Raw genomic sequence first — 144,179 nt, 5'->3', positions numbered from 1 at the left:
AATTCTGTCATTTGTGACATCATGAATGAAACTGGAGGACATTATGCTAATGACATAAGCCAAACTACTGCACAGTGTGGTGAATATGGTTACTAATTGGCTACTATACATTTCAATATCACAAAGAGAATAAATCTCAGATGTTCTCATCACACAAATATCAAACATCAAAGGTGATAGATACACTAATTACCTTGATTTAATCATTCCACATCATATTAAAAAGTCATAACATCACTTTGCACCCCATAAATACATATACTTGTCAGCATATAATATTACAAGTAAACCAAATAAAAAAAATTCACGTAGCATTGAAATGACAGAGCACAGTCTTTTTTAGGCAAATTGTCTACTGAAACCCATGCTGTGGATGTATGTGGATCGTTGGTGACACATATTACTTCATATCAGGGCCTTTCACCCAATGCTGCTGTGCTCTCATGAAATGTGCATGCTCCAGCTGGACAGTGTACAGTGAGTTATGGGGCAGAGAAGGGGACTGCACCCAGCAAGAGCATGGAAGCCAGGCAAGCATCAAGTACAACTATACCAAAAAGGAGGGCACTTCGATGTTTTCTGACACTGTAATCTGCTCCTCTGACCATTTCAATTAGCTACTGGAAGCCACAGCTAACCACTTTCAAGTGACATTATTAGACTATTTCTGTCTTTTCCCACTGTCTTCTTTTTTGGTGCCTTGCTACGTTTCATCCCAAATCCGGCTAGTGAATCAATCACAAAAGTAATAGGCTGTTCTAGAAATGGAGACTTATTCTGCACTTTCTTTAGTTTTTTAACACAAACACACATATACACCCCCAACTTTGGGCCCCAAGAGGTTTACATGTTTTTACAAATCTTCTCCCTGACTGAAATTGTTTAAAGAAGCTAAAACCTGGACCCCTTATTCAAGTATTTTGGTATTACAATTATTATTTGTTTTAATTTCAATGAAAATATTTCTAAAAATTAACTTACAGACTGAAGGTTTTTAAAAAAATTTTTAATTTTGAAGATGTAGGGTATAATTCGGGGTTAAGTACACAAATGTTCATTATGCAGATACCTTTGTTGATGAGGTGTGCTTCCCTTCCCCTGACAGTTTCCAACTACTACCAATCCCTTTCTTATATTATTATGATAATTGTTCAAAGTCCACTTATGAATGAGAACATGTGATACTCCTTTGTTTCTGTGACAGATCACTCAGTGTTATAGACTTTAAGCCCATCCAAGTTGCTGTGAAGTTCATAAGTTTATGGCTATGTAACATTCCATTGTGTCTATGTACCCACATTTTTTAAATCCAGTCCTCTTTTGATGGGTTGCATAGTTGGGTTCATGTTTTTTGCTATTGTAAATAATGCTGCATTAAACGTGTGTGCAGGTATCTTTTTTATAGAATGATTTGAATTCCTCCAGCTATTCCCAGTAGGGGGATTGCAGGGTTATATGGAAGGTCAATTTTTTAGATCTTTTAGGAATCACCAACTGTTTTCCACAGAGTTGTACTAGTTTACACTCCCAGCAACAGTGTAGAAGTGTTTCCTTTTCCCCGCATCCTTTCCAGTATCTGTTGTTTTTTGAGTTATTGATGATGGCTATCCTGACTGGAGTTAGGTGGTATCTCAGTGTGGTTTTGATTTGCATTTCTTTGATGACTAGTGAGGGCGAGCATTTTTTCATGCATCTGTTGGCTACCTGTATGTCTTCTTTCGAGAAGTGTCTGTTCATATCTTTTGCCCACTTTGTAATGGGGCTGTTTGGGTTTTTTTTCAGCACATTTGAGTTTCTTATAGATCTTAGATGTTAGGCCTTTGTCAGATATACAGTTAGCAAATATTTTTTCCCAGACTAGGCTGTCTCCCCACTCTCTTGATGATTTCTTTGACTTTGCAGAAGCTTGTCAGTTTGGTGAGGTCCCATTTGTCTATCTTATTTCTTATGGCATAGGTACTTGGGGTTTTGATCAGGAATTTGTTGTCAGGCAGATTGAAGTTTCATAAACCATAGTTAGTGGTTTGCAACAGCCTGTGTATTTGTCAGGTGCATATATATGTGTATATATATATATATATATATATACACACACACATATATGTGTAAAATATATAATACTTAAATATATTTATATTTAAATCTATATTTATATGTATAAACCTATGTCTATATGTATAAATAAATATAAATTTATATTTTTATATATAAATAAATATAAATATATATATTTAGTCAGGTCTCATTCTGTCACCCAGGCTGGAGTATAGTGGAACAATTATGGCTTATTGCAGGCTTGACCTCCTGGGCTCAGGCTATCTTTTTGCCTCAACCTCCTGAGTAGCTGGGACTACAGGCATGCACCACCACACTCAGCTGATTTTTAAATTTTTTTGTAGAGATGAGGTCTTGGTATGTTGCCCAGGCTGGTCTTGAATTCCTGGGCTCAGGCAATTCTCCTGCCTTGGCCTCCCAAAGTACTGGGATTACAAGTATGAGCCACTGCACCTGGTCTAGTTTTTTCTCGGACAATGACATTAATATTCTCAAGTTACAGAAAATAATAGCTAAACTTTATGATGTGCCAGGCCCTGCTGCAAACACTTTGCTTGTAGTAATTTATTTGGCCTTCACAGAAATCCATAGAAGTAGGTACAATTACTTTAACAATGAAAAATGAAGTCACACACCCTTCTTGCATTCAGTATTGACTCTGCCATCTAGTTAGCCAACTACACACCCTGTGTTAATGACTGTGAATAGCAATTTTGAAACAAAGATTAATATATTGGAGTGCCTAGCTAGCATGTCCTGCATTACTCAGGTTTAAACAATTCTCACCAAGGAGCAATTGAAAGAACTATATTTAGAGCTAAAAGAGGAGAACGGCAATGTCTGAGCCCAGGCTTCTGGATTATTTACCTCCTTTTTTTTGTAAACAATGACTTACAGATTTTGCATCATTGATAGAGAAACCTGGTTTCCAAACAAGTCCAGGATGAGTTGCATAAGATTCCTGTGGGCCTAAAGTCACCCCACAAATAGGCTGCATACTCATGTTTCATGTTTAGCAGGATTTCTACTTAGCATCACTCAGATACCATCAGGCAACAGATCTGCATCTTGTAGGAAGACTGGAGTTTGGCTGGAGTAAAATGCATAGGAATTGGATGCTTCTACATTTCTATGTTCTCTGAGAGTGCAGGAATGCTTACCACAGAAAGGATCAAAGGAGATGAACTCCTAAGTAATTTATTATCTTTGGAAATGATTCTGAATACAATGCTCCTAAGTCTTGTCTGGAAGGTACACTAAGCTAAGAAGAAAAGTGTTTCGATTCTACAAGGATTTTGAAAACTTGGAGACCAGCAGACCACACTGCTACTTCAGAAAAAGAAAAAAAAAAACAGAATAAAATAAAACAGAAAAATAAATACAATAAAGAATAAAAGAAATAAAATAGAACATATAGTCAAGACACATTTTCCTCCAAACTCACAGTAGTGCAATAGTTTGAGAGTAACCAACATAGCTGAGCAAACATCAGTGGAGTGGTAATTCAACCACCAAACAGCTATTTTGGATTTCTTGAGCCTAGATCACTTTCGGCACTTCTGTCACTAGCAAAGGACATATTTCTAATCCCCATTGGTTCAGGTTATCTTCCTGCTTAGTTAACAGCAGGACGTGAAGAGAGTATAAAAAAATCTACGATCAGCTGATATAGCTGCTGCAAAATGTCACCTCAAGAACTATGTTCTGGCATCACTCCAGTCCTCTCCCTCACCACTAGACACCACACCACAGCAACAACAAAACCATAACATACTGTATTTAGTTGGAGACAGGAAAAAACCTTATTCCAAATAGAAGTAAGAACTGTCTTTTAGGTGGCTTCCTTCCCTGCCCCCAATTTTTTCTCTCAAATTATTCTTTCATATTAAAGCAACTGTTTCCTGAATTTCTCTTTTAAAATCTAATTCTCCTGGAAAGGGTGAGCATCTAGTCATACTAATTTCCTTCTCTATACTTTTCAACTGATCTTGACTGTTTGTCAAAATCTATACTTCATGAGGAAAGAAGCTATTGGAAAAGAAAGCTTCCTGAACATTTAAAAAGGAACTAACTTCCACCCTGTGCATTATAATCTTTCTCAGAGAATATAAGTAATTGTTCACACTGAAAATAACCTCCAGTTTTGCAACTCAGCTGATTTTAAAATTGACACGAGAAGGCAGAAAAATAATTCAGAATAACACAAAACAAATTACCAAACACGGTCTAATGTAGAGGAGCAATAGAAAAACACCAGTCAGGGCCTACGAGAGTGGTTAGCGAGTCATTATGAAATTTGAAGTTGGGACAATTTCCTAGGCTTTCTGCTACTGAAAACAAGTCTATGATGTAAATTGAGAAACATATAGTCAAGACACATTTTCCTCCAAACCCACAGTATTGCAATAGTTTGAGTGTAACCAGCATAGCTTAGCAAGCAGCAGTGGAGAGTTAATTCAACCAGCAAACAACAGTGAGAAGTTTGCCCAAATATCTCTGTTCAGCTTTTCTCACATGTTTCTTGGTTCACCAGGTACTATCTATTTTCAGCCTCATCATTAGTACAGATTCACACTTCTAGTTGTTTTCCAGGAAACATTCTCTAGATACAAAAGGATGCTTCAATAGGAAATACAAAGACTTATAGAACAATATAACAACAACCATAACATTATATCTTGCAAATTTAATACACATAAGCTGAAGATTTATATTTAAAAGTAATCAAACTAGGTGGGTTTAGTAGAAAATACCTCTTGAAGAAAAATTGTTTTATAACACATTTTAAAGGAATTTATAGACAACAATTCTCAGTGAGAAGAGTGAAAGGTATCAGCAAAGGTAAAGATATTGTGTTGTTTCTAGTGGAAAGACCATGTTGTAGGGAAATGAAAGAGGGCCTAAAACCAAACTTGAGAATGTAGCAAACCCCGTAGAAAGAAACGTCATGTAGAATCTGCAGTCCAATTACAGTTTTGCAGGCTGGCTAATTTTATATAATATAAACAATATAGCTCCTCTTAAATAGAAAAAAACTACAGAAAATATTTATGTAAACTTTAGGTATTTCTTAACATTTATTTTCCCTCTATTCACGAAGGTATAACTATTCATGGTAGAATATTAGAAAAATGAAGTACAAAGAAGAAATTTTAAGTATTCTATCATGCCACTATTTAGACTGTTAACTATTAAGTCTTTCAATCATTCTACTGTGTGTATGTATATTTGTGCATGCGTGTGGTGTATCCATGATAAACTTTTTTGTATAAAAGATTGGACATCTCACTGCACATATTTTTTTCACTTCTAATGTTTTAAGACTAGCATTCTGCTTTATGTGACATTATACATAGGACTTTTTATCATTCTGGTTTCATTGATGCTTCATTCGATCAATCCTCATTGTGTTTGACAAGTAGGAGCAATTGCAAATAAAACCCCGGTTATATTGTCTGAAATAAATAATCTTTAGCTGAATAAATCTCTTAGCTCAATATTAGCATATGTTGGTTTCTTAGACTAAAATATTCAAAGATGACTAAGTAAGTAAAGATGTGATACACTCTGATTCTGTTAGGTAATAAGGGACTAACCTCTTATACTTATTTCGAATGTAGTGTGTCTTGTCTTCAGATGAGTGAAGAGACACTTTTCACTACCATTGTCAATGTCATTATCAAATCCAGTTTATGAAAGAAGTGTGTCACGTCCAAGGCATAAAGTGCTCAGTGAGTCCATTGGTTCAAAGGGTTGCGTTGTACTACTCTTCCATCACCCTCTAAATAGTGTGACTTGAACCAAAATCAAGCATGCCCCCTTCCAAAATCAGCTTTCCCACTCAGGCACAAAAGCAGTAGTTTATCTTTACTACATCTCCATGGGGTGCATTCAATTCAAAAGACAGATTTAAAAGCACTATTATGTTGCATGTAGCTATTCAAGATGACAATTCTTTTTCTTCCTGAAAAACAAGTCATATCCATTGTGCATTTGAGTCTCTCATTGAAAATTTCTATTAGTTTGTTTGCTTCAGTATTCTCCATAGTAACAGACACAGGGAAGCATCTCTTCCCTTTGTAATGAATAATTCACAAATAGACAAGCACAACATTGGAGGATGTTTCCCTATCAACTAATAAAAGCTTTCCTCTGGAGATGCACATGTGCCCAGCAGCCTTCGTAAAGCGACATGAGCAGACAAATATTATACGCCTTGCTCTCTCTATTTCTGAAAATTCAATGTGGCAGAAAAATAGTGCACTTCAACTCAGAATGAAAATAACTTCAGGTGAAATGGTCTCTATGCTGACAGCTCACAGAACTGTTTACCTACTTTCACCATGTAAAGCAGGTGATGTTTCCAAAGCCTGGTGGCTAGAAATGGTCAATGAAAAGCTGGCAATCTTGGCTTATGGCTTGGTTGTTATAAATGTGAAAACATGTATAATCATATTACTTAGGCTTGGCCACCCACAAAAATATTACAAGATAAAATGCTTTTAGAATCTACGTAAGTGTTTGCAGATTACTGTATTAGTCACTGCAAATGGAAATTTTCAGAGACTGGCCATAGAAGGGACATTTGTTCCTTCTATGCAGATAGTGACAAGCAAATCAACTTCCCAGGTATTACAGTGAGAACTGGTTCAACTGGACCTTTACTAGTCAAATCAAAGCTGTCGCTTAAAAACTCTACGTTATAGAGGTTACAGAATTCAAGATAAAACTTCTAAAATGATCCCTGGGGTGAGCTATGCTGAGGAAGCATACTGAAAAATATAAAAATAAAATCAAGAGGTCAGTTTTCTTCTTCATATTTTTTTTCTTGTATCTCATCAAACCACCATGACATCAAGCAGGTGACAAAATATTACATACAGGAACGAAATAAACACAAAGTCAGCAGAAAAGACTTAATTCAATGCACAGAAGTAAAGCAAGAATTCCCCCAAGTTTTTTAAAGTTATAGCTAGTTGAACATTTTTCAGAGCAATATGTTGAGTCAAACTAAGTTGACTCAGTAAAATCAGTATTTTAACAGAATAAAATTTACAATAAAAATAATCTGACATTTACTAAAATTACTTAAATTATACATCACTATATAATGATAAGGTCCAAGCTTAAGCAACACACATATCCTAAATATTATTTTAGTATAGCTACATGAAGTGCTTCTGGAGTTCTCTGGAAGAAGTAGAAACTAAAACCCCGGAGGATTCATGCCTCCATGACAAAAAGGAATGTAGGGAACCAGGTCTGTCCGCTTCTGGGAAATGGTACTCCATGAGCTAAATGTTCAAGAACTGAGCACAGATTATCTCACATCCCGTAATCACCTTCCTTCCCTCGGGGCTGCCTTTTTGCACACCTCTAGGTCGAGAGTTGACCCATTCATATTATATTATATACCATGTGATTGGATGTTACTGGAATCATGCAACATGACAGAGCTGTCTCCGGGCCGGAGAAAAATGTCACAAGGAGTTGGCTACTGTGTGAACTCTCCTCCTCATCCATACTTCTATCTTCCATTCAAGCATTTATTCAACAACTATTTGTATCAGTCCAGAGACTCTTTCAGTTTGATGTGTCCATAAAACTCAACTTAACCTGCTTAATAAAAAAAGGAGAGAGAGAGAGAGAGAGAGAGAGAGAATGTATTGTTTCATATAATAATCTGGGAGTATACAGGCTTCAAGCAAATAGCTGGTGTCATCAGAACTCAGTGTGTCTCTCTCTGCCCCTTGGCTCCACTTCCTCTGTGTTGACTCTATTCTCTGACAGCACTTTGGTTGTCTCTTGGGCAGCACATCAGTCTCATAATCTGATAGTACTTTGCAAATTGTTTAGGGCTTCTAAACAATTTGTCTACTAAAAAAGACAAAATTCTTCCAGTTAGTAATCATCATTTTCTCCTGCCCTTATTATGAATTCCAAACTCATATAGTTATCTTGTGAGAACATCAACCTGTAATTCAATAGGTGAATAAGTACCTTAAGGAATAAAAGTGGCCACACCCTTAAATAAAACTGAGGTCATTCAGTCTGAGTCAGAATACTTGCAGGTGAAGTGTGGGCACCTGAATTTTTTTTTTCCACTTTTATTTTAGATTCAGGGGCTACACGTGAATGTTTGTTACACAGACATATTGTATAGCCACGGGGATTGAGTCTCAGATGGCCCATCCTCCAGATAGTGAGCATTGTACCAAAGAGGTAATTTCTGAACCCTAACTCCCTTCCCTACTTTCCCTTTACTGGTGTCCCCAGTGTCTACTATTTCTACTTTTGTGACCATTTAGCTGCTGCATATGAGTGAGAAAACGTAGTGTTTGGTTTTCTGTTTCTGAGTCTGTTCACTTAGGATGATGATCTCCATTAGCTCCATCCACGCTGCTAATTTCATTATTTTTTATGGCTACATAGTATTCTTTAGTGTATGTAAACCACATTTTCTTTATCCAGTCAAGTTTTGGTGGGCACTTAGGTTGGTTCCATGATTTTGCTATTGGGGCACCTGGATTTTTAATAACTTAGGCATAAGACCACTGGCCTGCATATTTAACAAACAGCACTGATAATTAGTGTTTCTACATTTTTGAAAAGTTTAAAGCAATTCAATAGTTGTTATGATATTAAAGTGCATCTAAATTGTACTACTGTACAACTTTTTATTGGGGAGGGAGTTTTACAAATGGATGCTACAGGTTTTCCAAAGTACCTAGGACCCACAGAAATCTGTAAACTTTCCTTAAATTTTATTCCTGATGCCTATTCCCACCTTCAGATAACTTCTATACACATAAATTTTAGGAAAAAATCAGGGTAAAGCTTGAGGCCTCTGAATTATCACATGTGGGAGGATAATATATTTAAAATAATAACATGCATTCCTCCCCCCTAAGTGTTTTCTCCCTTTCCTTCTCTAAGAGAAAGCGTAAGAAGAGGGAAGAGAGCAGAAAGGAAAAAGCAGAAAAATCTGAATCTTTCTGGCTTTGGTCTTCAAATGCCTAGGAACATAAAGAGAAAAATCTCTGGGGTAGAGGCAAAATATTTGGAAGAAGCAAGAAAAAAAAGATTGTGCATCTATCATCTCCATATCTTACCTCCTCCCACCCCCCATACACACCAAGACTGGGAATAGGTAGGTCTCCTATTTGGTGATAATAACAGAAACTTTGAAAGGCTCCATATAGAGGACCCTAAGGGGCAATGACTCCCAGAAAGAAGATTTAACTGTGGTGAGCTGAAACAGATGAGAATACAGAAGGCTGCCTTCCACCTACGCCTTGACACAGAAATGGCAGAAATATTCCCAAGTGCCACCCACTTCCACCAAGATTGGCCCAGAAATAAGAGAAAGAGATGAGCCGGGCTTGGTGGCTCAGCCTGTAATCCCGCGCTTTGGGAGGCCGAGGTGAGTGGATTACCTGAGACGGCGGGTTCCATACCCGCCCGGGCAACTTGGCGAGACCTTATCTCTACAATAAATCAAAAAATTAGTCAGGCGTGGTAGCGCGCGCCTGCAGTCCCAGCTACTTGGAAGGCTGAGGCGGAAGGATTGCCGGAGCCCAGCAGGTCGAGGCTGTGGTGGCCGGGAGCAGCCACTGCACTGCAGTCTGGGCGACAAAGTGAGACTCCAACTCGGGGGGAAAAAGGGGGAAAAAAAAAGAGAAAGAGATGAAGGAGCTAAGTGAGACATGTGGACACAAAGAGGAGAATTCTGAATCACCTTGTCTCAGCAAGACCAAGATTAAACCTCTTGGTCATTTGACATGTGTCAATCTTTCTTCTGAGGAAAAAAATTTATCTGACAAAGATGGACTGTCATTTGGAGAGTGCAGGACTATGAAACTTGAGCCATTCCATTTCCTACAGATAATTTGCATACATTACAAAGGGAGGGGGAAAAAAGCAAGGCATTATTGGCAAAGCCTTTGCATCTATTTGTAAGAATTTGTATATGCTTGTGTATTTTTATCTATTGCTACATAACAAATTATCCCCAAACTCACTGGCTTAAAAACGTAATAATTATTTATTATCTCACACAGTTTCTGTGAATCAAGAATTTGGGAGTGGCTGAGCTATGGCATTTTGGTTCAGGCTATTTCATGAGTCAGGATGGCAGCTGAGACTACAGATATGGGAAGGCTTAACTGCATCTGGAAGATCTGTTTCCAAAATGATGCATTTACATGATCGGCAAGTTCACCTTGGGTGTTGGCAGGAGACCTCAGTTTCTCTTCATAAAGCTGCTTGAGGAGCCTTATAACATGGTGGCAGAAGGAGAGATTCAAGAGAAGGCAAAGCAGAAACTATATTGTCTTTCATGACCAAGCTTCAGAAGTTGTATGCTGTCATTTCCCCAAGATCCTACAGGCTACACTGGTCAAACCTACTGTTTGCAGGAGGGAATCATACAAGAACAAGAATACCGAGAGAGGCTCATTAAGCATCATCTCAGAGGTGGGCCACCACAGCTTGCTATTTTGTAATATTTTCACCACCAAATAAAGGATGCTTGCTTCAAATGAGAAATAAAACATTCTAATTAAATCTCATCCCTGTCAATCAATTCAGATGTAAAAGAGGAAAGCAGTTCATTTCACTCTCAAGGGAAAGCAATGAGTAATTTATGTTCTTTGAGCTTGACTCAATGAACTTTTTTTGTTGGTTTCCCAAAGGCATCAGGTGGGTAAAGGAAGTGTCATCTTCACTGCTTAGACTAAAGAAATAAAAATAATACCTCATCAGTAATGCATTAAAAAGCCAATGTGGATGTGATTTTTATTTGATTTTATTTTATGTAGAAAATAAAAGAGGCATTGCTATAAAAATTCTTCGGATTGTTCTTTGAAATCCCAAACCTTTCACTCACTGCCTTAATAAGACAGCCAACCAACTTAGGACCTAGTAAGGAGAATAGAGTTTTTCCTGATCTTTGTCCAAGAAGACCCAGCAGTAACCAGTGTATTCCAATGACTAAGGGAGAATTTTTTCACTCCCATTCCAGTGCCCTGATATTCTATAAGCCCCTCAAATTTTTATACAGCCCTGAAAAGATGAATGGAAACTCAAGAAATAGAGTGGGGATTTTAACTAAAATTAAGATGCAGAAAAATAACGTAGGTTATGTTTCACACATGAGTTTTTGAACCCCTGTCCAAAATTGTCACTGTCCAAATATTCAGATAAAAATTAAAGCAATGCTTGAAGTAGAAAACAAGACAAAAATATCACTACTTTCATCTACATAAAACAACTAGGTGACTCAATCCATTGCATCACTCCACTGAGTCAATTCAATTTTTTTTAAAAAACCTTCAAAAAAGCTTTTAAGCAAAATTACATATAGTCTTGCCTTTATTAAGAACAACAACAATAAAATAATTTGTATGCCAGATAATCACTAGGCACATTTTTTCATCTCATTTATTTGTCTCGCAACAAAGCCTAGAATTGTGCATTAAGGGGGGATGGGGGTGGGATTAGCAGTTGAGGGAAACTGCTAGGGGAGGGAAGGGCATACCTCATCAACAAGGGTACCTACATAATCAACATTTGTATACCTAACCCTGAATTGTACCCCACATCTTTATAATAAAAATAAAATTAAATTTAAAAAAGACTTTCAATTTTAACATGAGAGTCTGAGGATCAGAAAGGTTAAATAATTTACCCAAGGATACTTAGTAAAACCAGCCTGAGAATCCTCAACTTCACAGCCCATGGGCACTTCACGAAGTACACTCTTTACAAGAATGTGATCTCTTTTTTTAAATACAAGACAAAAAAAAAAAACAAAACAAGCATCATAGAAACATCTTATGTATAACATAGAAAAAGTAGTGACCATCAATAGCAATTCTAACAGGTATACCCAAAGTATGCCCAGATTTTTTTTTTAATCATATAAGTTCCAAAACTGAGCAATATGTTGGGACAGCAGCAGCTAGATAGAACATGACACTTGAAATAAAAAATTCCAAGTTATTGACTGCAAAATTGCTCAGGCAGGATATAAGGAAAGAAGCCTGCTCATTAACCTAAGAGAAAACCTTAGAACCCTTCGTTTTATAATGTATTCTTAATCTACCATATTTCCTATTCTCGTCTAGTTGCTCAGGCAGAAGGAAAACTGAAACTTTTGATCATTTGTCCTTGTTAGTCCAAGGTCTCTTGATCCATGTCTCTAATAGAGAAACGGAGACACAAGAATTCAACTCATTCTAGGCCACACAAATAAAATCAGCCAAAGAATTCTGCCTCATGACTTCACATACAATATTTGTTCTTGCAACATAGTCATATGCCCAAAGTTTCCTAGACTTTGGAAAATAAGATAGTTCACATTGAAAAATGTATTTTAAAGTTATAAAATGGTGCAGACACTTATTATTATTATAGTACATTGGCTTTGAAGTTAACATTAATCTAGTTCAGATTATATAATTTGGCCACTTCATTTTTTGCTGCTGTGTCATGCTAAAAACTTTCTGAAATTACTTATTGCAAATCTGAGGAAAGGGAGCTGCAAGAGATGTTTTTTTAAGTGATAGTCAGAATTCTCTTCTCAGGTGATTTCTTATTAGTATTTCTGTATGTCTCCAGTAGCATGCTGGCATTGATGAGAAAACAAAATAATTATGCAATTATTATGAAACTTCACATTGAACAGTACTTTTTACTTTCCAAATAAAGGAGGAAAAAATAGTCCCCTCATCTCATGTAGTTTTTGCCAACATATTTGTTTAAAAAGACAAATAAGGACATTTACAGACTTAGTTAAGTATAGCCACGATTTCCTTACTGTGCAACTTAGAAGCCTAAATTCTTCTCACAAAATAAGAGAAAGATTGAAATTCCATCTGCTAAGTCCAAAACAGCTTTTTTAAAAAGTGAAATGTTTAAAAGTGTAGCATATTTATGTTTCATTTTACTCTTCCACTTAGTGATTTGAAAAATACTAGAAGCAGAATTAGTACTCAAAAATTTCACCATTAAAAAAAGTTTTCTGTTTCTAGGGTTACAGAAGATATTGAAATTCCCTTTGTAGAATGACTTCCATCAGTTTTTAAAAGACAGTAGATATGACGGCACTTTATACATTAATCATACAAATGCAAATTACTCAGTTATTTGAATTTTTTACCTCTTAGAAATGTGCCACTACCTATATAAATGTGATTTTATTTTATTAGATGTGTCTGAACTTTTAATAGAAACTAGAACGGAAGTAGATAAAGTTTCAATTTCCTTATTAAAGTGCTTTATAGCCGGGTTCGGTGGCTCAGCCTGTAATCCCGCGCCTTTGGGAGGCTGAGGTGAGTGGATTATCTGAGCCCACGGGTTCGAGACCCGCCTGGGCAGCGAGATCTCATTTCTACAATAAAAATCAAAAAATCAGCCGGGCGTGGTAGTGCATGCCTGTAATTCCAGCTACTCGGAAGGCTGAGGCGGAAGGATCACTGGGAGCCCAGCAGGTCGAGACTGCGGTGGCCGGGAGCAGCCACAGCACTCCAGTCTGGGCGACCAAGTGAGACTCCAACTCAAAAAAAAAAAAAAAAAAAAAGTGCTTTATATAGTTCTTATATTCAAGAGAGAACAAATGCAAATAGATCTGAGGGTTAGTTACGTGGAACCCACTAACACCTCATGGAAGAAAAGCCAGGGTGCGCTTATTGGTTTTTCCCAACCATTTTCTTTTTGGGTTCATTTCACATCAATCTCATACCTTGGAAAGATATAGGTCTGAAGGGTCACTTGAATGTGAAATTTTCCTCTTTATAACATGGAATAGAAATTGAGGGTTTTTGATATTGTCATGGAAATGACTCTCTGTAAATACTGCTCAAAGGCCTATTTCAAGCCAGAATGAGCTGGAACAATGTTTTCTTTTTCTTTTCAATTATGAGATTGGAGTCAGTGTTGAGAGAAGCTCTGGTCAAGACAGTAGAAGGAAATGGGGTTAAATTTTTAAAAAAAGAATGTGCCTGAGAGGATTCCTCTCATATTTGCCAGTTTGCCACATCTTAGGTGCACAAATATACAACCTGTTGAAAACTGAACAGAAAAAGTAGGAAAAATAACAAAGAGAAAAATGGGATAGACCACTTAACTATAATCCTTAGATATTTTTTAAAAGTTGAGTTTTATCTGGAAATTCCCCACACACAAGCATAAGAACATTCTACTTTTCAACACAAGTAATTTATTTTTTGAAAGTAGGACTTGAGAAATAATGTGTCGGCAAATATATAAATACCTAATTAAATGGCTGTGGACTTTTTAATACTTGTATCATGTACAACTTTGTTTTCTTCTAACTGCAAAGGAATAAACCTTTAGATCACTTTAGTAAGAAAAAATATATAATGGATTGAAGACATAAAAACATGATAATAACTATTTTTTTTAAAAAATACCTCATGCTGAGACTATAAATTGGATTTCAGGTTTTATGATTTCAGTGTTACCTCAATCTTTAGCCTTCTCAGCAATTTCTCACAAATAAAAATGTAATGTCTCCTCCACTTCAGACAAATCAAAAACTTTCAGAGAAACAAACTTGGGGAAAAAAAATTCCTGGATTAATTCAGCTTTAAGGACAATGTAGAGCTAATGATATTGATTACTGGTGCAAAGCATGACGTTTGCAAGTCACAACACCCTCCATATTCTGCCCCTACCTTTAAGAGCTCAACCTTTTATAAAACACTATTGATTCTTTTAACATTATTTCTTTGAGTTCAGAGAGCAAGTGAAGAAGACTTCTCTAAAGTGTTGTTTGCAGCTTCCATCCATTGACTCCTTCTTTCATTGACAAGAAGGGGAATGTCTCATCTCAACTAACAGACCAAGGAAATATTTCTGTAGGTCAGCTGCCTTGTACCAACTGGAGTGTTTTAAAGAGTATTTAAAACATCTTAGAATGAGAAATAATAAACTGTTACTACTGAATGTGAATATAGGGAATTTCATTTTAAAGTGACCCTGTTTAATGGAATGAGTATCTAACTTAATTTGAATCCATTACCTTGATTTAGCAAAACTGGCACCTTACTAATGCCCAGAGGCAACTCTTCCATGTTAGCCATCTTCCCAATTGGAGTTGGTAGTATTCAGCTTCTTGGGTGAGACTGCTCTGTTTCTATGTTAAAACAAAATATGCAACTGGATTCTCAGCCTCACTTTGTAATTCAATTGTGTCTACCCTAGTGGGAGAATGCAGCAATTTGCTATTCTCTCTATTCAATGACATGCCTTCCATTGAGAAGCACATTCATAAATGTTTGAGAAGTGTGCTTTTAACATTAATCAAGAAATTACATGAAATGAACTGAGTATAACCACTACTGAAGATTAATATTTAATACATAGCACTTATAATGATAGTATGATTTCATCTTCATCAGGCCTAAGAACAAAACAAAGCACTGAGTAATCCACAAAAAAAGGATTGTCCCCATTTTTCAGGATGGGTATTAAGGGGAAAAAAGAAATAAAAGGACAATTTAGAACTTTGAGTCCAGAGAGCAAGTGAAGAAGACTTCTCTAAAGTGTTGTTTACAGATTCCATCCATTGACCCCTTCTTTCATTGACAAAAAGGGGAATGTCTTGTCTCAACTAACAGGCCTGGGAAATAACAGGAAAGCTCAGCTACCTTGTAGCAACTGGAGTGTTTTAAAGAGTATTTGTTATTACCTTCCAAAGACAAAGACAGAGGAATTCAGGCATTAGGATTCAGGAGACACTCAAATCGTAGCTATTTCTTATGTTGCTCTAGATTTCTCTCTATTTCAAAGACAGTTCCTTTTTAGCAACTTCATGCCAATATGAAGACTTAGAAAAAGATGGGAAGGTTGGACCTTTTTAAGACTGATCTTGTCATGAGTGATAATGCAAATTTCCCTTGCTTAAAAGAATCAAATATACCCTCCAGTGCCAAAAACCTTGAGCTTAATCCTATTAATCCACCACACCCAAGGGTAAAATCTTAAATTTATACAATTCTTTACAGTGTATATATAATGCATTTATGGTAATATTACCCTCTTTAGCTATTTACTTTTCTTCACAATACTTATCAGCACTGACATATTATATATTTCTTGGTTTATTTCTTTATCATCTTTTTCCTACAGTTAAAATGTAAGCTCTAAAAAAACTCTGACTTTAGTCTGTGTTGCTCGTTCCTATATCTACAGCATCTGGACCGGTGTTTGGTACTTAGTAGACAGTAGGTATTTGTTAAATAAACCCATGAGATAAGTAAGTGGATAAATACCATTAATTTTAGGCTGAAAACTCCACTTTAAGAATGAGAAAACTGCATGCCTGTGGTTGTTAGGCTGAGGTGGAAGGATTGCCTGAGCTCAGCTGGTCGAGGTTGCAATGGCTGTGAGTGTGCGACAGAGTGAGACTCCAACTCAAAAAAAAAAAAAAGAAAGAAAGAAAAAAAAACAAAACCAAGACATCAAAATACCAAATTATTTATGACAGTATACACAATTAAGTGGGGTTAGAGCTATTAGAAAGGTTAAGGGTGCTAGAAGGTCCCTTCTAGTATGACTTAGCTGAGTTGTGCAGAGGAACCAAACTATGGGTCGCCATAGATTTCCTGTCATCAGAATCAGACCATTTTTACTTTCCATGAAGATTCATGCAAGTGAAAAAAGGAATAAGTTCCTATCCTTCTCTCAAACTATAGAAAGTTTTCTCTTAAATCGCTTTACTGCATTAAATTGCCATGGGAAAGTGTTTGTTGTCTCAACACCTTAATGACTTTACTGTATTAAGTTGCCATGGGAAAGTGTTTGTTGTCTCAACACCTATTTTGTGTTTATGATTTTCCTCCTGTATTTTCTCTTCCACCCTATGTAATTAGTATGGCATACAGATGCCAATTATTTAGCCCTTTTTATACAATGCTACATATTTTCTATTTGTCCTCACACAATAAGGAAGCTGCAGATCTATCAGGTTCCAAAGCCCAGGCTCTTTCTACTCTGCCATGTACTTTCCCAACCGCTTGGACATCCTGGTCCTTTAGAGGCAGCCCCAGCACAGAGCCTACTGTCACCCTTGGAGCCCCAGCAGAGAGCCTACTGTCACCCTTGACAAGGGAATTCAGCAATAACTAACCTCATGCTGGTTAGTTGCAGGGAGTGTTATACGTAGGGGCTCCATATGGGCAACTGAAGACCTGGTTATTAGCACCCCACCATCCATGACACTTTAGAGGTGTCTGAACATCCCCAGGACTTGATTTAGGACTGAGATGATATAAAGTAATGATTCAGTCAATAGTCATTCTGGGAGAACTCAAACTCTAGTGATAAAGAGTGGACAAAATGTATCTTTTCTCCCTCCTTCCCTAGCTACACCAATACATTTTTGTAAGAATATTGTGTCTTCTTATATTTCCACCTCTTACTCCTTCTTTCTTTCCCTTTCTTTTCTTCTTAGTGACACATGAGGTTTCATGAATCAGTAGTGAGCAGTTGCAGACAGTGAGCCCTCATGATGCTCTCAGCATTGGTGTTACTACTGCCTGTTACACCAATGAGTGATTGAGGTATACGACAACACCCAGCCCCATTCCAGTCCAGCCCTGGAACATAGTAGCGTCTTTCAACTCACAGAAGAACAGAAGAGCTGAAGGGACTCTGATAGGTTGCTTTCATTGAAAATGCTGAACAGATGGTGAAAATAAATCCTTTAGGAACCTGACCTTCTGTTACTAATAGTCTGTGAAGTCACTTGAGAAAGGAACTAAGCTGAATAAACACAGTTATAGTTTTATTGGTGGGGCTATGATACTTTACAAGAAAGATATACTTCCTTGGTACAAGGCCAAGTTCATATATACATATATATGTATTTTAAATGGGAGCCTCACTTGAGTTTCCTAGGACAAGGCTGGGCTCAGGCTCTTCCCTTTGTTTGTTGAACAGTGTATGCTGTGTTGAGCTTTAGCCTGGACAAGATGGAAATGATACCAAGGATGTTCATCAGTAAAGATGAATCACAGGGTTCAAACAGCAGAATGAACATTGCCAAAGTATCAGAGAGGTGGTAAAGAAGGGAGTTTGGATCCCTCCTGTGAGTGAGTCCAGGGCTTGTGACCAGGAAGATGCTCTGAGTTCTTGCATCTCCAGAAGATCAAGATATCCAGGAAAACTTAGTTCTGTATGTGTCTAGATAGAAGGCAAAGAACCACTTTATATTTGAGGCTTTGTGAAGTCTCTCATACTCTATTTTAGACAAATATTGTTTAAGAAAGACAAATTAGCTCACATAGACTTCAATTAATGTTAATTTTAGTTGTAGAGGCCAATCTGATGAAATTTATGATAAAGAGAAAATGGAGCCCAGTCTCCATTTGATAGATATTCTGATTTAATTGGTTGACAATCAGACCCTGTAGTCAATTTTGTTCTTGTGAACCCTCAGGTGATTCTAATGTATTGCCAAGGTTGAAAAGTACTACCTTGATCAAATGAGCTTTTTTTTTTTAAGAATAGTCGATTTAGTAATTTTTCTCAAGGTTATGATAACCTCACAATGGGGTGTTGGTTTTTACTGTTAGTCACTAGTAGTGACAAGTTAAAAGTGTTTTAAACACAATAAGTGGTTAGCTTGGGGTTGATTATAAATATTTACCTACAAGAGTCTTGAAAAATAAAAACTCTTCCTAGCATTATACCAATGAGTGATTGAGGCTTGGATAAAATTTCCAATGACAGTGTCCAGGGATGCCTAATATGGTTGTTTAGATTAGGTACTGCATGATTCCAAGGAGTTGTTCCATTAATACAATATTCATATCTCATTGGGGATATATGGGCCTAGCTAATATTGAGATTTTTGTCATATTTAGATGTGTAAGATGAGATGTTCCTCTGACCATTTTGTACAGAAATAGTAGTAGAAATAGATTTCTTCACTTAGTGAAGGAACTAAATTGTATCTCTCAGTTGACAGGATAAAATAGAATGTTCTCATGCTGAAGCTGGAGACAGAGAAGCTGGGATGAACATCTGTTCTTTGTAGCCGTCTAGCATCTCTGTTTCCTTTGTCTGATACCAAACACCCTCCTCCTACAAAACTTTTCTCCTGGAGGCACCCATCACATGGGGTCTGTATGTGCTGATCTGACTCCTACCTGCATCACCACCACAGGGGTGAGCACAGGACAGGTCTGATCAGTCATACCACAGTGAGAAAATGCTATCTATCCATGGAGTTTATAAAGTGAATAGGATGTCTCTTGGGTCTCTGTGTGGCAGAGGGTGTTCACTGTTCCCTAATACCTGTTCTCTTGTGTTCACAATAATAAAGTTTTAGCTTTATCTATCTGAGAAAATGCTCTCTATCCATGGAGTTTATAAAGTGAATAGGATGTCTCTTGGGTCTCTGTGTGGCAGAGGGTGTTCACTGTTCCCTAATACCTGTTCTCTTGTGTTCACAATAATAAAGTTTTAGCTAGGCAAATGGTCTGATAGAATATATACAATAAAGGTCTACATTTTCCCACCGTCCATCTATATGTCCATGTCAATGGCACATAAGTGAAAATGTCATGAGAAAACTTCCAGAAATTGCTTTGTATCCTTCATCACTACCCCCCGCCTACCATCCTGCTGCTTGGAACATGGATGTCATGGCTAGAGTTCCATTTTGAACCATTAGCAATATCCCACTCCTGAGATGGCAGCACAGTGAGCTCATAGGTGACCAAAGACTTCATGGGACATAACTGTCATACCAGCCCTCATTTGTTTACAACTAGACTCTACATGAGAGAAAAATAAACTATCTCATTTAAATCATTTAAATTCTTTTTTCCTGGTACTTGCATTAGTAATGAACAGTTAATTAATCTTGGTTAATGGTTACCTTCCTCAGCATGTCCACCACATAGAGAGAAGCTGCCTGCATGTGATGACAACACAGAATTCCATTGCTATAATTTGAGTCACTGGATCTAGTTATGTCTGAAGCCATATTACCTTATGGGTGTTTTTCAGTTAAATAAGTCAACCTATTTACTTTTGTGCTTGAGATAGTTTAAGTTGAGTTTCTGTCATTTGCAGCAGCAACAATAAAAGTCCAGATGAATCTAGTAATCACGAGGAAATATGCTCTCAATAAAGTGTATGACATTATTTTGACCAATTAAAGGCCATGCAACTGGGAGTCAGAATCAATTTATCTTGATATCTCCAGATTCTCAAGAAACAGAGAGGGCTAAACTGACATCTGGATTACATTAGCATCCACATTACTCCTTTACCATGGGCATGTTGTTTTTATCATTTTAAAATGCTACATGGGACTCCAGTGGCTGTTGTGACTTAAAAAGACATTTCCCTGGAAATTAACAATTTAGGAAGATTCACTTGCCTTCAAAGTACAGGAGGGACCGAATGGATTTTAACGAGTGGAACTGGATGCCAGAGTCCTGATAGGAGCACCAATCAAGGTGACGGAGCTTAGTGGCAGTTTGAATACATAGAAAGGAACAAAAGTTTTTTAAAAATCTGATCTCTAGTTATAATACATGTTCTGTTCTACCGGTATCTTATATTAGTAAAGTGGTTTGTGGTTCATTAAATATTTTCACATATATTACCTCACTTGACACTTAATAATTTGAAGTAGGCAAAGTGGGTAACTAGAGTGGGTAACTAGTTTCACTATTTTACAGAAGTGAAAACTGAGGCTTAGTGTAGTTATAGGTCTTGCCCAAAGTCACACGGGTGTCAGAGCACAAGCCAGAATCCAAGTTTTCTAATTAGCCGTTCAATATCTCTTTGTACACACAGACCTGTCTATAAACAAAATTTTCTCTTCAAGCAACTTCATTCAGTTTTGTTTGTGAATTCTACTTCATTATGAGTCATTTTATTTTTCTCCTTCTACTCATGACCTCTCTTGAGCAGTGATCTAGGCTAAACAACAGAACTTCATCCTAAAATGAATCATCTTGATAATGCAATATTGGAACCAAAGAGTATGTGTGGAGACTGTGGGGGAGGAGGAAGGAACTATCAACAGCAACTAAAAACCACACCGTGAGCCCCATAGAATAGATTGACTTTAATTTTTAAAATCTTTTCCTCTGCATAGTGCCTCCAATATGAGATCACCTCTCATTCATTATGGTACCAGTAGGCCTGATGATTTTAATAATTTACTATTTCAAGGATCCATGGGAAGAGAAAGGAAATTGCTTTTAGACAGTGTCTTATTCAAACAAACGGAAATGATTTCTGAGCCACGGGAAACAAATAAACATGCCTCTACCTGGAACTTCATTAGTGTTTGCCTGTTGTCTGCTGCTGCAGGATGTCCTTTGAAACAATGGTGCAGTGTATACCTGGAGATTCCAAATGCTAGTGGGACTATCTGAATTCTAAAAGAAGAGGATGTTGACTGTGTCTAGGACCACTGAGCTTGGAAGAACTCCTAAATGCTGGGTGTGAAACCGCATGCTAAATGTCTTTCCATACAGCAAAACAAAATGCCAAATCCTTAATGGTCAGTTCAGTTTTCACAGTTTCCAAAGGAGCATATTTTATTCTTACTCAAAATATAATGCAAATATATCGTGTATTGTTGTGGTATATGACAACCACCATAATACTGATGCTTGGCATTCTGGTAGCATTGTAAAGTCTTCCAAGAAGACTTCCCATTTTCTGTTCTTATATACATTGAGGTACCTCTCAGCCTTTGCTTGTGAATTAAAAAATTTGTTGTTTGGAATTCTGTGGGATCCTGCTGAATTCCTTAGGACCATGGTCAAACATAGCTAAATGGTTATCCTTTTCCATAATGTTATTCTTGGGCATGGAAGGGAGTATCGTTTTAGTTGAGGAAAATTGGCAAGGGTATTTCTTCCTGCAGGCATTCCTGGTTTGGCGAAAATGTGAGGTGTCAGGGATGCAAACATCTCATCTTCAGATCCTAACCTGGCAAAGACACAAGAGGACGCATGTCCCTGGCAATGTCCAGCAATCAGCAGTGCCACGGTGGGCCTCAGGTCTTTGGATTGACCCATGTTCAAATGGTAGAAATCCAAAGTAAAGCAAAGCGACTTGGCCAAAGAGGCTCCTGGAGCAGAGTGTGTGGTTTCTTCCATTCCTATGGAGATCCTCATTTGGCTGGAAGTCCACCCCAGAGACAAAATGTTTCCAGATTTTTGGCAAAAAAAGAGAAATGCCCTCTTTTCAACTTTCACTAATTCAAAGAAGTAGAATGCCGACAAGAAAATATGAGTATCATCTACACCTTTGATACAATAATAATAGCTATATAGATTTTAGTGTTTATACAATAATGTTGTTAATAGTAGCTACTTATAAGGTCATTATAAGAATATAACATTTTCCCTAAGGTTTAGGATATCATATGAGTTAGTAGATGAAATATGTATATTTATATGTGTGTGTGTGTTGCCATGTGTATGTATCTATACATATCTAAGCATACCTGTGTATAACATGAAATATGGCAAAAGATGTATGCATATGCATATGTGCATGGTTTATGTGTGTGTGTGTGTGTGTGTGTGTGTATACACAAGTGGTATATTGTGTATATTGAGCATGCAGGACTCATAAAGTATCATCATACAAAACCACTTTGTTTTTATCTTCTATCTCCTGCTGTCCTTTCTAGTTGGGGACATCTTCCTTTGCCCCAGATGGTAACAGGCAATCCTGTGCTTTTTCTGAGCACATTTAGGGTTAGAAAATTCTATAATCACTTTAAGTTGTAAAATATAATCTCGATTCAGATATTAGAAATTTCAGTTCAATATATGAACCAGTGTGGTAGGAGCTATGATATTTTCCACCCTGCCCCCATTCCATAAATGAGGCTGGCATACCAATTTCTCAGTTGCCACGAAGGTTGACTATACCTGGTTCCCAGAAGATTCTCTCAGACTGCCCTTGGCTGACAGATACCATCTTGCCTGGGAAGTCTTGGTCCCCTCCAACCCTCCAACACACACAAATCAACAACTGATTGCAAAGGTATAAAACACCAGCTTGTGGCTCCAGAAGGAACAGTTCTGCAGCACAATTTATGTTATATACCTCTCCCATGTAGATGAAGGTCAAGGCTAGACTTTACCTAAAGCCCCATTTTTGCCCTTTCCTTATCCCTAGCATTACTTTTTCTGAAGAGCACTTCTCAAAAATGTGTTGCTCCTGAATTCCACTCTCAAGTTCTGCTTCTAGAAAACCCATCCTAAGACAAAACAAAACAGAACAAAGAATCTTTATTTTCATTTAAAGTGAAGACTCCCACCTCCACTCAAGTAGGGCTGACCGCAAGTTTCAGAGAAGGGGAAGTGTTTCATTCTTTATCGCATTACCTACCCGCAAACACTCCACTCACGGCCACCTGGCTGCTATCATCAAGTCATTTTCCTGCATATATGAAAATGAACATATTTTTTATTTTTCAAACTGTAAGCATATTAAAACCCACTGAGATTTCCTAGTGTTAACCCAGTCTTATACTTCTGGTGAAGAAAAAAAATAAAAACACTTTACTTAGCCATGATGCTGTGTGTATTGTGAGGCTATATTTTCAGCACATGGACTCCTTTAGTCTCTAAGTCTCTACTCCTCTTTTTTTCCATGTTAATAGTATCTAGAATTTTAGTTCTGGATTATTAACAGTTCCCTTTTCCCTTCCCCCAGGACCTCCCTCACACCCATTCCCTAGCTTTGGGCAGGAGGAATAGGAAAGATTTGGAGGAAGGATAGTATTAGATGCATTAATAATACTTTGTTACAAGTGGCCAAATAAAAATAATCTGGAACAAGTAAATAGAAGGCTAACATTTCTTAAATCTAGGGAGATGAATATGTGTCTATTATACTTATTTTCTGCTTGTTTAAAATATTCAGCAATAGTAGCATAGAAGGTTATGTGCCAACTGACTGTGAGAGCTCAGCCTTGCTTCTGGTCTCCACTAAAGACTATTGTGTGCCCTAAACAAGTCCCTTAACATCTTTCAATCTCACTTCCTTTAATAGTAAATGGAAGGTAATAACATTTTGCACAGCCTACTTCAGTGTTTGAAAAATGACCAAATAAAATAATCTACATAAAAAACTATCTGGAAAACCATTAAGAACTAAATAATTTTAAAGAATTATTGCTGTTTGTATGTTGACATGTAAAATATGGAAATTCATAAAATAGAATAATGCTAGTTAAAAGGATCGATATCAATATATTGTACGTCTTTACTAAGGGTTTTTATATTGCTACTTTGACTCAACAAAATTATTCTTGTCATCTGATCCTGCTCTAGTTGCTTGACAAGAAGAGGAAGAAAATTGGGTCCCATCATTCCTCCCAAGTCTCTTCCCGAAATGCTACAAGGAATTGAAAGAGTTAAAGCACAAAGCTCTACCAGCAACCACTGGAAGAAAAACACACCGTTTGTAAACATGGTGGTTTATACAGACATTTCCTAGTCAGTTTAGCAAAGAAGACCATTGGTAAAGGAGCATAATGCATGCTTCCATTTAGAGTTTTCCAGTTTTATTTTAAATAATGATTTTTAAAAACAATGTAAAGTGAAGGAAGAACAAAAAGGAGCTTTTAGCATGTATACTCTTCTCAGCTGTGGTCTTCTTCATAAATGAAATCTCCTCTAAAACACTTGTTAGATAGAAGCAATTAAGGCTGAGGCTCTATCCTCTCTCCACTAATTAATTACAGCAAACGAGCCTGTAATGTGCATCATAACAACTTAATAAGCTGGGCCAAACCATCTTAGATTCTGCCATGCTACTATTTCATCATTGCTGAGCTATGTAAATTAGGTAAGTAATATCTGAACATAAATAGCTTTTGAATAACCTGTGTCCTTCAAAATAAACTCTATGTCTTAAGCAGATATGCTATTTACAGAGAAGAGGTGAGGGCGGAGAATATCATAGTAGATGTGACAACAGGGAAGGAGGAGACAGGACAAACACGAAACCTTACACTAATCGTCATATCCTTTTCAAGAATTTAATATCCTATCCCTCTGCAGCATGTGACATTGGCTGACTGAAAGCTATTCCAACAACTCCTTCATGTCAATTCAATATTTGTTGGACCAGAACAGTGAAGAATGCATAGCTGTATTAGCCTCTCTTTCTTGACATCATTGGTTATATTATCAATTCTCATGTCAAATGTCTAACTGAACCTGGATTAAAGTGTGAGTAACACAAGCTCTTTAGTAATGTCTCTGCCTTTAATGAAACTTTAAAGGCAATTAGTGACTCACTGAGTCAGTGAATAGACTGTACAGCTGGGGATGAGTTAAAATATGGCTTTCTGTCAATGAACCAGTCAAGGGCCCCAGACCAGCTATGAATTATATCAGACACTATTATCTGAAACTTTAAAGTCTGGTTTCTTTAAAAATAAAAAGTTAATATGTGTCCCAGAGAATAACGTCTGCTACCACCTCAAGGTGTTAATTGACGAACTTTAGCAAATGTCAGACAGATCCTCACTCCCTCTTCTTGAAGCACAAATTGTTCACTGCCCACGAAGTTATAATTCAGGCATTTCCAGATTAGAAGGGGAAAATGGTGGATAGGGGAGCAGATCTGAAGCTTAAGGAGGTGTACCAGGTAATCGGCCTATTTATCATTTGCATCAAGTTTCTCCAGTATGCAGCCAAAAATGTCCACATTCTCTTAAATATTTTTGAAACATGAGTTTGAGCTGTTTAGAATCAGAGGGGGACAGACCAGAATAAATATCATAGGCATAAGCTGATGACAAGGAGACAGAATCAGTTCTCTTCCTCTCTCGTTGCATCCAGCATCTCTAGGAGGTAATGAGCGAAAATAGACACACACACACACACACACACACACACACACACACACACACACACACACACACACAAATCTGTTTGGGACCTAAGGGCAACTCTAATCATGGCATAAACTGGAATTGAGCACATTGTATTGAAGTCAATTCCAAAATACGTTTCACACTCAAATTTGTGATGCTCCTAGAATAAAAAATAAATATATGTATACCTTTTAGGAGAGATGATTCTGGTAACTTTTTTGGACAGAATCAAGACTGTACTGTAAAACTGGGGCTCTAGCCCATTTTTTTCTCTCACAATTTTTCTTCCTGCACAGGATCTATTTTTAGCAAGTTTTTTAAGATGTCAAGCAGTAAAACTTTTAGGTATATCCTCTCTCAAGTTTACATGCATTTCAAAAAGGCAACTCTAAGATCCCAAATCCTTCAAAACTCAAAGAAATAACCAGTGGAGGGATGTGATTGTAGATGGTCAACCCTCAGTGCCCTGTCAGGACCTCACCAATCCATTTACTGCTAAGACTAATTCAAGAGATATTTGAGCAAGAAGAACCGACAAGTGAACAGATACCTATGTTGTGTTCACTTTTGTTTAGAGAAGTAGAGAGAAATTCCAGCTTTAAGAAAACTATTCCCTGAATTATATGTTTTCATAAAAATATTCTCTGTGTAGAAAAATATTTAAGCAAGCAGTTTGAAAAGCCTTGGGGTCACTTTAAATCTTATGATGTCTCAAAGTATAAGAAGGTTCAGTCAGCAATATATGACCAACTAAAACACTTTTCTTCGATAAGGAGAGACAATAATTTTTATATACCTTTGCCATTCACTGACAGGCCATAAATCCACTATGTATTTGCTTAGAACAGAAAAACTGAGATACAGTCAGACAATCTTACTTATTACATTTCTATGGCTCCTACTATCTTTTTCTAGATAGTCTTTCCTCAGCTGTCAGATATTCTACCCATGCGGTCATGAGCAAAACCCAAATGTTCCCTTCACTTGGTTAGGTTAACGAGCTTATCTGACTCACCAAACTACAGAGGCCTTCCCTGAAGTTCCATGATGGTATTTCACAGAACAGCTTGGCAGCCTTGAGTTCCAATAATAGAAAAGGCCTCTCAATCAGTGGCTCACATTATTGAAGTCAAATTTGCCAATGTTATATCAATCCTAGAACAGCATTCTCATTTAGGAAGTAAACTCTATCAAGACAAGTTCTTCTCTAGGCTTGTTGTTTCTCTTGGCTTTCTTTTGAAGAAGGCATAATTGGTATAAATTATTTAATCTCATCTAAAGATTTATATCACTTTTTTAAATTCAAAAAAATGCATTATTTTCCTTGCATCTGTTCACATTTATTATATATTAAACCATTGATTTTCATGAAATCCCCCTCCTTGCTTTGAGAGAAAATTGCTCTCTTTACTTTTTTATTGATGCGTAATTGATGTACATATATATTCATATGACTTGTAATGAACAAATTAGTGTAACTGGAAATATCTATCATCTTAAATATTTGTCTTTTTGTTGTACTGGAAACATTTATTCTCTTTTAGCTATTTTGAAATATACAGTAGATTATTGTAAACTACAGTCACCCTACTGATCTAATAAATACTAAGTCTTATTTCTTTTATCGAACTGTATATTTGCATCCAGTAATCCAACTTCTCCTTGTACTCCCATCTCTCGCTACCCTTTCTGGCCTCTGGTAACCACAATTTAGTCTCTGTTTTCCTGAGATTTACTTTTTTAGCTCCTACATACTAGTGATAACATGTATCATTTGTCTTTCTCTGGCTTATCCCAACTAACAAAATGTCCTTCAGCTCTATCTACGTTATTGCAAATGACAAGATTTTATTCTATTTTATGGCTGAATAATATTCTATTGTACATATATACCACATTTTCTTTATCCATTCATTCGTTGATGGACACTTAGGTTGATTCCATGTCTTGGTTCTTGTGAATAGTGCTGTAATAAATATGGGAGTGCAGATATCTCTTCAATATATTGATTTCCTTTCTTTTGGATATATACTCAGTAGTAAAATTGCTGGATCATGTAGTTCTATTTTTAGGTTTTTGAGGAACCTTCAGAGAGTTTTCCATAGTGGCTTTACTGATTTGCAATCCCACCATAGTATACCACAGTTCCCCTTTCTTCCCATTATCATGAGCATCTGTTAGTCCCTGCCTTTTTGATAAAGCCATTTTAATGAGGGTGAGATCGTGGTTTTTTTTATTGTGATTTTGGTTTGCATTTCTCTGATAATTAGTGATGCTGAGCATTTCAAAAAATATATCTCTTGGCTAGGCACAGTGACTTATAACTGTAATTCTTATACTTTGGGAGGCCAAGGTGGAAGGACCGTTTAAACCCTGGAGTTTGAGACCAGCCTAGGCAACATAGTGAGGACTTATCTTGACAAAAATAAAAAAATAAGTTGGGCATGGTGGTACGTGCCTGTAGTCCCTGTTACTCAGGGGGCTGTGGTGGAAGGATGGCCTGAGCCCAGGCAGTCCAGGCTGCTATGAGCTGTGAGTGTGCCACTACACTCCAGCCTAGGTGACAGAGGAAGACCTCAACTAAAAAGGAAGTGTGTGTGTGTGTGTGTGTGTGTGTGTGTGTGTGTGTGTGTGTCCATTCATGTTTTTTTTTTTGAGAAATAGCTATTCAGATCTCTTTCCCATTTTTAAATTGAGTTATTTTTGTTGTTGTTGCTCTTGAGTTGCTTGAGCTATCTAGATATTTTTATTATTGATCCCTTGCTAGATGGATAGTTGGAAAACAGTTTCTCTCATCCTATGGGTTGTCTCTTCACTTTATTGATTGTTTCCTTTGTTGTGCATAAGATTTTAAACTTGATGTAACCTGATTTGTCTATTTTTGCTTTTGTAGCCTGTGTTTTTGTAGTCTTACATAAAAAAATCTTTGCTCATACCAATGCTCTAGAGCATTTCCCCAATGTTTTCTTCGAATAGTTTCATAGTTTCAGGTATTACATTACATTTAAGTATTTAATCCATTCTGATTTGATGTTTGTATATGGTGAGGCATGAGGATCTGGTTTTATTCTTCAGCATATGATTACTCAGTTTTCCCAGCACCATGAAGAGACTGTTCTTTCCCCATTGTATGTTTTTGGTGCCTTTGTCTAAAATGAGTTGGCTGTAAATGTGTGAATTTATATCTAGGTTCTCTTTTCTGTTTCCTTGGTTTGTGTGTCTATTTTTATGTCAATACCATGCTGATCTGATTACTATAGTTTTGTAGTATATTTTGAAGTTAAGTAGTATGATGCCTTTAACTTGATTCTTTTTTATAAGGATATCTTTAACTATTCTTGGCCTTATGTGGCTTCATATAAATTTTAGATTTTTTTTCTATTTCTATGAAGAATGTCATTGGTAATTTGATGTCAATCGCTTTGGGTAGTATTGTCATTTTAACAATACGAATTCTTCCAATCCATGAACACAGAATGTATTTCCATTTCATTGTTTTGTACTCAATTTCTTTTATCTCAGTATTTTATTAATTGAGTCAATTTACATACAGTATTATTATTAATAGGCAAGGACTTACTACTGCCATTTTGTTGCTTATTCTCATTTGTCTTGAGATTTCTCTCTTTCTCTTTTCCTTTCTTTGTGGTTAAGCAACTTTCTCTGGTAGTATGTTTTAATTAATGACTTTTTACCATAAGTGAATTTATTACAGATTTTTGCATCATTGTTACCATGAGGTTTTAAAAAATCTTATAACAAGTTATTTTAAAGAGGTCACAAATTAAAAATAGGAGCAAGCAGATAAAAAGAAAAAAAACTTTATACTTTTAACTCCATATCCCCCACATTTTTACTTTATTTTTTCTCACTTTACATATTTTCATATTGCCCAAAGCTTAACAGGTTTCTATATCTATTGCTATTTGTCTTTTACACTTCATACTAGAGTTATAAGTGGATCGTACACACACTTACAATACTAAAGTATTCTGACTTTGTTTGTGTATTTAATTTGGCCTGTGGGTTTTATATCTTCAAATGTTTTCTTTTTGCACATTAGTGTTTGTTTGTTTGTTTGTTTGTTTGTTTTCTTTCAGATGGAGTAGTTCTTTTAACATGTCTTGCAAGATGAGTCTGGTGATGGATTCTTTCATTTTGTTTGGGACAATTTTATCTCTCCCTCGTATTTGAAGGATAGCTTTGCTGCATACAGAATTTTTAGATAATGATTTTTTTTCATATGTCACTTTGAAAGTGTTGTCCTACCCTCTCCTGGTCTATATGGTTTCTATTCAATAACCTGTTGCCAAACAAATTTGAAATTTTTTATTCGTTATTTGCTTCCTTTCTCTGGCTGCTGTCAGGATTTTCTCATTTTGCTTGACCTTTGAGAGTTTGAGTATTATATCTTATATAATATAAAATATTATAGTTTTATTTGGTTTGAATCTGTCTGGTGTCCTTTGACCTTCCTATATCCAGATATTTGTCTTTCTTAACTTTTGAAAAGTTTTCTGTCATTATTCCTTTGAATAAATTTTCTACCCCTTCTCTTGCTCAACTCTCTCTTGAACACCAATAATTCTTAGAATTGATCTATGAAGTAATTTTCTGTCTTATAGGCAGTCTTGATTAATTTTCATATATTTTCCTTTTTTGTTCTCTAACTGTGCATTTTCAAATAGCCTTTCTTCAAGCCCAGATTCTTTCCAATGTTTGACCCATTTTGCTGTCGAGAGCCTCTAATAAATTTTTCAGTTCAACAAATGTATTTTTCAGCTCTGATATTTCTTTTTTTTTTAAATTATTTCAATCTCTTTGTTATATTTTCTCAGATAAATATCTGAGTTGTTCTTTTGTGTTACCTCAGAGATCACTGAATTTCCTTAAAACTGTGATTTCACATAAAACCATCTTATCTGCATCAGTAACTGGTTTCTTCCTTTCTTTTTTCTTTTTTTTTTCATTTGGAGAGGTTGTGGTTTCCTATTTGCTGTTGTATATTGTGAATGTACATCTATGTCTTTGCATTGATTAATTAGCTACTTACTAGTCTTTTCTGTCTGACTTTTTTATTGGATATGTTTGCTTAGAGATTCTTTGTGATTTGTCAGTTGATTTTCTTTATTTCCCCATTACTTCACTGCTTCCTTTTTGGCACTAGATGGTGTCTTAAACCCACGTTTGCCTCAGGCCTAGTAAACAGAGTGTTGCCCCTTCTGAAAGGGAGTGTTCTAAAGGGAATAGTCCAGTAGTGTAGGAAGACTAAGGCTTTATGCTTGGGGACCTGAGGAACAAACTACCTATAACATGGTGCTGCTGAACAAACACTTTGATTTGGTGTCTTCTTTGGCCAGTGAAGCACAGAGCTTTCAAGACCAGGGATAGTGGTTCTTCCTCGCCTCTTTGTCTCTGGCTGTCCTCAGGAATATTTCTCCGGCACTTCTGATGCTTCTCACAGATTGTGGTAGGGAAAATTTTCCTCCCAGGAAACTCAAGAGAGTGGCGGAAGCTGGTTGTCTACTTCAACCTCACTTTTTCTAGTGTAGAAACTATGAGTTAAGGATAAATTTTTCTTACCCTGGTGCCAAGCAAATTGGGGCATCGTGGGTATGAAAGTTGATTTCCTTACAATCTGTTTAGATTTTTCTGCGACCCTGGTTACTGTCTTCTGAAGTACTATTGTTAATAATCTTGGCACTGTATATTTGCTGTTGGTTTTCCATGGGAGAGAAGTGAAGCCAGGTTGCTTCTTTTTATTTTATGTTTATTTTATTTTAAAGATGTAGGGTACAATTCAGGGTTAGGTATACAAATGTTCGTTATATAGGTACCCTTGTTGATGAGGTACACCCTTCCCTCCCCTGGCAGTTTCCCTCAACTGCCAATCCCACCCTACCCCTGCTTCCTAGCAGTTTCCCACTATTGCCAATCCCTTTCTTATAGTATTATGATAATTGTTCACGGTCCACTTATAAGTGAGAACATATGGTGCTCTGTTCTTTGTTTCTGTGATAGATCACTGAGTATGATAGACTCTAAATCCATCCAAGTTGCTGCGAAGTCCATATGTTTGTCCTTCTTTGTGACTGCATAATATTCCATTGTGTATATATACCACATTTTAAAAAATCTAACCTAGCTTCGAAGGTTGCTTCTACATCATCATTTTGGAACCATAAGTCTCACTTCTTTACGACCAAGAAACTGAATTTTTTGAGAAAAACCGTTGTATCAGATTAACCTAAGAGAATTTGATTTCTTAATTACATTATACCAGTTTTGTTTTTAAACGTATAAAAATTGCTAAGTGGAAAAATAAAATGATATATGTCATTAAAATAGCCATGCTAAAAACAACTAGAAAAAATTATTTGCAAACAGCAAATAAACATGACAGGTGTTTGACTTCGGTAGGCACCAAGAAAATGCAAATTAAAATCACAGTGTGATACTATAATGTGATGGTTAATTTTATGTGTCAACTGGGCTAAGGGATACCCAAATAACTGGTAAAACATTATTTCTGGGTATATTTGTGAGGGTGTTTCCAGAAGAGATTACCATTTGAATCAAAGGCTAAAGAAGTTAGTCTCTTACCACATCAGTGTAAGTGGGCATCATTCAATCCATTGAGAACCTTCAAAGAACAAAAAGGTGAAGGAAGGGCAAGTTCATTTTCTCTTTTTGAGCAGAGATGTCTATTTCTTCTCCTTAAGACATTAGAGCTGCTGGTTTTCTTGGACCTTAAGCCTCTAAAACTTGTATTGGTTAGTCTTCCTTCACCTCCATCCTGTGATTCTCAGGTTTTTGGTCTTGGGATGAGTTACATCAATGGCTTTCCTAGGTCTCCAGTTTGCAAATGACAAACCATGAGAGTTTCAGTCTATAATCTCATAAGCTAATTATCATAATAAATTCCATATATATGCATATATATGGAATATATATTGCTTCTATTTCTCTGGAGAACCCTAATACATACACACATATACCAGAATGGTTAAGATTAAAAAAAAGAAAAGACCCAGTAGAGACACCAGAATTCTAATTAATGCTGGTAGACAGGAGACTCAACATAACTACTTTGAAAAATCTATTCAGTGGTACCTATTTAAACTAAAAACACACATCATCTGTTATCTGACAACTCCACATTTAGGTATATTCCCAACAGAAATTTGTACATACATTCACAAGAATACGTGTACCAGGATATTTATAGCAGCAATTCTAATAGCCGCAAATTGAAAACTATCAAATGTCTAACAACAGTTGAACGGATGAATGTATTGGATTACATTCACACAATGGAATGCTCTACAGTAGACTATCTACAACTACACAGAACAATATGAATGAAACTCACAAACACAGTGACAAATGAAAGAAGCCAAACAGAAAAGCACACACTTGTATAATTTCATTTATGTAAAGTATGAAAACCAATGAAACTAACTAAAGACACGTGATGCTATTTGTGTTATGAAGGTGCAAAGAGGAAGTCAAGTGTCCACAGAATAGGAGTATTCATTCTCTACCTTTCTCCTTCTCCTCTGGGAGGCTCCCACCTCAAGCACCACACACATCATAAAGTTAAGATAGTTTTTCAAGTGAATGCTATACTGAAGCTGAGAACAAGTAGGTACAAAGTCATGGAGACATACTTAATGCTGCTTCTAGGATATTGTGCTGCTCCCACAAACATAAACTCTGACAATAAAGAAATTGGTTTTTCTTTCACTTTCCCCATCAAAGTACAGAAAGTACTTTGACATAGGCTATGGTTATAAATAGAGATTTGTTAAGTGTGATGTGGTGGAGGAAGTGGGCTGGTAAGGGAAGTGCTAAAGAAAATAAGTGGGCTTATTTAATACATTTTACACTGAGGCATTTGCCAAAACCTATGATAAACATTTACTTTACACATAGTTTTTATGGGAAAAGTTGCAGGTGAATATTGCACCAAGAGTTCCTCTAATTTGTTTAAACTGTGCATAAAGAGACCACAAAAGACTAAGACAATATCAACAGAGGATATTACTGTAATTGCATACAAGTTACAACAAAGATAATCCAACACATATTTAATGATGTGTAGGAGAGCTAATAATGCTGGGTAATGAATAGTAAATGGTACACATAAGTAGTTAAATGAGAGTTATTCTTATTCGGTCAACCAAGTTTCTCTCTCTCTCCTCTCTCTCTCTCTCTCTCTCTCTCTCTGTCTCTCTCTCTCGCTCATTAATTCCTACTCTAAACCTTTGTCCATGGCAGGGGCCCTTCTTTTTTATCTTTGCACCCCTATAGCAGGGGCTGGTGTAAAAAGTTTTCAATAAATGATTGTTGAAGGCCAGGTGTATTGGCTCACACCTGTAACCCCAGCTCTTTGGGAGGCTGAGATGGGAGGATTGCTTGAGCCCAGGAGTTCAAGACCAACTTGGGCAAAATAGTGAGATCTGATCGCTACAAGAAAAAAAAAAGCCAGGCATGGTGGCACATCTGTAGCCCCAGCTACTTAGGAGACTGAGGCAGAAGGACTGCCTGAGCCCAGGAGGTTGAGGCTGTGGTGAGCCATGATCATGCCATTGCACTCCAGCCTGGGCAACAGAGTGAGACCCTGACTCAAAAAAATTTTTTTTTTAAATTGTTCAATGGAAGAAATGTCAATATTCATTATTCACCCTGGAGTTCTCACTTTCTTCAGGGTTTCTTGTCTCCATCCATCCATAATTGCTTGTCACCCTGTGTGAGGTTCTTGTCACATCTCTTTTATCTTCCTCATCTTCAGTGTCCCTGAGCTACTTGCCCAAGTGCTTATCCCTCTCCAACTCCAACACCACCCTTCTCCACCCACAAATCTACCTACCCAGTGCCCTGGATTCAAGAAATCTGGAAGCAGTAGAACTCTGGGATACACAAGATGGCAAATCAACCAAAACTGTGATTCTCAACTCTGCCTACACGTTGGAATCACTTGGGGAACTTTTAAAGCATACAGACCCCACTCTCAAAGATTCAAACTCAGTTTATTTATGGTGAATCCCTGGCAGTTGTATTTTTTAATGCCAATTAATTCTAATACAGCCAAGGCTGAGAACCACTGTCTAGAGGATAAATGCATATTCACTAGATGTGGGGAAGTACCACAAATATGGCAGAGCATAGGAGAAAAGAGAAAACATCTATACATGTAGACTCTGGACATCTTAAGGCATAAAGGAAGAAGGGCCGAGGTAGAAAGAAAACCAGTTGAGAAGACTTGTCCTTGGTCAGGGTTTAGGCTCTCCTGAAAATAAACCGACAACTTCCAGATACATTTCTTCTCAGTCCTAAGCAGCTATGAATCAGCGAGCTTCTGATGGCTCTACTCAGTGTACAAAAGCCAGCTCTTAATCTAAGGAAGAAAAGACAGAGTAAGGACAAAGCAGAGGACTTTGAGCATATGAAAAGCTGAGGAGGCCATGGTCAGGGAGCCTGGTTTTTCCCAGTAAAGTAGTTCAACACCCTTCTTCCCCCTCACCCCACCCTCCTCCAGGGCCATATCCCTGTTGCTAAGTGTGCTGCTTTGCCCTGGACCACCACACATTGTCTTTTCAATCAAATTTTCTTTTTTTAAATACCTTTGATGGCATACATGCTAATCATCTGAATGCTTGTTTGCACTCTTATTTTGCTTTCTTACATATCTGTCACATTCAGCCTTGTTGGTAGATACTCCAGAATTCCTCTCTGGAATTCTGCTTTTACTATACAGTGATGCTTGATGGGAATTTTCAAATAGTTGTTATTATTTTATTATTAACTTAGCTTCCAACTCTTCACAGGAAGACTATATCTCCAAGAAAACTTCAAGTGCAGGCTTTAGAATAAAAGAAATCAAAGTTTTGAAGGCTGATTTGATCATTTTTCAGTTACAAGAACTTGGGCAATTGATTCTATAAGCTTCAGTCATTTTCTTTCTTTTTATTATTCATTCATTCTTTTTTTTTTTTTTTTTTTTTTGAGGCGAGGTCTCACTATGTTGCCCAGCCTGGAGTGCAGTGGTACTATCATCATTTACCGCAGTCTCTCTCTCCTTGGCTTATGCAAATACTGTAGGAGCATGCCACCACACCCAACTAATTTTCTTATTTCTTTGTAGAGATGAGGTCTCACTGTGTTGTCCAGGCTAGTCTCAAACTCCTAACCTCAAGCAATTGTCCTGCCTCAGCCTCCCAAAGTATTGGGGTTACAGGCATGAACCACCATGCCTTGTTTCAGTTATTTTCAATCTATACAATGGAAATAACAATATCTACTTCAAAAGGTTTTGTGAGGATTAAGCAAGATCATAAAAAAGAATGCTCCTGACAATGGGAAGATGTACAACAAATATTAGCTTTCTCTGCCTCTGAATGAGACTTATCATCTTTCAAACCTGCATTGTCCAGTATGGTACCCACTGGCCACACATAGCTATTTAAGTTTAGACTCATTAAAAGTATGGAAAATTAAAAATTCATTTCTTTTATTTTACTAGCCACATTTCAAGTGATTAAGAGCCACATATAGCTAATGCCTACCTTATTTGGACAGCACAGACAACACAACATTTTCATCACTGTGGAAAGTTCTCATGAACAACACTGCTGTCCCACCAGGGCCTGCTTGGGTGCAGCCACATTGAATATGGGAACCACCCAGGAAGCCCACGGGCCAGGCACAGAGGCACCGGACCGAATTCTTCCATCGGAACATCCCACGTGTGACACACATGCCTCATCTAGGTGCTCACTCCCAGGAAGAAAGGGGCAAACAAAGAAGGTGCTGAGGAATCTCACAATTAGCTGGGCTACTTGGCAGTTTTGCTGACGCTGGGTAGGTTCTACCAGTCTGTAGCTCTGTGTAAGCAAATAAAGCCATCCAAGGTCGTCAAGCAAAGGCATACGTGCCATGAATTTTATTTATTACTCACTCACAGCTTTTAAACACGAACTTGGTCAACTTTGAATTCATTTCCCTAGCAACCTGGGCTAAATTAAGCAACATGGCAGAGCCATGAGGGAGGGAGCCTTCTGCGATCCGCTAACCCATCATCTCAGACTTTGAAGTTGCCTTTTATTATAATTGCTATGCCTAGGCCAGCCTACCAACAATTGCCATCTGAGGCCCACAGTCTCCACGTCACTAGTTCAGGTCATGACTTGTTAAGCAGGAAAAACAAGAACATGATGGGCCACAGAGTGTGGTTGCACAGTCTGTGCACTGCACAGTACCATGAGGCGCCATTTACAATGTTGCATTCATAGATTTGTATATTTGTTCTGAAAATTTCCCAGAAAATAACAGTAATGTCTTAAGAAAGCATGGCTTTTTTCTAATCATCCCAAAAGTATTTTATATATTAGCTATAAGGACGACTGGGTGCTTTACTCTGAATCCAGAAAATCGAAAACAGACAAAGATGTTGAAATCTTTAATCTAGGGGAAACTCAGCATTGGGGCCCAAGAATGTTCTGGATATCCACAGCAGTCTTTGTTCCAGCAGTCAATGGAGAATTATGCCGCATGATTCACTAGACTAGACCAGCCTTGCTCTCTGGATTTAGAGATTTTCACTGTTTCTAACCAGATTCCAACACCAACACAATGGTTCTGAAGCATGGCTCTCCCCTCACGTGGAGAATCTTTTAAACATCTCATTCTAAACCCTGCCTCAGACTAATACATCAGGATCTCTGTGGGTGGAATCCAAGCACCAGTCTAATGTCACTAAGGCTGAGAACTGCTCCTTTAGCATATGGAAAAAATGGAAAGGATGTCCTAAGTCTGAAGCAAATTGTTAAAATAAGACTTTTTGAAAGTGTTCATACGGGTGTTTTAGTCATCAAGGCCAAAGATAACTGAAACAGAATTTCTTTTTTAAAAAAGCAGTGCGATTTGATATTCATGATTGTGAAGTAGGTCTTCACTACTCAATTGTTTTTTTGAGTTGGAGTCTCAGCTCACGGCCACCCCAGCGTCGACCTGCTGGGCTCTGGTGATCCTTTCACCTCAGTCTTCCAAGTAGCCGGAACTACAGGTGTATGCTGCCACGCCTCACTAATATTTTTTTATTTATTGTAGAGGTAAGGTCTCACCAAGTTGCCTGGGCTGGTCTTGAACCCACAGGCTCAGGCAATCCACTCTCCTTAGCCTTCCAAAATGCTGGGATTACAGACTAAGCCACCGAACCTGGCTCATTACTCAATTTAAAAGTTTAGAATTGCACTAAAATATAAAGAAATCACATTCATTTTTATGATAAACTGCTCTAGAATGCTCAAATTGAGCTTTAAAATGTTAAAAGATGTAAGAAAGAAGATCCAGAAGAGGGGAAGGGAAAATCCAGGCCCATTAAAAAACAGAAATCCAGATCAGTTGTGGTGGCTCACACCTGTAACCCCAGTACCTTGGGAGGTCAAGGTGAGAGGATCACTTGAGCCCAGAAGTTCAAGACCAGCCTAGGCAACATAAGACCTCATCTCTACAAAAAATAAAAATAAAAAAGTAAGCCTTGTCTCTACAAAAAATTTAAAAAATAAGCCATGCATGGTGGCATGTGCCTGTAATCCCAGCTATTGGGAAGCTGAAGAGGAAGGATCGCCTAAGCCCAGGAGTTAAAGGCTATGATGAGCCGTGATCATGCCACTGCACTCCAGCCTGGGCAAGAGAGTGACACACGCGCGCGCGCACACACACACACACACACACACACACACACACACACACACACACACACAATCCACCTTCCTCTAAATCCTGAATACAGCACAGCCCTTTACCTGCAGCCCCATCTCAGGAGGAATGGGCTTCCTCGTCATCCGAAGCATAAGTGGCATGACCACAAGGGAATCTGAGACTGTCTGGCAAAATTGTGGCTAGTTTATTTAGAAGATCTCAAAACTGCCTGCTAAATACATCTACCTGACCTGTTCTAGCACAGTGGAGGTGAGAACTGCTTATTCATGTCACCCAGTTCCAGAGTGCTCTCTGAGTCATGGTGTAGACTGCATTCACCCTCAGGTCTAAGAGAGCAAGTCCCCTTGAAACTCCCTGGAGTTAGCTCTGTCCTGTTGCTACTGACTGTGCCATCGCAAACATGAGTCAGTGCTTTGCTGTCTTCTTTTGCCACCCCAATTTAGTGAGAAGTCAGAATTCCCAGAAAAGCAGACGTTCTCACTGGTTCTTAGTAAAAGAGCCAATCTCATAAATGTATGCTGGTTTTTCAAATACATGTTCTGAATCTAAAAATACACATCTACTTTGAATTCATCTACAGCTGTGTCAACTGAAGATAGATGCTAAAAATTTAGAGGGAAAAGCCTATTTCCCCTCCCCCATTTCTACTCATACACAATTTTTACAGATTTCAAAGACCACTTCACCTCTCACATCTTCCATTAACTTTTCCCAGCCCAAAGTAACCGTTCCTACTTGGGATTTATATTGTCTGATCTTCTCCTTTAGTATTTAAACAAATATTGTATTATGACACCTCATATTCATTTAACTCATCATATAACAGTTCTTTTTTTACTTATTATATTCTTCAAGTGTGGCTATTTGCATAATACATATTTTGTAATATTCACTGAATGTTAGATGAATTTATTATGAAACAGTTAGATAAATTGCTATCATTAAGTGACGTGTGACTGTAAATTATTTCTATGACATACATTATATATTAAAAATACATAACTAAATATATCTAAACATTTAAAATATATAAGTACACATTTAAATATATTAATAAGTATATATTAATACATATTAACAATAATATTAGTATCTATATTTTAAAATCATCCATACTGGCTTTCAAAAATGAAGCAGCTACTTTTATACCTGGACAATTTGTTATAAAGTAAGAACATACATTATATGAACTGTTTAAATAACCAGTAGTTGCTTGAGATGTTTTGTCTTATCCATGTTTATATTCTTACGACTTCACATGGTGCTTCATACTTAACAGGTATTCAGTAGTGCTTGCTGAATGAATGAGTAAAGGAATGGATATCTTACATTAAGGTAAATGCCCCCTAAACTGAATAGTCCTTAAAACTTAACTGCTCATCAAGCTCCATTCAAGGAAAAACAGAACTAAATTTCTGTGGTTTGGACCATTTCATACTGCTATTCTGACCAAAGCTAACTGATCCAGGAATCCGTGCTAAGGACAAAGGATCCCGTATAAGGAAGGTCAAACCGATATGAGGCACCTTGGTTTAAGACGAAGCAGTAGGAATGCTCCATGTTGGACAACAGCCACTAGTCTCCACTGGCTGGTCTCTCAGGAAGTATAAACACAAGCAGCACCAGAGAAGGGGGTCACAAGCCCTGCTGTTAAATCAGGCAGGTGATATGCTTTTAGAAGCCCAAGATCCAGAGGGGCTGATTGCCAGTTTCTATTTACAAGGAACCCTATCACTCTAGGCAGGTTCTCCTTCACCGTATCTGGGAAACAGAGTCTGAGAGATGAGAATAGATACCGCTTGATAAAAGTCTGGAAATGCTGCATGCCTTGTCCTTTCTTGGTCAGTCACAATGCTCACTTGCACATTTCAGTCTCCTGGAAATCTTGCTCAAAAATAAGTTTAGGCTGGGTGTGGTGGCTCAAGCCTATAATCCCAGCACTTTGGGAGGTCAAGGACAGGGGATTGCCTGAGTCCATGGGTTTGAGAACAGCCTGGGCAACTTGGCAAACTCTCATCTCTACAATAAAGCAAAAAAAAAAGAAAAAAAATGCTGGGCATGGTTGTGTGTGCCTATAGTTCTAGCTACTTGGAAGGCGGAGGTGGAAGGATCTCTGGAGCCCAGCAGGTTGATACTTGGGTGGCCATGAGCATGCCACTGCACTCCAAACTGGGTGATAGAGTGAGACTCCAATCCAAAAATAAAAAATAATAAAATAATAAGTTTAACTCTATTTAATAGAGGGACCCAAAGTCTTTATTTTGCAACACACATTAACTGCAAAGTATAGTGCAGAACACCTGATTTGAGAAAAGGAACCCTAAATAGCCTGGATGTATATATTTCCTCACCACTCAAATAAGTCTAACGTATTGCCTTAATTATGGGCTTATAAATATTATGCTTAGGAAATGAGCCTCAAGTTAGTGAAAATGAAGCCACAGACTCAAAATTAGACCAAGCCCTTTTCTATAAAGAAGTTACTCAAATTGTAACATGAGTCAAAACTTTGGGTTCCAACATTTTTAAGACTTCATGACTTCATTCAGGAATCCTAAAAACAACTGTGGTCATCATCCTTTAAAAATGCAACTTTCATAGTGTTCCCCAGACATAGAGAAAAAAGTCCTTTGGATTGTTCTGTTTTCATTAGTGACTTGTCAGTAAATATGTAAACAATTTTAAAACAAGCAAACACATATACACAGCATTAAAAAATTCCTCGCAATTGCTGCCCTACCAAGGAAAAGAACTCCAAGTAACTTGTCAAATAAATAAATGATCTATGCCTTTTCTTGTCACTTTTCCTTTCCTCAGTAAGTTTAATAAATAAAATTGATGGTTTCGGGAAGAGTTTTAGGCCAGCCATTCCAATTGTAACATTCCTTCACCTAAATATCAGTTACCACAACATTCCAAGCTTTCAAGCAAAGTTGTTTCCTGCATTTCTTTTGACACATATCATAAAGCAACATCAAGAATTCAGCTCAAAAGTCCTGCTGGAGTTTTTCCTGAAACATACCCATTCTGTACTTTTTTACTTTTCTTTACTTTTCTCCTTCTTCCCACCAAACTGCATTCTGCCCCAGAGTGTGACTCATTAAGCTTATGATAGGAAAATAAATGCTCTTTGTTTTTCTATTATTTGATGCTTGCTACATAAGCTACAAGAAAAGGCAACTTTTAGTTCATCTAGAAACTTTAAGTAGGGTCAATAATAAGTGAAAAGACTTAGACATGAGAAAATATGCCTAACAGAAAAGAGAACAGGTGAGAACAGACTCTAATAGGTTTAGGAATATAAAATTCCAGCTCTGGGTAGAGAGAAAAATTAATGTTTTAATGGATAATTCATAAAGACAGAAGTTAAAAAAAAAGCGCCTCCATTATCACCTGCTCCAAAAATAAAATAAAAGATTCCTGACATTAGAAATTCTTCTATTATACATCAATCAATACCTACTTTTTAAACTAACAGAATAACTCTGGGCAAAGTTTCAACCACTATCCCAGGAGTAATATTCAATGCAAATTTTAAGAAAATGTACGTACGCAGCTGGCTAGCTTTCACCCTCCAGAGCTAAGTAATAAATGATTTTTGAACATAGAAACTGCCATTTAAAGTGTAGACATGGAGGCAGGAATTAAATTCGAGTGAAATATGGCAAAGATAGACAAAAACTACAATAACTTATTAGAATCAGTGAGGAGAGAGAAGTAAAATCTACTCGAAGAAAAGAAAATTAGAGGCCAAAGGAGAATAGGTAGAGAAATGAGTTTCTATCCCTGCTCTTAAAAATTACTTTAATCGTTATTGTTCCTGTTTGTATTTTGTTTCTGAATTGATTGATAACATAAAGTAACTGAAATAATGTCACTAGACATACGAGAAGAAGAGAAAATACATGGTAGTTTTGTGCTCTGAAGTAGGTAACTGGAGTAGGTCAGCTTATGAACATTTCTATAAGCAACTGAAAGATCATGACTGTTCATGTTGTTCCCAAGGTTTCATCTCTCACCTTTTAAAAAAGAAATCAAGTTCACAGCAACACTTAATTGGTTCGATCATATCCTACCCTGTCGGTGACCAGCACTGACCAACGGTGGGTTAGGACCCGCACCAGAGAATCTGGACAGCGAGAAGACCACTCGGGGGCAGTTCTTCTGGGAACAGTCTGATCAGGACTGGAGCCGATTTTATTCAAACCTTTTCCAACTTATATACCATTTTCTATACCCTCCAGCAGTGTGATAATCACTCACTGGGGGCGTACAAGTTTCGTGCTTTACAAACTATGCATCACAAGACCACCACGAGATCTGCAATTTCCAAGCAAACAATTCGAATTCCATGATGCCTGCTGTGCTTACATTAAGGTCACAGGTGCACAATTTCAATACAAATCGTTCTAAGTGTTTTCCATAATGTTCAATGAATCATTCATATTATACTCTTTGCTCTATACCCTGATTAATACAAAAAACTTTCCTGAGTTAACTCTAGGTTCAATTCAAGTTCACTGACTCCCAATATTTTTAACAATTAATATTATCAACTTAACACTATACTATAATCTATAAGTTTAGTTAAATGACTTAACTGTCAGTTATACTATTATCCTATTATGATTTAACGTAATGCCTTATAACTCAGTTAAAACTTATTCTTAACTACCAAACTTTACTATAATTCATATGTTCATATGTCTAAACTTTAATTTTTATATGATCTAGTTATGGACTTTAATACTATGCTATATCCTATAAGCTAATACCCCATCATTAATTCTTTCATAAATCGTATAGTAACTATTACACTTGAATAATGTAGCAAAAGGAAACAAAACAGCAAGCATAGATTTACGCAGCTATGAGTGTATATGTATATATTTTATCCAAACAAGTCTACTCCAAAAATCAAATAGTAGCTGTCACACTCTTGAACAAGGAAATGCAGGGCGGCCAAGATGGCAGCCATGGGCTGAAGCAGACAGAGTTTCGGTAATTAATGAAACAAAAGAAAACGTTCTACCTGGCTAGGGGCAGGGCGACAAAACTATCATGGTAATTTAGTTTCTAATCTTAGCCCTAGGGGAAACAGCTTTCGGGAACAAGAGCTGACTACCCAGTCTACCAGGAAATAGAAGTTAAAAAATATCTAGAAAGAAGCAAAACTTAGAAAGACAGAGAAAAATAATTCTGCTATGTACTTTCCATCAGGTGTATTGAGATTTACTTATAAGTGTTACTGCCATGTATGCACACTGGTCACTAATCACATGCCAATATTATAGGTATAACTGATATCCTATGTCAGAGGCGATCTTCCAGATGGGCCTTTACAGGCCTCAGCCATGTAGCTATAGATGTTGGCTCCCAACACTACCCTACCCTACCACACCCCACTCCCAAGGAATGCCTGTGACTTGCCAGAAAGAAAATTTATTTCTCTCTGTTCTATTGGATGCATTTCCCCTATCCTTTTCTACAAAATGCTCAAGGCAAGTAAAATGACTTTGATAAAGCTTATGCCAAAATAGATAAAATTTTGTAGCATTCCTTTGAAATAAAATATGCCACATCATACCTCTTGATTTTAGATTGCAGATATTCAAATTATCATATTTCAAATACTCAATAGGATATTGAGACACAACGTTTTCCACTTATAATCCTTAATCTCCAAAGCATATCAGTTTTTCTTGTTTTTCTTTCTTTTGTCAAATAATTGAATAACAATCATAGAACTAATATCTATAATAATATCTACTGCTTTTGTACTGGGCACAGTGTCAAGAGCTTTACATACATTATCTTTTTAAAACTGTGGCATGCTTAAGAGACAGGAACTATTATCATTCCCATTTCACAAATAAAAAAAATGAGGCTCAGTGAGGTTAACATTTTCCCAAGTTACACAGCCCATAGAAAAGCCAGATCAGGATGGGAATTCTACTCTCTTTACCCCCATTACCCATACACAGAATTGTCAATACAGAAGAATTTGACAAATGCAATAGACATTATCACCTGTTCATAAAAAAGCATAGGTACTCCAATTATGAATGTATAAATTTGAGGTTAAATGCACATGAATATTGAATGACTAGAAGGATATATGTAGGTAACCAGAAATTTTGAGGAATATTTGGATAATTTGACACCCAACACCTTCTATATTAGCCAATAAAAAACTTTTAAAAAGTAATAAGAACTCAAATGCTCTAATATCCTACTAATTGCTTTGGGGTCTCTATTTTATTTTCGCATTATAAGCATAGATCTAATAATGAAGAGTTAAAAATTGACATATAATTAAAGCTGTGGGCAATCATGTCAGATAGGCATTTAACATATTTAGGAAGTTGGATTCAAATGTAGGACCACATAAGCAAAGCAGTTGGCTAAGCCAGATGAGACAGTCTTTAGCACACTGACCAGAGTCTCCATTAAATACAGACCTGGAAAATGTGAGCAACACTACAAATCACTCACTCTTTAGTAACAATCAACTTAGTTTGATTACTTTCCTTTCTAACAGAAATGAAAGTTTCTAACAATTCTCAACCTGGCTGTCCATCGGAATAATCTATGGATATTTCAAAATAACACAAATGCCTGGGTCCCACCCCCAAAGATTCCATGGTTCTACATTGACTATTTTGCAAGCTCCCCAGGTGAGTCTGGTATGTGACAGGTTTGATAACCACTGACCCAGACACCCTCTGACTCCTATGAAGAGAAACAAATATGAATCATTCCTGGCCATATCTCAATCTTTTGTCTTTAGCCCTGGATAGTTTAAACTCTCTAGCAATAGGTTATAATAAGAGAGATAGCCACCACCACAAAATCTACTTTTAGATAAAACATGAAAGTTGAATAAAAAGAAAGTTTTTTAAAAAGAAAAAAGTCTCTATTTTTGGTTATTTAAAAAGGAAAAAATATTATCTGACCTCTTTAGAACACAGGTGATGTGATCCCATTTTCTCAAATAATTCTTTAAATACGACTCAAAGATTTAAAATACACACTTCTTAAAAGCCCATAAGTCTTTATCAAGTCCCTAACAGCTGGCAGATGATAGGAATTAAACCCTAACTTTCAGCCTCTGATACCACTAGAATTTTAGTCCAAGAAGCAACCAACAAATTCACTTGCCATTTCTTTTCATCCCATTTTATCAATAGCTCATATCCACAATGCATGAATCAACCAGCATAAACTACCTGTATTGCAGGAATCTAGATTAGAATATTATTATTCCTGAAAGATGTTTAAAAAAATAGACATCAAACTTCACCTAATGCTCTTATAATAAAATTTCATATGTAAATAACAATTACATTAAAAGGTGAAACTTATCAAGAATTAACACAACTCACATTGCTATTTACTTTCTGTACAATCAAGATAGGTTACTTAACCTCCATAAACCTCATTTTCTTCTGTTTTAAAATAGGACTATTAATACCTACTCTAATTCCCTTGAGATTTTGCTATAAATTCTTGGATGCCTGAAGAACTCTAAAGGTAATTTATCAGTAGTCACTTCATCATAAATTTTGTGAGAGCAGAAACAATTTCATAGATTTTTATATTCTCAGTATTTAGTATATAGTAGATACTAAGGGAATGAGTGCTATTCATTAAACAGATGAATGAATGAATGAATGAATGAATGAATAAACAATAGTCATTGAAACTCACAGAAAACATAGCCTACTGATTACAAGGTAAAATCAAAATGCATTCTATAGACTTTTTTTCCTTTCCATCACTATTGTCTTTTGGAAATCAGCTATCATATATTGGACCATATTTTTGTCACTTCTTTCTTTGGGTTGATGGAAAAACTGCTGAATAGAAAGAAGCCTTCAGTGATTGCCCAATAAAATTCTATCAGAGTCAAGGAAGCGTATGGAGAGGCCAACCACAATTTGAATTTTCCACCTATATTTGAATTGTGGTCTTACATTTTATTCTTATATATTTCAGAAAGATAGGCTTTGGAGAGAGTTTATGGGATCTCAGTTCTAACATGGACATGAAAACAGAGAAGTAACAACAGAAAAGGCGTGTTCTTTAAGTTGGCCTTGTAAATGATGTTGTCAGTACTCAGTGTCAAGACCATTCCTTGTATAAAAAGCCCAGAAAATCAGTCATTAGAGGTTCTTCCCTGGTGTTTTGGGGAAAAATCAGTTACTAATTACATTACCTGTATTATGACACTTCAGCTAGAAGAAGGTCCTGATTATTTCTACCACTGACACCTGGGTATGTATAATTGAGCTAGCTAGGTCTGGGCTTCTCTGTGTAGAATGTGTAGATTTGTTAATGTCTGTGATGTACCAATTATTCTTCTTATCTTCCCTCTTTTCACTTTTGGAGACCAAATACAAATTTCCAGAACTCCTTGTAAAAGAAGCATGCATTTTCTTTGGTTTTAGTTACAGTTATCCCTAAAGAGTACTGCTATGCTATTTGGGGGAGAGGGGAATTCCATCCTTCTAGTGAAATCTGGGATCTTTTGGGTAGAAAGAGAAGTTAATAACAAAGTGATTAGATGAAGTTGCTACAGGCTATTTATCCCAACAAGACTCTGTATTTGAAATATCAATGGCACTAAGACACGTTTCATAAAAAAGTTCATACATGAACTTACACCTTCTTAAAACATTACAACTATGCCACTTACTTACTGATAGACATTTTAGTGAGTCCCATCCTTGTGAGAAATTAACCTAACCAAGGCTGATTTATGGGTCTACTACATTTACACATTTGTTATAGTGCAGAACTGAAAACAGACCAGGAAAAAGCAGGCTTTTAACTTTCAACAGGTAAGAAGCCTTGGTAAACATTAAGATTATTGGCTCTGAGCTCAAATGAATTGGATAAATAAAGCTTTGCCCAAGTAAGAACTTCTCTGTACTTTTTCTCTGTTATTTTAACTAATCAGCACCATTTTCTAGAAGCTGAATTTCCAGAGACAGATGCAGTCCTATTCTACTCATCAGAATCGTCCCCTCTCCAGGCTATTGTCGAAGTAGAGGCCACATTTCCAAAGGGGATATTTTAAGAAGACATCCTTTTGCAGACTGCCACTGTCTACCTCATTTCTAGTCTACCCTTTTTGCTTATTTAAAGAACTCTGCTTTTATTCAGAGTAGATATAAAACTGTGTTTAAAAATCATATTTCCTTGCCTTCCTTACATTAGGATTGAGTGGGTGACATAATTCTGACCAATAAGAAGTAAGTAGAAGGTGCTATAAATGCATCTGGAAGAGCTCCTTAAAAGTGGAGGCAGACTCAGGAGATTGCACCCTGTTGCTTTTTGCTCTTATCAGTTTTCCTCTCTGGAATGACAGTGGTCACCTTCAGAGCCTGCAGATGAGAATTATACTTTCAGGGTGGCAGAAGGAATCTAGAATATGCTGATTCTGAATTTGCTGAGTCACCACATTGGGTCTGGCCTGTATACTGCAAGATTTATTTTATATGAAAGAAGAAATAAACCCCTTTCTTTTTTTTTTTTAAGATTTTAGTTTGGTGATCCCTGTTGCTTTCAGCTAAATAAAATTTCTGACTAAAATAAGTTCTGTTCCAAAGTTCCTCAATAACAACATAAGATAACAAAGTCGTGTCATTTGAGCAAGGTTGAAGGAATGGTGGATTTTCAAGGAGGGACTCCAAAAAACCAGAACTTTATGTATTTTAAAAAGTGTATATTTATTCTTACATGTTTAAACTTGTCACCTTAAAGTATTCTCCCTTTGATGCTATACACCTATCAAGATATTTTTTCCACTGTTCAAGACAGCATTTGAACTCATCAATTTTGATGCCTTTTAGTGCTTCTGCCATTTTTTGTTTCACCTCTTCCACATCAGCAAAATATTTTCCTTTGAGGACTTTTTTCATACAGGGAAACCAAAAAAAAAGTTGCCCAGGGTGAAATCAGGAGAATAGGAATGGTGGGGCACAGGGGTCATGCCGTTTCTTTCATCAAAAACTACCAAACACTCAGCACAGTGTGGGCAGGTGCACTCATAAATCACCCACCATGAAATGGGCTAACATGTTGAAACAATCTCCAAAAATTCACTGAAGCCGAATGCAGTTTCTCACAACAATGCTAGCTGGTACACTGATGCTAATGGGTTCCTGGAACAGTCACCTAGCAAGGGAAGCCTCTACTATAAGAGGCCAGCCATCCAAAAGATAATTCTAGTTTTTTGGGGGGTCCCCCTTCATATGTTTGGAAAGTGAAGGGAATGGAGAATACTAGAAAACAGCTGTCTTCAAATACATAAGCCAATGACACATGGAGAGGCAAAGAAACCAACCAGGAGGATGGGTAAAGGCAAGAGAAATCTATGAGCTCCTAAGGTCTAATACACACTTCTCTTTGATACAATGAGTATTTATTGGGTGTGACTGTGAAGTGGATTTTTTGCTTTGCTTTGTTTGTTGTGTTTAATCTCACTAACTTTTACATCACTTATTTTGGACATGTCTTCAGTTTGTCAGAATGTATGCAGAAATGATAGCCTCACTTGCAGATGTCAGCCCAACCTAAGGTAACTTTCCAGTAATCGGCACTGGCTTCTCATGGATAGGTCGCCATCATTAGGAGGGTTCAAGTATAGGATGAGTCTAGTCTATGGGAATATGGCAGAGGAGATTTAAACACTGAGTGGGGCAGTTGGCAGTGGAAACATTTACTTAAATTTCCACACCCAACACAGACAGTCTATGAATCTATGTGCTCCTAATACCTTATATGCAATTCTCTTTAATACAATATTTTTTGAGTGATTTTACTGCTTTGCTTTGTTTATTGTGTGTAATGTCACTAACTTTTATATCACTTGTAGGCCTCTTTCAAAGATGAGTGACCTTGCAGTTGGTTTGGGAAGTGTCTTCAATTTGTCAGAATTTATACAGAAACGATCGACTTGTTTGCAGCTGGGACAACCTAAGTGGTCATTATAGACATTTGTTGTGCTTTACCATTTGCAGGGCACTGAACTATGTGCTTCAAATTGATTATCTATAATTTTTTGAGGAATATAGTATTATTATTTCCTTTGTAAAATAAGGCCCAGGGAGTTTAAATAATTTTTCAACATTATAATAACTAAGGGGTAATTCCAAAATTGGAACTCAGCAATCAGACTCCAGAATCCTTTAATAAGCATACTGTATTCTTCATGCTTCTTTTATATCTGACTTTGAAAAGGTATGTCCACCCAGAGATCATGATAAAATTACAAATAAATTAAAGATGCTATAACATCAACTGTAAATTGGCAGTTGAGGGAAACTGCTAGGGGAGGGAGGGGCACACCTCATCAACAAAGGTACCTGCATAATCAGCGTTTGTATACCTAACCCTAGATTGTACCCCACATCTTTAAAATTAAAAAAAAATCAACTGCAAATAATGAGATCAGGTGTCCTGTGTAATATGATTATTTCTTCAGCAATATGTTCTTTAATGTTCAATGTAATTTTATATTTGTCTCTAAATATCACCTCATGTAAAATAAATGTGGAGTAATACAAGTTTAGATGGAATGTGGAAGCTATGTGACAAAAGTCAATATGTAGTCCCTGGATAAACTGGTGAGGGGTGAAGAGGCCAACTTTTCTCAACAAACAGCTATAATGACCTTTATAAAGTAGAGAAGCCCAAATAGAAGTCCAAACCTTCTCCCACCAATAAATGAATAGAAACATGCCCACCAATTAGAAAATCTTAAAAATATGTGTGTGTGTGTGTGTGTGTGTGTGTGTGTGTGTAAGAAGGTTAGCAAGATTTGTTTATGTATTTTATTATAGATATGTGGGGTACAACTCAGGATTAGCTACACAAGCAGGCTGCATGCAGGAGAAGTTTGGACCTCTAACTGGCTGGCACTTCCCCTGGTTTAGGACCGAGTACCTTTGTGATGCTACGTCCTGACCCTCCACCCCTGCCTGGCAGAGTTCATCAACTACCAATCCCTCCCTTGTGCAAATGTGATTAATGTTCAGGTCCCACTTATGAGTGAGAACATTGGATATTTAGTTCTTTGTGTGATAGATCACTAAGTGTGATGGTCTCTAACTCCATTCAATTCACTGCAGATTCAGGATTTTGTTCTCTTTATGGCTGTGTAATACTCCATTGTGTATATATACCACATTTTTAAAATCCAGTCCACTTTTGATGAGCAGTGGAGTTGGTTTCATGTTTTTGCTATTGTGAATAGTGCAGCTGTAAATATGTGTGTACAGCTGTCTTTTTGGTAGAATGATTTATATTCCTCCAGGTACATTCTCAGGAGACATATTGCTGGATCGTATGAAAGGTCAATTTATAGTTATTTTAAGAATAACCACACTGTTTTCCATAGAGGATGAACTAGCCTGAACTCCCACTAACAGTGTAGAAGTTTTCCCTTTTTTCTTAAAAGTGTTAATAGGTAATAATTTTTCATAACAAAGGTGACAACAAAATTTGCAAGCTATATGTTGACTCAATATTTGAAAAACAAAACACTTATTTTGCAAATAATCCACACTTTTCTCTTAGAACTTTGGTAATACAAGAATATGAATATATAAAACATGCACATTATAATTATTACATCATGAATTATTATCTAAATGGTCTTGTTAGCACTTAAAATTTGTCCTTTAAGCTGGGTGTGGTGGCTCACACCCGTAATCACAGCACTTTGGGAGGCTGAGGTGAGAGAATTGCTTGAGTCTGGGAGTTCAAGACTAGCCTGGGCAACATAGCAAGAACTTGTCTCTACAAAAAAGAATTTTAAAAGTTATTTTCATTCAAATTTGTCCTTTAAAAGTTGAAATGACTGCTTAATTATTTTACAAAACAGTTATTAACATTACAACAAGCAAACTGAACATTCACTATGAAGCACCTTTTTACTCTAATGCATTCTATGTGGGTTCTGTTTTTAATCTTTTGGACCCTTTGTCCCATGTTACCACTTGTTCTGATATATTCTTATTCTTCCTTGCAAGCTGATTAGTGATGATAAACTCAGGATCAGAACTTTGAATCGCTGTCTTGAAACACACCCGAATATCTGGCACACATTTCATCCCACAGCTTGGCACCACAGTCTGGCATATTCCGCCCCTGTCACCATGGATACTATCTTATTTAGCTCAGCTTGAAGCATGCCGGCAGCAGAGATTGAAAGTCATTAAAACAGAAAGGTCATTAACACAGTTTCCCCCTTTTTTACACTTAGACAATGTGCATCAAGTGATTTAAATAAAATACACTTTTAGAAAGAGTCCAAAAGGGATAAAAGGTAAAGGAGAGAGAAAAAGAGAAAAAGAAGGAGGGAGGGAGGGAGAGAAGGAAGGATAGAAAAGACAATAAGATTTGTAGAGATAAATAAAGGGATATCCAAGAATACATGGTGACTGTTGTCATTTTTGGCAGACGTATTTATGGAGCTAATGGCAAAAAGCAGAAAGTCAGGAGGAAGCCCTTTCTCACTGACCTCAAATATATTCATATCTATAACTTGCTTGGCTGAATACGTCCTCTGTGAGCAGTGGCCCTGTCTGTCCTCACCAAGTGGCTGCTGTGGAATGAGCTGTATAATGTTCTTTCTCTTGACCCAAGCAGTGCATCTCCGCACATAGTTGCTCTGTGGCACTAAACCTTTCCTGGGAGAGCAGCCAGAAAGGTGGCGGCTTGCTTTGGAGATTGGGCATTAATTGGGTCTCCTTTGTTTCCATAAGATAACCCTGTAGATGCTTTTCTTTGCTCTGATTATCAGCACACAAAAAAAAGTTGCATTTTTCTAAGCTACCAAGTAGCCAAGGGTTCATGCAACTATGACAGCTGCCAATTTTTCTGGGGGAGAAATAAAATGAGAAGAAGGAAGAGAAGTCCCCTTCCTGCTGCAATCCAAGGCCCAGTACTACAGACAGCCTGAGAGAAAAAGAGAAATCCATGTTCTGACTTGTACTTGCTCCCTGTTCCAGCTGGGCAGTACACCTTTCCTTTCTAGTTTTAGCATGTTACATATGAATCTCCTGACACACATGGACAAACGTTCATGCCAAATTTCATGCTATAAACACGAACTTCTCAGTTACTCAGAACTAACTGCTCGAATAACTCAGAGTCCTCTGAAACACAATCATGCACCAGTAAACAATGTAAACAAGTAAACAAACAAACAAAACCTTTCAAACAACCAGAATACACATGATGACATTTATATCCCAAAACTAAAACTGTTACTCCCAGGAAAAATTGCCAGACCTTTGCCTGGAATCCAGCTCACTCTAATTAAGACCTTGTTCTAAGCACTTTGGCTATTTGATACTGCAGCCTGCAGAGATTAGAAACAGAAAAATGAAGGAAAGTGTACTGCCCGGGCAGATGTCCTGACAGTGGTACAAAGACAGTTGGCCCTTAAAGAAGAGAAAGAGCTAAGGGCACTACACGGGTCAACCAAAACCAACATCAACAACGCAAAATAAAAATCATAGAAAAAACTAACCTATGTGTTTAATAACTTCCTTAATATATTGCATAATACAGTAAAATAAACCATATTTGCAGTTAGAATACTGAATAATCAAGAAAAATACAAATATTCAATACTTTTTAAAAAGTAGAGTTTTAGCACCTTTTAAAAAGTCTTGACACAATAGGTAAACCTCCCTTTCCTAAAACCTCCATTAATTACTAATTATTGTACTTGGATATCTGTCTGTAAGGTACATGGTCACTTCTTATCTAGCTTCCTAATATTTGGCTACATCAAAGCCAAGCCAGAACATGTGAAAGTGGTTGAGATATGTAAAATTCAGATTACTAGGAAGTGGAGCTGGCAATTTTTTGCCGGAGAAGGAGAAAGGTCTTTAAAAACATGAATGTGATCATACTCAGTGATCTATCACAAAAACAAAGAACAGAGTACCATATGTTCTCAATCATAAGCGGACCTTGAACAATTATAAGAAAGGGATTGGCAGTAGTTGGAAACTGTCAGTGGAGCAGGGGTGGGATTGGCAGTTGAGGGAAACTGCTAGGGAGGGAGGGGCATACCTCATCAACAAGGGTAACTGCATAATCAACATTTGTATACCTAACCCTGAATTGTACCCCACATCTTTATAATAGAAAAAATGTAAAAATAAAATAAAAAAGAATGAATCCAAAAACATGGATGTACTGAGAAACTTGCCCTAAACTTCTCTTTCTTACTCTTCTGGAACACATTGGTGATAGTTGTTGACCCTGAAAAGTGGCAATTGTGCCAGCGGAGTGAGAAAGGAGGGTTGCTCCTTCTTCAACAAAGGTCTTGGAATGGTAGCTCAGAATCCCAGATGATCCTCAGAATTACTTGTTAAGAAGACTGGTTACCAGGATCCACCCTTGGCTATGTTAGTTTGAAATATTTGCCTGGGACCCTGGAGTCCATGTTTGTTAAACTGCCACCATGTTTGGAGCCACTGACCAGGGATGCTATGGTCTGGGCAGTTCTCTAAGTGCCTAGGCTTCTCAGCTCAGCTACCTCTGCTTTTAGGTATCCATAGTCTCTTGCCCGTTCAATCCAATGGCAGTTGGTGCTGTTTTGGGGATGTACTCACATTCAGCTTGGGCCTCCACGGTGAACACACAGAGTTCACGTTCTTTTATATAACACTAGTCAGTCTCATAGCTAGCATTCTAAGGAGTTCAAAGAGACTAAGACAGAACAAGAAACAATAAAAGAAGCCATAAGTCTCCCAACTGCCCAGGTTTTCCAAATACAAGCTCACATGGACCAAGTCTTTAAAATAAAAAAAATCATTAGGCATGGATTTGAATATGCAGAACCTTCCTGCATGGGTAGAACCAAAGCCTAGTTATGCTTCTTTGGCATTTCAGCTGCCAATGTCTACTCATTATCTTGATGGTTTTTTCCATTACATGGAAAGCAAACATTGATATCCCTGAGCACACAGAACATTTCTTCTGCACAAACTAAGTAAACTCTGCCGTCAACTTGTTAACCTCTTCCTTTCCCCTGCCAAACAGAAAGCATATATGGTATGAAATTTAGGGAAGGGAAACGGTTAAAATTTTCAGTTTTCTGCACACTTCTTCAAGATCTCTCTTATGAGGGCTAGAAAAGGTAAAGATCAAGTGCTTGCCAGCTTTGACTACAGATGCTATAAAAGTTCCTGCGCAATCATTGCATTCTAGCTCCTTAGAGGCTGGTATTGTAGCTGTCCATCTCCGGCCCCACACAGGTTAGTTTAAAACCTTAACAGCAGTATTGGTATATTTGGGACTCTATCCAGTTTTTAAATAAATTACATTCTTTATATTCCTGCTGTGTAGTAAAGCACTAAAATTAAGTGAACTAAAAATCTCTAGAACTTAGAAAGGCTCCTAAATACACCACAGTGTGAATGTATGCTGGTTGAGTAAGATGGACTGGGGCTAGGGGAACAAGAAGGAAATATGATTTTTAAAGTCTATTTCAATACATTTTAAGTGGGTTACCTGAACTAAAATAAGGAATAATTATTATCATAGTCTTTGACTAGTAGCCATATTTTAGATTTAATCTAAATAATCTACAAAAGTTTTTTCTGTATGCTATTTTGCCATCCTCACTTCTTAGTATATATCCCCACTGCTATATTTATACACACTCATAAATATCTTAATTATCCACACACTCATTAAGTATTTAATTTAAAAATGAATCAACATCACTTAAACATTTTAACTTAACATTCCAAGCCCAAAACAAAAATAATTTCACAATTTGAGAAAACTAAAGTATGTCATTATAGAAAGAGCACTGGCTTGTAGTAGAAGAACTGGGCTAGAATTCTAGTTGCCTGCTAACAAGTGAATAAGGCTCAAACTTCAGCTTTTCATCTATAAAATGGGTGGTAAATATCATTTGCATACTTGCTATAAGGATTAGAAATAATATCTGTAAATCTCCAAACACAGTATCTGGCATGTATGATTTTAGTCATGGTGATGACAGATTTTCTTAAAGAATTAATAATACTGTGAACACAGATGTTTATTTCCATAGTTTCTTGCTGTCCAACTTTTTCTGTGTTGGATAATCCTAGTATGGTTTAGGGTATTTTCCCAGAACAATATAATACTATATCCAGAAGAAATAAGAAAACACACTTCAAAGTAAAATATAAATAATTAAGAATTTGGAGGAGCCGGGCTTGGTAACTCAGCCTGTAATCCTGTGCTTTGGGAGGCTGAGGTGAGTGAATTGACTGAGCCCACAGGTTCGAGACCCGCCTGGGCAATTTGGCAAAGTAAAATATAAATAATTAAGAATTTGGAGGAGCCGGGCTCGGTAGCTCAGCCTGTAATCCTGTGCTTTGGGAGGCTGAGGTGTGTGAATTGACTGAGCCCACAGGTTCGAGACCCGCCTGGGCAATTTGGCGAGACCTCATGTCTACAATAAATCAAAAAATTAACCGGGTGTGGTAGCACATGCCTGTAGTTCCAGCTACTAAGAAGGCTGAGGTGGAAGGATCACCGCAGCCCAGCAGGTCAAGGCTGCAGTGGCCGGGAGCAGTCTGGGTGACAGAGTGAGACTCCAACTCAAAAATAAAAAATAAAAAATAAATTGGAGGAATACTACTCAATTGCAATGTTTGGAGTTTTCCTGAGTCTCTTGATCCCTCAAGATTCTTGGATTGCAAGAAATAGAGAATTTTGTCACTTATTGAATGAATTTACTGCAAGCATACAGGGTAGTTCATAGAACTGGAGGAAATGCTTTATAATCAGATTTTAGGAAGGACAGAAACTAGGCTGCTCTGGGAATCAAGGTAGAGGAACTAAGGGATTGTCTTAGGGCAGTGTGGTCAGGATATTCTAGCTCTAATCATGTTCTAATTTTATGTCACTCTGCTTTAGACTAAAAAAGTTCACTTTATGGCTGAACTTGTGCCAGTAATGCTTCTAAATACTTTGCATGTATTCTTATTTAGTTCTCACAACAACTTTACGAGGTAGGTAATTCTCAGGAAAAAAAAAATCTCATTGGTACAGTTTAAGTCATGTGCCCAGGCATTTGGTGGAAGACTACATCAAGGGCTAGTACAATCAAGACAAGATGGATTAAGGGAGTCAGGGAAATTTTACCAAAAGAAGAGTTAAATGAGGCTGTGCAAACAAAATCCACAGAGGGCCACTACATTTGATATAACCCATATGCCTGGCTCTATAGGTTGCCTATCTCTAGTTCTATTGAGCAAAATATTTTTTATTAATAACATACATTGACTAGCATTTAGAACATTCAGAAATGAAATGGCTTTTCTCCAGAAACTGAAGTTTCATTTTGTCTTTTATTATACGTGGCAAGGATATAGCAGTAATTAAAATAAATATGTGATTGTACATTGGTGCCAGTTATTAATAAAATGAAAACTCATATGTATTTAACAAAAAAATACTTAAAATAAAATGTAATTTTAATCAAGTTTTACTCTCCTGACTCCACAAAGTCTAGGAACCATAGATGAGAGAAAATTTTTTTTCCATTAACCCAGGATTAGTGAGAGAAACATTCTTACAATCTCTTGTGAGCCCCTGATAAAATAATTCCTTTATTGGTTTGCTCAAGTAAATAAGAATTTCATTGCTAGAGAGAAAAAACACTTGATTATACTGAGTGCTTCCTTAGAAAAAATTCTGATGTTTAACCTATAAAAGAAGAAAAAAGTTTCTGCCAATAAATCATCATATTATTAAAATATTAGGTTCTTTGAGGAGGTTAGAAACCATACCTTATTTATCTTTATGTGTGTTGTGCCTGACATAGAGATACAAGAAGTGTAGTCAAGATTTATTTTGCAAGTTAGTTGTGAATAAATATTTGAACTTATTTCTAGAATAACCCTAATTTTTCCCATGAGAACCTGATTATCATTATTATCATTTAAAGTATCTAAAAAATATATATGAGGAAACTTCAAAGATTTCAACAAACGCAAGAATAATATAAAAGTCACAGAAAACAATTAGTATCTCAAGGTCAAAATTATGTTCATTCTTTGTTCAGTCATCAGTTATTTTTTGGACAGTCTTTTATGGTCAAGTAAACAGGCTGCTGTTACAAGAACTGGATATGTGAATCAGAACACAAGTGCCTCACATTCCCTATTCTCAGATTTCCACTGAGATGTTAAAAGGGTTTTGAAAGACGAGAGAACATCACCTTCAAATTTAGAAACCATGAAGATACCATCCTCAAAACAGAAACTTGGAGGAGTTTGGGCTATAAATACAGCACATCAGATAAAAAGCTAATACATAAAACCAGTCACCAAGGAACAATTCTCAAATTCTCCAATACATAGTCGCTTGTTTGAAGATCTCCTTTGGCTTCAATTTGTTCAGACTGATCATTGGCATTTGAAAAGAGTACTTCTTGAAGTCCCTAAATTCTTTTTTTTTTGAGTTGGAGTCTCACTCTGTCACCCAGACTGGAGTGCAGTGGCACGCTCCCAGCTACCGCAGCCTCGACCTGCTGGGCTCCAGCGATCCTTCTGCCTCAGCCTTCCAAGTAGCTGGAACTACAGGCGCGCACCACCATGCCCGGCTAATTTTTAGATTTATTGTAGAGATGAGGTCTCGCCAAGTTGCCCAGGCAGGTCTCGAACCCACGGGCTCAGGCAATTCACTCACCTCAGCCTCCCAAAGTGCCAGGATTACAGGCTGAGCCACCGAGCCTGGCTCCCTAAACTTTCAGCAGGGAAGGAAACTGGAACAGATGTGTATAAAGCATGAGGCAAGCTGGCTAAGAAAGACTGTACAAAGCATGAGGCAAGCTGGCTAAGAAACAGGCAGTGAAGAAAGCTAGACCCAGAAATCTGACACCTGTGCAGCAGCTTCAGCAAACATGAAGAGAAAACACTACAGAGTCAACATTCTGCTGGTGTACTCAGCGATCCACCTTCCTTCTTCTACCCTTCTGGCTATGGGAGATGGCTCTGTGAACTGACAGTATGATTAATGTCCAGTTGTAGACAAGTTTAAGAGCAGAAAGCTAGAGTTTAACCTACCTATTTTGTGGACAAATAACAAATGTGGGTAGTCTACCGCTCAGCAAAAATGATAAGAAGTGAGAAAAAATACTGAGTTGGGGTCATGAAAATATTCTGTGGCATAATAAATTAATGACAACATTCAAGGTGGAAAAATAAAGCAAAATTTAAAAGTTAATTACTATATAGAAAATAGGCAGCAAAAAGGTAAGAGGGTGGTAAGGAGTCCAAAAGATGCAATATTATAACCCTACTCTAGAATGAAGGCAGTGAAGATAGAATTATCATTGCAGAAAATAAAACTAGTGATATAAAGAACAAATACTAAAGGGTTTTTTTCAGAAAGCAGAAAAAAACAGACTTAAAAGACGAAAGAACATTATAAATGAATGATAAAAAAGAAAAACCCAATGCTATTAATATTATACACAATAAGAATATGAGACAGAAGCAATGACTAAAGATCTAATAAAAGAAAACTGAAAGTTGTTAGAGCAAAAATATTCCTTGGTCAGGCACAATGACTCATTGGAGGCCAAGTTGGGAGGCCTACTTGAGGCCAGGAGTTCAAGACTAGCCTGTGCAATATAGTGAGATCCCATTTCTACAAAAAAAAAAAAAAAAAAAAAAATTAACCAGGTGTAGTGGTGCATGCTTGTAGTCTCAGCTACTCAAGAAGTTGAGGTGGGAGGACAGATTCAGGAGTTTGAGGCTGCAGTGAGCTGTGATTGAGCCACTGCACTCCAGCCCGGATGATAGAGTGAGACCCTGTCTCTAAAAAAAAAAAAAAATTGAAAAAGGACTCCCTAATATAGCAGATGTGTCACACGCACACACACACCCCTCTTGAAATTTTAACATTTCAGGATTAAAGAATGAATACTATATACATCCAGGCAGAAAAAAACAAAGCTAAAAACCTAATAGAGTTTATTTAAAAAAAACAAAAGCTCAAATGCCACACTTCTAATTAACTCTGGGGTCAAAGAGAACTTAAAACTCCTATTAAAATACAATTTAAAAATAAGTACCAATAGAAAATTAGTAAAGAATAACTATAGGCAATTTAAAAACAAAGACTAACAATAAAATAATAAAATAGTCATCATTTATACAGCACTTAGTTTTTTACCAGATGCTATCCAAATGACTTAAATATATTGCATATGTTTACATAAATCATATTTGCATATTTTAGTTGATCAATAAATTCATCAAAATAGTGGGTAGTTCAAATAAATTATGGTATATTCAAGCTGCAGAAAACTATGCAACTATTAAAAATGAAAATACAGACTTGCATTTTCTGACACTAAAATAAAATCCAAAAAAATATATATATAGAATTGTGTATATATAATGTGATGTAATTTAAAAAATAAACAAAATATACATATGTATATATTAGAGAGAAAACAACCTTTTGCCCCTCGCAAAAGGCTAAAATTTGCTAAACCTGGTGGTTGGATTATGAGTGATCTTTATTTTCTATTTTTACTTTTCTGATGATCATTTGAAAAAATAACATTGTATTTAATTCCTTTAATTGTGAAAGATGGTTAAACCTGTTTTCAGTAATACCCTTATAATCTTTCATTACTAACCAAGAGGCAATAAAAACATGAACTAAGTATGCAACTTCAATAAACTCTAGGATAAAGTAAACCTTAAAAAAAGCACAAGGAAGTAATTAAAGGCAAAAAAAATTATTTTAATAAATTAGGAAATGGAAGAGCAGAATCAGAAACAAAACCACTAGTAAATTCTTTGTATAGAAGCAAGCTTTAGGAAAAATTAAGAATGTGTAAGAAGACAAATCAGCAAATAGAGATCAGTGTTTTTTCAGTTGTTAAAATATATGTGTATAATTTTGTGAAAATAAAGTCTCAATAAAAATGTGTTTATAGAAAAAAATACAAGTTTCCAATATCAAATTAAGAAGATATACAAACTGAATAGATAATAGTGATAAAAAGAATTTAAAGATCTGTCAAAGATTACTTCCAGAACATGATTCTTGCCCCTTTTAGCTTTAAAATATAAATTAAAGAAACTTTCAAAAAATTGGTGATTTTCAAACTGTTACTAGTCACTTCTATATACTAGAAAATGATAGAAAACTTCTAAACATCATTTTAAGAAACTATTATATTCATAAATTTCATATTAGACAAAATTAGAACACAGATATATACTTCTCTCATGCCAAAAAGGTCAAAATCAAATTTGAATAAAGATGTATATACAAGTTAAATTCTAGCAGAGATAAACCACACGATACTAACCCCAATAAAAAGGTTCTGGGTTGGCTCATCATTCCAGAACCCTTTTCCTAGGCCATACTTCTCTCTTCTTGCAGATCTAGTCTCTTCAGGACAACCTCAGCCCATGATGCAAATATATGAACCCCCACTGTGGACAGACTTGAAGCCATTTTCATTTCTATCGAACATCAATGATTTCATATCATTAGAAGGGTAGAGGACTGCCATCTAACTTCACTCCCCAGAAAAATCTGGGTCTAAGCTCCTTCTCTTTCAGAAATGTGAACACAACTATAATTCAGAAACAAAACAAAACAAGAGAGAGGCTACAGGATTCAGAGGAAGAAGATATTACTTCTGACCGGGTGAATGGGAAAAAGGCTGTGGCATTTGAGCTGGTTCCTCAAAGACAGGGTTGCATGATCACATGACACATGGAGAGGAATGTAACAGTATACATAGTCAAAAAAGAAGAAAAAGAACCCAGGTCCAGTCAGTCGTGGTAGCAATAAATATACAATATGGTCTAACTTAGGACTGTCAGATAAAATACAGGCTACCCAGTTAAATTTTAATTTTAGATAATTTTTTTTTCCCAGAATATGTACGCACGAAAGCAGCCAATATTCGAGGGAAACTATTACAGGGCCAGGAGTGGATTATCAGAAAATTCAGCAGGAATGCCTTTCACGTGCATTCTGTGAATGTATTCATCGATGTTTTGTGTAGTTTTTCCTCCACTCTCTATCCCTTAACTCTCTTAAAAATTCAGAGGGATTCCCATGGGAGTGCCCATCTGTGCACTTTTCAGATACACTGATGGTGGGCCAAGAGAAGGGAAGGACTCCAGAGTCTCTGAGGGAGACAGTCCTAGAGAGAAGCGTGAGTAGCGAGCCTTGCTCCTGTCCCTACCAGAACACCGTATGCACCAAGCTCTCAGAATTGGCAGCTTCACAATGGGCCAGACCAGAAAGCAAAAGGCAGGTAAAAGGCACAGATTCCAGGAGCTTGGCAAAGACAGTCACTTTTCCTGGACACATCTCTGAAATTGTGTTTTAAAAGGGAACAGCACTGACCATTATGGTATTTGGGATTTCCACAAAACTGTTTCCAAAGATGGCTGTGATAAATATTTCCCAAAAGGAGGAAACTCCAAAAACAGCCACAGTATACCATAGTGGTTAAGAGAATGAAGTCTGAAGGTCAAACAGAGCTGGGTGTGAATATCAACCCCACCCATCGCAAGCTGAGTGACCTTGGGCAAAGAGCTCATTCTCTACAGACTCAATTTCCTTAGTGTAAAATGGGAATAGTCATAAGAGAATTAAGTGAGACACACACACACACACACACACACACACACACACACACACACACACACACACAGTTGGTTTCCAGTTATTCAATAAGAGGTAATCATTATAGTAATATTCCAGTATATTTTCAATGTTAGCACAAGGCAATAGAAATTACAGAAGAAGGACTGTTGATCTTCACAGATCATACTCTTTCTCATACATTTTCTCCTACGCTTGGGAGAAATCAGGGACCCTGTGGTCTGGAATCATGATCCCCATAGTCTAGGATCAATTCCGGCATCCTCTGGCAGAGCGGATATCTCTCCAATATTAGGATCACCCGCAGGCTTCCTGCAGCTGCAAAAGGGAGCCTGTGTTACTAACAGAGGAGTGAATAGGAAGGGGAGTGGGAAAAAAATAGGCTCCAGCCCCTGACTTCAAAATAGAAAGGTTTTCAGAGGCAGGGAATTTCTGAGATTCCAAGAAGATTTTTGAGAACTTTCTTCTCCCAGAGGAAAGAAACTAGGTCATGTGCTCTTAACCCAATGAGGTTTAGGGTCATAGTGTGGGGAGAGAGAAGATAGTTGACCTTAATTAGATCCCAAAAAAGCCTAGAACTCTTGGGATTTATCCAAAATCAAGCAGAACTTCTAGTGGATAAATCCCAGTCCTAAATTTAAATACTAGTATTAGTAGAATGAAGCCAAATCTAGGACAGCTTCTGAAAAATTACCATTAAACTAACATTTACATGTTGTAAGAACTAAATTTATCCTTGCCACAACTCCCATTTATAGAAAAGGCTCAGACACCACTAGATAGCAAGCTCTGTGAAAAGGTGGACTGGGTTTGCCCTTTTTACTGCTGCCTGCCCACGAATAGCAGAATGGTTGTCACATAGTTGGAACCCAATAAAGATTCATTGAACTGAATAGTTCAAAGCCATACAATAAGTTAGTGGTGGGAGCTGGGATTTGAACCCCAAACTGACTCCAAAAAACCAAATTCACCTCTATGTCAGACTATCTGTAAAGGTAGACTTAGACCAGAAACAATCCCAAGGCAAGGCAAGCTCTTGTCCTGGCTCTGCCCCTAATGCTTTCCTGGGGTCCAGAAGAACCACTTGAAGAAGTTCTTGGGAAAATTTATGGATCCAGAAATTGTGGCAGATACTGCTAGTTGTTCTTGAAAATCTTTTTATCCCCATTTCCTCTTGCTCAAAGAAGCTTGATTTATTCAAGTGACAACATTCCCATTTTAAAATACTCATCTTCTTGAAATACTTGGTATCTTAATTATGATAATAACTTCATAAGTGCACAATATGTCAAAACTCATCAAATTGTACACTTTTACGTTTGCAATTTATTTTATGTCAATTATATTTCAATAAAACAGTAAAACACACATACACACACAACACACACCTTCCTGAATTTCCTTGTGATTCATTTTTGACCAATGAATTGTAAGTAAAAGTCTACTGGGCAGGGCTTCCATCAAAATTATTGCACTACTGGAAAAAGAGAACACTTGGTTGGAATTAACATTTACCTTTAGAACTTCCTTTTTCTTTCTGCCTGGAGGTGGAACAGCTATCCTGAGAGAACTGGGACAAACTCTTCAAGTTAAGGCTGGTCAAGCAGGAAGTTAGAATGAACCTCAGTCCTTGATGACTTTCTGGAGAGGTTATACCAGTTTTGGCCTGTCCACCTCCTGACTTCCTGTTTTGTGAGTTCCTGTTTGGAACTCTTTTCCCTGATATAGTATGGTTTCTGCATGTATCGCTGCTTTCAATTTCCGAAAGAAAATACTTCCATGCAAATCATAAGGCAGATATCACAAGGTCATTCCTAAAAAAATCTTCAATTGCTACTGAGTAAATTTCAAATCCTCTCCAGCCACATCTCCTACTATGATGGTTTCCCATGAACACTGGCTCTTTGTCGTGTTCCCAACAAGTAATGTATTTTAAAATTAATGCTGTTCTCTCAACTTGATATAGCCTTTCTCATAAAATTTGACAGACCCTAGAAGATTCATAGAGATGATGTAGCTCACAGTTAGTCTGTGGAACACTTGAGAGGAAAATTTACATCTTGTGACTATAATCCAGATGCCCTTTGCCCAACATAACCACTTCTGGAGCAGGGAAATCAAACACTCTTCGTAAAGAGCTGATATACTCTTGGCTTTTACTTAATATGAGGTATGAAAGCTCTCACTTTAAAAAATGTCTAATGAATTATCTTTATTGGGAATTTTATTAGGATGAAAAAATCTCATTTATAACAGTAGTTTTGATAAAAACTAAAATTTAAAGGTTATGTCTTCCTGTTCTACAACATATGATTATATACAAAGACATAGGATTTCTGTTTTATATATGTAATAGAACATAAATGCAAATATGTTACCTCACAATAGAAACTACAAAGGCTAAGTATTGTGTCCTGACATGCTATGTGGTAGTCAAACACCTGTTATTGACCAAAATATTTCATTTTCAGAGCTACTAATTATGTAACTAGGAGAAAGTAATTGAACTTTCTAGTTCACCCATCTGTCGATGAGAGAAAATATTATGTTTGGCATCTGTCCAGCTTTTTAGTACAGAAACTATTGATGAGCAGATCTAAACCAGAGGGCTTTGTGCCAGCTCATTTAAAAGTCGATCAGTATTGAAAACTCTGCTCTGCATGTCAATTTTTGCTTATTGATTTTTGTATTTCAAAATATTTCAGAGATACAAAAAGTAGTATAACAGAAGTTAATTATTTGCTACACAGATCTAACAGATGTCAATATTAGTCCATCTTTGCTGCATATTTAATTCTTCTTGTAATAGAGTATTCCAGATACAACTAAAACTAAACCCACTCACATGTCTTCCCTTTCTTCTCTCCTCAAAAGTGTTCTAGAGTTTTGGGGAATCAATTCCATGTGAGACTGCATAGTTTTAATACATGTATGCATGAATTAATATATCATGTTATTTTTGTTTTAAAATTTCATATATTTGATATTATGTGTATATATCCCTTGGCAATTTGCTTTTTGTGTTAAATATCTTACCTTTACATTTTTCATATGACTATGTGCAGGTTGATATGTTTCATTTTAACTATCAAAATAGTAATAACCCATAGTTAATGTGTTAATTCCCTCACTGGTGGGTTGTTAGGTGGCTTCCCCTTTTTTACTGTTCCAAGCAGTGCTGTAATAAATATGTGTTCACATATACAAGTGTTTCTCTAAAATATATGGTGTGTTTTGAAGTAGAATTGCTATATACTTTTGTGTATTTTTACAAAAAAAATCTAAGAATTTTGATTGAAATTGCACTGAATTTCTAGATACATTTGAAGTGATTTGATATTTTTATGAATCTTCCTATTCATAAACATGGTATGCTCTTCAATTGGTTAGAAAATACTCTCTTTTGTGTCTTTAAATAAAGTTTCATAATTTCATGCATTTAAAAAGGAAAAATTTTCATGAGATTTTAAATAATAACTTTATAGTTTTTCTCTCTCTCTTTTTTGGTTCCAACTCTCCCTTTTAGTTTGTGTTGCTCTTTTGAATTATGTCTTTTTAAAATTGCATTTCTACAAGATTGTGCTGTTAAACACAACTTCTACTGAGTGTTTTAAAGCTAAATTTTGATTGTTATTTTTTTATTCAGAAACCTTGCTAAACATTATAAGTTTGAAAGTTTCCTTTATCCATAGATTTTCTTGGATTTTTCAAATGTCCTTATTTGAAAATTCCCATGGTTGTTCTTTCAGGCAGATGTATCGATGAGCAAGGACAATGTTACTTCTTTTCAATCCTTGCAGCTTTTATTTCTTTTTTTCTATCTTATTTTGCTAACTAGGACTTCTAGTATCATATGTGATAGAAGTTGTAAAAATGGGCCTTTCAGTTCTGTATTAGCTTCTCTAATTTAGTGGCATAAGAATCATCTCATGACAGTGCAGATTTCCAGCTTCCATTATCCTCATTCTCTAGAAATACCAATTCATAGGGATAGGGTGGGATTGATCAATTTTCAGATTTAGAAGAAATTCTGATGTAAACTGATCCCAGATAACACTGTGAGAAGCACGTCTTTAGATAGAGAAAGCATGTACTAAAGATTTATTGTTGTCTAGACAAAATCTCTGATTTTATTAGTTTTTTTACCACCAACCTATGCCATACTTTCTTTGAAGCACCACGACCCTATTGGCAGCCCTCCTTCCCAATCCAGCCATGATCAGTAAAAAAAGTTTAGGCATCCTCTTGTAATTGGGACTGACAACACAAGCTAGATTTTTATTTTATGTGGTCACCTGGTAATCCCTTCTGTTTCAACATCCAGTTCTATATTATGGTATATGCTGGTGGTAATAGAATCTAAATAACTACATCACTGCCAAAACTAAATGTGCACTCTTTTTGCTTTATTATGTTTTTATTTCTAGCTTAATCACTGTTATTCCAAAATGAAAATACTAAATCATAAAGTATTCTACAATGTCATTGTAGAAATGTTGTTATATCATAACTATTTTAATAGCTCTATTGAGATATAATTCATATCATAAAGATTGCCTGTATTCTAAATACTCAGTGTATTTAGAATATTTACCATCACCATAATCTAATTTGAAAACATTTCATCATCCCCTAAAGAAACTCATACCCATTAGAAGGCGTTTCCTATTCTCCTCTCTCCCTCTTCTGTAAGCCCTGGTCAACCATTATTTTTTGTCATATAGATTTGCTTATTCTGTGTTTTTTGGACACAGGAAATTATACGATATGTGATCTCTTATGACTGACTTTTTTTCACTCAGTATATTTTTTATGTTCATCATGTTGTAGCATGTATCAGTACTTCACTGCTTTTTATGGCCAAATGCATTCTACTCTACTAATATACAACATTTTTTCAACTCATTCATCAGTTCATGAGCATTAGGGTTATTTCTATTTTTTAGCTATTATGAATTGAACTTCTATAAACACTTAGTACAAAGTTTTGTTTAGACATATGTTTTCAATTCTCTTGAGTGTACAACTAGAAGTAGAATTGCTAGGTCATATGGAAACTCTATGTTTAACTTGTTGAGACACTGCCAAATTGTTTTTTAAGGCAACTGTGTCATTTTATATCCCCACCAGCAAAGGATAAGGGTTCCAATTTCTTCACATCCTTGTCAGCATTTGTCATTGTCTTTTTGATTATAGCTATTTTAGTGAAAGTGAAGTAGTATTTCATTGTGGGTTTATTTGGTTTTGAGTCAGGGTCTCACTCTGTCACCCAGGCTGGAGGACAGTGGCCCAACCATGTCTCACTGCAGTCTCAACCTCCTGACCTCAGGTGATCCTTCTGCCTCAGCCTCCCAAGTTGCTGGGACTACAGAAGATCACCACCATGCCTAGCTAATTTTTTTTTAACTTTTTGTAGAGATGAAGTCTCCTATGTTGCCTAGGCTGGTCTCGAACTCCTGGGCTTAAACAATCTTCTTACCTGAGCCTCCCAAAGCGCTGGGATTAAAGGTGGTTTTAATTTGCTTTATCTTAATGACTAATGATACTGAGCATCTTTTCTTGCACTTGTTGATAATTTATAGATCTTCTCTGAAGAAATTTCTTTTCTTATTCCCTGCCCATTTTTAAAATTTGGTTGACTTTTTACAATGAAGTGTAGGAGTTCTTTATATGTCTAAATAAAAGCTCATTTTCAGCTCTATCATTTACAAATATTGTATCCCAGTCCATAGACTATCTTTTCACTTTCTTAATAGTATACTTTGAAGCACAGAAGTTTTTAATTTTGGTGGAGACAAAATTAACAATCTTCTCTTTTACTGCTTATATTTTTGGAGTCATATCTAAGAAGTCACCACCTGACCCAAAGACCATGAAGATTTACTTCACTTCTCTTCTAAGAATTTCATTACCATAATTATTTTTACAGATGTGAGTGAACAGAAAGTGAGATTCAAAGTGGTATAATCAGAGAGCTATCAAGGGAAAAAGTTTCAATTATTTAATTTTACAGTTAATGATTATTAGGATTATGTGGGGGCTTTTGGGAATTAACCCTAGCTGCAGGTAAATGGATAAAGAGAAGACAGTACCAGTGAAGACAGAACTATAAAGTTATGGTGGGCCTAAAAAGATTTATGGAGTAGGTAGGAAACCTGAATTGATGAGAAGTCAGAGGAAGACTTTGTGCCTCTGCCTAGGGTGACCCTAGGGAACACTCCAAGGTAGCTCCAACAACTTCCAACCACAGGAAAGAAGCCGGGAACCCTAACTCCTGTCCTCATACTGAAGGACATCAGCTAGAGGGAGTGAAGCCATTTTCAAATCCTATGAGAAGTTCTTCCACACAGGCTTGGCCACTTATCACTGTGAGACTAGGAGGTTTTTCCTTCTGGAGATAATAGAGAGCAAAGTCTTAACACAAGTATCTGCTTTGTCACCATCCCTGACACTTCATAGGCGCTACCTCTTCTTAGGTTCAATGACTAAATAGCAAAGGTCACTGATCAACTGTTCTCCATGTCCAGGTGGTAGAAGGACCTGAAAAATACTACATTTTTATAGCAGAATGAACACAGGTGAGAATAAACTAATTTATTTATACCCTATCCAAGTAGCTTCATCAAATAAACAAATAATTAGTTATTATCATGGGGCTTTTGAATCCAGTTTTCCCCTTTACGTTTCCTACATTATATATAGAAGAAATGCCTCCTAATTCAGAGAATAGCTCACTTGAGTGAAAAATGAGGCACACTGTGTTGAAACATTATTCCTTCTTTTCAAAACACAATAAAGAACAATCATGCATTATGTTCACTGCGAACAACTTGATGTGTTGAGCTATACATTCAATACATTTAGAATCCTCTATAACTTTTTTTAAAGTTGTTCTACAAAGCAACGCTACTACAGTGTGTCATGGTTACCAGGCTCAGGAAGATACTACTGTTTAACATCTGCGTCTGTGTGCTTCCCCAAGCTTCTTTATCTTTATGGTGCTGCCACTGCTATGGAAATCATGTCTTTTTCCAATGGACATTTTCTAAACTAAGTCATTGTACTGTGAAAGCATTCTGAAAGGCATTGTTGGTAGAAAGCAAGCTCAGTCACAACACAATGGAGAAGTGTGAAAGGCCATTTGATGGCCTAGGGGGAAACAAAATGTCTTCTGAGGATCTGACAAAGAAAGAGCAAAGTCTCCTTTGTACCTAGCGCCCCTCATGGAACAAACTAGAAGAATGCTGAAAATATGATTTCATTTGTGTTTATGATAAAGCTCATGATTATTCTCTATTCTGTATAAAAAATTTCCAACTTTCTTTTCTATAGAATCTTTGGAAAATCATCTATTCTCACCTGACTGGAATGGTTTGATGGGTCCTCTCTTAAACCTAAGTAATGGATACCATGTATGTTTGAGTATTCTCAACCCTAGAATTCTATGGTGCCATAAAACGGCTGTTTCAAAGGTAGATAAAAACATTCAGGTAAAATTTGTATCACATTAATATTGGCCTAGCACAATGGCTCATGCCTGCAATCCTAGCACTTTGAGAGGCTGAGATGGGAGGATTGCTTGAGGCCAGGATTTCAAGATATTACAAATAATTCAATTTTTTAGATAATTTTGTAGGTCATATACCCTGAGATATTGTTACCTATTTATTTTATTCTGACTCTTTGATTTTTGCCAAATATTTGCTTACACCTTTTCCATTTTGATATAATTTTATCTACTTGTTTTTTAAAACAACTTTCAGAATAAGAATTTGAGGTTTTGAAATACGGTCAACTTTGCAAGCATGTTGACACATTAAATTTTCTCAATATTATTGTGACTCACAATAGTTACCTCTTCTCAAATCAAGGCTTCCAATATGGAAATGAATCATCCTGTAACTCTGAACTGACTCTGTCAAGCCTTTCTATGCAAAAGTAGGCTATAACATTTATACATATTTAGCAAAAAGGATTGCAAATACAGACACTAAAGGACAAATACAATTTACTGTTTTGCCACATCTAAAAACAGGTTCAATTAGGACAATAGCCCATTCCTTCATGTAGAGCCAAAGTTGGTGAAAGAACAAGGGCAAATAGTGGTGAAGAAAAAAGACTGAACAAGAAATTAGAAGACCTGAATTCCAACTGAGACTATGCTACTATGTATTTTATGAACATGAGCAGACTAATTAACATCTTAGTGTGTATTAATTAGAAATGTGCGGAGATATATGTCACAGAAAAATTGACTAAAAGCTCAAATGACCCAAGAAATAAAGACAATTAATTGTCTCACATAGGGGAAAATCCAGGGTTGTTTCCGATTTGGTACAGTGGCTGGCTACTAATGACCCAAGCTCTTTCCATCTTCCTACTCTGCTTTCTCACCTTCATTAATTTTGCCACCTCATAGGTCCAAGATGGCTTCTAGGCTCCACGCATCACATTCCCATTCAAAAACATGAAGCTATTTCCAGTCATTGTAATTACAAAAAATAAAAAAATTAAAAGGACCAAACACGTGAATCCAGGGAAGTTAAAAAAAGGTTTTATCAAGGTACTTTCTCTTTTTTACAGTAACACAATCCATCAGACATCCCCTTATATATTGTTGGCCAAAACTTAGCCACATCCCCCACAACCCCTCGTATGTGTATTCAAGAGAGTCTGGGAAAGGATCTGGCTCTACAGAGGAAGGTAGACAAGGGAGAGGGAAGCTTCATGGCTTTGTCTATAAATTGTGGGAGTTGAATAAACTGATCTCTTGGGTATAGTTCCAGGCTAACATGTAATTTTTTAAAATAAAAAGTAACAAAAAACAAGTAAGTTGACTTACTTTACATTGTTTAAGAAGCCTCTGTTTTGATTCAAATTTTCTATGATGGCACTTTTTCCCACTCTCTATAAACAAAAGCAAAACAAATGTCCTCCATCCATTTCTACAGTGAACCATCTCTCCCCTCCCCTAACTAGAAAACATCTTGAGTGGTCCAGACACTGAGTCATTCAATTTAACTTTGATGGGGCTGCATCTATTTTTGAGGTTTTGCCATCGTGGTTTCAGAACACTGACTGTCTACAGACACTTTGGATATTTTTCCCAGCACCTCTCTGAGTTTATGCTGCACTAAATTTAAATTGGAAAATTTGAGATGTAGGAGGCTAAGCAAATAATTCTGTAGGAAAAATCACAAGTGACCATCTTCTTTAAAAAAAAATCCGGAGAATTTAAAATATATCGGATTTGTCCAACTGACATTCCATTTGTGGTATTTCATAATCCCGTGTAATATTACAATGTACTACAGCTTCATTTTTTTAAACAAAGAATTACACAGCTGCCCCTTATTATTAAAAGCACCCTCCTCTTCACTCCCTGAATAAATGTGTGTTCTGAAATTAAAACAAGACACTACACGAGAAAAACTTGGAAGACAGAATGTCGCCAGCTTTGTATGCCAGATGTGATTATAGAGCGATAGCCGACAACGTTGCAATCAGCCCCTTGGTTAGCCAGAAACCATGGACACCTAGCAGAGGTTCAGTCTGAATACACAGTCAATGGTGTGTTAAAAGCTACCATGCAGAAATGCTTGTTTTACCAAGATATTCTATGGGAATATTTAGCTGTTACATTGTAAATGCTGTTATTTTGGTTTCTAAAAATGTCATGACAGGAAATGGTTCCTGGGAGGAGTTGCCAAGAGGGCTGTTGGGTAGAACCAAGGGGGAAAAAAAGTTAAACCTAGAAAACAAGAAGCCAAAAAAGGTGAAAACATGAATTACAATCTGCAATACAACAAATTATTAAAGTACAAAATAAATGTGGTCTTTTCCCCTCCATTTGCTTTCTGGCTACGCTTTGAAGAGTCCCTGCTGCTCACTGTCACAAAAGTTATAAGTTCCTGGCCTTTGTCAGTTGCCAGGTAGAGATAAACTAACTAAGGGAAGATATTAGATTATATGGAGGCAAGAGACCGCTCTGCCCTTTCCTGATTCCCAGCAGTTACAACCTATGCACAGTTGCGGCCTTTGAAGAATTTCCGCAGGTCCAGAAATGCTCATGTTCATGCTGTTTTTTATTTCTCTCTCTGAGAAGTGCAAGGTGGGGGAACAGGTAAAAATAGAAATGGGGCAGAAAGTAACTACGGTTATTAGTTAGTTATCAGGAGTTTGTCCTTCCTCAGAGAGATGCTAAGATAAGTAGTTCAGTAACTGAAAAGCTGTAGAAATTCAAAGAAAAAGAAAGAGGAAGAGGAATGAGAGAAAGGAAATTAAACTGGCTTTTCTCCCTGAATAGATATGTGTTACAGAACAGATCTCGTCAAGTATGAAGCCAACTTCTCATAGATGATATTTATCAATTATGTGCCTATCTTTAGGTAATGATTTGTCTTCTTGTACTACTGTACAACAGACTCCCAAGAAAATCACCTCAGACAGAAAGAAAAAAGCTGTCCATATATACATTAGTAATGTGAGTGTAACATAACTTGCCAGTAAAAACTATTCAGAAGAGTTCTAACATATCCAAATTTTACTTTCATTCCTTTCCAGATAAACTCAATGCCCTTCCCTCGTCTATGGCAATATAAATGAGTGACTTTCATTCTTTATTTTTAGAGTCCCACTTAACCCTTTACTATCTAGTATGTTTCTTATGTGTTTTAAAGTATAAGTCGCATACAGGTTTAAACCTCAAATTGTTATATCCCTATATTCCCCTATGTTATATCCTGCCTTGTACACAAATGTGCTAATGTGTATGTATCATTGTAAACCTCCATAAATCTGTTTGGTTTTAACCAAACAAGGTGGAGAGAGAACAAAGGAAGAAGGAAGGAAGGAGAGAAGAAGGAAAGGAAAGAAAGAGGGAGGGAAGGAGGAAAAGGAAGGAAGGAAGGAGGAAGAAAGGAAGGAAAAAAGGAAAGAAGGAAGGACGAAAGGAAGGAAGGAAGGAAGGAAGGAAGGAAGGAAGGAAGGAAGGAAGGAAGGAAGGAAGGAAGGAAGGAAGGAAGGAAAGAAGAGATGGAAAGTTAAGTCCACAAATATTTATTAAACAACATTGGGAAAAACCCCTTCGGGTTCCCTCCCAACACCTTGCTGGGAGCTTTACTGTCTTCTAAATAAAGTCCTGCTTACTCACAAAAAATAAAAAATAAAATAAACACCATTGTTGGTAAATGGCACAGAGGTGGTACAACTATCTCTGCATTCATGTTCACAAGTAGGGTAATTTTAATTTCATCCCATGTATATGATTTTAAACTTAGAGTCTGATGTCAGACCAAAGCTAGAAGAGCTACCACCATGCCACCCACATGTAAGGCAACCAAATATGATCTACTCTGCATCTTCTCTCCAGACTCCTACAGAGCGTGGGCAGTTAGAGCAGCACCCTCCTTCAAGAGAGCATTTTCTCCATTCTTTATGCCTTCTCTAGAGATCAGCATATACAAGCTTAGTGAAAATCTGACTCTGGTTCAGTTAGGTAAAAAAAAAAAAAAAAAAAAACTCTCATGATTTTATTGTTAGCAAACTTAATATTGAGCACTTCACATTTTGATGTGTGTTTTTATAATTATCTGTTCATGTACTTACATATAAGAATTAACTTCATTAAAAAACCCCAACAATTAGGCCAGGTGTAGTAACTCATGCCTATACTTCCAGCACTTTGAGAGGCTGAGGTAGGAGAAGTACTTGAGTGTAGGAGTTCCCTGGACAACATAGCAAAACTTCATCTTTACAAAAAATCAAAAAAGTAGGCAGGCAAGTGGTACATGTCTATACTCAGGAGGCTGAGGGGGAAGTATGGCCTGAGACCAGGTCAATGCTGAGGTGAGTGGTGATCATGCCACTGCACTTCAGCCTGGGCGACAGAGTGAGACTGTGGCTCAAAAAAATAAGTAAACAAAACAAATAAAAAATAATAATTAATTAAATAAATTCAGATATGAAGAAATTACACTAAAATATTCCTCACTATTGTAGTGTTTTGTACTCGTTTTTACATTTTTCTTTTTCTTTCCTATTCCAAAAACGCGCTACTTCTGAATAAGCAGGTTAATAACCAACTGTAAATATTTACTATAAATTGTGTTAAAATTAAAGAGTGCAAAACAACGAAAGATCAAATAGTGTGTTAAAATAGATTTTCTTATTTTCTTTAAGTAACCACTTTTTAAAAAGATATAACTTGCACTGATTACTTCAGTAAGTGAAAGAAAATTCACCTTTTGTATTCCATTTTATAGTGGATGAAAGAATATAATTCAAATAGGTTTGGAATTTGATTCTTTATTTCTCCACTGGTTTAGTATTAATTTTTATTCTTTTTTAGTCATTTATGATTCATCTGGTATTGGTCTATTTTTCCTATCTGCAGCATTTCTTGTAAAAATGCATTCCCTATCAGCCAATAATTTAGGTAAATGTTAGAGTTCACATACCTAAAGAAAAGAAAAGCATTTCTAACACCCTCCCTTATCACTGAAGACAGAGTTTGTTCCCATTTACATGCTAGATCGCACAGATACAACTGCCTCAGAAATCTTGAAAATAAAATTTCTCTTTCCTGAGGCACCTATAACACAAACATGAGAGGTCAGAAACAGAGCAATAGAGATCTACAGCTGTTATTGTTAAGAACTCAAGTAAAATGAAGGCTATGGTGGATAAGTAAAAAGTTAATGGGATGGAGGAGGCAGAATAAAGAAGACATTGGAAGGAAAGAGAAGTTGAATATGTCATAGGCAAAATATTTTAACGCTCAGGTTATGTTACACTGAGTGAACCTGAATGTATTCCATATACGAGGTATAACAATTAAGTTTGCAAATTCATCCTAGAAAAAGTGCTATATACCTCATTGCTGAATAACATTATGGTCACCTTCAAAGTACTCCCCTTGGGAAGTTATGCACCAATGCCACCTGTCAAAGCAATTTTGGAACTCTTTTCCTGGAATGGCCATCAAAGTTGTCATATTACCCTTGATGTCCTGAATGTCATCAAAATATCCTCCTTTCAATATTTCCATTTCTTCAGGTAAAGAAAAAAGTCATTGGGGACAAGGTTCAGGTGAGTGGGGGGGAGGTGTTTCAACACAGTTGCTACTGGCTAAGAACTCCCTCACAGGCAGTGCTGTGTGAGCTGGTACATTGTCATGATGCAAGAGCTCCCTTGGAACCACTTTTGCACACACTTTTTTCATGCCAAGATTTTCAGTTAAATTTTCCTGCTTCTCTATTGATGTTTATTTTGTCTGCTATGCTTCTCACAGTCAGCCTACAATTTTGGCACACAACTGGATACGTTTTTGCAATGTTTTTGTCAGTTCTGCTCATTAGTGGTCATTCTGACCTCTCTTAATCACTGATGCTTTCTCTCCCTTCAGAAAAACATTCAATCCATTTGTACACTGCCATTTCCTTCATGGTTTTATCCCCATAAACTTGGACTAACATACCACTGATTTCATTTCCACTCTTGCCAAGTTTAACAAGACATTTAATGTTCATTCATTGCTCTAATTCAAGATCTGGCATTCTCACAATGGCACACAAAAACATGCAACAACAATAATGAATGTCACTCAGCAGGACATTACCACATTTCGACATGAACACAGCTGTGCAACAGTGATAAATCAAGGTTATGAAACCTTACCAAGTTGTTTGTACAGTGCCGCCAATGTAAGTGCACAGTGGCAAGTTCATGAAATTAATTGTCAGACTTTGTATATTGTTGTCTAATTTCGCTATCACATTGAGATATTCAGCACTATAACACTATTATTTACTATGACTTATTCATTTAATATTAAATACAACAGCAACAAGAAAATATTATGTACAATTTGGGCCAACAAGTAAAAATAAAAGGTAACTCCCAATCTTCAGGAATTTACAATCTGGAAGAAAGACCATACAAATAACAAAACTAATCACAGTGCAATATTTTGATTAGGTAGCCTATAAAGCAAAGGAACTCTGATGAGAGTCTTTTGTGGATATTTTTTGGTATTTTGTCAGCTAGTGAACTTACTTTAAGAAAGCAGGTCTGGTCAACTCCCAGTCCACGTGGATGAGTGGACCTTCAACCTTGAATCAGAAAGTGAAGCACATGATCCAGGTCTGGTCATTTTTTTTTTTTTTGAGTTGGAGCCTCACTCCTTCACCCAGGTTGGGGTGCAGTGGCATGCACACTCACGGCCACTCCGGCGTCGTCCTTCTGGGTTCCAACGATCCTTCTGCCTCAGCCTTCTGAGTAACCAGAACTACAGACGTGCGCTACCACACCCGGCTATTTTTTATTATATTGTAGAGACGAGGTCCTGCCAAGTTGCTTGGGCTGATCTCGAACCCGCGGGCTCAGGCAAACCACTTGCCTCGGTCTCCCAAATTGCTGGGATTACAGACTGAGCCACCGAGCCCAGCCTGATCTGGTCAATTATAACACCAAATTTCTCGACACACCAATATTGGTTCAGGGATGGGCACATGAGCCAAGCTGACCAGTTCAGAGTGAATCCCAAAACTAGCGTATAAGTCACAATAAGAAATATATTCTTTTGCAGTTTACTTGAACCTGGGGAGGAGCAGCTTACAAAGTATCTGGCATCACCTGAGAAGGTAAACTAGTATCCTGTGGCTACCATTATAAGTCACCATACATTGGAGGCTTCAAACAACAGAACTTGTTTCTCTCCTAGTGCTGGGGACCAGAATTCTGTTCGATGTCAGTTTCAATGGGCAGAAATCAAGGTATTGGCAGGACCTCATTCTTCAGATGCTCTAGGGGAGAATCTGTTCCTTGTGTCTCCCAGCTTCTAGTGGGTGTCGGCTTTCATTGGCTTGTGGCTGCATCATTTCACCCCGCCTTCATCTTCACACTACCTCCTCCTTTTCTGTGTGTAACAAATCTTCCTCTGTCTCACTCTTAAAAAGACACTTGTTGTTGATTAGAGGTAGGACCCATCCATATAAACAGAATAACCTCCCCAAGTCAAGATTCTAGTCGTAATCACATCTCCAAAGACCCTTTTTCCTTAGAAGGCAATGTTTATAGGTTTCAGGGATTAGGACTTGATGTCTTTGGGTGGCTATTTTCAGCCTGCTAAAGAGGGCAACAGAGAGAAGATGAGATCTGAGATGGGGAGACACTGGCTTCTGACATTATCCAAATGTCTGGATTTCTCTTCATTTCACATAATCTATCTCTGGACTTTTCACTTGTGAGCCCAAAGATTTGTCAGTTTGATGTTTCAGTTACTTGGATCCAAGACAGTTCTGACTGATTTTGGACTTCTAGGTAAGACTCTAAGTCTTTGTTTTCCTGCTGGGTAACATTATGTGTACCCCTTTCTCCTTCTGTGGATCAGAGAGATTCAACCTGCTTTAACTTTTTATAGCCATCACAAACTCCTTTTTTTTTCCTGCTGGATCCACTCTGCCCAGAACAATTGTTTCATTCTTACTGTGTGGCCATAATTTGTTGTTAACCTGCATGATAATTCCATGAAGATATACAGATTAAAGTTTTAATACTCACAAAAAATTCTCATAATAGTTATTATCTGGTCTGTAATATTTATTAAACATGAAAATTTGAACCAAGGACATTGACTATCTCTCCAGAGATAAATCCAAGGGCAATTAGAGAAGAAGCAGAGTGAATACCATGTGGAAACACCTAAGGCCATGTATTAGTTTGCCAGGGCTACCATAACAAAGTACCACAAACTTGGGGGCCTAAAACAACAGAAATTCATCCTCTCACAGTTTGGGAGGTTGCTAGTGTAAAGTCAAAAATCAAGGCATCCCAAGCCTAGACTTCCTTCTAAATTCTTCCCCCAAATCTTTCTCCTTTTTTTTCATCTTGAACCTGGAGAGGAGCAGCTTACAACGTATTGTGATGGCTTGTGATGGCTGCTGGCAATTCTTATCTATATCTCCCTATGTTTAATCCAGTATTACCCAATCATTTCTGTTGATATAATATTTTACATATTTATGGGTACATATGAGTGCTTTTTACAGGTACAGAATATCAGTGACCAAGTCAGGGTATTCGGGGTCTTCATCACCTTGAGTTTGTAGCATTTCTATGTATTGGTAACATTTCAAGTTTGCTCTTCTGGCTACTATGAAATATATCATCTATTATTGCTAACTATGGTCACCCTAGTCTGCAATCAAATTGAAACTTATTTCTTCTATTTAACTATAATTTTGTACCCATTCACCAACCTCTCTTTGATCCCCTCTCTCACCCTCATCCCCTTCTCAGTCTCTGATATCTATCACTCTACTGTCTACCTCCACAAGACCAATTTTTTAAGCTCCCACACATGAGTGAAAACATGTTTCATCTGTCTTTCTGAGCCTGGCTTATTTAACTTAACACAATGACCTCCAGTTCCATTCATGTTACTGCAAGTAACAGGATTTCATTATTTTTTATGGTTGAGTAATATTCTATTGCATAAATATACCACATTTTCTTTATCTAATCATCCAAAGATGGACACGTGTGTTGATTCCCAATATCTTGGCTATTGTGAATAGCGCTTTAATAAACATGTGAGTGCAAGTGTCCCTTTGATATACTGACTTCTTTTCCTTTGTATGAATACCCAGTAGTAGGATTGCTGGGTCATATGATACTTACAGTTTTAGTTTTTTGAGCTACCTCCATACTGTTTTCCATTGTGGTTGTACTAACTTACATTGCCACGAATAATGTATGAGTCCCCTTTTCTCCACATCTGCTCTAGCATCTGTTATTTTTATCTTGTTATTAATAGCCGTTCTAACTGGGGTAAGATGCTTTTTCATTGTGATTTTGATGTGCATTTTCCTAATGCTTAGTGATAGTGATGTTGAACATTTTGTCATACACCTGGTGGCCATTTGTATATCTTCATTCAGAATTATCTATTCATATCCTTTGCTCACTTTTTAATGTTTTTTTAAATTGCTATTGTGAAGTTGCTTGAGTTCTTTGTATATTCTGGATATTAGTCACTTGCCAGATGAATCACTTGCAAATATTTTCTCCCATCCAACATGCTGTCCCTTCACTCTGTTGATAGTTTCCTTTGCTGTGCAGAAGGTTTTTAATTTAATATAGTTCCATTTGTTTATTTTATTTTAACTGTCTGTGATTTTGAGGTCTTAGCCATAAAATATTTGCTTAGACCTATATTTTCTTCTAGTAGTTTTGGGTCTTATGTTTAAGTCTTTAATCTATCTTGAGTTGATTTTTGCATATGAGAAAAGATGAAGGTTCAATTCCATTCTACTGCATATGGATATTCAGTCTTCTCAACATCATTTATGGAAGAGGGTGTCCTTTCCTTAGTGTATGTTCTTGGTGTCTTTGTTAAAAAATCAGTTGGCTAGGCTGGACGCGATGGCTCACGCCTATAATCCCAGCAATTTTGGAGACCGAGGTGAGAGGATTGCCCAAGCCCACAGGTTCAAGATCAGCCTGGGCAACTTAGTAAGACCCTTATCTTTACAATAAATCAAAAAATTAGCCGGGCGTGATGGCATGTGCCTATAGTTCCAGCTACTTGGAAGGCTGAGGTGGAAGAATCACCCGAACCCAGCAGGTCGAAGCTATGGTGGCCAGGAGCATGCCACTGCCCTCCAGCCTGGGTAACAGAGGCTACTCAAAATAAATAAATAAATAAATAAATAATTAAAAAATCAGTTGGATGCAAATACATGGACTTATTTCTGGGTGTTCTATTCTGTTTTATTGGTCTATGTGTCTATTTTTATACCAATGCCATGCTATTTTGGTTACTATAGTCTTGTAATATACTTTGAAGTCAAGTAATAAGATGCTTCCAATTTTGTTCTTTTTGCTTAGGAATGGTTTGGCTATTCTAGTTCTTTTTTGGTTCCATACAAGTTTTAGAATTGTTTATTCTTTTAATGTGAAAAATAGTACTGGTATTTTAATAGCGATCACATTGAATTTGAATACTGCTTTGGGAAATATGGTCATTTTAACGATATTATTTCAATCCACAAGCAAGGGATATTTTTCCTTTTGTTTGTATCCACTTCAATTTCTTTCATCAGTGTTTTGTGCCATTTTCCTCATAGAGATCTTTGAACTGCTTGGTTAAATTTATTCCTGGGTATTTTATTTTATTTTTTGTAGCTATTGTAAATAGGATTGCCTTCTTGGTTTGTTTTTCAGATAGTTTATTATTGGTGTATAAAATAACTACTGATTTTTGTATGTTGAATTTGCATCCTGCAACTTTACTGAATTTATTAACTCTAAGAATTTTTTGGTGGGAGTTGTTAAGTTTTTCTAAATATAAGATCATATTATCTGCAAAGAAGGGCAACTTGGTTTCTTCTTTTCCTATTTGGACGTCTTTTTTTTCTCTTGTCTGATTACTCTGGCTAGGACTTCCAGTACTATGTTGAATAGGAGTGGTGAAATTGAACATCCTTATTTTCAGTACGACCTAATCTTAACTTGACTACATCTACAAAGACCCTATTTCTGAATAAGGTAACATTTCCAGGTACTAGCTATTAGAACTTCAGCATAACTTCTTAGGGAATACAAATCAACCCACAACAAGCCAAAGTGATATTCAAGGTATTTATAATGATCTGATACTGTTGAATTTAACATTGAAAATTTATGCTGTGAATGAAATTAATTATAATTTCCTTTAGTGAAGTATAAAATTATATATAATGATACTGGAAAGTGACACAGCTCTTCTTTCTCTGATAAATATCATACCAGTAAAGGACATCACAGACGGTTTGTTTCTCTGATGCAGAATGACTGAAATCCTGGTACTTATATTTCAAATAATTTATTAAACTCATGGAAGAATCTCAAAAAGAAAAGTCAGGTAATGTCACTAATTAGTCAACTAAGCTTAGAACAATTTAGGAACAAAATGACCCAAACAAATGAAATAAGTTCAGGCGGCCATATATTAGTCACAAATATCTTAAATAGCTCAGTTACATCTGAGTGGTATCTTATTCATCAAGAAATGTTATATAGAACTAAAATTTAAAATAGAGTTGGAAGGCCTAGCTTCTATGCCAGACTCTGTCACTAACCAACTATTATTTGGGGAAAGATTTTTAATTGCTTTGGGTATCAGTTTCTTTTTTCTATAAAACGAAGGGTTGATAATCCAGATAATTTTAAAGATTTCTTCTTCCTCAAAAATATTTCCATAAAAACAGTCTATTCTTTGTAATGGTCATTTTGACATTTATGTAGCATGTTCTGCATAGCTCAATTAGTTACAGGTAAGCCCTGGTGTGCCTAAGCATATCTTTTTACCATCCAGGACTAAAGAGCATGAACAAAACATGGACATTAGTGGCTCCCACAACTCCGAGCATCGCATCTTTGCAAAGCAATGGTCAAAACAAAAGAGATAGGAAGGTCAGAGACTCCTCTTATATATCTTTGTACTAAAAAGACAAACCCTTTTCAGAAGCCTCTGAGCAACTTCTCCTCATTTCCCATTAGCCAGGACTGAGTCACAAGTCCATGACATAGCAACAAAGAGGCAGGAACAACCAATATTTAGCATTTTCAGCCTCTGTCATAGAAGACAGAGAAGACTTTAAGAGAAAAGAAAAACGGAAGGGGTATGACTGTTCATCAGGCAATAAACAAGGACAATTTGGCTTCTGTTTAAGTCCTTAATTCTTCTACAGGCTAGGCACAATGGCTCACACCTGTAATCCTAGCACTTTGGGAGGCCAAGGCAAGAGGATTGCTTGAGCCAAGGGATTCATGACCAGCCTGGGAAGCATAGTGAGACTTTGTCTCTACAAAAAAATTTTTTTAATTAGCCAGGCATGGTGGTGTGCACCTGTAGTACCAGCTACTCAGAATGCTGAGGTGAAAGGATTGCCCTCACCCCTTCTCAGCACCTACCCCCACACTCATCCCCCACCATGGCACTCCCTCTCTCCCTTCCTCTCTCTCTCTCCAGTTTCTCTCTTGGTCTTTCTTTTTCTTAACTATGTATTTGAAAAAGAATTGTGGATAAATAACACTTAATAGTGGGTTATTAATGGCCCAGTGGAACATATGTTGTGATGCCCAGCTATATACTCTCTCAGGAATAAACTAAGCAGGCCTCTTGGTGAGGCAAGTCATCTAGGATGCATCATCAAGGTGAGACAGCAAACCCCTCTGAGGCTGCTAATCTGGGTTGTCCAGAGAAATTGTTACAAGGGAACCATTAATGGTAATCAAGGATAACTGGAGATGACAAAAGAATTTAGAGCCCTGGATGTTATCTATCATTTGTAAAAATCATCTCCTTCCTCACCTCCCATCCCAATAGGATAATGGGCATTGACACATATAGCTACAAGAACTTTTCCTCAATCAAGCAAAAACATCATAGGAAGCCTATTGTGTACAATGACTAAGCTAAATGACCTTCCCCATTTTTCTCCCCTAGCAAACCCCAAAGCATTTTCTCCATCCATCCAGGGACCACTTTGGGGCCCTGAGGCAGGGGCAAAATGGAAGAGAACAAAAGTTTTGAATGAAGAGTATTAGGAAGAAAGCCATGAGCCCTGAATGTAGAAGTATAATGGAAATAGATGAGGAAGAAAAGAAAAAAAGATGTTCTTGAGGAGTGTGGGGTATGCGTGTGGATGCACATGTATATGTAAGCATATACAAATATTTTATTTATACATATTTATTGTAGATTTAGATATACATATAAATATATATATGTTTATATATGAAGGTATATGTGTATATATATATAAAGGTTATGTATATATAAAGCCTGCACCTTTATGAGTTCAATTTAAAAATTTGAGTTGAGATCATATATTTGGTGATGTAGTTCAAACAATTGACCACATGGGTTATGGTATTATGCACATTAAAAAATATATACTCATGGAGCCTTATGCCATGCCAGTCATATACTGTGTGCTCTACATGACTTCGTTTACTCTTCACAGTGACCCTAAATTAAGAACTCCAATTAAAGCCGGGCTTGGTGGCTCAGCCTGTAATCCCGCACCTTTGGGAGGCTGAGGTGAGTGGATTGCCTGAGCCTGCGGGTTCGAGACCCGCCTGGGCAGCGAGACCTCATCTCTACAGTAAATCAAAAAATCAGTGGGGCGTGGTAGCGCATGCCTGTAATTCCGGCTACTTGGAAGGCTGAGGCGGAAGGATCACCGGAGCCCAGCAGGTCGAGGCTGCGGTGACCGGGAGTGGCCACTGCACTCCGGTCTGGGCGACAGAGTGAGACTTCTACTCAAAAAAAAAAAAAAAAAAAGAACTCCAATTAATTTCCATTTTCCACCTGAGGAAATTGAGATTTAAGAGACTTTAAGTAACTTGCCAAACACCTCACATAGTATGAAACAAAGCAAAGACTCAAGTTGAGGGCTGTCTGATTCTAATTCCACTGGATATTGTTCCAGTTGGTACCTCATCAGTGTACCTCCCCAGCCTCCCCACTTCTCCCTAGTATCTCACTTACCAGACCATACTGAAGTGAGCTTTTAACTTGTCTTCCTAGCCAGTTGGTTTGGATCATTTGTCTTTAGATCCTAAACCTAGCACAATGTAGGAGTTGTATAAATTTACAAACATAGATTGAATTAACAAACAAATTAACCGGGGCAACTGGCAATATAAAAAAAAAAGAGTGCTGAGTTCAAGAGAGGAGGTAAACACATGCAGCAGAGGTTGGGAAAGGCTTTATGGGCGAGGAAAGATTTTGTGGACCTCAGTTAAGTTTGGAAGAGGGAGAAAACTTAACTGTGTAGGAAAGTGAGAGAGGAGTCTGGGAGAGAAATATTTTAGCAAAGGCCAAATACCTAAAATGTTTTTTGGTTCTAATTCTACCTCTCCAACAGAGTATTTTTAGTTGCATAGTTCCTCAGCCATAGTATGAATAAGTGTATGACACAATTTCCATGTCAGCCAACCCCTTCTGCTGAACCACAGGCGTGAAATATGACCTCTGCTTCATTATGATCTTCCTCCAGATACAACAACCCATTGGAAATATAAAACTGCGCCAAAGGTCAGAAACCCCATGGATAGCTTGCATCCAACCAGATATATTGCATTTTTTTTAAATCCTAGGGGAAAATGACCAATGTTCACTTAGTGGAAGCCACGTAGTGTCCCAAAAATGATAGACCCAAATTTGAATCCAGACAAAAAATGTTAAAGAGCTGCTAGTGTTAAGAAAAGTAAAATGTCACTTTTTTTCTTGGTTATTATTACTCAGACCAAATCACCCAAAACTTTCAGTAAACAAGGGTAAGAAATAAAACACAAGAAAATAATTTGTCTTGTTTTCTGAAACTGTTATTGAAATATAATATAGACACAGAAAATATACTATTGTAAACATACAGCTTAATGAATTTTGCAGTTTGAACTGATCCATGTGTACGGCAACACACACTAAGTGACAGCACAGCATGGATATGACTCCAAGCAGGAGTTTGGAATCAGGTGGCCAATCTGGTATGTCCCCTTCCCCTCAGGCTCCGTCCTGGACATGCAGGTTATGCTGAGGCTGAGGACAAAGGGTTCTCCTTGCCTGCTGACCACATCTTGCAACTGACCATAGTGAATGTTGTCCCACACCCTTCCTTGAGGCAATTGGCCCCCTGGCTGGTTCAGACCTGATGGGGCACACCTAGATCAATGCCTATAAACTTGGATTCCTTTAGTTCACCTTCAGCTCATTATAATTCTAAAAATCCCATCCCTGAAGAGCATTCACGGCCATTTTGTGTACCTGCGATGTTTGTATAACCGCCTTCTTACACTGCACCTGCGCACTAGAAACCCTCCCTTTTCACACTTAACCCTGCACTCCACCCTATGGAAAATGCTATAGAACCGAGTGCCTTTTACAATTGAGAATGGTTTTTTCCTGTCTAGCCGACCGCTCCTGGACCACCTTCCCTGTGAATTCCTGAATAAAGTCCATGTTTCATCCGTTGTCTCCAGGTCGTTTCTTTGGCCTCTGGGATACCATGCCTTCCCTTTTTGGATCTTGGGGAATCTGGCACAACACCATGTAACTGACTGTCTAGCTCAAGAACAGAACAGCCACAGACAGCACCCCAGAGGCCTCTTTCCTCTGGGATGCCCTAAGGATGAGCCTTCCCCTAATTTCTAACACCACAGATAATCTTTCCCTGTTTTTGCATTTTACAAAATAGCATGTAGCATGTATTATTTGGGGTTTGTCTTCTTTCACACAACATATCTTTGAGACTCATGCATATTGTTCTGTGTAGTCATAGGGCATTCATTTGTATTTTTGTCTAGCAGCTTTTCTCAAAGTGTGGTTCACCAGTGTGGTCGAGAGATAAACTTTTCACTGTGTTGATGGCACAAAAGCAATAATATGTAAAATTGCTGGTAACTTACCACAAATTGAGGTAACAGCACCAAACAATTCTGTTCATCACCCTCTTATTGTTCAACACCATACGGTAGCAGTCAACAAAAAGAAACAAGTCCAAAGAAATTGCCAGTTTCACTTCATAATATGTTGGTAAAAATTGTTTAGTTTTATTAGTTCTCAACCCTAGAGTACATATCTTTTTACTATTTTCTGTATGCATCTGAAAGTACAATGGATGAAGCGAGCGCATGAGGAAATGTAGGTGTTTAAGTGGTGAGCTAAATTAGCCACTTTTTTGTGAAAAAACATTTTTTATTTGAAATAATGATGGGAAAACTGTGACTATTGAGACTTGAGTATTTGTCAAACATTTTCTCAAAAATAAATGAAGTGAGCATGTGATATCAATTATAAAACTTGTAGAATTTAGAGAACACATCTACTACCATGAACTTGACAGCTTCCCAGTACTTAAAGACTTTCTTATGTGTGATTTTAAAAAATATTACGTAAGGAAATATGCAAGTATTTAGAGGATTTGAGAAACTCAGTGAACTGATGATATGCAAATAACCAACGCATGACACAAAATCATGTGTGGGTAAAAGATCCATTCCAAGTACAAGATAGACCAATGAATTTTAACATAATGAATTTGGAAAGTTCATTGACATGGTTTCAGAATCCACATTGCGACTAATCTTTAAGAAACTTGTCAAGCTTTGGTGTATTATCAAAGAAGGTTATCCACATTTATTTTTATAAACAATGACATTACTTATCTGTATGAGGCTGGATGTTTTTCATGTCCAGTTGACCATTGAACAACATGAGAATTAGGGATGTCGAACCCTGTGCAGCTGAATATTCGTGTGTAACTACTGATTCATCTAAAATGTAACTACCAACAGACTACTGTTGACCAGAAACCTTATTGATAACATAAACAGTCAACCTATTTTGTATGTTGTTGTGTATTATGCATTGTATCCTTACAATAAAGTAAGCGAGGAAAAAAAATTGGTACTAAGAAAATTTTAAGAAAAAATATACTTACTATTCATAAAGTGGAGCTGGATCATCAAAAAGATTTTCATCCTCATTGTCTTCATGCTAAGTAGGTTGAGGAGGAGAAAGAGGAGGGGGAAAGTGTCTCAGAGTGGCAGGGGCAAAAGAGGTAAAGGAGGTGAAAGGGGAAGCAGAAGAGTCAGACATACTCCATGTAAGTTTTACTGAACAAAAATCACATATAAGTGAAACTGTGCAGCTCAAACTCACGTTGTTTAAAGGTCAACTGTACTTCAAATAAATCATTTAGTAGCAGATTAAATGGAAAAGTGGAGATGAGAAGCTCAGATAACTTCTCATAAACCAGACATTAAAGCGATTGCAAAATGTAAAACACTGCCTCTATCTAATTTTTTTGGTTTGAAAACTAAGTGATTTTTAATAAAAACATGTTACTTATGTTAGCAGGCAATGGGTTTATTTTTAAGTGGTTTATAAAATTTTTTAAATTTCTAAGTTTTCAATTAAAATATAGTGAATATCAGTAGCTATAACCCACATAATCAAAAGTTTTTTTGAGTCTTCAATAATGTTTAAGAGTATATAGGGTCCTGGGACCAAAAAATTTGAGAACCTCTGCTATACAGTATTACACTGTGAACAGGGATTTAATTTTAACCGTAACTTCTGGGAATATTCTTGAGATAGTGCATATTTAGCTAATTTCCTCATCTGGCATTTCTGCTTGTGGTTTCTTTTTCTCGCCAACCCCTCTTGCATGGGGCCAATCAGATTACAGATCAGATTCTCCTGTACAGTTCTTACAGTGGCTATTACATCAGGTGCACTCTCTTCTAGGCAGGAATATTTCAGAAACCTTTACCAAGAATGTGGAACTATGCTGTGGCTTTAAGGATTTTGCCAGAAAGAGGTCAGAGGAGGACAGAGCAAACTGGAGGAATGTAAGCAAAAGACTTTTTCTTGGACTGTGGATATGGTTTCCTGGGCTTCTCAGCTTAACATCATCTTCTAACACCAAATATTATAAAACAATCTCTCATGTCTCTGTAACACAAAACACTGTCTTGTTCTCATCATAATGGCTATTACTGCCTTGACTTTTTTCTTGTTTTTTTATGTCTTTACTTTCTTTCTTCCCGTTGTTTTCTCCAGAATGTGAGCTCCAAGATTGCAGAGACTTTGCTTACCTTATTCATTGACTAGAACTGTGTCTGGAATAGAGTAGGTACTTAATATATCTTTGCTAAGTAGATGAATCATGCTACCTTTATTCTGCAATTTACTCAGGACAAAAAACAAAATTCAAGATCAAGAATTTTGTTTTATTTCATGGAATCCTAGGCTTTCCCCCATATGTGTGTATAAAAAAGATAATAGCATAGTTTACAAAGTTTTCAGCACTACATTTTGACTTAAAATATGCCTTTTTTTCCTTGTTCTTGTTTTGTTATTCTTAGCCATATAGACAGTTGCTAATAAATAACTTCACAACTCCCTGGAGATTTATGGCTTATAAATAGGTTTCCATCATGTTTCTTCTAAATTATTTCTTATTTAAGCCCTACATATTTAGAAATTTACATATTTTATTATAAATTATGTTCTCCATCCTGCTCTTTAAATGTCTTCAATTTGTACAGGTTTTTAGATTTAATATTCTTGTATAAGAGAGTCTACTTCCAGAAATTAGCTTTTAAGATCTTGAAGCTAGAAGAAAATATTTTTATTTAAATGTTGCCAATATGATATATACACCAACACAAAGATATCTCCAAAGTATGCTGTTAAGTATAAATAAAGCAACAGGTAGAACAGTGTATATATTTGTTCTCATTTGTGTTTTCTTTTTAAATAAAAGATAGATAGACCTGTAAATGTTTGCATGTATATAGACTATCTCCAAAAAAAGACAACAGAAAACTAGAAAATGCGGTTACCTCTTGGGAAGTGAAAGGGAGGACTGGGGGAAGGAGTGGAGGAAAACTTACTTTTTTTTCTCTATTTTTTTATTTTTTTCTCTATTTATTGCCCAGGCTGGTGTCAAACTCTTCAAATGATCCTTCCACCTTGGTCTCCCAAGGTTTTAAATGGCAGACATGAGCCACCATACCATGTCCAATCTTTTTAATATCAGGTACTCTTTGGTATTCTTAGAATTTTGTACACTGTGCATACATAACTTAACTATTGAATTTTAGAGAAGTAAACTGTACAAATAAATGTGTATTTTAATATGCCAATTAAATGATAGAGATTGGCAAAGTAGATTAAAAAACATGACTCAGCTATAGCTGGCTACAAAAAACTTACTTCAAATGTAATATATTTGAAGTAATTACAACTAAAATATATTTGAAATAAATACAACTGAAAGCAAATGGACAGAAAAATATATATTATGCAAAAATGAATCAAAAGAAAGTGGCAATAATTATATTAATATCATGTAAAACAGATTTAAGAGCAAAGATTTACCAGTGATAGAAAATGACATTATATAATAATAAAAGAATCAATTCACTAGGGGGACATAGCAGTCCTGAATATATGTGTACCAAAAAACAGAGCTATGAAATATCTGAAACAGGAACTGGTAGAACTGAAAGGAGACAGAAAAATCTACAATTATAGTTGAAGACTTAAATGTCTTTCTCTTTCAATAATTGATGGACTAACTAGACAGAAAATCAGTAAGAATATAGAAAACTCAATACCATCAACCAACAGGATGTAACTGACATTTGTGAAACACTCCTCCAAACAGTAGAATTCACATTATTCTCAAGAGCCTATAGAACTCATACTGAGATAGACCATATCCTAGGCCATGAAACAAACCTCAACAAATCTAAATAAATTGAAACTATACAGAATGTATTTTCTGATCACAGTGGAATTAAACCAGAAATAAATAACAAAAAAGATAAGCACTGCACTTCTAAATAATCCATGAATCAAAGAGAAATTCTCATGAGAAATCAACTGAACTGAATAAAGGTGAAAGTATAACATATAAAAATTTGTGGGACATCACTACAGTAATGCTGAGAGGAAAATTTATGACACTAAGTGCTTATATTAGAACAGAGAAAAAGTTTCAAATCAGTAATCTAAGCTCCTACCTCAAGAAGTTAGGAAAAGAAGAGAAAAATAAACCCCAAATAAATGGGAGAAAATAGTAAAAAGCAGAAATCAATAAATTTGAAACAAAAAAAGAGAAAAATCAATGAAACTAAAACCTAATTATTTAAGAAGATAAATAACATTGACAAACCTCTAACAAAACTGACAAAATTAAAAGAGAGAGAGAAAGAAAGAAGCTACAATTACCAATGCCAAGAATAAAACATGGGCTATCATGAAAGACCTTGCAGATATTAAAAGAATATTATGGGAATAATGTGAACAATTCTACATGCAGAAGACTGGTGACTTAGACAAAATGAACCAATTCCTGGAAAATCACAAAATACCACAACTAATCCATTGAAAAAGATAATTTGCATAGTCCAATAACTATTAAGAAAATTGAATTCATAATTTAAAAGCTTCCCAAAAATAAATTTCCAGGCCCAAATGGTTTAACCAGTGAATTTTTCCCAATGTTGACAGAAGAATTAACACCAATTTTACACACGTTTTGCCAGAAAATATAGATAAGGAAAGAAACTCTCAATTCCTTTTATGAAGCTAGTATCACCCTGATACCAAAACTAGACAGAGATAATGCAAAAAAAAAAAAAAAGCCATAGCCCAATATCACTCAGGTTTATCACACACAATTTACAATTGCAAAGATGTGAAATCAACCTAAATGTCCATCAACTGATCAGTGGATAATAAAAATATGGTATACATATACCATGGAATACTATATAGCCATGAAAAAAGAATGAAGTAGTCTTTTGCAGCAACTTGTATGAAATTGGAGAACATTATCCCAAGAAAACTCAAACACTGTATGTTTTTACTTGTAAGTGGAAGCTAAACTAAGGATCTGCAAAATCATGGAGAATTATATAATGGACACTGGAGACTCAGAAGGGGGAGAAGGGAAAGGGTGGAAGAACAAAAAGATAGCCTATCGGGTACAACGTGCACAGGTGGGAATGGTGGGTATATTTAAAGCCCAGACTTCACTGCTATACAATGCATCCATGTAACCAATAACTATTTGTAGCCCCCAAAAGCTATATAAATAAATAGATACATACATTCATACTAAACTGTGGAAAAACAAATCTTCCATTAGAAAATGGGCAGGAGAAAAGGGAATACTTCTACACTGCTGGTGGGAATGCAAACCAGTTCAACCTCTATGTAAAACAGTGTGGTGATTTCTAAAAGAAGTAGAAATTGACCTTCCATATGACCCAGCAATCCCCCTATTGGGAATATACCCGGAAGAACTCAAATCATTCTACTAAAAAAATACCTGCACATGCATGTTTATTCTAGCACTATTCACAACAGCAAAAACATGGAATCAACCATTCTGCCCATCAAAACTGAACTGCATTAAAAAATGTGTTACATATACACAATGGAATATTACACAGCTATAAAGAAGGACAAACATATGGACTTTGCAACAACATGGATGGATTTAGAGTCTATAATATTCAGTGATCTATCACAGAAACAAATAACTGAGTACCACATGTTCTCACTCATATGCGAACCCTGAACATTTAACATAATACTATAAGAAAGGGACTGGCAGTAGCGGCATACTACCGGGCGGTGGGGGGGGCGGTGAGGAGGGATTATGTCACATCAGTTGTTTGCAGAAGACTTACATTTAAAGACTATAAAAAGGCTATGCAGATATGAACTTCACTGCATGCTGGGAAAGAAATGGAAAAAATAAAAAGACACAGGCTGGACTTTGGAGTTCCTATTCAAAAACTCCCCTCTCTCTGCAGGCCTCATAGGAGAATTTAAACACTCCCAGATTGTACAAGATGAATGAGCAATCCTGAGACAGGGCTAGAGGCTTTGTCCTGGATGTCAGTTATTCCATGTGATACTTCCCAATGTTACCCCTGCCCACCCCACATGTTCCAGAAAGTTATGTAGGAATTTGCAGCTTGGTCACTTGTGTGGAATTAGGAGAGAATCCCATTTTTGCTTTGGATGAAGTAGCTAAGAGTACTGAAAGGAGTCAATCCTCCTTACCCCCACCTCCCATTACACACCAGGTCTAGGATTGGTAAAAACATTTTTGTGCAGCAGCAGCATCACAAAGATCTTTGACAACAGAGACAGCTGCATGGTGGCTTCGCAGAAAGTCTAAATGGAACAGGGAAAGAGCTGCTTCATCCTGCTCACCCTCAAGATACCCTTGGTAACACAGAAAGGCTGGTGGAACCTGGGAGGGGAGGGGCCAGTTTCCTGCAGTCAGGTTGGTCTGTGAGACCGGAGCTTACCTTACTTGGGTATTAAAAGGAAATAAGATAAGACAGCATGTTGCAGTCATTGGTTGTTGAAGTTGGGAACATTTGGGTTTCACTAAGTTAAGAGAAAAGATCATTCTCCCCTTTTCAATAACACAATGTCTTTTCATTAGAAGCCTGAAATAGCAGGGTTTTTCTCTGCTTTTCCATTTCGTTGCAGCCCTACTCATAATTAGCTTCCCACAACTCCTCCCAGGTTTCTTCCACCATTACTCATCAGCCTGGTCTATTTGTGTTACAGATTACTCTTTCTCAACCTCCATTGGTTTCACCCAGTTTAGTACCATTTTGTCATTTTAAATTCATATTGCTGATCTTTGGGGTACTTCTTTATTACTATTATCAAATGCTTTCAAGTGAAGCTGATATGTTCACAGAAGTTCTTAATCTGAGGTCTGTGGCTATAAGGGTTCGTGGATAAAATTCAAGTGATCCTTGAGTTTAAACAGAAAAGAATTACTTATCTTTATTTCCACTAACCTCTAACTGAAATTTAACATTTCCTTCTATTATTAATGTAAGCAGCAAATCACAGTGAAATAAATAGAATATAGCAGCTACTTTTATACTGCACTCTGTTTCAGATATTTTAGAATTCACTTATACTCATCACTAGTTAAAATTATGGTAGTTATTGGATGTGCACCAGGTCAAATGTTTATAAATAAGCACATACATCACAATTTTTAAAAATTGTTAATCCTTTCAACATAATTTGTTTCCTCTGTAACTGTATTTTTAATACAAAAAAATCACATTATTCTAAGAAAGGATCTATAGACTTAACTAAGTTGTTCAAGGAAATAAGAGTGCAAAAAAGTTCTTATAATAGCCAAAGTCTCTACACCAAAATAGCAAAAAGATTTTTTAAAAACTCAAATGCCCAATAACAGAAGTCTGGTGAAATAAATTGTAATATATATTTACAGTGGAATATAATGCAGTCACTAAATATAATGCTGTAGAACACTTTTTAATGGCAAACATGGAAAGATGTCCATGATATATTATGTAAAAGGAAAGATTGCATATAATACTATATTTTTTGTGAATCAGATACATAGACACCTACACCTAAAATACACATATATAGAAAATGGATGTCAAGACATACACAATAATGCTGATGGTGGTTATTTACAGATGGTGGGAGCAGTGAGTAAACATTTTGCTGACCTCATTTGTAAAAATTGTCTATGAACTTGTACTTATTTTTGCAAGAAGGATAAATAAAAATTATTATCTTTAAAATAAATGAAGGCCTGGCTGTTGCCTTACTAGTCTCTGGTGTGGCCACGTGCTCTTCGAGCTATGGCTGTCTCCATGTTTCCTAGCTTTGGTCTCCTTCCCTCCCTCTTTCTCTCTAATTTACTTTTTAAATAAACTATATTTTCTAATCTAAAAAAAGAAAAAAGAAAGGAAGGCCTAAGAAAGGATCTAAAAGATATATAATCCTTAACTCTGATCAACCATGCATTCATTCATTCAACAAATACACCTCAGTTCAGTGGTCATTATTATATGAATAAACACTATCTACATGATCCACTATCATTATGGAAAAAAAAATCTGCTGATAAATGATTTTACAACTGAACAAGGAAAAATTTTAATTAAGCACCATTTATCAACTTTCTAATCAGTAAGACCTAAAGTCAATTCTATCTTTAGTACAAGTACTAGATATTCACTCCTTTAAAAACTGTGTCCCAGTCAGGCTCATTGTCTTAGCCTGTAATCCCAGCACTTTGGAAGGCCAAAGCAAGTGAACTGCCTGAGCCCACAGGTTCGAGACCCACCTGGGGACCTTGGCGAGACCTTGTCTCTACAATAAATAAAAAATTAGCCGGGCGTGGTAGCGCGTGCCTGTAGTTCCGGCTTCTTGGAAGGCTGAGGCGGAAGGATTGCAGGAGCCCAGTGGGTCGAGGCTGCGGTGGCCGGGAGTGTGCCACTGCACTCCAGTCTGGGTGACAGAATGAGACTCCAACTCAAAAAACAAAACAAAACCAACAACAAAAAAAAACTATGTCCCACCAATCAATAATAATTTTGTCTTCAGAAACTTATTTTTGTTTGTTTTGTTGATCTGTATTTTTGTCTTGTGTCTTGTAATAAAGTAGAAATAAGTTTAGATCCCCTCATCCAAGTCCTTCTATTAAAAATATGCATATTTTGGTCAAATGCAGCAGTTCATGCCTATAATCCCAGGACTATGGGAGGCTGAGGTAGGAAGACTGCTTGAATCCAGGAGTTCGAGACCAGCCTGGGCAACATAGCAAAATCTCATCTCTACAAAAAAAAACAAAAAATTAACTGAACGTGGTGGTGCATACCTGTAGTCCCAACTACTCAGGATGCTGAGGTGAAAGGATCACCTGAGCCCAGAGGGTCAAGGCTGCTGAAAGCCATGATCATCGTGATCACACCACTGCACTCCAGCCTGGGCAACAGAATGAGATTTCAGAAAATGAAAAAAGCATTTTTATACCAACTCATTGCTGAATTTACATTCCCCATGACAAGTACTTGCTTCTTCCATAATTGCCATATCTTACAATTTTGATTAATTCTGAATCATAATGTCACTGGACAAAATATTTACCATTATTTTATTTTTATATCTAAGTGTTAGGAATTCCAAAATGCTATTGGGATAAATATGCTTATCATAACCCTTATATGTTGATCACATTTTATTAGCTGGAAAAAACATGCTAGGTTTCAAGAATACTACTAAGTAATAATTTTATGACTTTAAAATACAACTCTCCTAAAATTAGACATTCATCTAATATGCAAGATGTGACTATAAAGTAATTGGTCTGATATTGTTGTATTCATAAAAGCACCAGCATTTACATAAAAAATGAATTTCACCTTAAGAGACCTCAGTCTAGTTTCAGTGACATTTGCCTTTGTTCAGAACCATTTTAGGACTCCTTTCTCAGACTTGATTTTAGGCTATGCCATTTTATTTTAAACAAATGGCTTTAAAGCTATCCAGATTTTGTCCTTTAAAGTTGGATTTGATCTTCATTGACACTTCAAAGTAATCTAGAGTAGGAGATTGGGACCTGGCTACACCAGGGAGGAAGAGGTGGGCAGGGCAGAGGATTAGAGAGATGTAGCTTGACACTCTATATTAGGGATGGTATTCTAAATATTCAGCAATAGTTATGGCAGTACACAGAACAGTCAGAACAGAGGCAATGGAGCAAGGGCATAGAGGACTCCTTTCTAGCTGGATTGGGAGGTGTTCTAGGGGGAAAATGTGGCAGTGGGGATGAGTGGGCACTTTGGGAATTCTGAGCTATGGCATTTACCATAATAAAGGAGAATTTGTTGTTATCGCTATTGTTTTAAATGTCCACTAAATATCAGTCCTTCCAAATGGGGCATTGCAGTTCCTATGTGGCTCCTACACTGATTCTGAAAGCACCACCAAAGAGAAAACAGCAGTAATACTGGACTTAACGTGCAGGATCCCATGATAACTATTTTGAAGGGCACTACTCATCTGAATATTTATTCTCTAAATTCATTAGGAAAAGACTTTTTGCCTTTTCACCTTTCTCGTACTAGCCTCAGACATACAGATTGGCATACAGTGGTTGCTTAATAAATGGTTGTTGAATGAATGGCATGTTAGTTAAAGAAAAATAGCTTCGAGGTAAAAATCTCCTACTTAAGGCTTCTAAAAATTATTTTTATGTTTTAGACCAGTAAATTCTTTTTATTTTGTTGGAAATAACTCTCAAAATCTCTTTGAAGAGAAAAATCTACCAATATTTATTTCTGACTCAAATACTTTGGACAGCTGCCTACTTCTCTCTCTGGAAAGCAGTCCTTTTCAATGTTCTTTTAATTATTACATGACTTGAAAAGCCACAAGCAGATGCAAATCTACTTTTAACTCCTTGAAGCTCCCATTATTTCTAGCCAAAAAGTACCTTCCTTCTAGCAGGTCAGACTTGAGGTTTTCCCAAGCTGGAGCTCCTTTGCTATGACTGTCAGCCAACATGTACCAGGCTGAGGGTGTCTACTGATGTGCTAAGCACTTAATACAGCATTTACTTCTCCTAACAACCCTTTTCACAGCTGAGGAAACTGAGACCCAGAAGAACTAAGCAATTCCCCTGCATTTACACAGCTAGTAAGTGACAAAGGTAGGTTTTGAAGCCAGGCAATTTGATTCCAGAGTTGAGCACCCTTGATCAACACTGTATAACTTGTTTGTCTTCAATCAGTCAACAGGTAGGCACTGAAGGATATCCTGTATCTAAAGAGTACCTTAGGCTAGGCATGGTGGCTCACACCTATGATTCCAGCAATTTGGTAGACCAAGGCAGGAGGATCATTTGGGGCAGGAGTTCAAGACCAGCCTGGGCAACAAAGCAAGACATTGTTCTACCAAAAATAAGATAAAAGTAAAAATACCTTAGATCTCACATTACACTGACTCCTGTTTATTAAACACATATACAGACACTGCTAGACACTGCTCCAGGTTCTGGGAGGGCAAGTCAGTCACCCATAATCTCTTTCCGGCTGTTAGACATAGCATTTAGAAATGTACTCAAGTCTTCCAGGAATCCTTTTCCCACTACTCTAAATTGAGGGGTAGGGGGGCCGAATGTCACCCTGTATTCAGTTTAAATTCTGGATTCTGAGCCATTATCCTCTTTGATGAATTTCAAAATAGACATAACTGTAGAGAGGAGGCAATCTATTGTGTTCTTATTTCCCTTGGGGGAATATTTAACATCTTGTCCCCATAAGGATAATAATAGAGAAAAGAATATGTGTAGGTAAGGAGTGAGGCATATAAACTGTTAGGAGCACAAGTATCATTTAAATATTCCATTTATGTGGGCAGTATTGTCCTCTTCCTGTGGGATTACCTTGTGCAATGCTGGTGTTCAGAGCCAATGCCCACCTCCCATCGACTAATTGCTTCATATACAAATTTCATGCTTTAGGAGGCATTTCAAGTTACACAGTAGCTTATCATAATTAGAAACAATAGTAACATTAGCTGAACTTTGTACCTTCCCAGAACGATGAAGCTGTACTTTAAAAGTTAATGAACAACCAGAGAAAGCTACCAAAGAACGGAACCTGGAATAGTAAACTCTACTAAATGCCCCAAACAAGCTAAGCGATAAAAACACTAGCTTTTTCACCATACAATTATGTAGCATGTGCAGAAAGGTTGGTATACCGTAAGTGGAATTAGTGAATCCATACCATCCCTGCCCTGCTAAGATTTTAAGGGTTTTTTTCCTAACAAGCAAATTTTCCAATAGTTAAAGTCATCCTTATGTTCTCAGTTACTTAGTTTTACATTTATTTTCTTATTGTGTGATGTGTGGTCTTAAACTTTTTTTTTTTTTGGAACAAGGTTTATTACACTTTTAAATAGAAGCAAACAAAAATTACATAAATAAATCAAGAATTGGGAGAGTCTGCTCCTTTACCTAACGACTTGATCTATGTAAAACAACTTCCTTTAGGAGAATTATGTTTTAAGCTGTGTTTAGTCATTTTCATTTTAGTATGAATCAGTACTTGAGTCTTTCTCAAGGACAGATTTTACTAGAAGATAAAATGTAAATTTTCCACTTTTTAAAAAAAAATGGTAAAGGTTTCCAGAACTTTCCTTTGTTCTTAGATCTGTTTTACCTTTAACACTAAACACCAAAATTTTTCTCTCTCAAAAATAAATTACTGAAGTACAAACACCTTCTATCCTGTGAGAGAGAAATCATATTTGAATCTTAAATTTAAAGGGAACTCCTCAGCCGGGCATAGGGGCTCATGCCTAGAATCCTAGCACTTTGGGAGGCCAAGGTGGGAGGCATGCTTGAGCCGAGGAGTTCAAGACCAACCTGGGCAACATACTGAGACCTCGTCTCCGCAAAAAAATCAAAAAAGCTAGTCAAGTGTGGTGGTGTACCAGCTACTCGGGAGGCTGAGGTGGGAGGATCACTTGCACCCAGGAGGTAGAGGCTGCAGTGAGCTTTGTGACACAGCTTTTTCTAGTTTGGCGGGATCTGTGTTCCCAAGTTGTGGTTACCAGATCTGCACTGCCAACCTGAGATCCACGAGGTGGCTGAGGACACAATGGCGGCATCCAGAGAGGGGATTGCGGCAGCGATGAGAATTTAGGGAAGCCAACAAGCCATGGAGCCCCAGCAAGTGTTATATGACTGTCGCAACTCAGTGGACCAGCCAGCTGAGCCCCCAACGAGTGTTACAGCTCTCAGCTCAGCAAGCAGGCAAGCCAAGCTCCCGGAAAGTGTTACTCCATCGGTGTGGCGGGTCGATGAGCTGAACCCCCAAGAAGTATTTACAGCTCTTCCAGTTCTGCAGGTTCTGGGTTCTATACACCTGAGAAGTATAGGGAGCACAGACACTGGAGAATGAGCAAGTCAGAGTTTACTGGAAGACAGGAAAGTTCTCGGCAGCGAAAGGGGACCCGAAAGCGAGTTGCTGGCACTCAGGCTGAAGTCAGGGATTTATGTAAGCTTGAGAGTCATGCGCCTGGGATGGCGAGGCAGGCTCGAAAAATGCACCAGTCAGAAAGAAGCCTGCAAAAGGGGGAAGCCAGCGAACCAGGGAATAGGTGTTCTGTTCTCATTCTGGTCTGTGGGACTTGTAGTGGAAGTTTTTTAACCAGAGGCCTGCCCCAATCTGTCTGCCTATCCATTTCTTCCTTCTCTTTCTTTCTCTCTCGCCCTCAATTGTATCACTGCGCTCCATCTGGGGTGACAGTGAGATTCCTACTCGAAACAAAACAAAACAAAAAGCCAAACATTTAAAAGGAACTTCTCTCGCACACTCCTTTATTATACTCAAGGGAAAATGATCAAGTTGACCATCATGTCGCATTACCTATAAGATTAAAATATCAGAGGGGTTTTGCCTAAAGAATTACAGAAAACCTTTTAGCTCATGGAGTGTTTCTGATTTTTCTTTAAGCTTTCACCTTTTCTGTGTTTAAGTCAAGTCATGCAATCAATAAAACATGGTGCTCAAAGCTTGCAATTTTAGAATGAGAAACAATATAGAACATGCAAAATGGATATTATTGCACACAATTGTGCTTTGGGAAAACTATGGCATAACAGCCTGAAAAATAGCTTCAAGTCATAAATATGTTGCATGCTGATCCCTGGAAAGAATTGTCTCTACAGGTCCGGGAACGATGTCTTGTCAACACCCTCACTCCACGTCTGAGCCCTTCTGCTCTGTGTGGTTTTTCCCTCAGGGATCATTATTGGGCTTCATAATGATCAGTTTGTGTATGAAAAAGGAAAGTTCAAGACTATAATTTCATGCATACTTAGAAAAAAAATCATATAAAGAAAATTCAGTAGCGAGACAAGTAATCTCCTGGAGCCTGCTGTGACTAAGAGCATACCTGAAAGAGGAACAGGCTGATAAATGAATGTGTCTCCCTGCAGCCTAGGGAGCTCTGCTGTCCCTGTCCCCTCTTTAGAAACAATGTAATTTCCCACAGAGAGACAGACAGCAGCTGTGAAGCAAATGAGTGTTGGACCATTTGAGCCAGAAATTCAGTCACAAAGGATGGGGCAAGCAGAGGGGACATATTTGTTTTAATTCTGGCACCCACTGACTTAAAGATACTTATTAATAAAGGCCAAGGTGAGAGGTAAACCAAGGCAAAGTAGAACTGGAAAGGATGCCCAAAGTAAAACCAGATTGAGCATGGAAGGGACAGAGACAGGAGGAGGGGTCAGGATCATGTCGGGAAGCAAGGCGACAGGGCATGTGAAGGGCTCCTCAGTCCAGTCCTGCAAAGTCTCCTTTCTCTACATTCTCCTCAGCTGGAGAGGCAGCATCGCCTGGAGAAAAGAGAAACCTGGCTTTAAATTCTAGATTGGCCACCCTCACTGTCTGTGGGACCTTGAGGCAATTACTTAATGACTCTGTATCTCAGTATCCTCATCTGTGAAGAGGGGTAACAAGAGGACATGCCTCATTTTGAAAACACCTACAACAGTGCTTGGCACATAGCAATGACTCAATATGTGTTAGATTTTATTACAATCTTGTCAACAACCATGTCAACATACGACTTGTGTTAAGAAAAAAATGAGTTAAAAATGTGTCCAATCTCTTCCAGCAGTTTAATGAAAAAGAAAGGTAATCTTCACTTTTTCTTACTAGGATGAATAAATTGAGGAGTTTTCTACATGTTTTAAAATTTGTATTCATATCTGTATTCCTCCATGTACGAAAATAAACCCTTCAGAAAGGCAGTGTAATAAGCTGTGTGTTTGTCAGCATAAACAGCTAAGTAGGGGAGAAGTTGGGAGCCTGTGCTCTTCTTGAACCAGAAAATAAAGCAGGAAAAACTAGGAAAGAGAGACCTATGGGAAGAAGGAAGGGAAAGGCAGAAACAGCCAAGGGTTGGTTTCTAGATTTGAACCAGGACAGATGCCCTTTGGCCTAATAAAGACCAAGTTGTTTTGACCTGTCACCTAACCCAACAATTCTCAACTGAGGGAGGTAGTGGGCTGCGAGCAGGCAGAAATGAAACAGATGAAACCGCTGAACATATGAACATTAAGGCCGAGAACTCCAAGTACAAGAAGCATGTTGCACGTGTCATATATGTGACCTTAGTTCAGAATGTCTGTTGAAAGGGGCATCTGCAGTGTTCATAGACATCCCCTCAGTCAAAAGCATTACTCTAACAAGCAGTCATCATCCCTAGGCTAAACGAATGCAACAGCCTGCCAGCTGGTCTTCCTCATTCCATTCTCACCTGACTGTGGAACATGCTCCACACAGAACCTATTTTTTACGATACAGAGGAATATCATTCCCTGATTAGAACATATCACACTTAGAAGCAACGCAAATTTTTACCATGGCCTGTAAGATCCTGCATTATATAATCCTTGCCTTCTTTTTTATCTAATTTTGTATCTCCAGTTTTCTGTTACAACGGTGCTATGCTGGCATTTCAATCCCAGCTGGTTCCTGCCTCAGGGCCTTGGCACAGGCTATTTCTTCCTCATAGCTGCTTGCAATGCTCAAGTCTTGACTCAAATATCACTTTTTCTAAACTATTCCGCCTGGGAAAAAAAAATCCTCCAACAATTATCTGACCCCTTTAATTTTATTTACAGCACTTATCACCAGCTGAAATTCTTATGTATTTACCTGCAAGTTTATTATAATTTTCCCCTTCTTAAAACATAACTTCATGAGAAGAACAGGAATCTTGATTACCTAGCTCCTAGCATTGAACCTGACATAAAGTAAGCTCCCACTAGGTATCTTTTGAATAAGAAAATAAATAACAAGCAAATGAAACCTAGATGCAAAAAGAAGAAAGAAAAATGTGTTTATAAGAATATATTTCTAAGGGGTCGAATGGCTTAAAGCATTTAGGACAAAATTTCTCAGTAGTTAAAAATTCAAAAAACTTCAAGCAATGATCTATATAGTCAGTTGACTGATGGCTTCTGTCTAGTTTCCTTTGCCTGTAATTCATGTTCTTAGCCTCCTAGCAACAGTTTAAAATCTTTCAGATAACCTACACAGAGTTCGGGATAAAAACTAAACAGAAATAACTATCCAATCCAAAGCAGCAAACTCTGAAAACTATGTAAGAGGATCTTTAGGTCACCCTGCCATTCTGCCCTAATTCAGTTATTAGGATAGTCACTCAAACCATTGAATGTAACACGAAGTTGAAAAATTATTTCAAAATTAGAAAGAACCCAATAAAAATCCTCTTTCATAACATATTAAACCAATATGTGATTTGAGATTAAAAATAATGAATCATTGATGTCATAAATAAAAAATTTTGGCACAAATGTGTTATCTGTTTGGCAATTTTCACAACAATATTTCATAATTAGGTCATAGCTCCTTTTCATCATATGAAGCTAATTCTTCTTTCAAGCTCAAAGTTAACCTTGCTTTAAAAACAAACACTTTCAGTTTGTGTCGATGATCAGATAATGATAGTTTCAAATACAATTTTTAAGTAACCAATAATAAAATATGTTATATTAAGTAAATATTGAAATACTAATGCCATAACAAAATGGTAACTCTTTATGGATTTCATAGAATCAGTCATTTCAGGTGCTTCAAGACGTCTGAGTTCACTTTGTCTGCTTTCCAAAGCTGCACACAACCCAACAGAACTTCCTGAGCGCCTACTCAATGTACAAGTTCCTAAGCCCTTTCAATGGAGATCCTGTTCCCACGAATCTAAGTTGAGGTTCAGGCATCGGTAGTGATTTAAAAGCTTTTCCATGTTATTGAGGCCTACCAGGGTAAGAAAACAGTGATTTCAGTTCAAGTTCCAACAAATTGTGGGGTACAGTTAAGGGTTAGGTATACAAATATGTATTGTTCAGGCACCCTTGTTGATAAGGGGTGTCTCCCCGTCCCCAGACATTGACTACTGTTAATCCCACCTCCCTTCCCCTCCCTGCCCCCCCATAGTTTTCGCCACTGTCAATCCTTTTCTTATAGTATTACGATAGATGTTCAAGGTCCACTTATGAGTGAGAACATGTGATACTCAGATCTTTGTTTCTGTGAGAGATCACTCAGTATTATAGACTCTAGTTCCATCCAGTTTGCTGCGAAATTCATGATTTTGTTCTTTTTTATGGCTGCGTAGTATTACATCACGTATATGTACCACTTTTTTTAATCCTTCACATGTTTTAATGTTGCTTTGAGGTTCCCCATAAGCCTGTTCTTCCACAACCAAACAAGTGATTTCCACAGCAATTATTCACAGATCCTTTATAATCCATGGGATCCCTGCACTCTACTGCACCATCCACACATGCTTCCCAGAACTTTCTCTTTCAGCACACTGCCAGGGCTGGGGTCCCTAAACCAGCTGAGTCACTTGACCCTGCGTGGCAATATTGTGGCTTTCAAATGCTGAAGGGCCAAATGACACCACAATGGGAAGACATTGTCACCAGTCTGTGGTGAAACAAGAAAAATAACCAAGAACAATGTGGCTAAATTTATTCAGTCTTAAAAAGTATACTTTCTATATTATGTCTTGCCACAGTCCCTTTTTAAATTTAACTTTTTAAATGAAACTATAAGGATAATAGACTGTTTTCTTGGTTTATTTGTTTGTTGTTATAATAAAAAGTCAGCAATCTCATGTTGATGAGTCCCTATTTCTTTTAGAATTGTGCTCATTCTTGAAGATCAAAATCTGGGAAACATTGTCCTAGTCTTGCCTCATTCACTGATATATCAATATTCTCTAATCCTACTTCTGTCTCTCAAACACCCATCACATCACAAGCCATTCAAATCTTAGTTCATTAGAATCACCTGAGTTTTATGAAAATACAGATTCCCAGGGTCCTCGTCATTAGAAATTACAGTTCAGTAATCTGGGGTGAGTCTTAGTATTTACTTTTTATTTATTTATTTTATTTATTTATTTTTGGTGGAGATGAGGGTCTTGCTGTGTTGTCCAGGTTGGTCACAAACTCCTGGCCTTAAGCCATCTTCCCACCTCGGCCTCCCAAAGTGCTGGGATTACTGGTGTGAGCCACTGTGCCTGGCCAGTCTCTGCATTTTTAAAAGCTCCTCAACATCCAGTATCTACAAGGAACCCAAACATGCCAAAAGGGAAAAAACAAGCAGCCCTATTAAAAAGTGGGCAAAAGATATGAATAGATACTTCTCAGAAAAAGACATACGAGCAGCCAACAGATACATTTTTAAAATACTCAGCCTCAGCCGGGCTCAGTGGCTCAGCCTGTAATCCCAGCACTTTGGGAGGCCGAGGTGAGTGGATCGCCTGAGCCCGTGAGTTCGAGACCCGGCTGGGCAACTTGACGAGACCTCATCTCTACAACAAATCAAAAATTAGCCGGGCATGGTGGCGCGCGCCTGTAGTTCCAGCTACTTGGAAGGCTGAGGTGGAAGGATCGCCGGAGCCCAGCAGGTCGAGGCTGCGGTGGCCGGGAGCAGCCACTGCACTCCAGTCTGGGCGACCGAGTGAGACTCCAACTCAAAAAAAAAAAAAAACGCTCAGCCTCACTAATTATCAAAGAAATGCAAATCAAAACCACACTGAGATACCAACTAACTACAGTCAGGATGGCCATCATTAATGACTCAAAAAAACAGATGCTGGAGATGATGCAGAGAAAAAGGAACAATGCTTCTACACTGTTGGTGGGAGTGTAAATTAGTACAACCTCTGTGGGAAACAGTGTGGTGATTTCTAAAAGATCTAAAAATCGCCCTTCCATATGATCCAGAAATCTCCCTTCTGGGAATATACCCAGAGGAACTAAAATCATTCTGCAAAAAAGATACCTGCACACATGTTTATTGCAGCACTATTCACAATATCAAAAACGTAGAGCAAACCATGGTGCCCATCGAAAACAGAGTGGATAGAAAAGTCATAATATACACAATGGGATATTACTCAACCATAAAGAAGGACAAAATTATGGACTCTGCAGCAATTTGGATGAGTTTAGAGTCTATAGTACTCAGTGATCTATCACAAAAACAAAGAACTGAGTACCACGTGTTCTCATTCATAAGTAGATCCTGAACCTTTATCATACTACTACAAGAAAGGGATTGGCAGTAGCAGGACATTTCCAGGAGAGGGGTCACATAACATCAATAAGAGTACCTGATCCTAAACCAGATGAAGTGAGGACAAATGGGAGGCCCAAACTTCACCTGTACATTGGCCACTGATGTATCTAATCCTGAATTATACCCCACATCTTTAAAATAAAATAATAACACAGGTTTTTAAATAAAATAAAACAAGAGTTCCTCAAATGAGTCTGCTGAGCATTCAGGATTAGAAAGTACTTTCACGATATACATGTACTCAATGTGTATCCTCCAAGTATCTGTAACTTGATATCACCAGGGGACAGGGTTTAACAGGAGAGCAGGAGTCCAGACAGGTGTTTTAAAGCAGCTAAGAAGAACTTGCTACATAAATGTTTAGCTTGTTCCCTCTTCTAGGTATGAACATGTCTGCTCTTGCTAGTCTTCTCTCCTCCTCTAGTCTATCTCTTCTCAGGTCAGATGTTCTTGGCTTTAAGTTTAGACACACTTGCTCAACTTGCCCAACTCCACTTTTCCTCTTCCTTCCTAGAATAAACAACCCCAATTCTCTTGGATTTTATCTATATTCCTGGAAAAAGGTAGTGTCCAGAACTGGACATAATACAAATACATATTAACCCCTTCTTCTGGGCACAAACATCTATTGATACAGTTTAAGATCACCTTCTCTTCTATAGAAGCATCACACTAATGTTATGTTGAGGTTTGGATCAATCCAAACTATGTGGCTTTACCAGAATTCCAGCAGGCAGATGTCCTTCATCCAATCCCATCGATCTTTAAAAATACAACTTTGGGCCATTGCCTTGCTAGACTCTGGTGTGACCACGTGCTCTTTGAGCTATGGCTGTCACCATGCTTCCTGGCTTTGGTACCCCTGTCCTACTTTGGGGAGGTGAATCTTCTCTTTCTCTCTCTAATTAATTTTGAATAAACAATATTTTCTAATCTAAAAAAAAATGACAACTTCAAGTTACACATTTATCCAAGTATGCAACCTCAAGTAATAAATTTTATCATACTGGTTTCAGTATCTTTTCAACAGAACATATCATTTTGAATTCTAATTTTGCCAGCCAACATATTGAATCTCTTTCTGAGACAGCATCTTATAGAATGGGTCATATGATGTCACTTAAATAATTGATAACATATTTTTTAGCAGATTAAGACAAAAGAATTACTTCCTAAAGCTTTCCCTCCAAATCCCTTGTTCATCCAGCTATGAATTCACCTATCTGAATTCCATCTATATCATGTTTCTCCATATTTCCCAGCAGGATGTAATCACATGTCACAATAAATACAGCATAATATTATAGCAAATATGCAGAAATTTACAAAAAAAGATAATATTAAGCATTTTTCAGACATATTGTTGCAGACATGCTTTACCTGTCATATCTACAGACCTCTAAGAATGCTACCAGAAATAAAAACAAAAGAATTTAAAAAGACAAAGAAAATAAAAGTCATTTGACGTATGCTTACTTAGACTTTCTTGACAATACTGTTTTTCTTTTTTATCACAAACTCTCAAATTTTCTGATAATACGAATGTATTATTTTTTTATTTACTGAAAATCAATGTTAGGGATACTGGTTAATTTTCAGAATCTACTATTTACCTCCCATAAGAGTCATGATACAAGCCAGGCTCGGTGGCTCAGCCTGTAATCCTGCACCTTAGGAGGCTGAGGTGAGTGAATTGCCTGAGCCTGCGGGTTCGAGACCCGCCTGGGCAACTTGGCAAGACCTCATCTCTACAGTAAATCAAAAATCAGCCAGGTGTGGTAGTGCATGCCTGTAATTCTGGCTACTCGGAAGGCTGAAGCGGAAGGATCGCTGGAACCCAGCAGGTCGAGGCTGCAGTGGCCGGGAGCGGCCACTGCACTCCAGTCTGGGCAATAGAGTGAGACTCCAACTCAAAAAAAAAAAAAAGAGTTATGATATGCTAGGATATGCTATGCTATTAAACAACAACCCTAAATCTCAGTGGTTTAATGACAACCATTTATTTCTCATTATTTGCATCCATTGTGCATTGGCTGCTGCTCTGATTCATGTCACATTTGTTTCCAGAAGTCAGTTGAAGGAGAAGACCCAGTCTGGAATATGCCACTGGTCTTGTGGCAGAAAGAAAAGAGAGATGGCAGAAAGCACAGTGGTTCTGTAAGGTTCTGCTTGGAAATGGCTCCTGCTTGGAATGTTGTCACTACTCATATTCTATTGGCCATGCAAGACACATGGTCAAGCCTGGCATTGATGGTGTAGGAAGTATAATTTTCCCATACAAAGAGGTGACTGCAGGAAAAAATGGCAAATATTTTAAACACCGAAACTTATTACATTCTACCTTTTGAATATTGGGGCCATATGCACTTCTTACCATTCTTTTGAAAATTTTCCTCTGTTCTACACATTTTTCTCAAAATAATATAGTTCTATGATTATATCAGTGAGATTATTTATTGCCTAAAATGTGAATTGTCTGACTGTGTGAATTTGAATTCATCTAAAATATTTAAGATATTGTTAACCTTCTCTTATCATATATTAATCTTAATGCATCAATCCCTCAGTGTTGCCAGCTTAACAATCATAATTCTTGGTATAGCTAGAGAAGCAGAGTACAGTGTTTTCTTTTAACATGATACCATCATTCTCAAGCAATGGACCTATAATTTCGTCTATCTATTGTTCTGAAAATAGCTATAAAAATTGCTGCTGCCGTCTCCAGTGGTTTTTGCAAGCCTCAGCTTATCCTTGGCTTTAACTCTCTTGATATTGTCATTCTACCCCTTTGTATTCTTCCTAGTTATACGTTTTCTCATCCATAACTTACGTAGACACTCGCCAGCCTTATCAACTTGTAACACAAATATGCTGGGTTATTTACCCCCTCCCTCACTTCCATTCCATTGAGAATATTTTAAATTGTGTATTCAGAATTTCATAATTCAGTCCTCCTCATCACCATGGAATTATATTCATTTTTTGACTCTTCTTGAAATATGCATATGCTTTTGAAAAGATATTCCATCAGCTATTATTTGATACTCCACCTTATTATATTCTCATGGTTTATTTTTCAATAACATAATTATGGGAGTCAACATAGCAGAGAGGCTGAAAGCTCAGTCACTACAGGTGAAATTTGAACCTTGAATTTTTACTTTTGAGTTGTTTGACCTTGGACAAGTTACTTAAATTCTATTTACTCACCTGTAAAATGAGAACAATTATAGTACTTTCCTTTTACTGTTATTGTTAGGATTGAATTAATTAGTATACATAAAGTACTTTGAACAGCATCTGACATGTAAGTAGCCCCGTGTGTCTGTTAATATTGGGACATATAGTCAAATGATTCAGGCTATGGCAGTTTTTCTGCTTGTGCTAAGGGTAGCTTTCTTCTTCATCAAGAATCATTCCCTTCAGACCTTGATAAAGTACTCATCAAACTGGGAACTAGCACCCACAGCACAAGTGTGGGAAAGGATTTCCAGTTCAAGATGATGAGCTGAGGATACAGCTTGCCTCACCTTCTTCCTAAGACCATGAACAAGACAGCAAAGTATTTCAAAAGAGAATGAAGTCTTAACAGCAAAGAGAAGAGAGATGAATCAACACATTTCTAGGAACAGAAAGCAGACAGAATCCTGTGGAAAAATAAATGGTGTATGGGAGTCTGCAGCACAGACAGCAGAAGGGCCACAGTAAAGATGGCACCTAATTCCCCCCGTGGAGCTCTGCAGCGACTTCTAGTTGAGTGAGCAGATAGAGTGGGGGACAGTGAAAACAAGTGGTCAATGCAAGTTCTTCAGTAAAGTACCTGCACTCCCCCTCCCCCTCAACACACACACACACACACACACACACACACACACACACACACACACACACACACACACACCTCAGAACCCCTGGTGCAGAATAAAAGGAAATCCAGCATTCACTTTACAAGATGAAACCAACACAGGCACCTGAAGCACTGGGTGAGCTATCTAAATAAACAGGCTGCTAGTGAGAGAATTGGTTTCCTTAGTCTCCCCCTACTCCTTCCTGCAAGTCTTGCATGTTATGACCTCCCTACAATTCAGAGAGTCTTCAATTCAGGGCAGAGGCAACCTGGGGAAAGAAGACGTCGAGAAAATCTATAACCCAACCTGGAACACGTTCATTCTAAAACAAGAACTAATAATCGAGAACCAGCAGACATATGAGGAATACCAACAGTACCGAAGAGAAACAGCAAGATAGAAACAGAACTATCAATTCAGAATATAGTAAAAAGGCAAAGAAAAACTTTTTTAAAATTTTAATTAGACTCTTCATGAGTTTTTAAATAATGTTGTAACCTTCAAAACAAGAACATGAATCTATAAAAATGGGATAGATCAAAATACAAGCTAGCTATTAAAAGTTTTTTGAGAGCAAAAATAAAAAATTCATTAAAAAGCAATAAAATTTAAAATGTATCAGAACATATGGGCTCTCACAACTGAGTTCACAAACTTATCCTAGAAAAAGTGCTACATATCTCATTGCTGAATATTGCTATGGTCATCTTCAAAGTTCTCCCCCTTGTGAAGCAATACACTGACACCAGCGCCTAGATTACCCATCAAAGCAATTCTAGAACTCTTTTTTTCTGGAATGGCCACCAGAGTTGTCGTTGCAAGAATGTCAGAGTTTGAATTAGAGCAATGAACAAATATTAACTTTCTTGTTAAACTTGGCAAGAGTGGAAGTGAAATCAGGGCATGGTAGTCCAAGTTTATGATGATAATGCCATGAAGAAAACATCAGTGTAGTGTACAAATGGATTAAAGATTTTTCTGAAGGGAGAGAAAGTGTCGCTGATGAAGAGCGGTCATCATGGCCAGTAATGAGCAGAAATGATGAAAATGCTGCAAAAATTTGTCACATTGTGCATCAAAATCGTTGACTGACTGTGAGAAGCATAGCAGACCAAATAAACATTGATTGAGAAACAGGAACATTTTAACTGAAAATCTTGGCTTGAGAAGGGTGTGCGCAAAAATGGTCCCAAAGGAGCTCTTGCATCACAACAATGCACCTGCCCACACACCACTGTGAGGGAGTTTTTAGCGAGTAAACAAATAACTGTATTGGAACACCTTCCCTACTCATCTAATCTGGCCCCCAATGACTTTTTTCTTTACCTAACTATAAAGGAAATAGTGAAAGGAAGACATTTTGATGACATTCAGGACACCAAGGGTAATATGATAAGAGCTCTGATGGTCATTCCAGAAAGAGTTCCAAAATTGCTTTGACGGATGGACTACCTGCTAGCATTGGTGCATAGCTTCACAAGGGGAGAATTTCTAAGGTGACCCCATAGTGATATTCAGCGATGAGATATATAGCACTTTTTCTAGGATGAGCTCATGAAGGACAATGTCATCATCTATAGTTTGGGACAGCCCTGAGTTTCTGTGATTAAATGCTACATTCATCCTAAATGTCTCACTTACCCACACTTGTGCATTTTTCCTTAGAAAATATGAATTGCTAAGGTATAAATCTAGTCCATATTGTGCTATAAGCAAACCAGGACTCATTCATAACTCTAAGGAAATCCAAAACGCTGAGTTGTTTATATTTTTAATAGCATATTTCAATGTTCATGTCCATGTATCTACATTCTACCCTCAAATCCAGAAGATTAAAGAACCAGAGAAGGTTAAAATTGGAAGGGAGCTCAACTATTATTCAATATGTCCTATCATATCATTTTACAGCTGAAGAAACAAGGCCAAGAGTGACTTCCCAAAATTACATAACCACAGAGAGCAAACCCTGGACTTAACCCAAGTTTCTGAATGCAGGTCTAGAGGCTCTTTCTTCTGGATAATACTCGAAAAAAAACCCTACAGAAAAAAATTTTTAAAAAGCAATGCTTAACATAAGTTGTTACTGGAAATTCTTAAACAAATTTTAAATAGCTTTCAACGGATTTCTTTTTCTTGAGTTTTTTTTTTAACTTGGACAAAATGGATCAGCTAAAGTACAAAATATTTCTTTCAAACTATTTTAATTATTAATAATTTAAATAGAAAAAAGGTAAATAGTTAATCATCTATCTATATACAATTTTTGTTTCATCAAAGCAAAAAGAGGAAATATTTTTAAAATAGTACTCTCTTGCTTTTACTTAACATTGTATATCCAGAGACATTGTATTTTTTAAATAGACTATTTTAGAGCAGAGACTGTGTTGTGTTTGTTTATGCTCTTCAGTACCTATCATATACTCTGGCTTATAGAATATAACCAATATTTGTTGATTAAATAAATTAATTAATACTATAATGCACTGGAATTGCACACCAATCTTTGAATATTACACATTATGTCTGATGTTTATATAGTAAACCTGACATATAATTTCATTATCTGGAAGGGTACAAAACTTTTCCTAACTTGATTTAAAATCAATCCATCCTTCCCCAATGCAGATTCTATGATTAAAGGCCTTTCTTTACACCAACCTTGTAATTAAATCCAAGGTGATAGTCAAAACCTACTCAGAGTAAAATACTTCTTTTCCTTCCCTCTTTCTCCAACCCATGGGAGAGTCTTAGAGGTAAAAATCCATGCCTTACTCCAGACACTACTTTCAAGCCCAGGTAAAAACCTTTTCATCCACCAAGAGTCTCCGGTTCAAATCACCAGCTGCCTTTTCCCCAATGCCCTAAAGACATTGAATCGGATAACTAGGAGACATCCTAGGAATTCTGGAAGCAACTTCTAACCCAGAGTGCTATATGCCAGGGCATAAACATGGAAATATACATCAGGAAGAGAAAAAAGAGAGAGAAACTAAAAGATTTTCCAAATATTAAGGACTTCACTGGGGAAGTTAAAAATGCATACTAAATATGAAAGTCATTTTTTAATCATGAGGATTCTATTTAATTGTTATGCATATAAATAGGAAGTTAACATAGCTCTTGTTATCTTCCTCATCCATTTTATAGAAATGAGAAAAATGTTGTTTTGAAAATTGATGCCACTGAGATTTTCCAATTGCTTAACAAAATAACAAATGAAACCACCACTTCTAATCTTCCTTGGTATGTTTATACAACAATTGATGTTATAATAACCCATAACTTGTCTATTTTAATGTCTGCATATTTATGCAATTAGCTATGAATGAAATATTACAAGTTTGACCATTTTTTTCTATTTGTTATACAGGAAGTGCACTTAAAGTATAAAATAATATTTCCCCTATCCCACTAGTAAAGAAATTACCATAAACCAAAGTTGAGAAAAATAAAAATTAAAGCACAGGACGGGCCAGGCATAGTGGTTCACACCTGCAATCCCAGCACTTTGGGAGGTAGAAGCAGGAAGATTGCTTTGAGCCTAGGAGTTCAAGATCAGCCTTGGCAACATAGTAAGATCTCATCTCTACAAAAAATAAATTAAAAAATTAGCCGGGAGTGGAGGGGCACACCTGTAGTCCCAGCTACAAAATAAAAAACCAAAAAACATGGGAGTAAGAGTTAAGGAAGCTGTGTTCTTCCTGAATCAGTTTCTACCACTGAGTTACTTGATGCTCAGTCTGCTCCTCAGTTTTTACCCCAAGCAGAAACCTGAGTCACAGCTACATGACGGAGAGAAAAAAATTGCCAACAGTGGTTTGCAATTTTTGCTCACTTCTGTAAAAGGGTAACCATGGCTCTTCAAGACCATTTGCCACCCTGTGTCCCAAGTCCACCTCAGAAAATGACAGAAACCCCAGGAAGGAGGCAGAGAAAGAAGAAAACAACAATAAAGACAGGCTTTGATGCACAGAAAATCCAGGAACTCACTAGAAATTGGCCACACCCTGAGAAGGAAACTTTTGCACTCACTCCAGAGGGAGAAAAATCCTGGTATATAAATTTTGTACTTTTCTAACAAAACTGATTCAGAGACTAAAACTGATCTGGAAAATTTCAGTGCAAATGAAGAGTTGAAGAGATTCTATCAGGGAATGGAGACATAATACCTTGATCATTTCATAAATGTAAGCATATTGTTTTCTGTGGTGAAAATTCTGAGATAACCCATGACTTTTGATCTCTGATAGCAAGAAGAGAAAATATCTACAATATGGTAAAAGGAAAAAAAAAAAGGAAAAGGAAAACATGACAAGGTCTCTCATGCTCCTACACGTGTTATTCCTTTTGCCTTAAATACACTCCTCTGCCTTGTCTGATTCCACCCTCAAGTGTGAGTCAATGCAACTCCACCTTCTCTGTGTGGCTTTCTCTGATTAATCTCTCTAGTCCTTCATCTACAATGTGTCAAGCACTGTGCTAGCTGCTGAGTGGAAAAAATTAAAATATAGCACTAGCCCTCGAGAAGTGTGTTGAATTAGCACAGTGCTCAAAACAAGGGATGTGGGGAGTGGGTAAGAAAGAGGGTCAAGAAAGTCTTCTAGGAGGAGGTGACAGATGAATTGAAATGTAAAAGACGAGTAGGAATTATTCAGGAGAAGAAATGAGTGGGGGAGGGGCATTCAAGATGGGGTCTATGATGCAGCAAGCATGGGAGAAAGCAAGCTCCTGAGAGGTAAATATGACATTCAAGGGAGTTTAGATTTTATTTTATTTTTGAAGGCAATGCCTTTTAAGCAAAAGAATAAGATGATCTATGTGTGTTTTAGAAAGTGTGCTGGAGAGAACAAGATTGGGCAGTTAAGAGGCTTATTTGTAGAGGAGATGACAAGTGTATTTAATGTGGGAATGGAATACTAATTGAGAACTTGAGGGAGAGAAATGAGTTAGAACAAAAATAACTTGGAGATTGATCTATGATAAACAAGGCAGAAAGGAGTCAAGCAAGAACCCCCAAGTTTGTCTTCTTACCAGAGTGGAAGGCGGGACTTTCATTGAGATAAAGAATGCATGAGGAGGATCAAGAAGTAATCAGTTGAGTTTTGAAGCTGTTGAATGAGTAAGAGGCCCATGTAACATCCATGTTGGGAGGTCAGTGCTCATTCCTTTATGTGCCCACCACCCCATTGTATTACCCCACATGACCACTCTGGGATTGTCTATCTCCTCGTACTTTCCCCAGATAGGAAGGCTCTTGAATCTAAAAACTTCGACTTCGATTTGTCCTCAACCAGCCAAAGCTACCCCTTTGACAAACAAGGCTCTCTCTCTCCCCCCTCCCTCCCTCCCTCTTCCTCCCCTTCTCTCTCTCTCTCTCTCTCTCTCTCTCTCTCTCTCTCTCTCTCTTTTGGAGTCAGAATCTCATTCTGTTGCCCAGACTGGAGTGCAAGTGGCATGTTCACGGCCACTGCAGCCCAGTCCCACTGGGCTCAGGTGATCCTTCTGCCTCAGTCTTCCAAGTAGCTGGAACTACAGGTGTGAGCTACCATGCCCGACTTATTTTTTGATTTATTGTGGAGATGAGGTCTCACCAAGTTGCCCACGCTGGCCTCGAATCCCTGAGCTCAGGCAATCCTCTTGCCTTGGTCTCCCAAAGTGCTGGGATTACAGGCTTGAGCCACTTCGTCCAGCACAAGGCTCTCTTATTGTTCCTCTCTCTCAAATGACCTCATTCAACCAGTGCTAACTCAGAAGAAATACCCTTCAAGGGCTAAAATGCATCATCCCTTCCAGAGAATGTAAAATGTGAATGGAAGAAGGAAAGGCTATTTCCCCTCTATTCTAATAGCCCCATTTTCAAAGAGACCATTGTCTCAGAATAACTTGACTATTTTGTAAAGTAAATAAAGGAGTGAATAACAATCTTGTTTAAGATTCCAATTTATTAACAGAAAACATGTGTAGACTTAAGAATTTAAAATAAATATATCTTTTTAAATGACCTGGAAGGCCTTTTATCTGCCAAGAATAGAGTTCAAGACCTCAGAAGGCCTATGTTTTCCCAGAAACCGTAGATTATATTGCTTAGCATGGGCAAAGGCATTAAGGCATGTAGGGGTTTCCCATGCAATTTTAGTACTATTTAGGGGAGTTACATAATGGCCTGGAATAATGGAAGAAATCTCAAGACTGATCTTGGGCTATGGATATTGGATCTATGATTTCATCCTTTGGATGAATGTTTCCTGTTCCTGCTTTTCTTTCCAGATACGTACATTTGAGATGAGCTCTTCTCATGTTTGAATTTTATTTTCGTGATCCTCAACTGTGCCAGTATATACAAACTCATTTTTAGAGCATTTCCCATTATATATATTTCAGTTCAATTTAGCATTTCTCATAAAGTGTAATCTTTCTTTCAATGTTCTTATTTATTCCAAATTAGAGGAATAGTTCTGAAACTTATTAAGAATATAATATAAAGTTACCAACTACAGAATGTCTGCAAATGGACCATAGGAATGGCAGACCTGGAAGCAGCTCAGCTTATTGTGGAGAAATTGACATTGTCCTCAGCATTCATTGACTTATCTGGTTTTCATAGGACAAATAAACAGATGAGTCAGTTTCTTCTTTTTCTAAAGGACTTTACCCACTTAGGATTAGAAATTCATCGAAGACAAACCTAGTTTTATAAGTATGAGCTGACTAAATGCCATAGTGACTCATTTCAAAGGTGCTGGCTATTTTCAAAAACTGCTGAGAGACCTTGCCATTCCCTGAACTTGGGAAGCTGGTTCTAGCACATGCACATATTCAAGCTTGCCATATGAGCAAAAGTGAGATCATACAGGCTGATCCTGGCAGAGTCTCTGAAAAATGCAGTAATTCATGCTGTCAGTTACTATCAGCAGCAATTTGCTTCTGGATTGGTTCCTGTAAGCACTCATGTGAGCATTCTGCACAAAGGACTCGAGTGCAATATTCTCTTGGATTTCAGGGACTTAGTGTGGTTTCAACATATAATCAAAAGTGCCACGTAGTTCACCCCCTCGCATTTTGTTTTAAAGAGACAGAGGCTTAAAGCTGAATTCCTTTCTTTTCTCCCAAAATAGGAAGTTGGTGGTAATTTGGAACTTATCTTTAGAACTATCTGTTGGCACTTCAGCAAAATCTACTCTTTGGTAAAGTGCAGAGTGACTTTTAAAAACTTAAGTGCAATTTCACCAATTCCACAATAATAATAATAATTAAAATTTTGCTTAACCAAAAACTGTACTTCTTAGATTCAATTCACATATTTAACCAATTCTTAATTGCTATAAGGCAAATACATTGAGAAATGAAAATTTCTTTGAATTCCTAAGTAGTATAATAGCATATTCTCCCAAGTTTGGTACAGTTTCCGAAAAGTTCTATGGCAAAGTTTAGATGTCGCAGGCCTCAGCAGAAGAAACACATTATTAAAGAATCTCTGAAAAATAATATAATTTAATTGAGCTCCAAATAATTTTAGAAATCAATAGCACTCTTATTATCAATTTACTGCCCTTTCTATTTAATTAACACTATTGACAGTCCATGGGATACAAGGTTATTAAAAGGTCCTGATCAGAGGGGGTTCAAGAAGGAAAAGCCAATACTTGTTGTCTGAGAAACTTTTAAATTTGGTTAGTTTCACTCAGAAAAGTAAAAGTATGCCAAAATCTCAAGTGTAATTGTCAAAAAATACACATATTTTTTGGTGTTAATCTGTGACTTCTAGAATGTTCCTGGCTGAAAAATTGCTTCCATGTTGCATCAGGCTCAAAAATCCTCAAAATTTTTGCCTCTTATATGACAAAGAATGTCTTGGTTTATTATCTACCTTCTTTCCTAGAATGTAGACAGAACAAAAGCAGGAACTTTGTTTGCTGATGCAGTCCCAGTGCCTAACATGGTGAACGGCACATGAGGGTATTAATAAAAATACGTTAAATCAATCAGTGAAAGTTGCCCTTTCTTCATTGTAAAGTCTTTAGCAAGGCTTACCTGAAATCAGCTCCTGCTCATTCCTATTCTCTGTCTTCTCTTTCATCATTCTACCTCTTGCATTGTACACTTCAGCCAAATGCAAATTGTCTGAAGTTCCTCAAATGCACCATGTTCCCTCTCCCAGGAGGTCTTTGCACATGTTCCTCTGTACAGAAGACATTTCTCTTCCTATCCCCCTATTCTCTGGGCTGGGAAGCTGCCCTTTGTCCTTCAGATCACAGTTTAGAAATCTTCTATTTTAGAAAACCTTACCTGGCCTCCAAAAAAGAACTACACAGGCTCTTAGCATCCTGTGATTTCCACTATGGTAGCACTTACCCACCTGAATTATCATTGCTGCAAAGCAGTCACATTATTAGAATCACAGTGATGTTTGTGAAATTGTACACCAGCAGTTGGGCTTCAACTAGGAGCTCATAAAGGAATTAACTCTGTACTCTGTACTTATGTTCACATAAGAATATTTAAGAAAAATAGGCTGGGTACAGTGGCTCATGCCTGTAATGCTAGCACATTGGGAGGTTGAGTTAAGACGATATCCTGAGCCCAGGAGTTTGAGACCAGCCTGGGCAGCATGACAAGACTTTGTCTCTACAATAAATCAAAAAAATTAGCTGGATGTGGTGGCAGGGGCGTATAGTCCCACCTACTTGAAAGGCTGAGGTGGAAGGATCACCTGAGCCCAGCAGGTTGAGGCTGCAGTAGCTATGATTGTGCCACTGCACTCCAGCCTGGGTGACAGATTGAGATTCAAAAAAAAGAACATTTAAGAAAAATAACCAGGATGTACTGGAAAAGAATCACAACAGTGTAAGAAAACTAACACATCTTTAAATTCATTGGTCTGTCTAACTTACTGGAAGTATCACTCCAGTTTAACCATTAAAACAAAAGCAAGTATGGCTTCTATATTAAATGCTAACACAGATTGTTCCATGGCTAGTTCCTTCCTATCATTCAGGTCTCAGCAACAATGTTACCTTCTTAGAAAAGATATCATTGACCAACCCTGTGTAAAGTTATCCCCAATCAATTTCTGTCTCATTGCCCTGTTTATCACCTAAATTACATGTCTATCTTTTTGCAATGATCCTAATCGTGTCTATGTTTACTAATTTATTTTGAGTTTTCCCTACTAAATAATAGTTCCCATGGCAGCAGGAAACTTGCTTGCCTTGTTCAGTGCTTTATATTCCCAGAACCTAGATGAGTCCTTGGCATTCAGCATATACTCAAATTTTTTTTAAATGAACACAAAATAAGGAACCTCAAAACTAAAGCAATTATCATCTTAGCCAGTAGGGTACTCCCACTGGCACTGGTTGCCCAAAACCGAAAGGCTCTTCTTGCCCTTCACTGAAAATTCACATATACTAACAGGCTCTTCTTGTCAACTAATGAGTCCCATCCAATGACAAACTATTGTTGTGTATTATACTGACTTCATTCTATTGAATGTGCTATTTTATAATTAGTTTATACTACATTTTCTGAATATTACTTTTAGGGTACCAATAATAATAGTAAAGAAAATCTAATTTTAAAAGCTTATTTTGCTTTTCTTCTGATTTAGTACATTAAAAATATACCCAAAGCTAAATAATTTTTCAAATATATTGGAAAATCTAGCCAAAATGTACTGTTTTCCTATTAACTTGATAGAAAACCATGAATACCAGTTTGCCTGGGTAATTCAAAAATGAATAGAAAAGGACTGATTGAGGAGGAAAGAATTTGAACTCATTAAAGACTAAAAATAAAATATTTAAATATACACTTCACTGAAATGTTAGAATACCACACCAATACCCTATTTTGGGGATCAAGCACACAAATTATACATGGTCAGACCATTAATTCTACGGCAACAATATTATGGAAGCACAGTTTTACTCATTTTAATTGGGCAGAAAACAGAAGATTAATAAAATGGTATATCATGAGCCAGAAGATGTAGAAAGAAAAAGAGAGAGAGAGAGCATAAAATTATATTACCTCTTAAAATTCTTAAAACAAAGTAGACCAAAAATAGCATCCCGATATTAAACTACAAACTCCAACTAGAGGGGGAAATCAATCAGACTAAAATTATGACCCAAGTCTACATATTAAACATTTATAATCCAACTAGTAGTAGGCCTGTCACACAGATAAGTCTGGCTTGGCTTTCCAACCCCTCATAAGCAAGAGGAAGAGCGAGCTGTCGGAAGTCTTTGGAGAACTGTAGAATAATCACAGCACCTAGCACAGAGCCTTAGTCACGATGAAGCAACAAATGCCTGTCTACTGATTGTTTCATTGGTTGATCACGACATTGGAAGATAGCCTTCATAGCAGTAACTTGAGCTAGAAGTGTGGCCCGAAAAGAATCAGAACTAGAATTTCTTTAATGGGAAAGGGCCAGACACGCAGAGAGGAGGAAACTAGCAAGTTTGGCCAGCCCAGAATCTCTCAGCGCACCTTTCTATAAGCACTTGGTTGGGGGTCCTTTTGCCAGATTATCTGGAATGGCTAGCTTCATGAAATTTAAGGTAACAATTCTGGGTTGCTGACCTACACATGGGATGATCCATGTACCACCTAGTAGATACACTACTTAAAAATGAGTTTAACTCTCTGAGATTTAGTTCCCTGAACTAATACAATGATGAAAACAACATTTCAAAAACCTAACAGAATTCTTGGAGTACAACTTATATAAAAACCTCCATACAATGTAAATTATTACTACATGTACCAAATAGTTACCAACGTCCTCTAGATACTGTTATAATATCTATTTGTTTTAGATACAATTTTTAGAATTTCTGGGATTAGTATTTAAGGGTGTTCTAATTGGGCCACTGTATTATCTACTTTACTCCAAATGTTAAACTTTCAAGTTCTAATTAATTCCCTTGGCCAGGCGTGGTGACTCACACCTGAAAGGCCAGCATTTTGAGAGTCAAGAAATGGGAGGATCACTTCAGGTCAGGAGATTGAGACCAGCCTGGGCAACACAGTGAGATCCCATATCTACAAAAAATAAAAATTTAAAAAATGGGCAGGGCATAGTGGTATGTGCTTGTAGTCTTAGCTACTGGGGAAGCTGAGGCGAGGGGATCTTTTGAGTCCAGGAGTTCAAAGCTGCAGTGAGATACAATCACATTCCACCCTAGGCTGGAGTGAGATCCTGACTCCAAAGAAATAAATAAATTCTTCATATTATTATTCTGGTGATAATTCTTCTTGTTCTTTTTACAAATTGTTCACATTATATGTGATAGTACAGAAAACCTTTGACATTCATGAGGACAGTACCCTAGACTTCTGTGAAATCTCACAACTGCAAACAATATGATAGTATCGAATTCCTACCCCCTTACAAGCAGCACTTACACTTCTCTCTTTCTAGTTCTGTTGCAGGAGATCACTGTCACTTTTTGTGGTCCCCAGAATCTTTTGAATGCCTTTCTGTTTTTGGGGAGTCTCAACATTTGTAGACATACCTATACAAAGCAGAAGTCAGAAACTCACCTTCTGGGGGTTTCTCTTGCCCACGCCAGCTGGGCATGTCTCTCTATCTTTCCTCTTTTCCTTCTCTAATAAATTTTGTTTGAAAACAAAAATTTAAAAATGAAATAAAAAAAGCCTCACCTTGTCAGCCAGTTGATCTCCATGCCATCAATAGGATGTTAGATCTACCAATCAGAGATATTCATGTGCAACTTGGATTCATAAGAGAACACTGTAGATTCATAAGCAGAAACCACCTAAAGTTCATCTTCTCATGATCATAGTGACATTTGTGCCCAGAATTTGGGGGCAGCTGTGGTAGAAATTATGGCATCTGTTGATCGGAGTCAGCAGTGGAAGTTATGGAGTCTGTGTCCAGAAATGGCAGCAGTGAGGTTTCCGCTGGAGCAATCAGTAGTGCCCCTTAGGCATTGTTCCTGGATGGACAGCCTCTAGGTCTGATGCCCTGTTTTTCCCAGAGAACCTGTGAACTACACAATATACTACAATAAATTCCTTTTTTGCCTGAATCAACCAGACAGGGACGTGTTACTTGCAACTCAGAACCCTAATATATCTAAGAATTATTGTTCTCTCTGTGTCTTTTAATTTATTCTGAAATATGTAAGACATGCACAAAGGCCATTTCTTTCTTAGTCCTGGAACTTTTCCATGTACATCCAACACTAGAAGTAGCAGCTGGCCTTCCTTAAGTGGAAACTTATTCACACTTTAGACAAACTGCATATTACCATGACTGCGTATTACCACATGCCATGTGCATTTGGAATCACTACTGAATAAATTTAGAGTGTTCTACTCGACAATCCCAATGGTTTAGACTGCTTGCATAACAGCTACAATTATGTCTATTAATTTCTTGGAACTCTGCATTCGGGAATGAGGAGGACAAGAAGTGTGACTCTTACATGACCTAACTTCCTGTGGACACTATTCAGATCAACACCATGATTGCCTAAACTCCTGTACAACTGAATATCTAGATTTAAATATTTAATAGACATTTTTCTCTAATTTTGAAAATAAGAATAATTATAAATTCAATAATTATAAACAATTATAACTGGGAAGCTTTCCTTTATAGGAAACGATACCTATATGGAGCACTTCAACAAATCATTTGCTTTGGTGCCCTCTGGACCATCTGTCAGAACAGAGAGCCAGCCTAGGACACAGAACCCAAAACGTGACCTGAAGGACGCCCACTACTGTAGGAATGGGCAGATGTGCTGGTGTGTTGCAGCAGGCTCATTCTGCCCCAGACAGCTGATTTTTTTGTTAAATTTTCAGGAATTTTGCAACTTTTGTTAAACACTACCATTATTAAACATTGAATTACATAAACTTACAATAACATTTATTATATTAAAAAAGTAATAAATTCTCAAAATATGTTAAAATAAAGGTAACACCTACTTAGAGCTCATCATTTCCTAATTACTTTACTGCATTTACTGTTATCAGTACTCTCAAGTTTATTCACATCTATTGTGTCTGAAGGGGAAAAATACTATGGAATGTTGTACTGTTGTCCACCACCACTTCTTTACTGAATACTCAATGAAACTGTGGTGGAAGTATTTATACCATAAATCTTCACAAAAGCTACCAATCATGGCATGAGTTATTGTTTTGTTCGTTGTCTAGATTTAAGAGAGTGGTGAAATGCTAATAATAAATAATGAAAATGAGAAAATGTTAATAATGCAGATTAATCTTGAAACTGTGTCTTAACCAGGTGTGGTAGCTCATGCCTGAAATCCAAGCACTTTGAGAGGTGGAAGGAATGCCTGTGTCCAGGAATTCAAGACCAGTTTGGGCAACATAGCAAGACCTTATCTCTAGAAAAAAATCAAAACATTAGGTGGATGTGGTGGCATGTGCCTGAAGTTCCAGCTACTCTGGAGGCTGAGGCAGAAGGATTGCCTACTCCAGGAGCTTGATGCTGCGGTGAGTTGTGCTCGTACTACTGCACTCTAGCATGGGCAACAGAGTGAGAAATTGACTCAGGAAGGAAGGAAGGAAGGGAGGAAGGGAGGGAGGGAGGGAGGGAGAGTGTGTGTCCTATTTGTAGCTGTTACATTATGAATCACTTTTTTTTTTTAACTTCAGACAATATTCTTCCAGTTTTCAAAAATTATTTCCTGGTTCAGCAGAAAAGTCATTCACCTCATTGATAAATGAATCAAGTTCTGAAAGGTGGCTCTATTGATTCACTTTCATTTTATTTTTTAACATAAATAAAAGTACAACTGAAGTTCTTATCAGAACTATGCTCTTTCATCAACTACAATCACAGTTGGCTAGGAATATAAGGGTTTAGCGAAAATCTACAAAGGCAGTCTATGAGAATCAATTGGTTACAAGGCATTTATAATAAAGAATATATTTTATTATTTGTAAATTGTGTGATATACATTCTTTATGTCAGAAAAGTTTATCATAAATGTACATATTTGTTCTTTGTCATTTTTTTCTTTACCAGCATACTAGCGGGTATTTAGCAGAAAAAAAGGAAGAAATTATATCCCCCTAATCAGAACTTAAAAGAAAACTGAAGGAGAGTGGAAGGAAGGGAGATAAGGAAAGAGGGAGGGCAGACTTGAGACAAAAGCGAAAACAATAAATACAACTGAGTCTTACATTTTGTAACTCTTTAAAGTTCTTCATACATTTCCGCGTAGACGTTTTTGTTCTAAACTCCATTCTTAGTCTATCCTCTACCCCTCCCCACACGCAGATCTGCCCCACAGAAGAGGCACCCAGTCCTCTGTGGTTCAAGCTCCGGCTCTGTCGCCTTCCCCTTTCCATTTGTCCTCTCTTTTCACCAACCCAAAGACCCTGTCTCTCTAGCTGGTGGGAAAAATGATTGAGGAATGTGCTGAGTTGTCAGGTTCCACTGCTGCATTCTCCCCTCCTGTCCCCGACTTGCCCGAACCCTCTCAGAGCCCCCCCTTCCTCCTGAGCCACTCCTGATCTCTAAATCAAAATATTTATAAATATAACCATCAAATGAGTCTCTTCAGTATAAAACAATGTGCACACCCATCTCTTCCCAGAATTCCCATTCTTCATGTTTCACACCACTACGAAGGCTGCCTGCCAGTTACTGCTTCCCCCTTTCCTCATCCTTCCCATGGCAGGTTCTGGGACATTCCAGAATCTGCTTGCCAGTGCAATTCGTAGTAATTTCGCCTAACTCCCAGACTCAGTCTCAAAAGAGAGAGAAGATAAGGAAAATATTAGGTCTACACTGGTGGCATTTATTCACATTCTTGGCCATTCAAGACATAATAATAAACAATAACCTGCTAAAGTTCCCTTTTTTTTTTCCACTTTGCTGTCTCCACACGCTCTCCTTCTGCATTCTGATTGCTCAGGCGCTCATGAACACAACTTTCAGTCTATCGTAGGGCAAAGACTATGTCTATCTTGTTCTCCTCTGTATCTCCATGTCCAACACAGAGTATGTACTCAATAAATATTTGCAAACTGATTGCTGGCCATCAGTTAACTGTCTTCCTGATCTCACTTTGTAATTCCTCCTCCAGCAAATCTTGCTCCTCGTGGATTCTATTGTTTCAGATTCTGCCAGATGACAGGCTAGCCAGACCAACTATTCAAACTGGAGGCAAAATGACGCTGCACTCAGAATACAGCTTCATTTTAATCCAAAGGAAAGAGTACTTCAGATCTGTCGCTTTTATGGCATCAACACTTTTTTCTTTCTATTATAAGTAAATGTGTTTCATCTCTTGCACAAGAGACTCTGTGCAGTCTCTGTGATCCAAGAGACTGGCATATTTCTTTTTCTACCTTCCATATATACCTTTTACATAAACGTACTCAATATATTTTATTAACTGAGTAAATTTTTCCTATAAACACATGTGGGTATATGTGTTTGTATGTGTGCGTGTGTGTGCGTGTTTAATTTTCTCCTCAAAATATATGCATGTGAAAGAGAGAAAGAAATACAGCCAGGCTCGGTGGCTCAGCCTGTAATCCCACGCCTTTGGGAGGCTGAGGTGAGTGGATTGCCTGAGCCCACAGGTTCGAGACCCGCCTGGGCAACTCGGCGAGACCTCATCTCTACAATAAATCAAAAAAGAAAAAATTAGCCGGGTGTGGTAGTGCGCGCCTGTAGTTCCAGCTACTTGGAAGACTGAGGTGGAAGGATCGCTGGAACCCAGCAGGTCGAGGCTGCGGTGGCTGGGAGCAGCCACTGCACTCCAGTCTGGGTGACAGAGTGAGACTCCAACTCAAAAAGAAAGAAAGAAAGAAAGAAATACATATCTGTTAGCCAATGCTGATTAAGTGCTTACTCTTGGAGTCAGCACTCATCTAAGTGTTTTATATGTTCTAATTTATGTAATTTTTACAACAATCCTATGAGTTAAGATAATATCATCAGGACCATTTTACAGATGAGGCAACAGAGATATTAAGTAATTTGCCCAAGGTTAAATAACTTATAAGCAGCAGAGGTGGAATTCAAACACACAGAGTTGGCAGTGACTCTACATAGTGACTAGGCTGTTCATGTTCTGTCAGATCCTCATAAAAATCTTTTGGGGGTAGGCAGAAGCCATTCTGCCAAAGAAAAAATATATAGGAGCTAGGAAAATTAAGTAATGTGCCCAAGATTTCACAGAAGGTGAAGAACAATTCTAGTAACAAACGATGAATAACCACAAATTCAATGCTAAAGACATTCCCAAGTCTTAGATTTCAAACCCAATGACTGGACAATGGAAGTGAACTGATAAAAAGAATGTTTTTTACATTTCCAAGGGAATCATTCAGCAAGTAATCTAGCAATATCTATTAAAATTAAAGATTTACGACAATTCCACTTTATAAATATGGACTGCAGAATTTAAAGTACCAGAACATAAGCATATAGAAGCAAGGATATTTATTATAATATTGATTATAGTAGAAGGAAATTGGAAACAGCCTAAACATCCATCAATAATAGTTATTAAATACAGAATAGAGAAGATCAACAAAATCAAAAGTTGTTTATTTTAAAATGTCAAAAAAATTGACATAACTTTAGTGAGACTGACAAAGAGAAAACGCAAATTATTAAAATCAGGAAAGAAAGAGGAGATATTACTATTAATCCTTTAGAAATAAAACAAATTATAAGAGAAGACGATGAATAATTTTATGCCAACAAAAGCAATAATCTAGGTGAAATGGACAAATTCTAAGAAAGATAAAAACTACCAAAATTGACTCAAGAAGGAGTAGAAAATCTGAATAAACCTATAAAAAGAAAAGATATTTGATTAGGAATTTAAAAGCTACCCACAAAGAAAAGCCCGGGCCCAGATGGCTTCACTGATGAATTTTACTAAAGATTGAAAGAAGAATTAAAACCAAAACTTTACAAACTCTTCCAAAAAATAGAAGAAGAAGGAATGCAGCCTAACTCATTATAAGAGGTCAGTATTATATTGATAACTAAACCATACCAAAACATAAAACATGAAAAACTATAGATCAATATCCCTTGTGAAAATAGACATGGAAATCCTCACCAAATACTACCAAACCAAATCAGAGTAACATATTTAAAAGGATTATACACCACATTCAACTATCCCAGAAATATAAAACATATGACAATCAAAAAACACACCATGTTAGTAGAAAAATTATAAAAGCCATTTAAGTATCTCAATAAATGCAGAAAAAAAGCATTTTATAAAAATTCAATATCTTTCATTGTAAGAAAAACAATAAAGTAGGAACAGAAGGAGACTTTCCCAATATAATATAAGGCACCTATGAAAAATCTACAGCTAACATCATGATTCATGATACAAGGCTAAATCCTTTACTCCTAAGAGCAGAGCATGACACAGATGTTGGTTCCTACCACTTCTAGGCAGGACATTTAGACAAGAAAGAAAGAAAGAAAGAAAGAAAGAGAGAGAGAGAGAGAGAGAGAGAGAGAGAGAGAGAGAGAGAGAGAGAAAGAAAGAAAGGAAGGAAGGAAGGAAGGAAGGAAGGAAGGAAGGAAGGAAGGAAGGAAGGAAGGAAGGAAGAAAAAAGTATCTATACTGGAAAAGAAGAAGTACAACTATCTCCTCTAACTGCAAATAACATAATCTTGTACATAGAAAATCCAAAGATATCCACCAGAAAACTATTGGAACTATAAATAATTTCAGTGAGATTGCAGGATACAAGAGCAATATACAAAAATCAATAGTATTTTTACATACTAGCAGTGGACAATTGGAAACAATTATATTCACAATAATATCCAAAAGAATAAAATACCTAGAAATAAATTTAACAAGACTCATACAATGAGAAGAAGAAGAGCAAGACTCATACAAAGAACACTATAAAACATTGTTGAAAGAAATTAGACGTAAGTAAATGAAAAGACATCCCATGCTTATAGATTTTTTAAAAAATTAACATTGTTAGGACAGCAATACACCACAAGTTTATCTACAGATTTAATGCAATCCCTGTCAAAACCTCAGCAGTCTCTTTGCTGATATTGGTAAACTAATCCTAAAATCCATCAAAAACGCAAAAACAGCCAAAACAATATTGAAGAAGAACAAAGTAGGAAGACTCACATTTTCCAATTTCAAAATTTACTGTAAAGTTACACTAATAAAATAGTGTGGCACTGGCAAAAGGACAGGCTATATAGGTCAACAAAACAGAATTGAGAATACAGAAGTAAACCATTACATTTATGGCCAATCATTTTTCAACAGGAGTGCCAAGACAATTCAATAGGGAAATAATCTTTTCAACAAATGACTGTGGAACAATATATAAAGAACTTTTAAAACTCAATGATATCCACATGCAAAAGAATGACGTTGGACCCCCTACCTCACATTATATACAAAATTTAACTCAAAATAGACCTACATATAAGAGCTTAATCTATAAAACTCTTCAAAGACAACAAAGGAGGAAATCTTCATGACCTTAGTTTAGGCAATAGTTTCTTAGATATGACATCAAAAGCAAAAGTGACAAAAGAAAAAAAAATTGGTCTTCATAAATTTGAGCTTCAAAGGACACCATCAAGAAAGCAAACACACACACAGGTAAAAAAATTACTTCCAAATCATATGTCTGATAAGAGACTTCTATCCAGAATATATAGAGGACCTTTAAAACTCAATAATAAAAAGATTACAAAAGAAAGAGATGGGCAAAGAATTTTAATAGACAGTTCTCCAAGTAAAATATGAAAGTGGCCAATAAACACATAAGATGCACTTGGGGAAATGCAAATCAAAGCCACGATAGGATAGGACAGAAAATAGCAAGTGTTAGTGAAGATGTGGAAAAATTAGAATGCTCATATATTGCTGGTAGGATTTTAAATGGTACAACCACTTAGAAAAGCAGTTTGGCAGTTTCTCAAAATGTTAGAGTTACCATGTGACCCAGTAATTTCATTCTTAGGTATATACCCAAGAGAATGGAACACATAGTCTAAACAAAAGCTTGTACACAAATGTTCATAGCAGTGTTATTCATAATAGCCAAAGAATGAACATCCATTTGGAAATAAATGGATAAACAAAATGTTGTCTAGTCATACAATGGAATATTATTCAGCCACAAAAGAAACAAACTCATACTTGCAACAACATGGATGAACCTTGAAAGAATTATAAGTAAATGAAGCCAGTCACAAGGCTACATGTGGTATGACATCACTTATATTAAATGTTCAGGACATGCAAATTCATGCAAGCAGAAAGTAATTTAGTGGTTACAAGGGGCTGAAGAGGGAGGAATGAAGAATAACTGCTAATAGTTTCTTTTTGGGGTTGTGAGATATTCTAAAAGTATATGGTAGTGATGGCTTCACAACTCTGTGAATGTACTAAAGACCATTTACACTTCAAAAGTCTGAATTGTCTGGTATGTAAATTATAGCTCAATAAAAACTGTTACTTATAAACAGCTTCTCCGTGTAAAAAACAAAAAATAAAAAAGTGAAACAGTGGACTAAAAACAATAAAGGTATCTTTATCCTCTGGACTAAAGAAAGAATATATTGTGGCCCAAAACTAAAGTTTATAGAGTAATGTGCATTTTATCCCATTTTTGTAAAGTATAAAACAAAAATCTGATATCTATATCTATATCCGCCTGTATGTGTTTGCATGAGTATGAGAAAAGGTTAGTCAAACAGCAGAACTGAACACTGGTTTCCTCCAGGTAGGGTAAGGGGGTGGTTATTCGCTTTTACTTTGTATATTTTTATTGTTCTGCTTTATGCAACTTTGCATTGTTTGGTTTATTAAAATAATTGCTCTTGTAATTTAAAAATTCTAATGTGGACAAATTAATAGGGAGAAAGTAGCATTTTTTTAAGGAGGGCCACTGATTGTCTGCACAGGTAAGGTTAGTCCAGCCCACACTGGCACCCCCAATCAGAAGGAGGGAGGGAGGTGCCCAGGAGAGGGTGCTGACTCATAGTCTACCAAACACTCACACTGTGGGCATTTCGTTAGCATAAAAAAGGACCGTATATTTCCCACTGGACTTTTTTGATTTAAAATGTTTCTTTAGAGACCTAAAGGAAAACCTCCATCAGATTCCAGCTGGCTCTTAGACTTTTGCCTGTTTTCCAGTTAGAGCACACCTGGCAAGCAAAACAGCTGGCTCAAGCAACTGAGGGTCACAAAATGCAAAATCATTAGTGCTGCTAATCCATGTAAGTGTTCATCATAGAATCAGGGCAATTAACCTAACTTTTAGCATACAAACCACGGCACGAAATTAAAACTGGCATTTATTCTATATGATTCTTATTAAAGGAAGGATTATCTACTCATAGTAATGTTGGCAATTATTTTCATAAAATACACATTTATGCATTTTTCATGGGAAATCTCCTCTTGGGTTGAGCCACACCATCCACATCTGTTTACATACTAGATGCCAATGCTTACTGCCCATTAGCTTCTCCATATGAAAAATATAAAGTATCTTTTACAAAAAAAGTCAAATGTGTCGTCATCAATGTTTTCATACAATATCCTCATGGGAAAGGAGACCTCTACAGCAGAACTGATACTTGACTGAGACGGAAATACATATAAGATTCTTGATTTTTTATTTCCTGTATAATTACTATCTCCCCCCACCCCGACTTCAATCATATTATTATAGATCCTTAAACATAATATCTCGTGAGTAAAGAATTCTGGTCCTGAACGCAGATGAAATGAGGTTGAGGGTGGCATTGAGATGCAGTTATTAAAAACTGGTCCAACAAGGATCCTCCTAGCATTTCTAGATTGGCTAAAGAAGCAATCAAAGGCTGTTGCTGACAGACACAGATTGTATGATAAAAAAGAATAAAAGGCATTGAAATAAAATTTGTTGTAAGTCTTCCTGGATTAGTCTGTGATTACAAATTACAAATCCATGACTGACTCTTTTCATGCCTTCCCCACTCTTTGCTTAGTCATAAGTCTTTCCAGGATACGGATTGGATATGGATGGCTGCCTAGGAGTGGTGGGATCTTATTACATTGTACTTTGCCCTGTTAGGCCAGTTTTTGTGTTAAGGTTTTGTTTTGTGTTTGTTTGTTTTATTTTGTTGTTGTTTTTTCTTAAGTGCTATTACATTTCAAGATGGTTTATTTCTTTGATGCAATAGTGCCTCAGGAAAACCACCAGAATAAAGATTATATGTGGAACCAATGAGAGACTTCCTTGATGAAAATCTCTTCTTCAGATGAATGTTTGTTATTACTGCCATGTCCTAAATCCACCTGTTTGAATAAAGAAAACATTTCACATAATCAGCTTATGGTCTGTTTACAGGATGTGACATTTTTATTTGTATTTTTTTATATATCTCGTTCTCTGAACACCATAGCTTGCACACAAAGTTTGGGGAAATAAAACATAACATAATGCAACCAGGGAAAGTAAAAAGGCCAATTGCTGGCTAATTGGGCTAAAAATGATTGAGCTCAGTTCTCAGCTGAGGTTCTCTTTCTGAACAATGCTATTGCTAACAGTTCCATGATTCTAATGAGTCATCAACCCCTAACTGTGGTGATGTCCCAGGTGTGCCCTTCCCCTGTGGCCTCAGCACCCTGACACTCTATAAAAAAGAGCTATATTACAAAGAGATGGTGAGGACACCACACCCTCAAGGCCAGTTAGTACGCTTTCAAATTTGAGGAGTCTTCTAAAAGGGGTTTATCCAAATCCACAACATCTGTGGTCAAATTAGGACAAACTTCTCCAACTCAGAGAGTCAGGAGATTAGCCATATCAAATCCTGTCATCCAAATTATAAAGCTGGAGGGATTTTAAAAGCCATCTAGTCCAACCCCTTCCTGTATAGATGAGACAACTGGGACCTGTAGAAGTTGAGTGACTTGATGATGAGCACACAGACACAAGACTCTTATTCTTTCTTGTCCAAAAAATCAGTTAGACAAAAGGCTCTGTTGTAAACAGAGAATAACTTTTAAAAAATTCTTGACCTTAGCAATTTTATAAGGCTAATAAGAGAAAAAAAAGTATTAAATCATGAAAATGTAAATCACAATTAACTATTTAAAAAACAATTTAAAAATTTAAAAAACAATTCAAGATACAATAGATTTGTCACAAGAAATTTTCAAATGTACCATATAAACAGTTTTATAACATACATATTATCTTAATAGGAAATGCATAAAACATATTATAAGACTTAATTAGTTGAATAATTTTTACGGATAGAGGAGTTGACACAAAAATGTTAGAGACCTTTGCCATAGGTAGTTCCAAGGCACCCTAAAAACTTGGCGTGAAGGTACTTTGACCCCCAGGGAGCACTTTGAAAAGATGGTCCCTAAGAAACTCCAATCAATTCATCAAGTAGCATAACCAGATGGAGAATAATAAAATTTATCTAGTGCATCATAATGTTTAATTTTTTGACTTTGAAAAAGAGACGCAAACAAGATCAGACAGTGATTTGAACAATTTTATTTCTTCAATGCCAACATGCTTAATTATTTCTCCCTAATTGGAGCTCAAATTCAGGGAGCTATTTTAAGATTATTCATCTTCCAAATTACTTATAACTTTTTTTCTCAGAAGTTTGTGCCATTTTCTAAACATCCACATTACTCCTCTAAAATAGGAGGAAGAAATGAGATAGGATCATCCATCTTGTGCTAAAGAAATGTATGTGATTATAGGCAAGGATGTCAGAGGCTGGAGAGGAATCAAGTGAAAATCATAGAAGAGAAGTTTCTTGCTGGGATCCTTTAAAGACTGAAGTAGGAACTCCCCCCAGGCAGTTCTTAATATTTGTATTGTGTCAGGCACAGGAGTTCACATCTGTAATCCCAATGCTTTGGGAGGCTGAGGCAGGAGGATCACTTGAGGCCAGGAGTTGAAGACCAGTGTGGGCAACACAGCAAGAACCAATCTCCCTCCCCACCAAAAAAAAAATTAGCTGCACGCACCTGTAGTCCCAGCTACTATGAAGGCTGAGACAAGAGGATTGCTTGAGCCCAAAAGTTTGAGGCTGCAGTTAGCTATGATCGCACCACGGCACCCCAGCCTGGGTGACAAAGCAAGATTTTCTCTTAAAAAGGGCGGGGGGGCTCTTAGCCTCCACAGGTAAGTACAAATAGCAACAAACCAATATTAGGTCAAACTGCTGCCGTAACTAAATGAAGACTTTTCTTGGGGCTTCAGCAAGCAACTCCACAAGTTAGAAAGTAAGCCCTGAAAGTGTGTCAGCAATATGCCCATAATTACGGGAAAGGCTAGGGCTTAATTCTGGAAGGCTCCCATGACCAATGTGATACAAAATACAGTTGGTGATGATTTACTTACCCTGCATGTTAAACTATTGAGACATTCCTACAGTTGGTGACAAGCTGCTGCCTTCAGCTGTTTCTGGCCTCTGTGCCATCCTTCAGTGAGGTCCTCCCCTTGGATCCTCCCTACCTAAAGGGTCAAGTCTGGCACACGAGACCCAACCACAGGTCTAAAGCATAGACTGGCAGATCTTGGAATATTGCCTCCAGGTAGAAGGAAGCTGCAGAAGCCACATAGAAACCACAGAGGAGTTAGGACCGAACAGTAAAAGTCGTAAGAGTGTCTCCCATAGCCGGGAGGAAGGATAGAAAAGGTGAGGAGAAAGGGGTCTTAGGATGAGACTGTGTGGAAAGTAGAGCTGCCAAGGTAGGTTTGGGGCATCTCAGAGGAAAGTGAGAATTTGGGAGAGGGGAGTGAGGCCCCACAACAGTGGGAAGAGACTTTGTGTGAGAAAAAAACCACCTAGATTTCCATATATACACACCCCTCCCAGTCCTGAAGAATTCAAGTTCAAGAGTTTCTGTGAAAATGGATGTTTAAAAAGGCCTGACAAATGCAAGAAAGGGAAAATCTGTTTTATTTTTTTAAATGTATGCTCTCAAGTTGCCCATCATATTTCTCTGTATTTCTCTTTGGACTGAATGGGCTAAAAAGGTGTAGGCACAGGCAAACATCCTTCTTGTTTAGGAATGGACAGTCATGCCATGTGCAGTGAGTGGAGTCACCCAGGGCTCTGGGACACAGGCGTGTTCCTGGGACTGCCATTCTCACTCCTACTGGTCCTTGACATTCTCTCTTTTTACAAAGAACCCTCACACAGTCTCTTCTGTCACTAGAAGGATACAGGGGGTAGAAGCATGTCCTAAGACTTTTTAAATTTACATATAATGCTGATTCTGGCCCACAATTCCTTATCCACAATACCAATATCTAAAAAGAAAAAAAAAAATTTCTTAACTCATTTGGCAGCAAAATCTGACCCATGGGGAGAGGAGACCAGTCTCTCATGCAGGAGAATTTGGAATAGTTTATATGGATACACACAGCTCCCCCCTGCTCAAGTGTAAGTCTCACAAGCACAGTGACTTCCTTTCAAAGAGTACAGTATGAAAAGGGAGAAAAGACGGTGCGTTTATAGTGGGGAAACCTAACAAATGCTACCCCCACCAGCTGGTCAAGGTCATCATCAATAGTAATGAATCGACCGGGCTCAGTGGCTCAGCCCATAATCCCAGCACTTTGGGAGGCCAAGGTGAGTGGATTGCCTGAGCCCGCCGGTTCAAGACCCTCCTGGGCAACTTGGTGAGACCTCATCGCTACAATAAATCAAAAATTAGCCAGGCATGGTAGCGCATGCCTGTAGTTCCAGCTACTTGGAGGTCTGAGGCAGAAGGATCGCCAGAGCCCAGCAGGTTGAGGCTGTGGTGGCCGGGAGCGGCCACTGTACACCAGTCTGGGCGACAGAGTGAGACTCCAACTCAAAAAAAAAAAAAATAGTAATAAATCATGCTGATAGTGTATTATCTTACTATATGATGAGAACAGCACTTGACCACTATGATCTTCCACCTAAAAACCCTATAACCTCAATCTAATCATGAGAAAAAACAGAGACAAGTTCCACTTGAGGGGTATTCTACCTGAGTGGCACTCCTCCAATGGTCAAGGTCACCGAAAACAAGAAAAGCTTGAGAAACCGTCACGACCAATAGGAGTCTATGGAGATGTAACAGCTAGATGTAATTATGTGTCCTGGATGGAATCCTGGAACAGAAAAAAAAAAATTAAGTAAAAACTAAGGAAATTCGAATATAGTATAGACTTTAGGTAATGTGCCAGTAATTACTCATGAATTGTGATAAATGGATCATACTAATGTTAGATATTAAAATAGAGAAAACTGCATACAATATTTATGGAAACTCTATCTTTGCAACTTTTCCATAAATCTAAAAATTTTAGTTATTTTTTTTAAAAACTGACCTGAATGACACAAGGCTACTTATGGTCTTTACTTATTACACATATTCATTCAATAGGTTTTGCTGTGGAAATATTAATGTACTTGATAACTTCCTTGCCTCAAATATTTGAGGTAGAATACAATATATGGCTCATGAATATAGTTAGAAATATTTGGATTTCTAGAATCCAAAAACTTCTGAATTCTGAAAACATCTGGTCCCAAAAATTTGAGATCAGGGATTATATGCTTGAAAGACTATTAGTGTTATTAATATAATTAGTAATGTATTTCACTTATATGGTGGCTCTAACAGACATTTTCAGCTTATCCTGAAACTCTAGCTGAGATTGATAGCAGGGGTATTTGTTGTTTACTATGATTTGTACAATTATGTTTACAGAACAATCTCATTGGGTCCTTAAAATCTACAAGATAGAAATTCTTATACACATTTTCTAAAAGAGGAAAATGAGATTCAAAAAGGGCAAGTCATTTGCAAGCAGTGTGACCAGAGTCAGATATGAGGAACCCACCCTTGACATTTTGGGGATTCAGTACAAGAGTACAAATGGATGTTCTCCCAGCCTGCTGCTCCACCCTGCTTTTCCTCCCACCTCTGTCAGGCCCACCCTGCCCCATAAGAGTGGACAGCCCAGCCAGGCTGTCCCCATCCCAGGCAGTCCCTGGAAGTGTACTTTCAGCTGCCTGAGCAGGGAATTCCAGAGTCCTGAGAGCATGGGGCAGAGGTTTCCAGCATACATGTGTTCGTGGCCCCTCAGATGTCTCATTCTGTGAGGAGACTGAACATTTCAGAGGGTGAGAGGGGACTCTCCAAGCAGGACTCTAGGGCAAGCTCCCAGACCCTAGGTCTAAGGATCACAGGGCTGGTATTCAAATGCAAGTCTGCCCGACCCAAATGCTCATGTTTTTTTCTAATGTGTTTTCCAAGGAAAAAAATATACCTAAAGACCACAGTATCAACTTGAAGACTGATTTTGAAATCTTTGATAATTTTTTTAATTTATATTTTTTAAATTAAGGAGTATCAAAGAGTGTATCTTAGAGTCTGATAGTCATATATGAGACAGACAAAGCCAACTAGTTACAAAGCAATCTAATTCAATTTTTTAAATTCACTTTTAATTAAATTTTCAAATTTGAAATCCTTAGATTTCTAAATTCCTCAACTCGATATTTGAATACACTTAATGAGAACATTCTGTGTGTCAGGCAGCCTATTTGGAGACTGGCTCCTCTCTAAGGAGCACAGGTTCTAACAGGGCAAATTGCTGCTGTCTAGCAGTGGGGAGGGAGGAAAGACAGAACACAAATTCTTCCCTCTGAAATCCAGAAGCCCATCTCTATTTACAAAGTTATGTTTAAAATTAAATAGTTGATGTTTCACACTGTATTTAGCAGTGTCTTTGTTGGTCACATGTTACTGGGAAGGCAAACAGACATAATTAAAAGCTGGAGGGCTGGATATGGTGGCTCTCGCCAGTAAACCCGACACTTTGGGAAGCCAATGTGAGATGATCGCATGAACCCAGGAGTCCGAGACCAGTTTGGGCAACACAGTGAGACTTCATCTCTACAAAAAAAATTTTTTTTAATTATCCAGGTGTATTATCCACATGTCTTTAGTCCCACCCACTTAGGAGGCTTAGGTAGAAGGATCACCAGTAGGTTGAGACTGCAGTGAGCCATGATCGTGCCACTGCACTCCAGGCTGGGCAACAAAATGAGACTCTGACACACACACACAAAAAAAACTGGAGACATGGAATTCTCTGGTCATGTCTTTTCCTGGCATGCACAGGACATTTCCCTTCTTTCTTCACCCCCCTGGGTTAGTTCTGCATATGTGACCCCCGGATGTGTCGCTGACACAGGTTCCATCTCCCAACCAGAGTTCCTTGAAAGCAAAGCCTGTCGGTCAGTTCCCCCCTCCTGTGAGCCCCCACAAGCCTGGGTGCATTGCTCTCTGCCCAGAGACACTCCATTCCTGGTGGGGATAGTGCCAGCTGGAAACCCAGCAAGGCCTGGGCAAGTGCCACTCGCACAGGCGCTCGCTGAGGTCACCGTCTGCCCAGGATACGAGCTTTAAATGGATGAGTTTACATTCCTGCAGAGACTCTCCCCATGCCTTCTGCAGGCCACCAGTTCATCTTTCTGCTCCTTTTATTTCCTGAGTGAGCAAATGTATGCCAGCAAAGGTGAGCCACACTTCCAGAGTATCATCACCAGGGGTTGCATCTGCCCCTGCTGGCAGGGTTGTTGACATCTTTCCTCCATGACTTTGGATGGAACACATCCAACAGTTAGTCTTTTCTAAGCCCGACACACAGCAGAGCCCCGGAAGAGTGAAGGAGTTTCCCTCCCTCACGCCTTCTCTGTATTTCTTTGGTCAGCTGCCCCTACACAGGAAAAGGTAACCAGTTCACTAGGAAAGGCTGCTAGGCATGGGGATACTCAGACAATAATGATATTGGATGGAGGTCGTCAGGGACCTGGGACAGGGAGCAGGAGCTTCTTGGCTCTTTATAGCCTTTAGGACTTATCAAAGGGTTTTTTTCCAAGGTTGATCAATGAAACCTCAAGCTTCAGTGAAGGAGCCATTTATTTTGTTTGTAAGGCAGGCTTTAATTCAGTACCCCACACAGAGAATGAAAAAATTCTTGGATGAAGCCACCCCAATGTTTATTGAATGATGTTCGCATGTCCATAAAACATACACATACTGTCCCCTCTGCCTGGACCCCGGAGGCACCCCCCTGCCCCTGACTCCTGCCAGGTACTCAGTACAGCTGACTCCTCTCATTTCCTAAAAGGTCATCCCTGTGGCCCTATCTCTGTATAGGATCTCACCAATACGCTTTAAGAGCACAGTTTTTGTTATTGTTGTTGCTTTTTTGCTTTTGTTTTTTTGTTTTGAATCAGAGTCTTACTCTGTCACCCAGCCTGGAGTGCTGTTACATGCTTGTGACTACTACAGCCTCCCAGACTTCACCTGGTAGGCTCAGGCGATCCTTCTGCCTCAGCCTTCCAAGTAGCTAGAACTACAGACCAGGTGTACACCATCACGACTGGTTAATTTTTTTACTTATTGTAAAGATGAGGTCTTAACGAGTTGCCCAGGCTTGAACACCTGGGCTCAGGCAATCCTCTTGCCTCTGCCTCCCAAAGTGCTGGGATTATAGGTGTGAGCCACTACACCCAGCTTAAGAGCACAGTTTTATCATTCTTTTTCATTGTTTTTTTTTTTTTTGTAGACAGTGTCTTGCTATGTTGTCCAGGCTGGTCTCAAACACCTGACCTCAAGCGATTCTCCCACCTCAGTCTCCTGAGTAGCTGGGAGTACAGGCATGGACCACAGTGCCCAGTATTACAGTTGTTAAATTCTACATGTTATTTATGTGTTAGCATAATCAGGATAGGATAGTAAAGGCACCAGAATCACTATGGTGCAAACAGAAAGTGATTTATTCTTACCTGCCTCCGTTCCTTTGAATACTATGCCTTCATATGTTCTTCTCTGTCTCTAGATGAAAGTTAGTCCTGTAGCTATCCCAGTCTCTCCCAGGTCATAAACAAATAGACCCTCTTCTCAGATGATTTTAATATCAAAATTCCAAACCAAAGTGAACCTGCAATGTCTCCCCTCACCCAGCTCAGGTCTGCTTCAGACTTGGAGAACTGTCTGGAAGTCAGCCTTATCAGTTTTCTTCCACTCCATTCCCTCCTATCTTTCTAGGTGTCTAACTCCCAGTCCCTCGGGGTTGGGGCAACAGACAGTGAAGAAGAGAGAAATGTAGGTCCAGTGTGTCAGATATCACTGTCATCTGGGGTTGGTGCCTGTGACCTGGCAGACAGACAACTGAGCTTCCCAGGCCTGCCTTCTATTCAGGGTTTTGAAGACCCAACCCTGCATCATGATGATGTTTTATTCACACCTGCTTTGGCAGGCAGTGCTCTTTCTGGTTGACTCTTAGGAATCTTCCCATTCTGCCACTCCATTCCAGAGGCCCATCTCTTTTCTAGAGTCACCTCACACCTCCATACTTTCTTCTTACGTCAAGTTGCTTCCAAGGTGACCTAGTCTGCTCCTTCCTCAGAGTCAACTCTTGCCCAGGTAGCTCTGAAAAGGCTGACCATTCTCGATGCAGTGCCCCTTCTCTCCACTGCCCCTGCCGTGAGATCCCTCAGATATCAGTCCCCAAGTCCCCCATATTTCAGGGAGGACAGTATGGTGCTCTGAGTGAGTGGTTCCCTACGAGACTCCTCACCTCTATGTTTGAGTGTGGGGACACATAGCCCCTTTCTGCAATAAGGGGAACCACAAGCACAGTGACAACTCTCCTCAAGACATCCTTCCACTAGTATTTAAACCTCCAAGAACACTAAGCCTTCTCTTCAGTGCCCTGGAGGTAGGTGATGGGTTCAGGCTGGCAGAACCAGTTCTGAAGTACCCTTTCTGCAAGTCCTGCAGAGGTAGTCTAGCACCTCAATTTAGAAAGCCAAGGAACTTGACACCTACTGCTTTGTTCTTTCGTGCCTCAGCCGAAACTGAGACAGAAAGATCCTGTTACTCCTGTTTGTGGCCAGTCCCCCTCCCAACCCCATTAAGCTATAAACTATAAACTCCAGGAGGTAGGGACCTTGGCTATTCTATTCACCAGCATAGCAACAGAGCCCCAGGGGGTGCCCTGCATAAGTTCACAGAGGAGAGGATGTTTAATAAATATTTCTTGAAATAACAAATTTATAATGGAAATGAAGATGGTGATGACACAGTCACCAATTTACTGAAGAAGAAGAAAAAAAGATAAGGGGACTTTCCTGTTTATAAATAAAATATCTGATCTTGAAATAAGGTAACTTGTGCTTCCTTCTCTCGAAAGACCTAAGTCTAAATCTTAGAATTAAAGTTTTCATTTAAAGCCCAAAAGATGCCTGAGGCACAGACAGCAAATGCTTACACAAGAGTTAACAGATTGGATGCTGGTTGATGATGCTAATATCAATGCTTTGTCTAGACATGCAATGCTGGTTCTGCTGACACAATCTCCTAGAGCATTTTTTTTTTCCAGGATGTGAAACTGGCCTTTGAGTCAGTGAGATTTAGAAACAAAACTGAACCCCTGCAGAGAAAACCCTTGGAAGAAACTAACCCCCATGCTTTGCCCTTGGTGAGTATCATCAAGCTCTCTTTCCCAGGGGCAGTCTTGGAGAAATAGGGAAGTGCCATTGCATTTCAATGAGGCTGATACAGTGTTCTCACTTGGCAAAGGCGTGGGAAGAGAGAAAGAAGCTGAAAAAGCAAATTCCCCCAGACTCATTCCATGACAAACAAACCAAGTGCACAGGGATGGCGGTGGACACAAGAGCTGCCAGCAAAATAGACTAGCAAATACCCTCCTCATGCAAAAATGTCTTCTCTCCATCAGTAAGATGCTGTGGGTTAGGAGAAGGCAGTTAAGGGTTCAACGTCCAGCCCTGGGAAGAAAGGGAAGCAGTTGTGGAGAGAGCCTTGCCTTACATGTCTGTGCCTGTGCTGTATACCCAGCTTTCTCTCAGACAAGCCTCATTCCCCAATTCCCTTCTATCTCTTCAGCAAAGCTGATGACAGAGAGAAGATTCCATATGCCAAGTTAGAGCCAAGGAAGCTGTCTCTCATGACAGTTTTCACTGAAAAAAAAAAATCTTTAAAAAAATGGAAATTTTGGTTAAATTAAATTTCACCTAAGGAGGATGCTTCCAAATACAATGGTTTCAAAATTCTCCAATAGAAATGTAGACTTTAGGGAATGTCTGCTCTGATGCCTTACACTTGACAAGAAATGACACTGAGGTTCTTGAGAGGTTAAGTGGCAAGACCAAGGTCACACAGCTGTCATTGGAGTCCACATCTTCCAACTTGAGCTTCTTGCTCTTTCCCCTAGATTATGCAAAAATGTATTCAAACATTTCTTCACCCAGCTTGGGTAGGGTTTTGCAGCCATGCTTCCAAAATGGGTCAGATAACTTGATTTAAATAGTCTCTAGTTTTTATAACTGTACATCATTCTATTTTTCTAACAAAACTGTACATCATTCTAGTTTTCTAACAAAACTAAGAGAGCTTCCCTCTTTCAAGAACTGTCACTTCAGAGTTGCACATGATGCTTTGGTCTGAGCATATAAACTGAAGTTTAATCCTACCTCTGGTCCTGACTCATCAGGACGTATTGGGCTAGTCATGATTTTGTCTCAGTTTCCTCATCTGTTCAGTGGGAAGAATAATGCTGATCTGTCACTTATTCATTTAAGGAAGTTGTCTGGCTGGAAACTAGTGAATAATTGTGGGTAAAAATCCTGTGAAGAATCTAAGTATAAACTGAAAACATATAACTAAGGCACCAAAGTACATAACTCAGAAGGTTTCTAATAATCGTGACATACAGTCTTTTAGTTTGCCAAACAGACAGGTGGCTGTAACCAGTCAAGCATGTTTCTACAGAAAATTTCTCATTACCATATTGTTCCAATATATCAGAGGTGTTGATTAAGCCTGCAGAATTTAAGAGACAAAATTGAAAGGGAAATTTTTTTCGAAGCTGCTGAGATGGGGCGTATAAGCATGTTCCTGAGGTGTTCACTGCCAAAAAGTTCTCCCGTCAGCAAAAGAAAACTAGGAACTGTTTTCTCATAACCAGAGAGTGTTTGTGTGGCTAGTAGGCCTGCTCACCAGTGTCAAGTTTTGAACAAACACCATAAAAAAATTCCAGACAAAGATAGGCAACAGCAATAAGAAGGAATCTGATGAAGAAACTGAACCAATATTCTGCTTTGCTTCTCACTAACGATATTCTTTACCACATTTTCTAATACTGAGCTAACAGCAGGATTTCTGTGGATGAGATAGAAATGAATTTCATTCTTTTGTTTTCAAAAATGCCCACAAGATGGTTTTAAAGTCCTGATAAAGCCCTGTCGCCAATCGGCACAGGCTGTCTAGACTCCAGCAGCATAAGTAATCACTTTGACAATTACCTAAAGAATCGTGTGGATGGCAAAATCAGCAAAGAGAAAGAGATGGTGTCTTATTTAATCAGTCTTTAACAGAACAACTAAAATTACCTGATAACAAAGAATCACCAGATTATTTGTAGCAGGGGAAAAAGGCATTTTTACAACAGATTTATTTTGAGATAATACTATCATTAAACACTTTGTTTTACTGCCACACAGAAAAAATAGGAATAAAACCATAAATTATTCACAGAAGCTAAAAGATATTTTTAAAGAAATAACAATAATGTTGGAATAAATAGACGCATAAGTGTACCTATAGCTCCGAGGGCTTGTAAAACTCTTTTCACTTCCAGCTGTGCCTAGTCACAAACTATGGAACACTAAAGTTAGTCTTTGGCAGACAGAGGTAGAACTTATTGACTATCCATGTGCTCTTCTACATTTCTCAACTTTCTTTGCACTTAGATTGAGGTCATGTGACTAGTTCTGATCATCAGACTTTAAGATGAGGTAACTTGTGTCACTTCCAGGCTGAGGCAGTTAAGAGCTAATGTCCCTTGTTCCTCTCTCTTTTCTTCCCCTGCCTCAGCAACATTGAAAACCACACGTTCCAGATGGTGTCATGCCAAGTGAAGAAAGCTCATGACTCACATTGAACTTTACATATGTGGAAAGTAAGCCTCTGCTGTGTTAAGCTAATGAGATGTCATGGGTTGCTGTTGCAGCACTAAGACTAATTACTCTGACAAACATAAAGGCCCTGAAACTTAAATTTAAGCTACTGATACCAGGTTTTCAAAAATACCATTACAGAAAAAGAATAATACTTTCCTTTTTCTCTTTTTTTATTTTCTCACTTTTTCTGGTCTTGTACAGTCTAAAGCAGTGGTTATCAAAGTGTGGCTCCCCAAACCAGTGGCATCAACATCATCTGGGGATTTGTTAGAAATGTAAATTCTAGACCCCACCTGAGGCCTGATGAATAGAAATTCAGGGAGTGGATTCCAGCAATCTGTCTTTTAACAAGTCCCTCTGGTATTTCTGATGAACACGTCAAGTTTGAGAACTGCTGATCTAAGGTTGGCTTTCCTTGAGTTCACATTGAATGTGATCATCATGCAGCAAATTTCTCCCTTTAATCTCACATACAGTCAGGAAATACATTATGCTAGTCTTTTTATGCGTCTTCCACTTTTTTTTTCAAACACCAGCTTTTACACTGATTAGTTACACATAGCTTTACTGTAGTAGATTAGAGATAATTGCAAATTCTTTGTCACTGCCCCCACTGAAAGGCAGGGTTCATTTTCCCACCCCCCTTGAATATGAGTTCAGCCTGTATCTTCTTTGACCAATAGAATATAGTAGAAGTGAAGTACTGAAAGTTTCAAGCCAAGCCTTGAAGAGGACCAGCAACTTTCACATCTTGAAATCCAGCCACCCAAAGAATGAGGAAACCTAAGCAACCAAATAGAGAAGCATAGGAGGCCTCAAGAAGAATGAAGACCCCCAGATGACAGCCCTAGCTGAGCCACCAGCTGACAACCAGCATCAACTGTCCACTAATTAATTATGTATTTTTGAATGCCTAGGCCCAGTTGAGGTCCAAAATACCTGCAGCTCCAGATGACTTCATGTGAAACAGAAGAACCACCCAGCTGAACAGTCAGCCCAGATAATTAGGAGATACAATAAAATGATTTTTATTTTAAATCACCAGGTTTGCAGGGAAGAGGAAAGGTATGAAACAATAGAGAGTCAAAATATTCATTTTTTGTTTGTTTTTGAAAAGCACTATCAAAGTCAAATTTTAATAGGACCTTTTCCCCCAAACAAGCTAACTCCTATGGCTCCTTACAATGACCTTCTAATATTTCCCTCTCCTTTGGCTTAGATACATTAATAACTGCAAGTTGTTTGTCCAACCTCAAATCTGGACGCTAGTAATGGTTTCTCTACTAACTATCCCATGGGTTTCAAATGAACATCTGAGTCTGTCTCCCACACCCATAACTGCTAAAAATAAATAAATAAATAAAATAAATGGAAGCAAGAAGTTTATAACCTCATCAGAGAATTGCAGTAGAGTTTAGTTAAGAGATGAGTCAGACTTTTCAGCATAAATAAAAATGTTCTTTTTTACATTCACCCCCAAATGTAGTAATTAACCAAGAACTTGGGTACCAGAAAACTTAAAGCTGTGAAGGCATTATCCTAGTTTTTAATGTCTTTTTGAAAAACAGACACTTGCAAAATGAAAGATAAATGAAAATGAGGTGGTCATAACTATTAACTGATGGCTGAAGACAGCTTAGGCAGGATAACTTTCACAAATATCTAACAATTTAAGAATCAATTATTTAAAGCTAAGAATCAAAAACTAAGCATTAAAAGCTAAGTACATATCCAGAGATTACAGTTGGCAAAAGACCAATCTTGCGAAAGACCCTAACCCAAAGCCATGATACTGGGTACTGAGTTTTTAAGAGGTTGAGAAGCATATCCTTATCTCTCCATCTTCAGAATCTAACAAAGCATTTGATATATAAAAAGTGATTGGTGTGAATGAACAAACAAACGGGAGTCACCACAAAGGGAAGAACCAAAAGAGGCCAAGGTGGAAGTGAGGGAACAGGCAACTCTAAACGTTTCAAAGGTGCTTTCTCAACTAAAAACAATTGGGATACAAACCTTGGTCCGCACATATAAACAGTAGCAGCTAAACAGGCCCTGCAGCTTTGAGCCTCCCAAGGTAAGTCAGGCCTGGGAAGAGGAGAAACAAAGCTTTCAGCACCTTAAAAGGCCCTCAAGAAAGGGAAGGTCTCACACTTCTTTCTTGCCAGTCCTTTGCATCTTTAAAAGAATGGAGTCAGTAGTCATTTATAACAAGAGTCATCTGTTATCAAAGAAAGTCAGTTTTACATATAGAGAAGCCTCTGTCTAACTGGAATTTTTAATACACCAAAATTCTTGATGATAACTTTCAAATATTAAAATTTCTACTAAA

The sequence above is a fragment of the Carlito syrichta genome, unplaced genomic scaffold (assembly GCF_000164805.1).
Source record: "Carlito syrichta isolate Samal-C Ts95f unplaced genomic scaffold, Tarsius_syrichta-2.0.1 Scaffold262834, whole genome shotgun sequence".
In the NCBI taxonomy this organism is placed as follows: Eukaryota; Metazoa; Chordata; class Mammalia; order Primates; family Tarsiidae; genus Carlito; species Carlito syrichta.
Note: the sequence above shows the minus strand (reverse complement) of the source record.